Source organism: Oncorhynchus masou, chromosome 3 (genome assembly GCF_036934945.1).
Source record: "Oncorhynchus masou masou isolate Uvic2021 chromosome 3, UVic_Omas_1.1, whole genome shotgun sequence".
NCBI lineage: Eukaryota > Metazoa > Chordata > Actinopteri > Salmoniformes > Salmonidae > Oncorhynchus > Oncorhynchus masou.
In genome coordinates this window covers 3,961,436-4,105,614 of record NC_088214.1, presented here as the reverse complement: position 1 = coordinate 4,105,614, position 144,179 = coordinate 3,961,436, and the positions used below count along the sequence as shown (strand labels likewise).

The following is a 144,179-nucleotide window of genomic DNA, read 5'->3' as shown; positions in this document are numbered from 1 at the left end:
ATGTTTTACAAGTGAATCAATTAAAAATACAATGTATATTATTAAGTGGGATGTATAAATGTACAATGAAGACAAATTATCAGACCATATCCCGTGGTTTCTTGATTCTCTATCACCTATACAGTGCGCAGGCTTTTAGCGTAGCCTCTTTTCCATCCATTCTGGTATACCTCTACTAGCTAACCGCTAGCAGGCCTTTAGCATAGCCCCTTTTCCACCCCTGCTGGCTTACCTCTACTAGCTAACCGCTAGCAGGCTTTTAGCATAGCCTATTATCCTCCCCTGTTGGCTTACCTCTACTAGCTAACTACTTGCAGGCTTGAAACACATCACTTATTAGGAGTTCAGCACATCAGAATTTCTTGTACTGTTACCGATGAACTTTTACCATCATAGTAGACATTGAATGTCAAACCAAGCTATGGCTAGCTACATGCTAACCTGAGTGCTACTAGCTAGCAGCAGTAAATTCAGGTATAATGGCTAATGCAAACATTGGCTACCATGATATCCAGCAAGTTTATATTGGCCACTGAAGATCAGGCAGTTCAGCAAAAATAGACTGACCTTGAAATAAACAATGACATTATTCCGATATGGCATTTGACCATTCATTTCTGCAAAACGTGCAGTATTCTGTTGATGGAATTGTAGCTAGCTTGCATGCTAGCTCATGCCATCCCCGTGTGGTATATGGATAATATACCATGGCAAAGGACTGTGTCCAGGCACTCCGTGCTGCATCGTGCATAAGAACAGCCCTTAGCCGTGGTTTATTGTCCATATACCACACCCCCTCTGGCCTTATTGCTTATACGTACACCTCCACCTTTCTTTTTCCCGGAGAGCTCTTTCTTCCTTTCTGCGTGATGGACGGAGAACCCCACTGGCTAAATGGATGGGGGCTGTGTCTCCAGAGGGGGCTGTGATTCTGTAAAACTGATTACGTTACAGTTCCCGATGTCTCTCTGGAAGGAGATCCTCGCCTTGAGCTCATCTACTTCTACACCTGCATTGTGCTTCTACACCTGCATTGCTTGCTGTTTGGGGTTTTAGGCTGGGTTTCTGTACAGCACTTTGAGAAATCAGCTGATGTACGAAGGGCTATATAAATAAATTTGATTTGATCTACTATATTGTCCAGGGACTGAACGTTAGCAAATAATATACTCAGAAGCGTTGGATGGCATGCACGCCTCTTGAGTCTGGCTAATTCTTCGGAGACTTGGAGCAGCCCCCCGGGATGAATGGAATTGCCTCTAACCATGATCCCCCTCTGTCCTCTCTCTCCTGCCTCCTCCTCTGTCCTGCCACTAGGCTGGGGCCATGGCGATGTGGAGACCAGAGATTGTGTGTACTACAATGATAACTGGCGTACAGAGCGTACCAACCAGAGTGGTGTGGAGAGGTGTGAGGGGGAGAAGGATAAACGACTACACTGCTACTCCTCCTGGCTCAACGTCTCAGGAACCATTAAACTGGTGAAGAAAGGCTGCTGGCTGGATGACTTCAACTGCTATGACAGGTACCAGGCACTACTGACCAACTGCTAGGTACCAGGCACTACTTACCAACTGCTAGGTACCAGGCACTACTTACCAACTGCTAGGTACCAGGCACTACTTACCACCTGCTATGACAGGTACCAGGCACTACTTACCAACTGCTAGGTACCAGGCACTACTTCCCACCTGCTATGACAGGTACCAGGCACTACTTACCAACTGCTATGACAGGTACCAGGCACTACTTACCAACTGCTATGATAGGTACCAGGCACTACTTACCAACTGCTAGGTACCAGGCACTACTTCCCACCTGCTATGACAGGTACCAGGCACTACTTAACAACTGCTATGACAGGTACCAGGCACTACTTACCAACTGCTATGATAGGTACCAGGCACTACTTACCAACTGCTAGGTACCAGGCACTACTTACCAACTGCTATGACAGGTACCAGGCACTACTGACCAACTGCTAGGTACCAGGCACTACTTACCAACTGCTAGGTACCAGGCACTACTTACCAACTGCTATGACAGGTACCAGGCACTACTGACCAACTGCTAGGTACCAGGCACTACTTACCAACTGCTAGGTACCAGGCACTACTTACCAACTGCTAGGTACCAGGCACTACTTACCAACTGCTAGGTACCAGGCACTACTTACCAACTGCTAGGTACCAGGCACTACTTACCAACTGCTAGGTACCAGGCACTACTTACCAACTGCTATGACAGGTACCAGGCACTACTTCCCACCTGCTATGACAGGTACCAGGCACTACTTCCCAACTGCTATGACAGGTACCAGGCACTACTTACCAACTGCTATGACAGGTACAGGCTACTTACCAACTGCTATGACCCAGGCACTACTTCCCACCTGCTATGACAGGTACCAGGCACTACTTACCAACTGCTAGGTACCAGGCACTACTTACCAACTGCTATGATAGGTACCAGGCACTACTTACCAACTGCTAGGTACCAGGCACTACTTACCAACTGCTATGACAGGCACCAGGCACTACTGACCAACTGCTAGGTACCAGGCACTACTGACCAACTGCTATGACAGGTACCAGGCACTACTGACCAACTGCTATGACAGGTACCAGGCACTACTGACCAACTGCTAGGTACCAGGCACTACTTCCCACCTGCTATGACAGGTACCAGGCACTACTTACCAACTGCTATGACAGGTACCAGGCACTACTTACCAACTGCTATGATACCAGGCACTACTTACTTGACCCAGGCACTGCTATGACAGGTACCAGGCACTACTTACCAACTGATATGACAGGTACCAGGCACTGCTATGACAGGTACCAGGCACTACTTACCAACTGATATGCCAGGTACCAAGCACTACTTACCAACTGCTATGACAGGTACCAGGCACTACTTACCAACTGCTATGACAGGTCTCAGGCACTACTTACCAACTGCTATGACAGGTACCAGGCACTACTTACCAACTGCTATGATAGGTACCAGGCACTACTTACCAACTGCTATGACAGGTACCAGGCACTACTTACCAACTGCTAGGTACCAGGCACTACTTCCCACCTGCTATGACAGGTACCAGGCACTACTTACCAACTGCTATGACAGGTACCAGGCACTACTTACCAACTGCTATGACAGGTACCAGGCACTACTTACCAACTGCTAGGTACCAGGCACTACTTACCAACTGCTATGATAGGTACCAGGCACTACTTACCAACTGCTAGGTACCAGGCACTACTTACCAACTGCTATGACAGGCACTACTTACCAACTGCTATGATAGGTACCAGGCACTACTGACCAACTGCTAGCTACCAGGCACTACTTACCAACTGCTAGGTACCAGGCACTACTTACCACCACCTGCTATAGACAGGTACCAGGCACTACTTACCAACTGCTATGACAGGTACCAGGCACTGCTATGACAGGTACCAGGCACTACTTACCAACTGCTATGACAGGTACTATGACAGGTACCAGGCACTACTTACCAACTACTGACCAACTGCTATGACTAGGTACCAGGCACTACCAACTGGACAGGTACCAGGCACTACTTACCAACTGCTATGACCAGGTACCATACTTACCAACTGCTAGGTACCAGGCACTACTTACCAACTGCTATACCAGGCACTAGGGTACCAGGCACTACTTACCAACTGCTATACCAGGCACTAGGTACCAGGCACTACTTACCAACTGCTACCACCACTGCTATGACAGGTACCAGGCACTACTTCCCAACTGGGTACCAGGCACTACTTACCAACTGCTATGACAGGTACCAGGCACTACTTACCAACTGCTATGACAGGTACCAGGCACTACTTCCCACCTGCTATGACAGGTACCAGGCACTACTTACCAACTGCTATGGTACCAGGCACTACTTACCAACTGCTATGATACCAGGCACTACTTACCAACTGCTAGGTACCAGGCACTACCAGGACACTACTTGCTACCAACTGACCAACTGCTATGACAGGTACCAGGCACTACTTACCACTACTGACCAACTGCTATGACAGGTACCAGGCACTACTGACCAACTGCTACCAGGCACTGCTATGACAGGTACCAGGCACTACTTACCAACTGCTATGACAGGTACCAGGCACTACTTACCAACTGCTATGATAGGTACCAGGCACTACTTACCAACTGCTATGACAGGTACCAGGCACTACTTACCAACTGCTATGACAGGTACCAGGCACTACTTACCAACTGATATGACAGGTACCAGGCACTGCCAGGCACTACTTACCAACTGGTACCAGGCACTACTTACCAACTGCTATGACAGGTCTCAGGCACTACTTACCAACTGCTATGACAGGTACCAGGCACTACTTACCAACTGCTATGATAGGTACCAGGCACTACCAGGCACTACTTACCAACTGCTAGGTACCAGGCACAGGTACCAGGCACTACTTACCAACTGCTATGACAGGTACCAGGCACTACTTACCAACTGCTATGACAGGTACCAGGCACTACTTACCAACTGCTAGGTACCAGGCACTACTTACCAACTGCTATGATAGGTACTTACCAACTGCTAGGCACACTACTTACCAACTGCTATGACAGGCACTACTTACCAACTGCTATGATAGGTACCAGGCACTACTGACCAGGCACTACTTACCAACTGCTAGGTACCAGGCACTACTTACCAACTGCTATGATAGGTACCAGGCACTACTGGTACCAGGGTACACTACTTACCAACTGCTAGGTACCAGGCACTACTTACCAACTGCTATGACAGGTACCAGGCACTTGACCAACTGCTATGACAGGTACCAGGCACTACTTACCAACTGCTATGACAGACCAGGTACCAGGCACACTACTTACCAACTGCTATGCTATGACAGGTACCAGGCACTACTTACCAACTGCTATGATAGGTACCAGGCACTACTTCCCACCTGCTATGACAGGTACCAGGCACTACTTACCAACTGCTATGACAGGTACCAGGCACTACTTACCAACTGCTATGACGGGTACCAGGCACTACTTACCAACTGCTATGACAGGTACCAGGCACTACTTACCAACTGCTATGACAGGTACCAACTGCTACCAACTGCTATGACAGGTACCAGGCACTACTTACCAACTGATATGACAGGTACCAGGCACTACTTACCAACTGCTATGACAGGTACCAGGCACTACTTACCAACTGATATGCCAGGTACCAAGCACTACTTACCAACTGCTATGACAGGTACCAGGCACTACTTACCAACTGCTATGACAGGTATCAGGCACTACTTACCAACTGCTATGACAGGTACCAGGCACTACTTACCAACTGCTATGACAGGTACCAGGCACTACTTACCAACTGCTATGATAGGTACCAGGCACTACTTACCAACTGCTATGACAGGTACCAGGCACTACTTACCAACTGATATGCCAGGTACCAGGCACTACTTACCAACTGCTATGACAGGTACCAGGCACTACTTACCAACTGCTATGATAGGTACCAGGCACTACTTCCCACCTGCTATGACAGGTACCAGGCACTACTTACCAACTGCTATGACAGGTACCAGGCACTACTTACCAACTGCTATGACAGGTACCAGGCACTACTTACCAACTGCTATGACAGGTACCAGGCACTACTTACCAACTGCTATGACAGGTACCAGGCACTACTTACCAACTGCTATGACAGGTACCAGGCACTACTTACCAACTGATATGACAGGTACCAGGCACTACTTACCAACTGCTATGACAGGTACCAGGCACTACTTACAACTGATATGCACTACTTACCAACTGCTATGACAGGTACCAGGCACTACTTACCAACTGCTATGACAGGTCTCAGGCACTACACCAACTACTTACCAACTGTGATATGCCAGGTACCAGGCACTACTTACCAACTGCTATGATAGGTACCAGGCACTACTTACCAACTGCTATGACAGGTACCAGGCACTACTTACCAACTGCTATGACAGGTACCAGGCACTACTTACCAACTGCTATGACAGGTACCAGGAACTACTTACCAACTGCTATGACAGGTACCAGGCACTTTTTGACTTAAGTGTGTGTTATGATGGGACACACGGAATAGGATGTACTGGTCCTTATTCCACTTGTGTAATTACAAAAAAGTGCTTAATGGCAATACTATGGCAATATAAAATCAATCACAGATCAACTATGTAGCACCATGATGTCACAATGGCCTTACTCAAATCATCCTAGCAGTGCTACAGAAATATGTCAGGAACGTTTGGGACTAATCGATCTTGTAAATAATGTGTGTGTGTGTGTGTGTGTGTGTCTCGTCAGGCAGGAGTGTGTGTCCATGGAAGAGAACCCCCAGGTGTTCTTTTGCTGCTGTGAGGGGAACTACTGCAATGAGAGGTTCACACACCTGCCTGACCTCGTTGCCGCCGGCAACAGAGGTGAGTGGACATGAACTTTGAACCCCGTTCTTTAAAAAAAAAAAAAAAAAAAAAAATGTTTTATTTATTTTAGAGTCAGAACACAAATCATACAGACTGGATATCAGGCATCACAATATACCACCAGTAAAATAAATGAAGATATCGTTAAAGATGTTGATTGTGTTCCCTTCCACAGTGAAAATGTGTCTGACTGATTCGATTTTCATCTTCTGTGATCTGTTCTCCTCCCTAGTGAAAATCCGCCCCCCTCCCAGAGTGCCATCTCTGTTGAATAGCCTGGTGTTCAGTCTGCTCTCTCTGTGTGTTCTGTCTCTGACCCTGCTACTTGCCCTGTGGATGTACCGGCAGCACAAACCACCCTACGGACATGTTGACCTCCTTGAGGTGAGATCACACCATTTAACTAGTGCTGATCTAGGATCAGGTCCCCCCCCATATCATCTGATCTGTGGCCATATCATCTGATCTAGGATCAGGTCCCCCACCCCCATATCATCTGATCTAGGATCAGTCCCCCCCTGGGCATATCATCTGATCTAGGATCAGGTCCCCCCCCTGTGGTCATATCATCTGATCTAGGATCAGGTCCCCCCTGTGGCCATATCATCTGATCTAGGATCAGGTCCCCCCCTGTGGCCATATCATCTGATCTATCATCTGATCTAGGATCAGGTCCCCCCCCTATGACCATATCATCTGATCTAGGATCAGGCCCCCCCCCTGTGGCCATATCATCTGATCTAGGATCAGGTCCCCCCCTGTGGCCATATCATCTGATCTAGGATCAGGTCCCCCCCTGTGGCCATATCATCTGATCTAGGATCAGGTCCCCCCCCATATCATCTGATCTAGGATCAGGTCCCCCCCCTCGGCCATATCTCTGATCTAGGATCAGCCCCCCCACCTCTGGCCATATCATCTGATCTAGGATCAGGTCCCCCCCCTGTGAACATATCATCTGATCTAGGATCAGGTCCCCCCTGTGAACATATCATCTGATCTAGGATCAGGTCCCCCCGTGGCCATATCGTCTGATAGAAAAAATGGCTGTGTTTACAGAGGCAGCCCAATATTGATATTTTGCCTAATTATTGGTCAAAAGACAAATTATCGGCAAAAGATCTGAATTGGGCTGCTTATGTAAACATAGCCCAACACATAAAGAAGATCAAGGAAAGAATCAGAGAATTGATGGAGTGTGATATGGACTTGTTCTTCAGGTTGTAGCGTTTTCTCCCCTCTCCTCTGTCTGTCAGGACCCTCGGCAAACCCCTCCCTCTCCCATGGTGGGGCTGAAGCCTCTGCAGTTACTGGAGGTGAAGGCAAGGGGGCGCTTCGGCTGTGTGTGGAAGGCTCAGCTGATGAGTGAATACGTGGCTGTGAAGGTCTTCCCTGTTCGGGTAAGACATACAGGGCTTTAGTCTATGGCAGGGGCCTCATTCATTTCCCCCCACCCATTTCCCCATTTCCCCCCATGGTTAGTGGGGGGGGCAACATTCAGTCTTTAATGAGGTCCGGATGGTTATATTTCCTTGGTTAGTTTTTGACGACTTGGTGGTTCTTAACTGGACAGTGAAGACCCACTGTATGAATGTGCTGTAGGTCCGTTGTCGTGACTACACGGTTTCCATTTTGTTTTGTCGTCATTGGAAAGTACATTGAGATCTCTGGCTTAAAATCTAGACATTTATCTGGTGGATTTTTTTTTTTATGATGATAAATTAGATTTCTGATGGACATCGATTTCTAGAGGGTTATTAAACGAGCTCTTGACTCAAACTCCCCGCGGGTTTATGTTTGACAACCCCGGTCTATGGGATTGTAACATTCAGCCCTGTGTGAGTACAGGTAATAGCAGAAATGATTCCCCGCTGAACCTGGTTCCTCTTGAGGTTTCTTCCTTCTAGGGACTTTTCCACTATGCTACTGCTTGTGCTTTGGGGATCTAAGGGTACTGGATCCTACTAGTGTAAGTAGAGTTTCATAAATATATTGTGATTTTAATTTGATTAAAATTGAAATGGGAGAGGGAAATACCTAGTTAGTTGTACAACTCAAATGTGTATTCCGCATTTAACCCAACTCCTCTGAATCAGAGAATCAGGGGGGGGCTGCCTGCCTTAATCGACATCCACGTCCTCAGCGCCCGGGGGAACAGTGGGCGGAACGACAGATTCTTTGACCTTGTCAGATCAGGGATTCTATTCAGCGACCTTTCGGTTACTGCCCCAACACTCCAACCACGAGGCCGAACCTGCCGCCTCTACACTCTAACCACTAGGTTACTCTGCCACCTCTACACTCTAACCACTAGGTTACCCTGCCACCTCTACACTCTAACCACGAGGCTACCCTGCCACCTCTACACTCTAACCACTAGGTTACCCTGCCACCTCTACACTCTAACCACGAGGCTGACCCTGCCGCCGCTACACTCTAACCACGAGGCTACCCTGCCGCCTCTACACTCTAACCACGAGGCCGACCCTGCCGCCTCTACACTCTAACCACGAGGCTACCCTGCCTCCTCTACACTCTAACCACGAGGCTACCCTGCCGCCTCTACACTCTAACCACGAGGCTACCCTGCCGCCTCTACACTCTAACCACGAGGCTACCCTGCCGCCTCTACACTCTAACCACGAGGCTACCCTGCCACCTCTACACTCTAACCACTAGGTTACCCTGCCACCTCTACACTCTAACCACGAGGCTACCCTGCCACCTCTACACTCTAACCACTAGGTTACCCTGCCTCACCTCTAGGTTACCCTGCCACCTCTACACTCTAACCACTAGGTTACCCTGCCTCCTCTACACTCTAACCACTAGGTTACCCTGCCACCTCTACACTCTAACCACTAGGCTACCCTGCCGACCCTGTAAGTTTCCATTATAACATATGGTTGTATGGGTGTGCAGGACAAGCAGTCGTGGCAGAATGAGCGGGATATCTTTCTGACTCCTGGTATGAGACATGAGAACCTGCTTCGTTACATCGCTGCGGAGAAACACGGCAGCAACATGGAGACTGAACTCTGGCTCATCATGGAATTCCATGAGCGGGTGAGGAAATACAGCCAATCGATCTATTCATTTATCAATAAATTAATCTATTCATTTATCAATAAATTAATCTATTCATTTATCAATAAATTAATCTATTCATTTATCAATAAATTAATCTATTCATTTATCAATAAATTAATCTATTCATTTATAGAAGGGCATGTTGTGTTTATATTGTGGTCTGTTCCAGTTTGTTATCCAAGCCATAGTCAAAAACTATTTTTAACCAAGTGTGTGTGTGTGTGTGTGTGTGTGTGTGTGTGTGTGTACAGGGTTCGTTGACTGACCATCTGAAGGACCGTACAGTGACATGGTCTGAAATGTGTCATATTGCTGAGACGATGTCCCGTGGTCTGGCCTACCTCCATGAAGACACAGCCATCGACAAGGGAGAAGGCCCCAAACCCACCATCGCACACAGGTGACATCATGTGTTTTCAAAGTCAATAACTTACCTGCTTAGATAAGCATAATAATATATCGAGACGACGGGTGTCATGGAGGATCGTAACAAAATATAATAACTTGAACCCTATAGGTACATCTTGCTCCCACACGGGTTATATATGAACTATGTTTCCCAGGGACTTCAAGAGTAAGAACGTGATGTTGAGACGTGATCTGACAGCCGTCATCGGAGACTTTGGTTTGGCGGTTCGGTTTGAGCCGGGGAAACCTCCAGGAGACACCCACGGACAGGTAGTTCACACACCACACACACACACACACACACACACACATACAGGTCTTACAATTACTTACTTGCCTTCACTCTCTCTCTCTCTCTCTCTCTCTCTTGTTCTACTTTCTCTCTCTCGTTCTACTTTATCTCTGTCTCTGTACTTTATCTCTCTCTCGTTCTATTTTATCTCTGTCTCTGTACTTTATTTCTCCCTCTCTCTCTGTCGTTCACTCTCCCTCCTCCAGGTGGGTACGTGGCGTTACATGGCCCCTGAGGTTCTAGAAGGGGCTATAAACTTCCAGAGAGACTCCTTCCTGAGGATTGATATGTATGCTATGGGGCTGGTGCTGTGGGAACTGGTGTCACGATGCATCGCCACAGACGGTGAGTTCCTGCTCAGGATCCCCCTGTTACAAACACGTTTCTTTAACTGCTAGACCACACCCCCTCCGGGTCTGTTTGATGCCTAGACCACACCCCCTCCGGCTCTGTTTGATGCCTAGACCACACCCCCTCCGGCTCTGTTTGATGCCTAGACCACACCCCCTCCGGCTCTGTTTGATGCCTAGACCACACCCCCTCCGGCTCTGTTTGATGCCTAGACCACACCCCCTCCGGCTCTGTTTGATGCCTAGACCACACCCCCTCCGGCTCTGTTTGATGCCTAGACCACACCCCCTCCGGCTCTGTTTGATGCCTAGACCACACCCCCGGCTCTGTTTGATGCCTAGACCACACCCCCGCTCTGTTTGATGCCTAGACCACACCCCCCGGCTCTGTTTGATGCCTAGACCACACCCCCTCCGGCTCTGTTTGATGCCTAGACCACACCCCTCCGGCTCTGTTTGATGCCTAGACCACACCCCCTCCGGCTCTGTTTGATGCCTAGACCACACCCCTCCGGCTCTGTTTGATGCCTAGACCACACCCCCTCCGGCTCTGTTTGATGCCTAGACCACACCCCCTCCGGCTCTGTTTGATGCCTAGACCACACCCCCTCCGGCTCTGTTTGACGCCTAGACCACACCCCCTCCGGCTCTGTTTGACGCCTAGACCACACCCCCTCCGGCTCTGTTTGACGCCTAGACCACACCCCCTCCGGCTCTGTTTGACGCCTAGACCACACCCTCCGGCTCTGTTTGACGCCTAGACCACACCCCCTCCGGCTCTGTTTGACGCCTAGACCACACCCCCTCCGGCTCTCCGGCTCTGTTTGATGCCTAGACCACACCCCCTCCGGCTCTGTTTGACGCCTAGACCACACCCCTCCGGCTCTGTTTGACGCCTAGACCACACCCCCTCCGGCTCTGTTTGACGCCTAGACCACACCCCCTCCGGCTCTGTTTGACGCCTAGACCACACCCCCTCCGGCTCTGTTTGACGCCTAGACCACACCCCCTCCGGCCACACCCCCTCCGGCTCTGTTTGACGCCTAGACCACACCCCCTCCGGCTCTGTTTGACGCCTAGACCACACCCCCTCCGGCTCTGTTTGACGCCTAGACCACACACCCTCCGGCTCTGTTTGACGCCTAGACCACACACCCTCCGGCTCTGTTTGACGCCTAGACCACACACCCTCCGGCTCTGTTTGACGCCTAGGCCACACACCCTCCGGCTCTGTTTGACGCCTAGGCCACACCCCCTCCGGCTCTGTTTGATGTCTAATATATATTTTCATATATGCCAAATGTCTACCTTGTTTTTTAGTTTCTGTATAAACAATGCATTTACTAATAATAAACAATGCATTTACTTAAAGCGATGTGTTTACTAAAAACAAACTATCAGTAAGTTGTAAACCCTGCGATATGATGTTTCCTTGTCTCTCAGGTACCGTAGGGGAGTTCATGCTGCCGTTCGAGGAGGAGATTGGCCAACACACGTCTCTACAGGAATTGCAGGATGTGGTCGTTCACAAGAAGATGAGACCGGTCATCAAGGACACCTGGCTCAAACACCCGGTCAGTAACGCTGGGATGGTACGCTGGGATGGTACGCTGGGATGGTACGCTGGGATGTTACACTAGAGTAACAGTAGAGCGGTGGTTCCCAACTCCAGTCCCACCAGCACTAATGTCTGTTGTCGTTCCTCCATAAACTCACCTGATTCAACTCATTAAGAGCTTGATGATTGGTTGACCAGTTGAATCAGGTGTGTTTGTCCGGGACCACGACAAACAATGTGTTCTGTTGGGGGTACTGGAGGACTGGAGAAAATATTTAACTCTTTGGGGACTTAAAAAAACCTCTGATTGTTTTATATTGTATTTCCTGTAACCTCTTGGTTTCTTGCTGTGTGTCGGTGCCACAGGGTCTGTCTCAGTTGTGTGAGACTATAGAGGAGTGTTGGGACCATGACGCCGAGGCTCGTCTCTCCGCCGGCTGTGTCGAGGAACGCATCTCCCAGATCGCCAGGACAACCGTCAGCACTACCTCAGACTGCCCAGTTGCCGTAGTAATGTCGGTAACCGTCGACGACGACCTACCTCCCAAAGAGTCCGGCACCTGAGTTCTGTGTTACTGTGACGTCAGAGCAGTGACGTCATCACGGAACGATGCTCCTGACTTTTCTAGCCTAAACTTTGAAACAACTTGAATACAGCTGCTATTTTTATAGTCTTGATATTGGGTATTATTGTTTTTAAGACTTTTTTTTAATGTTATTTTGGATCAAGTCTTCTCTTCTGTCCGTCTTGTGTGATTTTTCTCAGTGAAAACTACAGGACAGAAATAAGCTATATGCTGGATAAATACCTCTCTAAGACATTAACTTGTATTAATCTTCTATTCAGTCAATACCTCTTGTTGTGTTTAGTGGGTTTGATTATTACCTCATCCTGTCGTCTGGTCAAGATGGCGGCCAGCCAAAGAAAGCCAACCGTTTTCCTCTGACGTGGCGATGCACAACACACATTCTGGACGTGTGTGTGTGTGTGTGTGAGTGACGTCCGTCCGTCCGTCTGTCTGTCTCCCCCGACCAACCATATATATACATACATTTACATTTACGTCATTTGGCAGATGCTCTTATCCAGAGCGACTTACAAATTGGTGAATTCACCTTATGACATCCAGTGGAACAGCCACTTTACAATAGTGCATCTAAATCATTTAAGGGGGGGGGGGTGGGAAGGATTACTCTATCCTATCCTAGGTATTCCATATACATACACACACACTGTAGGTCCGCAGGACTCATGTCGGATGAACCACTGTTCCAACGTATTTATCTTCCTCGGGATGAAACGTGGCTCTTTACTCAGCGTTCTGTCGTCCATCTTTGTCTGGCTAGGAACGCCTTTTTGAAATAACGACAGAGACACCTGAACCAACCCTCCATATAGCCTCATCTATCAGTGCTATCCTGGATCCTTGGGACGTCCCTACTCTAAACCCAGGGCCTAACAGTAGAGCAGCGTTTACAGTTAACTAGGGGAGGGAGGGAGGGGGCAAGAGGCCCGGACGCTACACAGGAGTAGCATTGGACAAACGGACTTGGAAAGGATTAGGACAAAATTCGACTTGTGGTTTTGGATTGGAACTACGACATCTCAGGATTCCAGCCTATTGGAACATTTTTCTACACATGTAGAGAAGCCAAGCTATCAGGGTTTCAGTGGAAACAGCTTTTATCTGACATTACTCAATGAAATCTGACATTTTAAATGTTATACATTCTGGATGTATCTTTTTTTTGTGCGTATGTTTTTTGTACTTGTGTGTGTGTGTGGAATAGACAGAGGAGTATTTTTGTCTTTTTTTTGTCTGAACTGCAGTTGAAGCTGTGAATACGTATTTGAAGGGCCGTACTTGAGTTGGTTACAAGTTTCTGTTTTTCTTTCTCTGTCTGCTCAGTCGACCAGTTTCACAAAGCTATGATTTCCAGTCTTTTATTTTGGAAACAAATTGTCTGACTTGTGAGACTAAGTTTCAGTTACCTCGGCAACCTCTGTGTCGTTCAGTTACCTCGGCAACCTCTGTGTCGTTCAGTTACCTCGGCAACCTCTGTGTCGTTCAGTTACCTCGGCAACCTCTGTGTCGTTCAGGTACCTCGGCAACCTCTGTGTCGTTCAGGTACCTCGGCAACCTCTGTGTCGTTCAGGTACCTCGTCTGTGTCGTTCAGTTACCTCGGCAACCTCTGTGTCGTTCAGGTACCTCGGCAACCTCTGTGTCGTTCAGGTACCTCGGCAACCTCTGTGTCGTTCAGGTACCTCGGCAACCTCTGTGTCGTTCAGTTACCTCGGCAACCTCTGTGTCGTTCAGGTACCTCGGCAACCTCTGTGTCGTTCAGGTACCTCGGCAACCTCTGTGTCTGTCTTTATTTCAACTGCATACCAGACTAGCCTGGTTCCAGATCTGTTTGTGCTGCCTTGCCAACTGCCTTGCCAACTCCTATGGTCAATAACAACACAAACACATCTGGAACCAGGCTAATATGACCAGACTATAACAAACTAGTGAACATCCACTCAATGCTGCTGACACTCACTACCAGGTTTAGGATCCGGTGGCGGACTCGCAATCTGGCATTTCGGGCAAATTCCATATGGGCTGGCTAATAATAGAATGGGGCGGTGTGGTTTCATTGAGGTAGAGGTCTGCACAGGATGGATGAATTAATCCCGCCACACTGAGCCTGCCCACACAACTGCTGGCTTTCTGTTCCGACTCCCACCCGCTACCACAAGACCTGGTCCCCAGAACCCAACCAAAAGACCTGGTCCCCAGAACCCAACCGCAAGAAAGACCTGGTCCCCAGAACCCAACCGCAAGAAAGACCTGGTCCCCAGAACCCAACCGCAAGAAAGACCTGGTCCCCAGAACCCAACCGAAGAAAGACCTGGTCCCCAGAACCCAACCGCAAGAAAGACCTGGTCCCCAGAACCCAACCGCAAGAAAGACCTGGTCCCCCAGAACCCCCCAGAACCGCAAGAAAGACCTGGTCCCCAGAACCCAACCGCAAGAAAGACCTGGTCCCCAGAACCCAACCGCAAGAAAGACCTGGTCCCCAGAACCCAACCGCAAGAAAGACCTGGTCCCCAGAACCCAACCGCAAGAAAGACCTGGTCCCCAGAACCCAACCGCAAGAAAGACTGGTCCCAACCGCAGAACCCCCCAGAACCCAACCGCAAGAAAGACCTGGTCCCCAGAACCCAACCGCAAGAAAGACCTGGTCCCCAGAACCCAACCGCAAGAAAGACCTGGTCCCCAAACCCAACCTGGTCCCCAGAACAAAAAGACCTGGTCCCCAGAACCCAACCGCAAGAAAGACCTGGTCCCCAGAACCCAACCGCAAGAAAGACCTGGTCCCCAGAGAACCCAACCGCCTGGTCCCCAAGAAAAAGACCTGGTCCCCAGAACCCAACCGCAAGAAAGACCTGGTCCCCGAACCCAACCGCAAGAAAGACCTGGTCCCCGAACCCAACCGCAAGAAAGACCTGGTCCCCAGAACCCAACCGCAAGAAAGACCTGGTCCCCGAACCCAACCGCAAGAACTGGTCCCCAGAACCCAACCGCAGTCTTGCAATGGGACTTTAGGCGCATGTGACGAAGCAGCTCACTTGCCAACCATGGTCCCGAAGTAATTTTGCACCCTGTATGCAATGGCAAAATGCACGAAAATAATCTAAGAAAGAAGTTAAATTACCAGACATTCTCACATGGCCCATTTTTATATTAGGCTACTGGGATATCAGCCAATAGACCTAGATGTAGTTTGAAGAGAGCAGTGCGGGAGAGACCTGGCGCTTTCTCTCGTTTTCCAAGCGTCCCCTGGGACCTGCGGGTCCCGACAGAGATCATTGCAGCGTGGTCGGCATTTTTCATGCTGCGGTTGGGTGCAGCCCTTTTACCTTTGAGGGAGGGGGGAAATGGTCCGGTTTTGGGACTTCAAGCCACAACAAAATAATGGGCTGTTGTGGGGGCCTCAATGAAAATAATGGGCCAGTGTTTGAAACCCCAGGGCTGATTTCTGGTCCCAGTCCGCCCATGTTGGGATGAATTCCATTTAAATTCCTATCAGCTCAGATTGGAATTTCCAATGGCAAAATGTTCCTTTTTGAAAAGAAATGGAATTTCATTGTACTTCCTGAAATTGAATAGACCCCTACCGTGCTCACTACTCCAGGGTCCTCAACGATCGATAATGTTGATGTCGTCATGTATTTTCTGTTCTGTGAATGTAACTGTAAGTGATGCTCATTGTAATAATATGTATTTTTTCTCTGTTTACCCTCTGACAGCACATATACCTCAGGTTTTTATACAGATTAATATCTCTTGTTATATAATGTTACTTATTGTGTTTTAGTAGTTTATATTTTACTGCTAGTTTTCTTTTTGTTTTTATTTTTATGTACCGTGGAGATTTCAAATTTCTATTCGACTGACTAGTTGCATATAGGATGTGTTTTAATGTTGTTCAACCCAAATGAGAGGCCTTGAACTTGGTATGTAAATACTTGTTGTACACAGAACACTGATTTTACACCGTATCCTGTTGGGGAAATAATGTTTTTTTTCTTCTTCATTTTACTTGATTGAAAAGGGGAATTTGAAGAGTGTCTCTGTGGTTTTTATAATTGATTTTCTAAATATCATGGTTCTCCCCTAAATAATATGAGGGACTCTGCACCACCTTGTGGGCCGGCTGCGTCACTATGCAATTTTATATAGTACCAGTCAAAAGTTTGGACACACCTACTCAAAGGGTTTTTCTTTATTTTTTTACTATTTTCTACATTGTAGAGTAATAGTGAACACATCAAAACTGTGTGTGTGTGGAGTCATGTAGTAACCAAAAAAAGTGTTAAACAAATTCTTCAAAGTAGCCACCCTTTGCTTTGATGACAGCGTTGCACCTGGCATTCTCTCAACCAGCTTCATGAGGTAGTCACCTAAAATGCTTTTCCAACAGTCTTGAAGGAGTTCCCACATATGCTGAGCACTTGTTGGTTGCTTTTCCTTCACTCTGCAGTCCAACTCATCCTAAACCATCTCAATTGGGTTGAGGTCAGGTGATCTGGGTCATTGTCCTGTTGAAAAACAAATGCTGGTCCCACTAAGCCAAACCAGATGGGACGTCCATGCTTCACAGTGGGAACCACACATGTGGAGATCATCCGTTCCACTGGTCTTATGTCCATTGCCAGTGTTTCTTGGCCCAAGCAAGTCTCTTCTTCTTATTGGTGTCCTTTAGTAGTGGTTTCTTTGCAGCAATTGAACCATGACGGTCTGATTCATGCAGTCTCTTCTGAACAGTTGTTGAGATGTGTCTGCAGCTCAAATAAATGTTTCACAATCTGAGGTGCAGTTAACTCTAATAAACTTATCCTCTGCAGTAGAGGTAACTCTGGGTCTTCCTTTCCTGTGGCGGTCCTCATGAGAGCCAGTTTCATCATAGCACTTGATGGTTTTTGCGACTGCACTTGAAGGAAAAGTTCTTAATTTTTCAGATTGACTGACTTCCATGTCTTAAAGTAAAGCTGGACTCTCGTTTCGCTTTGCTTATTTGAGCTGTTCTAATATGGACTCTCGTTTCGCTCTGCTTATTTGAGCTGTTCTAATATGGACTCTCGTTTCGCTTTGCTTATTTGAGCTGTTCTAATATGGACTCTCGTTTCGCTTTGCTTATTTGAGCTGTTCGAATATGGACTCTCGTTTCGCTTTGCTTATTTGAGCTGTTCTAATATGGACTCTAGTTTTTCTTCTGTATACCACGTCACAACTGATTGGCTCAAACACATTAAGTGGGAAAGAAATTCCATAAATTAATGTTTAACAAGGCACACCTGTTAATTGAAATGCATTCCAGGTGACTAACACATTAAGCTGGTTGAGAGAATGCCAAGAGTGTGCAAAGCTGTTAAAGGAAAAGGGTGTCTACTTTGAAGAATCTCTAAAATATTTTGATTAGTTTTAACGCTTTTGGTTACATGATTTCATGTTTTTTTCATAGTTTTGATGTCTTCACTGTTCTACAATGTAGAAAACAGTAAAAATAAAGAAAAACCCTGGAATGAGTAAGTGTCCAAGCCTTTGACTGGTAGTGTGTGAGAAACTTTATTTGTTATCATTTATGGCAATGTTCTGCTCTAGATTGCAGGAAATGGCAGTTACAGGTGTTAAACAATACAACTATCCCGGAGTCCAAAATCCTGGCGGAGAACCCTGAAATAAGGTTGTGTTATTGATTTTTATAATATAGACACGATTGGTATGAGTGGCTCGGGGTCAAAAGCTATGCAGCTCGTGCTTACATTTCACTCTAAGGTAATATGTTGCTAGATTGTGTAATGAACACGATGGGAGACAGAGAGCTGGTTTAAAGAGCAGGGCGCAGGTGTTTATTGGAGGAGGCAGGTAGCTGGGTCCAGGGGCAGGCAGATGGTCATACACAGGAGGAGACGGGTAGCCTGGTCCAGGGGCAGGCAGAAGGTCATACACAGGAGGAGGCAGGTAGCTGGGTCCAGGGGCAGGCAGAAGGTCATACACAGGAGGTCCAAAAGGGCAACAGTACAGACAGGGAAAAGACTAGTAACGTAGTCCGGGAGATCAGGCAATAGGTAGATGACAGGCTGAAGTACAGGCAGATAATAGGAAAAAACTATCATTCACGGGGAAAACAGCACTCAGAAAGAAGTGTCGCAAAACAAACAATACCTCACAGTGATGGGGTGCAAAGAACTGAACTAAATCGTGTGTGATAATGACATACAGGTGTGTGAACAGGTGATCAGAATTCAGGTGATTGTGATCTGGAGAGTGAGCTGCGTTCAGGGGATCAATGTGTTTGAGAGTGTCAGTTGGAAGCAGACGTTACAGTACCCCCCTACACCCTCCATGGGGGCCAACCCACTGGGACGTGGAGCTGGGTGGTCAGGACGGTTACGGTGGAAAGCCAGGATCATGGCTGGGTCAGGATGTCCCTCTGACAGGGGACCCAGGACCCTTCTTCGGGTCCAATCACCCGTCCGATCAATGTGTTTGAGAGAGTGAGCCGGAAGCAGACGTTACAGATTGGCCCTATCTAGAAGAGACCCCAACCCCTTGATCTTGAGTCTATAGACCCTTGTGTGGATCTTGGAGAATTGTATGTGTGTATAAGTAATATGGTAATAACACCACTTTTCCCTCTGACAGGATAGGTGGAAGTTGCACCCTATTCCTATCCAATCACCTCCGATCTAAGGTTTAGACTTGAGTAGGGGCTGGGGTTGTTTCTGGACGGGGCTAGGGTTGTTTCTGGACTGGGCTAGGGTTGTTTCTGGACTGGGCTAGGGTTGTTTCTGGACGGGGCTGGGGTTGTTTCTGGACTGGGCTAGGGTTGTTTCTGGACTGGGCTAGGGTTGTTTCTGGACGGGGCTGGGGTTGTTTCTGGACGGGGCTGGGGTTGTTTCTGGACGGGGCTAGGGGTTGTTTGTACTGGTAGTTGTTTCTGGGGCTAGGACTGTTGTTTCTGGATTGGGGCTCAGCCAGGTTGTTTCTGGACTGGGCTGGGGTTGTTTCTGGACGGGGCTGGGGTTGTTTCTGGACGGGGCTGGGGTTGTTTTGTGATGTCATTGGTGATCACCTGATATTTTCTACCTGCCAGTATCAACATTATCATGCTCTAGTAATGTTTCAATACCAGTCGTGGTAGTTGGGGCTCAGCCAGGTTGGACTGTAGTGGTAGTTAGGGCTCAGCCAGGTTGAACTGTAGTGGTAGTTAGGGCTCAGCCAGGTTGGACTGTAGTGGTAGTTAGGGCTCAGCCAGGTTGGACTGTAGTGGTAGTTAGGGCTCAGCCAGGTTGGACTGGAGTGGTAGTTTGGACTCAGCCAGGTTGAACTGTAGTGGTAGTTAGGGCTCAGCCAGGTTGGACTGTAGTGGTAGTTAGGGCTCAGCCAGGTTGGACTGGAGTGGTAGTTAGGGGCTCAGCCAGGTTGGACTGTAGTGGTAGTTAGGGCTCAGCCAGGTTGGACTGTAGTGGTAGTTGGGGCTCAGCCAGGTTGGACTGTAGTGGTAGTTTGGGGCTCAGCCAGGTTGGACTGTAGTGGTAGTTAGGGCTCAGCCAGGTGTGGGTACTGTGTAGTGGTAGTTAGGGCTCAGCCAGGTTGATCTGTAGTGGTAGTGGGGCTCAGCCAGGTTGAACTGTAGTGGTAATTAGGGCTCAGCCAGGTTGGACTGTAGTGGTAGTTAGGGCTCAGCCAGGTTGGACTGTAGTGGTAGTTAGGGCTCAGCCAGGTTGGACTGTAGTGGTAGTTAGGGCTCAGCCAGGTTGGACTGTAGTGGTAGTTAGGGCTCAGCCAGGTTGGACTGTAGTGGTAGTTGGGGCTCAGCCAGGTTGAACTGTAGTGGTAGTTGGGGCTCAGCCAGGTTGAACTGTAGTGGTAGTTGGGGCTCAGCCAGGTTGAACTGTAGTGGTAGTTGGGGCTCAGCCAGGTTGGACTGTAGTGGTAGTTGGGGCTCAGCCAGGTTGAACTGTAGTGGTAGTTGGGGCTCAGCCAGGTTGAACTGTAGTGGTAGTTGGGGCTCAGCCAGGTTGAACTGTAGTGGTAGTTGGGGCTCAGCCAGGTTGGACTGTAGTGGTAGTTGGGGCTCAGCCAGGTTGGACTGTAGTGGTAGTTAGGGCTCAGCCAGGTTGGACTGTAGTGGTAGTTGGGGCTCACCCAGGTTGGACTGTAGTGGTAGTTAGGGCTCAGCCAGGTTGAACTGTAGTGGTAGTTGGGGCTCAGCCAGGTTGAACTGTAGTGGTAGTTGGGGCTCAGCCAGGTTGAACTGTAGTGGTAGTTAGGGCTCAGCCAGGTTGAACTGTAGTGGTAGTTGGGGCTCAGCCAGGTTGAACTGTAGTGGTAGTTGGGGCTCAGCCAGGTTCTTTTCATATTTTGAAAGATGGGGGGGTAAATTATCTCCATTTAATTTACACTTCTTTGTTTTGTTAATTTCTATGATGATGTGATTGGGATCAGGTCATTGGGGTTATTCCAAAGAGCTAGATCATTAAGTTAGCCAGCAACTAACTCTTAATAAACAGTCACAGATATCTCTTGATTTTTCTGTTTTAATTTAGAAACAGAAACTTGACTATTTTTTTAATTTTTTTTAATTTAATTATACTGTGCTAATTTCAAGTGTATATTTCTGGGAAATGGGATGTTATTTCAGAATATTTAGGACAGTTAACATGATTAATTTCTATATCCTGCTTTCTGGATGAAAAAACCATGAGGCCCTGCGTCGTCTGTGGTATGGATGGATGAACGTCATGTTGACTCAGAACATTTAGAAAGAACTAGATAAAAATGCATCCATCTTTTTTTGTATATTGAAAAAAAAGAAAAAATACTGACTATTAACCAACGGTGTGTTTATTCTTAGACCAATTCAGTCCTGTGTGTGGACACAGTACACAAAAATACATGTGTAGCCCCATGATCAAAAACACACAACAGAACCAGTGCACACTAAAGTGTTTTTGTGTGTTAGTGTAGACTAGGGCTGGGATTCAACCCCTTCAGCTGTAGATCTGGGTTATAGCACGCTTGACGTTTTTCAAGGTAATATCTGATTGAGCCAATATATGCGGTGTTCACAGTGAATGTGGGATTGGATTGAATACTTAGCCCACATTAAAAAGACAAAAACAAAGCTAATATTGATTACACTTCAAGGAAAATATGGTTATTGCAATGCATCGGCTAAAGAATAAGAATTATGTGGAACAAAATCTATCTTCCAGTATACTGTACAGTTAACCAAGTTGTAAGATGTCGACTAACCCACAGACTGGAATATTCACTCACTCACGCACGCACACACACACACACACCAGGTGTGTGTGTTACTGATGATGTCCAGTAGGGGGCAGAGTCTACTCCATCTTTAAAGAGATCTTCCCTGGTACGATCGTGGTGATCATTGACAGCTGCTACTTAGATCAGTGAAATGTAGGCTATATTGACAACGGAGTGGAGAGCAGAAATCTCATCTAGCAAGCAAGTCGCAGCAAAGAAGAATTGAGTGCGAGTTCATGCGAAGGGGAGGGGGGGGGGGCGGTCCTCCTTGTGGGGGGGATTTTCGGCACAACACTGGCTCCAGGCAAAAGCAACATAATATTTTTATGCATCTGTCTGGGTCTCAATTTCCTGTTGACAGTTAGAATAGTAGAATATAAAAGGTGCAATGTGTTTTGTGAGTCACTGACTCACTCAATTAGCTATGTCGGCTAACAATTTTTAGATTAGTACATTTTGTAAATTATCTAAACTGCATTTTCCATATTTGACGCCCATTTATGCGTTCAAAAATATTGAACGCAGCGTAGTGCGGCACCCCCTACGCAGCTGTTTGTATGTTAAATGACGAGACAGGCATTGATGCGAGTAACCAGTCTTGTTCAGTACATCACAATACATCCGGTTATCAAGCACACCGGTAAAATACATGAGTTGCAGTAATGAACATTTACCAACAGATGGCAGCACTGTGCCATTTTACACTCATAACAGTAGCGTTGACAAATTGCCAATCCGTTGACAACGGATGACTTCAGTCATAGCGCAAGGAGTTAGCCTGGTCTTGTATTTTTCTATTTATTGACAATAAATTCCATTTTGGACTAAAACTGTTTCTGACTTCAAGAAACCTTTTTATTTACACGAGGTAACGGTCAAATTCGTCCATAGGGAACACACGTGTTGCGGCCATTTGAATGCATCCTGGCATGATTTAAAAAACGACTGACCAGTTTAATTACGTTTGGCAATGTAGTTATTAAGGGTCCCCCCCCCCCCCCCCCAATTTTCACCTAAAATGACATACCCAAATCTACCTGCCTGACCTGAAGCGAGGATATTCTTGATACCATTTCAAATGAAACACTTTGTAGTTTATGGAAATGTGAAAGGAATGTAGTAGAATATAAGGCAATAGTTCTGGTAAAATATAATACAAAGAAAAAAAAAAGTTATTTTGTATTTGTTTTTGTACCATCATTGAAATGCAAGAGAAAGGCCATACTGTATTATTCCAGGCCAGGTGCAATTTAGATTTTGGCCACAAGATGGCAGCAGTGTATGTGCAACGTTTCTTTTGTGTGTCACGACTGCCCAAATGTGCCTAATTTGTTTATTAACCCTCCTGTTGTGTTCGTTTCATGTTAATTAATTATGTGTTCCCAGTCCAAAATGACCGCCCCATTATAGCTGATTTATAAATCCATAATAATAGATATATATTATCACCTAATGTTGTCTTTTTATCAACTTACATTCTTGTAAACATTACAAGTTTTTAACTTCTATTTGCTATTTATGGCCTGTAGGCCTCATTGACCTGAGCTCATACAACTCCTTTTTGAGTAAAAAAAAAAGCATTATGTATGTATTATTTTGACGATAACAAATACTCAAATGAAACATATTGTGCTATTTATCACAGACTACTTCACTGTCAGTTTCCTGGCCTCTCTCCGCCTCACCAGTGTCAAAAAAAGCACAAAAAGCGCAAATCAATCCCAGCAAACGTCCTTGAGGACTCTGGAGGAAACGTACACGAAGTTGACTGTGCCTCTAAACAGCTTGGAAAATTCCAGAAAATTCTGTCATGGCCTTAGAAGTTTCTGATAGGCTAATTGACATCATTTGAGTCAATTGGAGGTGTACCTGTGCATGTATTTCAAGGCCTACCTTCAAACTCAGTGCTTCTTTGCTTGGCATCATGGGAAAATCAAAATAAATCAGCGAAAAAAATTGTAGACCTCCACAAGTCTAGTTCATCCTTGGGAGCAATTTCCAAACGTATCCACAGTAAAACGAGCCCCTTATTGACATATCCTGAAAGGCCACTCAGCAAGGAAGAAGCCACTGCTCCAAAACCGCCATAAAAAAGCCAGACTACGGTTTGCAACTGCACATGGGGACCAAGATCGTATTTTTTGGAGAAATGTCCTCTGGTCTGATGAAACAAAAAATAGAACTGTTTGGCCATAATGACCATCATTATGTTTGGAGGAAAAAGAGGGAGGCTTGAAGCCGAAGACCACCATCCCAACTGTGATGCACGGAGGTGGCAGCATCATGTTGTGGGGGTGCTTTGCTGCAGGAGGGGCTGGTGCACTTCTCACAATAGATGGCATCATGAGGGCGGAAAATTATGTGGCTATGTTGAAGCACCATCTCAAGACATCAGTCGGGAAGTTAAAGCTTGGTCGCAAATGGGTCTTCCAAATGGCAAAATGGCTTACAAACCTGACTCAGTTACACCAGCTGTGTCAGGAGGAATGGGCCAAAATTCACCCAACGTATGCATGTGGGGGTCTTGGAGAAGAAGGGTGTCCATTTGATGGATGGGCATGTGCCTGAACTCAATTTTATACACTAATTGTAGTCTCACCCATTAATTTCTAATGACCGGTCATATTTGACTGGGAACAACACAGGTTTATAAAAGTTAGATAAAACACCCAATGTAATGAAAATCATTAAAATGTATTTTGTGTGTATTGTGTGTGTTCAGATGCCCAGTGTGGACAAAGTCATGGTCATGGAACCTTATGACAGTCAGATTAAATGAACTACATTTTTCAGAGAGAGAACTTGTCAATCGATCCAATTTGACCAGAACACAACAGGAGGGTTTATAACGTTTCATGTTCTAAATTGTGCACTCTCCTCAAACAATAGCATGGTATTCCTTCACTGTAATAGCTACTGTAAATTGGACAGTGCAGTTAGATGAACAAGAATTTAAGCTTTCTGCCAATATCAGATATGTCTATGTCCTGGGAAATGTTCTTGTTACTTACAACCTCATGCTAATCGGATTAGCCTACGTTAGCTCAACTGTCCTGTGGAAGGGACACCGATCCCGAAATAAGTTTAACAAGTAATAGGCTATACACACTTAGTTTGAATATTATAACTGCATAAGCCTAAATTGTGCATTTTACAAAAATGGGACATTCATTAACAGTAATGTAGTAGTATTTGTGTGGGTCTACTACTATCAATCAAATTTCTATAAAATGCATTTTTAAAGCCTTTCTTACATCCGCTGATGTCACAAAGTGCTGTACAGAAACCCAGCCTAAAACCCCAAACCGCAAGTTACACTGAACAAAAATACAAACGCAACATGTAAATCAAATATGCCAGAAATTGGCATGCTGACTGCAGGAATGTCCATCAGAGCTGTTGCCAGAAAATTGAACGTTCATTTCTCTACCATGAGCCACCTCCAATGTTGTTTTAGAGAATTTGGCAATACATCGGCCTCAGAGCCGCAGACCACATGTAACCACGCCAGCCTCTGACCTCCACATCCGGCTTCTTCACGTGCAGGATGGTCTGAGACCAGCCAATCAGACAGCTGATTAAAATGTGGGTTTGCACCACCTTCGAATTTCTGCACAAACTGTCAGTAACCATCTCGGGGAAGCTCATATGCCCATCGTCCTCACCAGGGTCTTGACATGACTGCAGATCGGCGTCGTAACCGACTTCAATGGGAAAATGCTCACCTTCGATAGCCACTGACACACTGGAGAAGTGTGTGCTTCACGGATGAATCCCGGTTTCAACTGTACCGGGCAGATGGCAGACAGCGTGTACGGTGTTGTTGTGAACCGAGTGCCCCATGGTGGTGGCATTATGGTATGGGCAGGCATAAGCTACGGACAACAAACACAATTGCATTTTGTCGATGGCAATTTGAATGCACAGAGATACCGTGATGAGATCCTGAGGCCCGTTGTCGTGCCATTCATCCACCGCCATCACCTCATGTTTCAGGATGATAATATACAGCCCCATGTCACAAGGATCTGGACACAATTCCTGGAAGCTGAAAATATCCCAGTTCTTCCATGGCCTGTATACTCACCAGACATGTCACCCATTGAGCATGTTTGGGATGCTCTGGATTGACGTGTACGACAGCGTGTTTCAGTTCCCGCCAATACCCAGCGACTTCACACAGCCATTGAAGAGGAGTGGGACAACATGCCACAGGCTACAATCAACAGCCTGATCAACTCTATGTGAAGGAGATGTGTCACGCTGCATGAGACAAATGGTCACACCAGATACTGACTGGTTTTCTGATTCACGCTCCTACCTATATTTTTAAAGAAGTTATCTGTGACCAACAGATGCATATCTGTATTCCCAGTCATGTGAAATCCATAGATTAAGGCCTAATGAATTTATTTAAATTGACTAATTTCCTTATATGAACTGTAACTCAGAACAATCTTTGAAATTGTAGCATGTTGTGTTTATTTTAGTTCAGTCTAAATGCGTTATTACCGTGTTACTTCATCTATAAGTCTTTGCTAGGTAAATCCCCGCCTTATCTCAGCTCACTGGTCACCATAGCAACACCCACCCGTAGCAAGAGCTCCAGCAGGTATATATCTCCCTCTCAAATTTTAAGCATCAGCTGTCTGAGCAGCTTACCGATCACTGTACCTGTACACAGCCCATCTGTAAATAGCCCAACCAACTACCTCATCCCCATATTATTACTTACCCTCTTGCTCTTTTGCACCCCAGTATCTCTACTTGCACATCATCATCTGCACATCTATCACTCGTGTTAATGCTATATTGTAATTATTTTGTCTCTATGGCCTATTTATTGTCTACTTCCCTACTCTTCTACATTTGCACACACTGTACATATATTTTTCTTTTCTATTGTGTTATTGACTATGTTTGTTTTACTCCATGTGTAACTCTGTTTTGTTGTTTGTGTCTCACTGCTTTGCTTTATTCTTGGCCAGGTCTCAGTTGTAAATGAGAACTTGTTCTCAACTAGCCTACCTGGTTAAATAAATAAAACATATATAAAAAATAAAATAAATAAACACATTAATGTTAAAATGTACTAAACCATCATCGGGCAACATTACTACATTCTACATCAATATATTATTTACAGTGCATTTATCGCAACACGTGAATTCGTCGTGGTTCACGGACGCGGTGTAAAATAGAACAATTTACTAGACGACAGTAGAAGCGCCGAGTGTAGATGAACTATTGTAGGACGTGTTTGAGGAGCAGCCAGGAACAAGGAGGTTCCAGCATCACATGACTGGAGGCTGGAACAGGCAACGGAGATTCAAAGTTGTGAACGCTAAGTGACTCAAACTAAACACGAAGAAGAAGCTATTCTCTTTTTGAAACATGTGCTTTTTTTTTCTTCATTTGTTTTTTCAGATTGTATAAATAACTTTACATGTTTTATTGAGAATGCCACTGGAGTACACAAGTCAGGTGAGTTTCTGATAGAGAGAAGAAGTGCTACTGCTTCGCCCTCGACTCAAACTAACGTTACTTGGGATGCCAGCACGGCGGAGTTAACAGACTCCCTGCTCTATCGGTGCTGACGAGGCGGATATTTTTCCGGTGTAACGTTAGAGCTGGAAATAGACGGTCCCGGTTGATTTGTATAGTAGGTGAGGTGCCTAAAAATATAATAACAGCACATTTACATTTGTAGCTAACAGTTGTAAGAACATTGTAACAAATGTTTACCAACTCTACACTGCAATTTAACTAGATAGCTAACTTAACTATTTAACTTCATGCTACCAATACTTGCTAAATTATCTTTATGTATTTACACACAACATGAGATATGATAGAAATAAGTTAAATAACATTGCCAGAAAAGTAGCAAGTCAAACAAAAAAAACGAGACAACATCTAGTGTTATAGAGCCAACCTGGGACTTAGGATCGGTCAGGACCACCCACATGGGGGCTAACACCATCCCAGTGGCCTGTAGCATACTCTAGGTAGACGGACGGACGGGCACCAGAACCTCTGGGATGATACGGAAGAGCAGCAGTGGTACTGGAGGAGGAGGAGAAGAAGAGAATAATACAAAACACCAACAGAACAAACAGCATCGCCACAGCATCACCACCCAGGGCCCGTCTCGTCTCTCCAACATGGGCCGGAGCTCCAGGACCACCAACCCACCGGGGAGTATGGGGCTTGGGTCCAACAGTTTGGGTCTGGGGTCCACCGTGGTAGGAGCGCCTGGGGCAGATCCGGACTATGTGATGCATCTGGTGAATGACGTACGGAGGTTTTCCGATATGCTGCTCAGCCTTAAAGATGCCTGCCATTCTGAAGGTGAGTCTGGGTCCACGTCCCAAATTGCACCCGATTCAGTGCACTATCTTTGAGTATTGATCATAGGGGGAGACCAGGAAGCCCTAGTGGTTACTGTACTAGGACCTGGTGTGTGGCAGGATGGGTGGTTGGTTGTGAATAATTTTTTTAGGGTAGATACAATAGGGCTACATTATGTAATGTGTGTGTGTGTGTGTCTGTATCTCTCTTTCTCTCTCTCTGTGTGTGTGTGTGTGTGTGTGTGTGCACACTGCCCTGTTAAAGCAATATAACAAAGGCAAGTGTTCGTCAGAGCCAGCTATGTAAAGTGTCAGCTCCTAGAGAGGGCTGACACAGCCTTAAATTAGCACTCCCCTCAGTGACTCCACAGCTACACAACATTAGCTTAGCGCTCCCCTAAGTGACTCCACAGCTACACAGCATTAGCTTAGCACTCCCCTTAGTGACTCCACAGCTACACAGAGTTAGTTTAGCGCTCCCCCTGTCCTGTCCACTAGGTCAGTGACTCCACAGCTACACAGCGTTAGCTTAGAGCTCCCCCTGTCCTGTCCACTAGGTCAGTGACTCCACAGCTACACAGCGTTAGCTTAGCACTCCCCTAAGTGACTCCACAGCTACACAGCATTAGCTTAGCACTCCCCTAAGTGACTCCACAGCTACACAGCATTAGCTTAGCGCTCCCCTTGTCCTGTCCACTAGGTCAGTGACTCCACAGCTGACTCCACAGCTACACAGCATTAGCTTAGCGCTCCCCTTGTCCTGTCCACTAGGTCAGTGACTCCACAGCTACACAGCGTTAGCTTAGCGCTCCCCCTGTCCTGTCCACTAGGTCAGTGACTCCACAGCTACACAGCGTTAGCTTAGAGTTCCCCCTGTCCTGTCCACTAGGTCAGTGACTCCACAGCTACACAGTGTTAGCTTAGCGCTCCCCCTGTCCTGTCCACTAGGTCATTGACTCCACAGCTACACAGCGTTAGCTTAGCGCTCCCCTCAGTGACTCCACAGCTACACAGCGTTAGCTTAGCGCTCCCCCTGTCCTGTCCACTAGGTCAGTGACTCCACAGCTACACAGCGTTAGCTTAGCGCTCCCCCTGTCCTGTCCACTAGGTCAGTGACTCCACAGCTACACAGCGTTAGCTTAGCGCTCCCCTCAGTGACTCCACAGCTACACAGCGTTAGCTTAGCGCTCCCCCTGTCCTGTCCACTAGGTCAGTGACTCCACAGCTACACAGCGTTAGCTTAGCGCTCCCCTCAGTGACTCCACAGCTACACAGCGTTAGCTTAGCGCTCCCCCTGTCCTGTCCACTAGGTCAGTGACTCCACAGCTACACAGCGTTAGCTTAGCGCTCCCCTCAGTGACTCCACAGCTACACAGCGTTAGCTTAGCGCTCCCCCTATCCTGTCCACTAGGTCAGTGACTCCACAGCTACACAGCGTTAGCTTAGCGCTCCCCTCAGTGACTCCACAGCTACACAGCGTTAGCTTAGCGCTCCCCCTGTCCTGTCCACTAGGTCAGTGACTCCACAGCTACACAGCGTTAGCTTAGCGCTCCCCCTGTCCTGTCCACTAGGTCAGTGACTCCACAGCTACACAGCGTTAGCTTAGCGCTCCCCCTGTCCTGTCCACTAGGTCAGTGACTCCACAGCTACACAGCGTTAGCTTAGCGCTCCCCTCAGTGACTCCACAGCTACACAGCGTTAGCTTAGTGCACCCCCTCTCCTGTCCACTAGGTCAGTGACTCCACAGGTCCCGGTCTGGATTACTGTTACGCCCATTCAGGGCTGTGTTCAGTAGGTACTAAACAGGAGAAAACATTTTCACATTTTGAAGCTGAAGAGGGAGTACTCCAGAACCCCAAAAAGTGTTTTTCCTCCAGACTGAACATAACCCATGTAGGTAGAGGACTAGGCTGATGCCATGTCAGTTCAAATAAAATGATATTTGTCACATGTGCCCGAATGCAACAGGTGTAGACCTTACAGTGAAATGCTTACTTACAAGTTCTTAACCAACCAAAAGTGTTAAGTAAAATAAATAATAATAATTAAAAAAAGTAAAATAAATAATAATAATAATAAAAAAAAATCTAATAATTTCTATACAGTCAATGTGGAGGCTATATACAGGGGGTACCAGTACAGAGTCAATGTGGAGGCTATATACAGGGGGTACCAGTACAGAGTCAATGTGGAGACTATATACAGGGGGTACCAGTACAGAGTCAATGTGCGGGGGCACAGGTTAGTCAAGGTAATTGAGGTAATATGTACATGTAAGTAGATTAGATGTTCAGGAGTCTTATGGCTTGGGGGTAGAAGCTGTTAACAAGCCTTTTGGACCTAGACTCCGGTACCGTAGGATAGCAGAGAGAACAGTCTTGGGTGACTGGAATCTTTAACGATTTTTTGGGGGGTTTTCCTTTGACACCGCCTGGTATATAATGTCCTGTATGACAGGAAGCTTGGTCTCAGTAATGTACTGGGCACTACCCTGTAAGATTAACACCCATATCTACTGGGTGAAATACCACAGCAGCAAGATGTGTGACCTGTTGCCACAAGAAAAGGCCAACCAGTGAAGAACAAACACCATTGTAAATACAACCCATATTTATCTGTAATTATTTTCCCTTTTGTACTTTAATTATTTGCGCATCGTTACAACACGGCATATAGACACAATATGACATTTGAAATTCCCTTGGAACTTTTGTGAGTGTAATCTTTACTGTTGCCTATTTTATTGTTTATTTCACTTTTGTTTATCTACTTCACTTGCTTTGGCAATGTTAACATATGTTTCCCATGCCAATAAAGCTCTTTGAATTGAAATAGAGATTAAGAGAGGCACATGCTGGCTCTTGTGTTATTCTGTTCATATTGTGACATGTCAGTGTCGCTGTAGTATGGTGTGAAGCACAAAGCAAAAAGATGGGCTTTAACTTTGACAGGCTCCTGCCAGTCTTTAAAAAAAAACATTTTTGCTGGATAGAGAGAGGTCAAAGTTTGAGAAGAAAATACCTAAAGAGCAGTGGGCCGGATTCATGTTGGCCCATTCTGGCAACAGTATAGAGTAGAGTTCGACACCTGAGTTCAAATTAATTCCTGTTCTGTCCTCTCAAATTCTTACCCAGTTTTTTAACCCGGCAACTATCTTGTCCGGTACCGATTTAAAAATCACTCCTGTCCTGTCCAGTATTAATTTTAACAAGCATAAATCAGAATACAGAGCCCGCTCTAGTCTTTTGGGGGCCCTAAGTGAGATTTGGTCAGGGGCCCTCTATCTGCCTGGGGCCCTAAGTGACCACTTATGTCCTTTTGGGTTCCTGAAATTCTCAGTGCAAGAGACATCACTACAGTCCCTGGTTTGAATCCAGGCTGTATCACATCCAGCCATGATTGGGAGTCTACAGTACTTTTCATTTCCTGCCCAGCTGTTAGCCGTTAGACATCTTTTCACCTGCCCTCCTGTTAGCCAGCTTACTTTTCATTGCTAGCTACAGTCCTGGTTTAGCCTGCCCAGCTTCTGTTATCAGCTGTTAGCTAGCTACAGTACTTTTCATTGCCTGCCCAGCTGTATCATAACATGTTTTAAAAAAAACACATACCATCCTGTATTTTGAAATACTTCCAGACACCATCCCTAGTCAGTCCACAGACAATATCCCTCTGTCACCCACACTTTAGTTATTTGCCGAAAGACTTTGTACACAGTGAAAAAAAAAATCATCAGTATGGGAGGGAGGGAGGGAGGGAGCCAGGCACTTGTCGAGTCTTCCAGCTGTTTCTGCTGTTAGGCAGAAGAACATGTCATGACAGAGTTTGCAAAAACAAATGCAATTGGCACCCAATCGATACAAATATTCATGATATAGCCTACTGTAGTTCTGTCAGGTAAACCTCATTTGAAATGTACATTTAATTGTGAAGGTTATGGGGAAAGTCTTTCTGTTTTACCCACAAGACACCGGTTATCATTAACATCGCTACCATGGCGACGTACGGTAGACAAACGGGCTAACCAAACAGACAGACAGACAGGAAGTATTGCTGGAAGTTCATTGGCAGATGTTGTGTTGCGTTTTGCTTTTGAAGAGAAACAGTGGCCAACCAGGGATGGGATGATGTCTATTTGGCTTTGATTGGATAATAGCCGGGAGATTTGTGTTTATAACAGTTTGCAATGGAACACGTGAAATAATGCTTGTACTTTGAGAATGGATTAGCAAATACTCATAGGTGGGCTGTTGGAATTACATGTTGGAGACCCCTGGTTTAGGTAGATTGTGTTGTTGTAGATCAGGTTGCTGTGGACGGTCAATGAGGTCTAGAGGTAGATTGTGTTGTTGTAGATCAGGTTGCTGTGGACGGTTTCTGAGGTAGATTGTGTTGTTGTAGATCAGGTTGCTGTGGACGGTCAATGAGGTCTAGAGGTAGATTGTGTTGTTGTAGATCAGGTTGCTGTGGATCAATGAGGTCTAGAGGTTTGTGTTGTTGTAGATCAGGTTGCTGTGGACGGTCAATGAGGTCTAGAAGATTGTGTTGTTGTAGATCAGGTTGCTGTGGACGGTCAATGAGGTCTAGAGGTAGATTGTGTTGTTGTAGATCAGGTTGCTGTGGACGGTCAATGAGGTCTAGAGGTAGATTGTGTTGTTGTAGATCAGGTTGCTGTGGACGGTCAATGAGGTCTAGAGGTAGATTGTGTTGTTGTAGATCAGGTTGCTGTGGACGGTCAATGAGGTCTACCTTCTGTTGTAGATCAGGTTGCTGTGGACGGTCAATGAGGTCTAGAGGTAGATTGTGTTGTTGTAGATCAGGTTGCTGTGGACAGTCAATGAGGTCTAGAGGTAGATTCTGTTGTAGATCAGGTTGCTGTGGACGGTCAATGAGGTCTAGAGGTAGATTGTGTTGTTGTAGATCAGGTTGCTGTGGATGGTCAATGAGGTCTAGAGGTAGATTCTGTTGTTGTAGATCTGGTTGCTGTGGACGGTCAATGAGGTCTAGAGGTAGATTCTGTTGTTGTAGATCAGGTTGCTGTGGACGGTCAATGAGGTCTAGAGGTAGATTGTGTTGTTGTAGATCAGGTTGCTGTGGACGGTCAATGAGGTCTAGAGGTAGATTGTGTTGTTGTAGATCAGGTTGCTGTGGACGGTCAATGAGGTCTAGAGGTAGATTGTGTTGTTGTAGATCAGGTTGCTGTGGACGGTCAATGAGGTCTAGAGGTAGATTGTGTTGTTGTAGATCAGGTTGCTGTGGACGGTCAATGAGGTCTAGAGGTAGATTGTGTTGTTGTAGATCAGGTTGCTGTGGACAGAGGTCTAGAGGTAGATTGTGTTGTTGTAGATCAGGTTGCTGTGGACGGTCAATGAGGTCTAGAGGTAGATTGTGTTGTTGTAGATCAGGTTGCTGTGGACGGTCAATGAGGTCTAGAGGTAGATTCTGTTGTAGATCAGGTTGCTGTGGACGGTCAATGAGGTCTAGAGGTAGATTGTGTTGTTGTAGATCAGGTTGCTGTGGACAGTCAATGAGGTCTAGAGGTAGATTCTGTTGTAGATCAGGTTGCTGTGGACGGTCAATGAGGTCTAGAGGTAGATTGTGTTGTTGTAGATCAGGTTGCTGTGGATGGTCAATGAGGTCTAGAGGTAGATTCTGTTGTTGTAGATCTGGTTGCTGTGGACGGTCAATGAGGTCTAGAGGTAGATTCTGTTGTTGTAGATCAGGTTGCTGTGGACGGTCAATGAGGTCTAGAGGTGGAGTCTTTCTAATGATTTCTAGACAGTTCACAGTTTGTGTTTGTGTGTGCTAAAAATACATGTTCATCATCCTAATTTGTGATGTCCTGTTCCTCCTCTCCACCTTTTCCTCTCCTTTTTCCTGGTTAAGAGAGGAGACACACCCCACAGTCCAGACACCCCACAGTCCAGACACCCCACAGTCCGGACTCCAGACACCCCACAGTCCGGACTCCAGACACCCCACAGTCCAGACACCCCACAGTCCAGACACCCCACAGTCCGGACTCCAGACACCCCACAGTCCGGACTCCAGACACCCCACAGTCCGGACTCCAGACAGTCCGGACTCCAGACACCCACAGTCCGGACTCCAGACAGTCCGGACTCCAGACACCCCACAGTCCGGACTCCAGACAGTCCGGACTCCAGACACCCCACAGTCCGGACTCCAGACACCCCACAGTCCGGACTCCAGACACCCCACAGTCCGGACTCCAGACACCCCACAGTCCGGACTCCAGACACCCCACAGTCCGGACTCCAGACACCCCACAGTCCGGACTCCAGACACCACACATCTTACTGCTGCTCTTTAATTATTTGTTATTTTTCATTACTTACTTTTTTGTGTATTTTCTTAAAACTGCATTGTTGGTTAAGGGCCTGTAAGTAAACATTTCACTGTAAAATTCTATTCGGGCGACATTGTGATAAATAAAATGTGATTTAGGCCTCTTCTCTCGGGGTCTAGACTGTAAACCACCACCTTATTAGGCTGAGTGTTGCTAAGTTGTCACTTGAGGCACCAGATAGTTTTTTTTTCCCCAATGGAGATTTGTAATATATTTTCTAGGATTGATACTGCTGGCGCATGCATAGTCACAGACACTGACACTGACACACAGACACTGACACGCAGGAGCGTTGTGCAAAGCAAAACTCATTCTCTCATAGTGGAACAGAAGTCAGACAGACTCTGACCTGAACACTGAAAGATGTTTGTTTTTTCCCCCTTTCAACAACACACTCTCTCCCTGTAGGCTAAAGGCTCACAAAGGACCAGAGAGCAAATGTACTCCAGACGTTTGAATTGATTCAACAACGGCTGATACAGGAGCGAACAGGTTTCAGACCACAAACACCAAGATGTTTGCCTTAGCCTTAGCCTAAGCCCTGAAGTGCAACTGTAAAAAGCATTAGTGTGAAAAACACACACACACACACACACACACACACACACACACACTCTCTGTTTCTCTCTCTCTGTCTCTCTCTCTGTCTGTCTCTCTGTCTGTCTCTCTCTCTGTCTGTCTCTCTCTCTCTCTGTCTCTCTCTGTCTGTCTCTGTCTGTCTCTGTCTGTCTCTGTCTCTCTCTGTCTCTCTCAGTCTCTCTCTGTCTCTCTCTCTCTCTCTCTCTCTGTCTCTCTCTCTGTCTCTCTCTGTCTGTCCCTGTCTCTCTCTCTGTCTCTCTCTCTGTCTCTCTCTGTCTGTCTCTGTCTCTCTCTCACCTTTACTGCCTGAAATTGAGAAGCAGAGAAAGGCAACGGAGAGTAAGAATCCCTGAAGTAACTCGGTGTCCCAAATAACGCCCCTATTCCCTTTCCAGTACACTACTTTTGACCAGGGTCCATGGGGGCTCTGGAAGTATGTAGGGAATAGGGTTCCATTTGGCCCTTTAGAATTCAATTGGAGAACCTTTTCTGCAACTCAATGACTCACTGAGCTAAACTATTATTGTGTGTGTGTGACTGTGTGTGTGTGACTGTGTGTGTGTGTGTGTGTGACTGTGTGTGTGTGACTGTGTGTCACCACTCAACAGGCTTGACTGCTTGAAGGCTGTAGATGGACTAGTGTAGAGAGAATAGGCAGGTCAAGACAGGCCAGTTGATTGTATGTTGTTGTAAGCCAGGGGGGCTGAGGCTTCTTCTACTCAACAGCCTGGCCTGCCGCAGTATCACTGGCTCCAGATTGGCTTTATCACAAAGGACTCAACAAGACCACAGGCATATGGCAGAAGATTTAGTATGGGTTTTGTCTAATGCTGTATCTGAGATGTGTAATTCCGTGGTAATTAACTATAAAATCTGTTACATTACAAATTACAAATTATTATTAAATTCTCTGTTTTGTTTTCCCAGTTGTTTTTTCTTCATGTTTTCAAGATCACACTTTTTTAATAGAAAAACAACACAATTGAGAGAGAGAGAGAGAGACCCTAATTGACAAACAAACAAATCAAAACAAACACAAAGTCTTCTCATGCTTTGTTGATTTCAAAAAAGCCTTTGACTGTTGGGGGTAAAACTTATGACATTATAAAATCCATATGCACAAACTTCAAGTGTGCGGTTAAAATTGGCAAAAAAAACAAACACATTTCTTCCCACAGAGCCGTGGGGTGAGACAGGATGCAGCTTAAGCCCCACCCTCTTCAACATATTTATCAGCGAATTGGCGAGGGTACCAGAAAAGTCTGGAGCACCCGGCCTCACCCTACTAGAATCTGAAGTCAAATGTCTGCTGTTTGCTGATGATCTGGTGCTTCTGTCACCAACCAAGAAGAGCCTACAGCAGCACCTAGATCTTCTGCACAGATTCTGTCAGACCTGGGCCCTGACAGTAAATCTCAGTAAGACCAAAATAATGGTGTTCCAAAAAAGGAGGACTACAAATTCCATCTAGACACCATTGCCCTAGGGCACACAAAAAACTATACATACCTTGTCCTTAACATCAGTGCCAGAGGTAACTTCCACAAAGCTGTGAACGATCTGAGAGACAAGGCAAGAAGGGCATGCTATGCCATCAAAAGGAACAACAATTCAACATACCAATTAGGATCTGGCAAAAAATACTTGAATCAGTTATAGAACCCATTTACCCTTCATGGTTGTGACGTCTGGGGTCTGCTCGCCAACCAAGAATTCACAAAATGGGACAAACATCAAATTGAGACTCTGCATGCAGAATTCTGCAAAAATTTCCTCCGTGTACAACGTAGAACACAAAATAATGCATGAATTAGGCTGATACCCACTAATTAGCAAAATCCAGAAAAGAGCCGTTAAAATCTACAACCACTTAAAAGGAAGCAATTCCCAAACCTTCCATAACAAAGTCATCACCTACAGAGAGATGAACCTGGAGAAGAGTCCCCTAAGCAAGCTGGTCCTGGGGCTCTGTTTATAAACACAAACACACCCCACAGAGCCCCAGGACAGCAGCACAATTAGACCCAACCAAATCATGAGAAAACAAAAAGATAATTACTTGACATTGGAAAGAATTAACAAAAAAAACAGAGCAAACTAGAATGCTATCTGGCCCTAAACAGAGAGTACACATTGGCAGAATACCTGACCACTGTGACTGACCCAAAATTAAGGAAAGCTTTGACTATGTACAGACTCAGTGAGCATAGCCTTGCTATTGAGAAAGGCCACCGTAGGAAGACCTGGCTCTCAAGAGAAGACAGGCTATGTGCTCACTGCCCACAAAATGAGGTGGGAACTGAGCTGCACTTCCTAACCTCCTGCCCAATGTATGACCATATTAGAGACACATATTTGTTTATTTCACTTTTGCATATTATCTGCTTCACTTGCTTTGGCAATGTTAACATATGTTTCCCATGCCAATAAAGCCCCTTGAATTGAATTGAATTGAGAGAGAGACAGGCAGACATGGAGCGACAGGGAGAGATGGAGCGAGAGAGAGAAATCAAATCAAATGTATTTGTCACATACACATGGTTAGGAGATGTTAATGCGAGTGTAGCGAAATGCTTGTGCTTCTAGTTCCGACAATGCAGTAATAACCAACGAGTAATCTAACCCAACAATTCCACAACTACTACGTTATACACACGTGTAAGGGGATAAAGAATATGTACATAAAGATATATGAATGAGTGATGGTACCGAACGGCATAGGCAAGATACAGTAGATGGTATTGAGTACAGTATATACATATGAGATGAGTAACGTAAACAAAGTGGCATAGTTTAAAGTGGCTAGTGATACATGTATTACATAAAGATGCAGTAGATTATATAGAGTACAGTATATACAGTGCCTTGCGAAAGTATTCGGCCCCTTTGAACTTTGCGACCTTTTGCCACATTTCAGGCTTCAAACATAAAGATATAAAACTGTATTTTTTTGTGAAGAATCAACAACAGTTGGGACACAATCATGAATTGGAACGACATTTATTGGATATTTCAAACTTTTTTAACAAATCAAAAACTGGAAAATTGGGCGTGCAAAATTATTCAGCCCCTTTACTTTCAGAGCAGCAAACTCTCTCCAGAAGTTCAGTGAGGATCTCTGAATGATCCAATGTTGACCTAAATGACTAATGATGATAAATACAATCCACCTGTGTGTAATCAAGTCTCCGTATAAATGCACCTGCACTGTGATAGTCTCAGAGGTCCGTTAAAAGTGCAGAGAGCATCATGAAGAACAAGGAACACACCAGGCAGGTCCGAGATACTGTTGTGAAGAAGTTTAAAGCCGGATTTGGATACAAAAAGATTTCCCAAGCTTTAAACATTTAGTCAACTAATAGTAGAGAATGTTTGACCAGAAATCAAGCCTTTGCTTATTTCTAAATTTTAGGAAAAATGTATATTTAAACTTAATAAAAAAAAAATATATATATAGTCTTTAATTGTACACCTCATGGGAGGAGTGCCTGTGAACTTCAGATGTTGTTGGTTCATGGGTCCTTTTACATGCAACTTTAACAGCCCTCTATGTTAAATGACACACATTTTAAATGCATAACTCAAGGTCATTTATAGTCTATTTATGAGTTCATTATAACATTGCAAAGTCAATCTTTTTTTTTTCTTCTTTTCTTTCTCAGATAGTGAAGAGGTTTTTCCTCTTGGACAGCAAAGCAATAACAGGCCCAGCCAATTCAGGGATTGAATTGCATTCCTATAGAGACATGAGCAAACCTCAACTCTGGTTAACACCGAGACTACTCCCTTGAAAGAGGAGGGGTGTGTGTGTGTGTTTGTGTGTGTGTGTGTGTGTGTCGGGTACGTTGAGCAGAGGATCAAGTTGAGAGGCATGGGCCTGATCTGGGTGTAAACAAACCAAAACCAAAATTGAATTGCATTCCTGTGGACGGAGGGAGGGGAGGGGAGGGGGGGCCTGATCTGGGGGTAAACAAACATTGGACAGACTGAGCGGGAAGTATAGGTGGCTTAGGGGGCGTCAGATATCTCACTCGACACCAGAAACGACACACACACACACAACCAAAAGACAGGGTGCTCTCGGTTGTGTCAGCAAGTGGTCTTCATCTAAACAATATGGTGTAGAGATCAGCCCAGGGAGTTGTATCAGTCCAGGGAGTTGTAGTGACCAGTCCAGGGAGTTGTATCAGTCCAGGGAGTTGTAGTGACTAGTCCAGGGAGTTGTATCAGTCCAGGGAGTTGTAGTGACTAGTCCAGGGAGTTGTAGTGACCAGTCCAGGGAGTTGTAGTGACTAGACCAGGGAGTTGTAGTGACCAGTCCAGGGAGTTGTAGTGACTAGACCAGGGAGTTGTAGTGACTAGACCAGGGAGTTGTATCAGTCCAGGGAGTTGTAGTGACCAGTCCAGGGAGTTGTAGTGACCAGTCCAGGGAGTTGTAGTGACCAGTCCAGGGAGTTGTAGTGACCAGTCCAGGGAGTTGTAGTGACTAGACCAGGGAGTTGTAGTGACCAGTCCAGGGAGTTGTAGTGACTAGACCAGGGAGTTGTAGTGACTAGTCCAGGGAGTTGTAGTGACTAGACCAGGGAGTTGTAGTGACCAGTCCAGGGAGTTGTAGTGACCAGTCCAGGGAGTTGTAGTGACTAGACCAGGGAGTTGTAGTGACTAGACCAGGGAGTTGTATCAGTCCAGGGAGTTGTAGTGACTAGTCCAGGGAGTTGTAGTGACCAGTCCAGGGAGTTGTAGTGACCAGTTGTAGTGACCAGGGGAGTTGTAGTGACTAGACCAGGGAGTTGTAGTGACTAGTCCAGGTTGTAGTGAGTTGTAGTGACCAGTCCAGGGAGTTGTAGTGACCAGTCCAGGGAGTTGTAGTGACTAGACCAGGGAGTTGTAGTGACTAGACCAGGGAGTTGTATCAGTCCAGGGAGTTGTAGTGACTAGTCCAGGGAGTTGTAGTGACCAGTCCAGGGAGTTGTAGGGACTAGACCAGGGAGTTGTAGTGACTAGACCAGGGAGTTGTAGTGACTAGACCAGGGAGTTGTAGTGACTAGACCAGGGAGTTGTAGTGACTAGACCAGGGAGTTGTAGTGACTAGACCAGGGAGTTGTAGTGACCAGTCCAGGGAGTTGTAGTGACTAGTCCAGGGAGTTGTAGTGACTAGTCCAGGGAGTTGTAGTGACTAGACCAGGGAGTTGTAGTGACTAGACCAGGGAGTTGTAGTGACCAGTTCAGCCAAGGAGGGTGGGTGGAGGGTCAGCCAATTTATGTTCAAAGGTTTAGCCTATCCAATTATCTCCCTTACTTCCTTTAAATGGAACACTAGAGCTGAGGGAGGAGGAAGAGGGGGTTGATGAAGAGGAGGAGGAGGGAAGATTAGGCCTAATTTTTTGTTTGACTGAAGGAAGTATCTCTGAAGACTTGTTTCTCTTAGTCTCACAGCGGTTCTCTTCCCGTGCGGAGTGCTAGCCTGTAGATTCATCAGGCTTCTGTGCTGAAAGTTTCACTATAAACTAGCAGCACTATGTTTGGAAGCCCACCCATTTCTGCATGCTGTGTTACTAATACTAAGGTGTGTCATTTTGTCTGTCATGAAACTGTTAACCAGGTTCATGAGTTCACCTCAACCACCCCAAAATATTTTCAGAAAATACTGAACATTTCCTCTGTATATGGGTGGACACCATGCCTGTGTGTGTGTGTACGTGTGTAACTGTATATGTATGTGCGTGTGTGTGTGTGTGTGTATGTGTGTGACTGTATGTTTGTGTGTGTGTGAGAGAGAGGGGGGGGTGGCGGCGTGTTGGACCCTGCCGCCCCCCCCCCCCCCCCACACACACACACTCTGGCTCTCCTAGTTTTCACTCCCACTGTAATTACATTGCCTTTCCAATACATTCCGCCTCTTCGCTCGTCCTCCTAGTGCAGTTGTGTCTGCAGAGTGCTCGGTAGAAAAATATACCGCTCTGGTGTTCCATATCGTCAGTCCTAGGTGAGACATGAACTCACCTACTGTCTGGTGCCCAATCCCTAGACCCACAACAGATTACTGCACACAGAGACAAGAAAACATCCCCTTTCAGTTGTTTCTGCCCACTGTGTCGCTGACCCTGTTAGAATTCAGGGGAGATCCGTCAAACTGTTCGTAGTGAAGGCCTCCTGGATGGCGCAGTGGTCTAAGGCACTGCATCGTAGTGCAAGCTGTTCCACAAGAGACTCTTGGTTCGAGCCCAGGCTCTGTCGCAGCCGGCTGTGACCGGGAGGTCCATGGGGCGATTGGCTTAGCGTTGTCCAGGTTAGGGAGGGCTGGGATATCCTTGTCTCTAGCGACTCCTGTGGCGGGCCAGGCGTAGGTGTCGCCATGTTGTTTCCTCCAACACATTGGTGGCATCCGGGTTGGATGGGAATTGTGTCAAGAAGCAGTGCGGCTTGGTTGGGTTGTGTTTCGGAGGACGCATGGCCCTCGACCTTCGTCTCTTCCGAGCCCGTAGTTCAAAGTGAAAGGATAAGTTCCGGATAAATTCCGTCAAGATGGTTTGTAGTGAAACTATAATCCGTAAAGACAGACTAGCCTACTCTTAGTCTATGCTAGTACTAGCCTGTCACCTGATTGGTTAGTTGAGGCCAGTTACTTAACCTAATCATCACTGTACAGTAAGATATTGTGTCCAACACGCCATATTGTGAGATATTGTGTTACTGTTTAACACAAAACAAGGCAATTATTTTTAAATGAAGCAGAATAGTTTCATTACAAACATCTTGTCTTCTCCTTCTCAACTCCTTTAGTTTCCTGTCTTCCCCCAGTCCAGAGACAGATATTCTTTATCTAATGACTCCCTCCGTTATTGCTGTCCCTAATGTGGTAATGCTGGTAAAGTAAACACTAAAAAGAATGCCATGCGTTGCATCCTCTCCGCCAATGGGTGACCTACGTGTCACAATGTGGGGCGGCAGGGTAGCCTAGTGGTTAGAGCGTTGGACTAGTAACCGGAAGGTTGTGAGTTCAAAGCCCCGAGCTGACAAGGTATAAATCTGTCATTCTGCCCCTGAACAGGCAGTTAACCCACTGTTCCCAGGCCGTCATTGAAAATAAGAATGTGTTCTTAACTGACTTGCCTGGTTAAATAAAGGTAAAATAAATAAATAAAATGTAACTGTTCGTAGTTCTTATCCCTCGCTGATATGTAGTTTAGAATCTATAGTTGTTGAAATTCCAAACTTTTCAACAACAAAAAAATCCAAAACGAACTTTAAAAAAATAATATTTTTACATAATTCACTACAAAACAGTTAGACCTAACAGGCTGGGTGGTGATCACCTTTCCTTTAGGCTTCTCAGTGGGGAACCGTCATGCACCTGACATATTTAGGAGTTTGTGCTTGGTGACTGTGGTGCAATCATTATTGTTTCAGATTTCTTTCCTATGTTAATATACTTACTTGACAGATCTGTTATTCTTTCTGTATCTGTTTTTAATTTAAAAAATGTACTTGACATTGACTATTTCTCCTTGTCCTCTCTTCCAGGAAGCCACGAGGGACTCCCTCAGCAGGTACAGGAGAGGTTGAGGGAGCTGCTCCGTGTTCTCAAGTCTGTCATCGACAAACACCAGACCCTCAACTCTGTGGACATCCTCAGGGCTGCCGGCACCGTCATCACTAAGGTCAAAGGTTAGTATCCTTTCATCCGCACATCTTTTCTTTTAAATATATATAAAAAAAAAATAAAAAACGGCCCCTTTTCAGGACGCTGTCTTTCAAAGATAAAAATCCAAATAAATAATAAATCACTGCACAGATCTTCATTGTAAAAGGATTAAACACTGTTTCCTATGCTTGTTCAATGACCCATAAACAATTAATGAACATGCACCTGTGGAACGGTCATTAAGACACTAACAGCTTACAGACGGTAGGCAATAATGGTCACAGTTATGAAAACTTAGGACACTAAAGAGACCTTTCTACTGACTCTGGAAAAACACCAAAAGAAAGATGCCCAGGGTCCCTGCTCATCTGCGTGAACGTGCCTTAGGCATGCTGCAAGGAGGCATGAGGACTGCAGATGTAGCCAGAGCAATAAATTGCAATGTCCGTACTGTGAGACGCCTACAGGCTACAGGGAGACAGGACAGACAGTTGATCGTCCTCGCAGTGGCAGACCATGTGTATCAACACCTGCACAGGATAGGTACATCCGAACATTTCACCTGCGAGACAGGTACAGGATGGCAACAACAACTGCCCGAGTTACACCAGGAACGCACAATCCCTCCATCAGTGCTCAGACTGTCCGCAATAGGCTTAGAGGCTGGACTTGTAGGCTTGTTGTAAGGCAGGTCCTCACCAGACATCACTGGCAACAGTGTCGCCTTTGGGCACAAACCCAACATCGCTGGACCAGACAGGACTGGCAAAAAGTGCTCTTCACTGAAGAATTGCGATTTTGTCTCACCAGGGGTGATGGTCAGATTCACGTTTATCGTCGAAGGAATGAGTGTTACACTGAGGCCTGTACTCTGGAGCGGGATCGATTTGGAGGTGGAGGGTCCGTCATGGTCTGGGGCGGTGTGTCACAGCATCATCGGACTGAGCTTGTTGTCATTGCAGGCAATCTCAACGCTGTGCGTTACAGGGAAGACATCCTCCTCCCTCATGTGGTACCCTTCCTGCAGGCTTATCCTGACATGACCCTCCAGCATGGCAATGCCACCAGCCATACTGCTCATCCTGACATGACCCTCCAACATGACAATGCCACCAGCCATACTGCTCGTTCTTTGCGTGATTTCCTGCAAGTCAGGAATGTCAGTGTTCTGCCATGGCCAGCGAAGAGCCCGGATCTCAATTCCATTGAGCACGTCTGGGACCTGTTGGATCGGAGGGTGAGGGCTAGGGCCATTCCCCCACAGAAATGTCCGGGAACTTGCAGGTGCCTTGGTGGAAGAGTGGGGTAACATCTCACAGCAAGAACTGGCAAATCTGGTGCAGCCCATGAGGAGGAGATGCACTGCAGTACTTAATGCAGCTGGTGGCCACTCCCGATACTGAATGTTACTTTCGATTTTGACCCCCCCTTTGTTCAGGGACACATTATTCCATTTCTGTTAGTCACATGTCTGTGGAACTTGTTCAGTTTATGTCTCAGTTGTTGAATCTTGTTATGTTCATACAAATATTTACACATGTTAAGTGTGCTGACAATGTCTGACATTTGAAAATAAACTCAGTTGACAGTGAGAGGACGTTTCTTCTTTTTTTTGTTGAGTTTATACTTTTTATTTTATTGAGATAGGAAAGGTAGGAGAAATCGAGAGTCAGAAGAGAAGTTGTTCAGATTCTGTCCCATGCTGACTCCGGTAACCTGGGCTGTACATACAGGCCATCTCATGCACACTGGCTCTTCTGAGAAATCATTGGCTCTTCTGAGAAATCCACACTTCTGATTGGCTCTTCTCAGAAATCCACACTTTTGATTGGCTCTTTTGAGATGTGACTTTCCCCAACAGTACTTTTGATTGTTCAAGATATTTAACGCAAATCCTGCTCAGCAAGCAATCAGTGGACTTTATCTTATTTTATTTATTTAAAAAATCAAATAAAAAATGACACAACAGTATTCATTCACACACCTCGATTGGCTCTTTTGAAAAGATCGGTTTCCTTCAACTGTTCATGAGGAAAGATCGATCTAGGAAGACGTCCTTTTGACTGCGTTGGGACGCATCTGTTAAGAGGTAGCACTCAGCCTAATAGTACTTCTGATGTGACACAGAACTGATCATTGTCTGAACGGTGCCACGCTGACGAAGAAACCCACAGGTACGACTTCCTACTTTCTAGTCTCTTGTCCCTGAAACCAGAGAGTTTCTGTACGCTCCAAGACAATGGACAATAAAGTGTTTTTCTTCTTTTTCAATCTGCCTAAATAATTAGCTACAAACCAGAGGCTATTTTAATTATCTGCCCGAAATGTGATCTTTCCTCTGAGGGGGGAGATTCTTCATTTGGCTTCGGAACAAGAATGTTCCAGAACGGTGTCGAACTTTTGGTCCCAAATGGCACCCTCATCTCTACATAGTCCTCTGGCTCCCAAATGGCACCCTCATCTCTACATAGTCCTCTGGCTCCCAAATGGCACCCTCATCTCTACATAGTCCTCTGGCTCCCAAATGGCACCCTCATCTCTACATAGTCCTCTGGCTCCCAAATGGCACCCTCATCTCTACATAGTCCTCTGGGTCCCAAATGGCACCCTCATCTCTACATAGTCCTCTGGATCCCAAATGGCACCCTCATCTCTACATAGTCCTCTGGGTCTTGGTCAAAGGTACTATTTAGGGAATCCTGTTCTAGCGATCGTAAGATTTGCATTCCAACTTCATGTCCGGTCTGGGTCTTGGTCAAAGGTACTATTTAGGGAATCCTGTTCTAGCCCCGATTTGCTTCCAGTTCCTTTACGGGTCACACACACACACACACACACAGACACACACACAGACACACACACAGACACACACACACAGAGACACACACAGACACACACACACACACACACACACACACACACACACACACACACACAGACACACACAGACACACACACAGACACACACAGACACACACAGACACACACACAGACACACACACACAGACACACAGACACACAGACACACACACACACACAGACACACACACACACAGACACACACACACACACATGCACAGTATTGACTCACTGTTCGGCAGACAGATAGTTGCCTATCTCTGATCTGAGCATCATTCTGACCCAGAATGCATCTCCCTCATGTCGACACTGAGAGGTGCTTTAAGAATATGCTCAGAATGCGGAACAGGAACCAGGAAGAAGGAATCGTCATCACCATGGAAACAAGGCATCCTGTCAGGTGTTTTCCTTTTAGTTCTCCAGTTCATTCACTAGACCCTCAAGTAGTGAATGTCACTCCAGTGCAGAGGTATTCAAAGTCAGGGTCGTGACCCAGGAACTGCAGTGGGGTCACTCCCCCCCCCCAAAAAAAAATAGATACTAAAATGTTATAAATTGGAACCCAAAAATAAGAGTACAAATTATTGTGTGGGACAATATATACAAATGTTTTTGAGAAAGATCATTTAAAATAAAATAAAAATACAATTTTTATTGAGTAACTGTATCTATTGATTTTGATGAGAGATGAAAATGTAATGAATTGAAGATTATTTGTTGATGTAATAATCAAAATGTACCGATTTTTAAAAAAAAAATTTTTTTTTAGGGTCATTAGATTTGGGGTCGCTAAAAAAATATTGGGGAAAATGTCTTTAGACATTCTGATGGAATGGGCTGGGAAAAAAAAGATGGGCTGAAAAAGTTTGAATACCAGCTGTTGTAGTGGAAATATCAAGGAGAGCAAGAGTTGTATTTGACAATGAATCAACTTTCTTCTATTACAAACCGTTATGAATCCTGGCCACTAGGAGGTAAGTTGTGTTTGGTTCTGCTTGGACATGGGGGACGCATGGATGACACATGGGGGACACATGGAGGACACAAGGGGGACACATGGAGGACACATGGGGGACACATGGAGGACACAAGGGGGACACATGGAGGACACATGGGGGACTCATGGAGGACACATGGAAGACACAAGGGGGACACATGGAGGACACATGGAAGACACAAGGGGGACACATGGGGGACACATGGAGGACACATGGGGGACACATGGACATGGGGACACATGGAGGACACCTGGGGGACACATGGAAGACACAAGGGGGACACATGGAGGAGAGGACACATGGAGGACACATGGGGGGCACATGGGGGACACATGGAAGACACAAGGGGGACACATGGAGGGGAGGACACATGGAAGACACATGGAAGACACATGGGGGACACATGGGGACACATGGATGGGGGGACACATGGAAGACACATGGAAGACACATGGAGGACACATGGACACATGGACACATGGGGACACATGGAGGACACATGGGGGACACATGGGGGACACATGGAGGACACATGAGGACCCCGGACTTACAGGAAGAAAACAAAAAAAAGTCCAACGGAACACATGACCAACCTGTTGAAAATGCTACTCAGTTCTCTTCTACCAAAACCCTTCCAACCAGCAGATCCAGGAGCTGTTTACGAACGTCACAACGTTCAGCCATACTGACACTTTATGGCGTAGATTCAGTACAAAAATCAGCTGCATCCATTGATGTTTTACCCTTATTGGAGCTGGGCAATATGGACAGAAACCCAATATACATTTTGATAAATTGCCTGATTTGATGTGTAAATGATAAATAGAACAAAAAACGTTTATAACAATCTGCTCCACATTGTGTTTTTTAAACGATCCTTTAAACTTACTGGTTGTAGTCCTCAATCGTCCCGTTAAAAATCACCCGTTTTAACAAACTGATTCTTAGTTAAAACTTCACGTTTCTCTAATATAGGCTACTTGTGGTAATGAACGACAGCAGCAAAAATGCGTGCGATAAGTGATCAGTGTGGTTGGTGCTGGTCATCAGCCTTTAGTCCTAGTTCATTACAATTCCTGTGTACGTTTCCTCTCGTCTCATCTCTGCAGATCACGTTTTTACACTGTTTTATGGAGATCCTTTCACTGCACAGCAGCATCTGATGGAAACTTACACAGCAACATCCCCAAAGTGAAATCTATTGTCGTGTTGACTATACAGTACTTTATAGTCCTGTCTCTTCAGAGTTGGGCCCATATTTAAAAAGTGTTTTATAATATATTTTTTTATTATAATGAATAAAGATTAGAGGGAATAGGAGGAACCTGATCTTTGCTCATTGATAGGACAAATCTGACCTAAGTTTTCTCTCCCCTGGTCATGATCCAGACACTGGTCTGATCATTTGTTTTCCACCTCTCTTTCTGCTGTTTCTCTCTGCTGTTTCTCTCTGACCTGCTCTCTCTGCTTTCTGCTCTCTCTGCTTTCTCTCTCTCTCTGACCTCTCTCTCTCTCTGCTCTCTCTGCTTTCTGCTCTCTCTGCTTTCTGCTCTCTCTGCTTTCTGCTCTGCTTTCTGCTCTCTCTGCTCTCTGCTCTCTCTCTCTCTCTGACCTCTCTCTCTCTCTGACTGACTCTCTCTCTGCTTTCTGCTCTCTCTGCTTTCTGCTCTCTCTGCTTTCTGCTCTCTCTGCTTTCTGCTCTCTCTGCTCTCTGCTCTCTCTCTCTCTCTGACCTCTCTCTCTCTGCTCTCTCTGCTCTCTCTGCTTTCTGCTCTCTCTGCTCTCTGCTCTCTCTCTCTCTCTGCTCTCTCTCTGACCTCTCTCTCTACTGTCTCTCTCTGCTCTCTGCTCTCTGCTCTCTCTCTCTGCTGCTCTCTCTGCTTTCTGACCTCTCTGCTCTCTCTGCTCTCTCTCCTCTCTCTCTACTGTCTCTCTCTGCTCTCTTTCTGCTGCTTCTCTTGCTCTCTTCTCTCGCTGCTCTTATCTCTCTCTCTCAGAAATGCCCAGAAATGGTCGATAGTGCACATCTGGCAATAAAAACAAGTGATACCTACCAAAGACAGAATGACCAGTCGTTAAACACTTTCCCTCACTAAGAAACACACTGCACACTGCTCATTGTGGTCACTGAGTGTTCTCATGCAGTGAGGGAAAGGAATGTAACAATGCCTCCTGGCCCGGACTTGAATAATGCAGTTCCCATATTTCTCGGGTTGTGATTGGTGGCAACGAGTGGTGGGATCATTGTTGTAGAACTGCAGGATGTCCTGAGGAAGACGCTCAGCGCTCCGGCCTCTACAGGGGCCTCTACAGCACGGCAACATTCAGGGGCAGGGCCAAGAGGCACCTCTATATACTTCTCTTACACCCCATTGGTCTCCTGAGGTGCTGCCCAGGCCTGAAACGTGGGTTAACGTTGGCTGTGGATTGCTCCCTCCTCTCCACCCCCCTTCCGAAGGTACCAGTAGACAAGAATGTATTTGTTAGAGGGACTGAACAGCAACAGAGATTTAGCTCAGCAGCCACGCTAGAACCAGGAGGTATCAGAGTGTTAGCTCAGCAGCCACGCTAGAACCAGGAGGTATCAGGGTGTTAGCTCAGCAGCCACGCTAGAACCAGGAGGTATCAGAGTGTTAGCTCAGCAGCCACGCTAGAACCAGGAGGTATCAGAGTGTTAGCTCAGCAGCCACGCTAGAACCAGGAGGTATCAGAGATTTAGCTCAGCAGCCACGCTAGAACCAGGAGGTATCAGAGTGTTAGCTCAGCAGCCACGCTAGAACCAGGAGGTATCAGAGTGTTAGCTCAGCAGCCACGCTAGAACCAGGAGGTATCAGGGTGTAAGCTCAGGTTGATTGACTGAGCAGGCGGGACAGGTGAGGAGAAAGAAACAGACCGGGGGTAAGTTTTACGATGGTCGTGTTGAAGGTTTTCTCAGTGTTCGTCGATGAGTTTTTAAGCTGCCTGAGTCGTTTCCTGTGGCGGGGAGACAGGAAGTGAAGATGGATTTCTGTCTTCTCTCTCTCTCTCTGTCTCTGTCTCTGTCTTTCTCTTGGGCTGCTTTCTGCAAATGTCCTCTCTCTTACTGAACTGAACTGTTTCCTGTGTGAGAACGCTAACGTGCGTCGACGTCTTCTCGGAAAGATTTGTCGACACTTCGTTGTCCAAAAAACATTTGGACAACATATTTTCGGGATTGCTAACAGGTACGGAAATATGTCTGTAATGTTGACAGGCTCAGTGAGTATGTGACCTGCGTTAAAGGGGTTTGATTGACAGATTGGAAACCTATATTACCACAGGATAATAGATTGGAGAGATGGTGTGTTTTGCACCATTCGGTTCTACTCTTCAAAAAAGATTTTCAATACATTTTTTGGGACACATAGAAAGAAGTCCCAAATGGACATCCTTGACTGTGTTTCTGTTAGTCTCTATGTACTGTATTTCTATATCTCTGTGGTCCTGTTAGTCTCTATGTACTGTATTTCTATATCTCTGTGTTTCTGTTAGTATCTATGTACTGTATGTCTATATCTCTGTGGTCCTGTTAGTCTCTATGTACTGTATGTCTATATCAGTGTGTTTTAACATCCTCGACTGTGTTCCTGTTAGTCTCTATGTACTGTATGTCTATATCTCTATGTTCCTGTTAGTCTCTATGTACTGTATGTCTATATCTCTATGTTCCTGTTAGTCTCTATGTACTGTATGTCTATATCTCTATGTTCCTGTTAGTCTCTATGTACTGTATGTCTATATCTCTATGTTCCTGTTAGTCTCTATGTACAGTATGTCTATATCAGTGTGTTCCTGTTAGTCTCTATGTACTGTATGTCTATATCAGTGTGTTCCTGTTAGTCTCTATGTACCGTATGTCTATATCTCTATCTTCCTGTTAGTATCTATGTACCGTATGTCTATATCAGTGTGTTCCTGTTCGTCTCTATGTACTGTATGTCTATATCTCTGTTCCTGTTAGTCTCTATGTACTGTATGTCTATATCTCTGTTCCTGTTAGTCTCTATGTACCGTATGTCTATATCAGTGTGTTCCTGTTCGTCTCTATGTACTGTATGTCTATATCTCTGTTCCTGTTAGTCTCTATGTATTGTATGTCTATATCTCTGTTCCTGTTAGTCTCTATGTACTGTATGTCTATATCAGTGTTTTCCTGTTAGTCTCTATGTACTGTATGTCTATATCAGTGTGTTCCTATTAGTCTCTATGTACAGTATGTCTATATCAGTGTGTTCCTATTAGTCTCTATGTATTGTATGTCTATATCTCTGTTCCTGTTAGTCTCTATGTACCGTATGTCTATATCAGTGTGTTTTAACACTTCTGCCCAGTTTATTGTTGAAAGGGACCATCCCATCACAGTTTCCTCACTATCTGCTCCCCAACAGAAAGAGAGGAAGTTATGAAATGTAGCCTATTTTTAAATGCTTAACCTTTCCCAATGAATGAAGTCATTCTACTGTGTTGATCTCATAAGGACTACCGTGCTACTTGTTATCTACTGTGTTGATCTGATAAAGACTACCGTGCTACTTGTTATCTACTGTGTTGATCTAATAAGGACTACCGTGCTACTTGTTATCTACTGTCAAATCAAATCAAATTTTATTTGTCACATACACATGGTTAGCAGATGTTAATGCTGTGTTGATCTAAAGGACTACTTGTGCTTCTAGTTCCGACAATGCAGTAATAACCAACAAGTAATCTAACTAACAATTCCTAAACTACTGTCTTATACACAGTGTTGAAGGGGATAAAGAATATGTACATAAGGATATATGAATGAGTGATGGTACAGAGCAGCATAGGCAAGATACAGTAGATGGTATCGAGTACAGTATATACATATGAGATGAGTATGTAAACAAAGTGGCATAGTTAAAGTGGCTAGTGATACATGTATTACATAAGGATGCAGTCAATGATAGAGTACAGTATATACGTATCTATGAGAAGAATAATGTAGGGTAAGTAACATTATATAAGGTAGCATTGTACTGTATGTGCTACTTGTTATCTACTGTGTTGATCTAATAAGGACTACCGTGTTATTTAACTACTTGTTATCTACTGTGTTGATCTCATAAGGACTACCGTGCTACTTGTTATCTACTGTGTTGATCTCATAAGGACTACCGTGCTACTTGTTATCTACTGTGTTGATCTCATAAGGACTACAGTGCTACTTGTTATCTACTGTGTTGATCTCATAAGGACTACCGTGCTACTGTATTGATCTAATAAGGACTTGTTATCTACTGTGTTGATCTAATAAGAACTACCGTTACTTGTTATCTACTGTGTTGATCTCATAAGGACTACCGTGCTACTTGTTATCTACTGTGTTGATCTCATCTACTGTGTTGATCTACCTACCGTGCTGCTTGTTATCTACTGTGTTGATCTAATAAGGACTACCGTGCTACTTGTTATCTACTGTGTTGATCTCATAAGGACTACCGTGCTACTTGTTATCTACTGTGTTGATCTAATAAGAACTACCGTTCTGCTTGTTATCTACTGTGTTGATCTCATAAGGACTACCGTGCTACTTGTTATCTACTGTGTTGATCTCATAAGGACTACCGTGCTACTTGTTATGACTTTGTTGTGTGTTTCACTCTTCTTCTTGTCGATAACATACGGCTCTGTCCGTCTGTGTGTGTTTTTGTTTTTTAGTTTAATGACCAGGTTAAACTCTACGGCTGCTTTTGTTGCCTGTTTGCTGGCTGGTTGATGAATGGTGATTTGGTCTTTCTGTTGAATTTCTCATGTGAGTTTTGAATCCCTTTCCAACAGGCATTAACTTCACGGAAGTGAACCAAGACAAGAAAAAGGTTATATTCGGCGAGATCTACACGTCCATTGACAGTTTGGCATTCACATTTGGCAATGTGTGAGTACGACGTTTGTTTACCTTTTCAACGCCGTTGGCTTTGAGTGCCTCTTTGTCACAGAGCCAAGGATTTACCAGGGATTGTGGGAAAGATTTAGACCTAAGCCTGCTAACAGGGAAAAAACATTACATTTCTTGTAAACAGTAGAATTAATTTTAAAAAAAGGTTCATATTTACTATGTCACCACAACATTTTATTTATTTAAACTGAGCATTGTTAGTTGACGGTATAAATAAATATGTAATAACTTTTAGTGTTTGACACTTGTCTTTTACGCTATGGTCTTGGACACCTGACATTGTTATTTAATGGCATAGATATGTTATAATCTTTAGTCTCGGATCTTTAGTTTCGTTAATCTTGCTCACATGACGTTGTTATTTATGCTGACTCGTCCTCTCCCTCCTCAGAGTGTCTGACTTCCTTATGGGAGATGTGGACAGCCAATCAGGGTTGGGGATCCCCCAGACCAGAAGAAGCAGGGTAAGCCAATCAGGACTCACACGTCAAGGGTGCATTCGGGAAATGCTTGAAATGTCGGCTGAACAGTGTTGAATTGAATGTTTAGTTTACTGAACCGTATCAGTCGAGTATATAAAAGAGCAAAAGTGCAATATGTTGGTAGACTATAAAATGTGTGTATTTTGTTTCATTTCTAGTCCTTTGAGAACCTCTCTGTGGATTCTGGGGGTATGTTCCAGAGAAGAAAGGCCTTGTGGGTAAGTGTCTCGCTTCACTCCTTCCTCTTTCTCTTTCTTTTATGGTTTCTCTTCTTTCCCCCTCCTCCTTCCTTCTTCCTGTTTCACTCTTCTTCCTGTTTCACTCTTCTTCCTGTTTCACTCTTCTTCTTGTTTCACTCTCCTTCTTGTTTCACTCTCTTCTTGTTTCACTCTTCTTCCTGTTTCACTCTTCTTCTGTTTCACTCTTCTTCTTGTTTCACTCTCCTTCTTGTTTCTCTCTTCTTGTTTCTTTCTTGTTTCTCTCTTCTTGTTTCACTCTTCTTGTTTCACTTCCTTGTTTCTCTCTCCTTGTTTCACTTTCTTGTTTCTCTCTTCTTGTTTCTCTCTTCTTGTTTCTCTCTTCTTGTTTCACTCTTCTTCTTGTTTCTCTTCTTCCTGTTTCACTCTCCTTCTTGTTTCTCTCTTCTTGTTTCACTCTTCTTCTTGTTTCACTCTTCTTGTTTCTCTCTTATTGTTTCTCTCTTCTTCTTGTTTCACTCTTCTTCTTGTTTCACTCTTCTTCTTGTTTCACTCTTCTTCTTGTTTCACTCTTCTTCTTGTTTCACTCTTCTTGTTTCACTCTTCCTGTTTCTCTCTTCTTCTTGTTTCTCCCTTCTTCTTGTTTCACTCTTCTTGTTTCACTCTTCCTGTTTCACTCTTCTTCTTGTTTCTCTCTTCTTCTTGTTTCACTCTTCTTCTTGTTTCACTCTTCTTCACTCTTCCTGTTTCACTCTTCTTCTTATTTCTCTCTTCTTCTTGTTTCACTCTTCTTCTTGTTTCACTCTTCTTTCTCTTCCTGTTTCACTCTTCTTCTTGTTTCACTCTTCTTCTTGTTTCTCTTCTTATTGTTTCACTCTTCTTCTTGTTTCACTCTTCTTCTTGTTTCACTCTTCTTGTTTCACTCTTCTTCTTGTTTCACTCTTCTTGTTTCACTCTTCCTGTTTCTCTCTTCTTCTTGTTTCTCTCTTCTTCTTGTTTCACTCTTCCTGTTTCACTCTTCTTCTTGTTTATCTCTTCTTCTTGTTTCTCTCTTCTTCTTGTTTCACTCTTCTTCTTGTTTCTCTCTTCTTCTTGTTTCACTCTTCTTGTTTCACTCTTCCTGTTTCACTCTTCTTCTTGTTTCACTCTTCTTCTTGTTTCACTCTTCTTCTTGTTTCACTCTTCTTCCTGTTTCTCTCTTCTTCTTGTTTCTCTCTTCTTCTTGTTTCACTCTTCTTGTTTCACTCTTGTTTCTCTCTTGTTTTTCTTGTTTCTCTCTTCTGGTTTTTCCCTTCTTCTTTTCTCTCAACAGCAGCCCCGGTTGCCCAACTCCGTTGTGGTCTCAACTTTCTGTTGAGAGTTAGAATATTAGAATACACCAAGGTGCAATTCTGAAATTGGGTTGTGCATCAGCAGTTTTTCTCATGTTATGTTAGTCACTGACAGTCACTCAATGAGTCATTCCGTGTCATTTCACAGCAAGCCATGACACCCACTGTATCAGATTGTTTCTATAGTTAGAAACATACAAATATTATTCCTGCAACAATATTTTGTCGAAATTGAATTAGATCTCTTGAGAAATTCAGCTAATAGATTGCACCCACATTGGCCTTTTTTCATTTTTAGGACTCGCATAATATTAAATAAATATAGTACCCAACATCTGATTTGAACTAAACTTCTTTCTACCATTGAGTAACACATGAGCAATCCAACAAAATGGTCAAAAGCCATCCATGGACCCCACACCCCATGCCACTCCCACCCCAACAACCAGTGTACATTATCAGTTCTATGTCTGACAAGTAGTATGAAGCTGCTGCTTGGAGTATTGTTTCTTCATACTATGTGTTTACAGCTGGGACAGAAGAGGGTCACTAGACAGCCCACAGTGTGTTTACAGCTGGGACAGAAGAGGGTCATTAGACAGCCCACAGTGTGTTTACAGCTGGGACAGAAGAGGGTCACTAGACAGCCCACAGTGTGTTTACAGCTGGGACAGAAGAGGGTCATTAGACAGCCCACAGTGTGTTTACAGCTGGGACAGAAGAGGGTCATTAGACAGCCCACAGTGTGTTTACAGCTGGGACAGAAGAGGGTCATTAGACAGCCCACAGTGTGTTTACAGCTGGGACAGAAGAGGGTCACTAGACAGCCCACAGTGTGTTTACAGCTGGGACAGAAGAGGGTCACTAGACAGCCCACAGTGTGTTTACAGCTGGGACAGAAGAGGTCATTAGACAGCCCACAGTGTGTTTACAGCTGGGACAGAAGAGGGTCACTAGACAGCCCACAGTGTGTTTACAGCTGGGACAGAAGAGGGTCACTAGACAGCCCACAGCGTGTTTACAGCGGGGACAGAAGAGGGTCATTAGACAGCCCACAGTGTGTTTACAGCTGGGACAGAAGAGGGTCACTCGACAGCCCACAGTGTGTTTACAGCTGGGACAGAAGAGGGTCACTAGACAGCCCACAGTGTGTTTACAGCTGGGACAGAAGAGGGTCATTCGACAGCCCACAGCGTGTTATCCAGACAACCACATCTTGTTGGGTGGAGGTGTCACTCTGCCACGGCCCGTTTCATTTGGTATCCGTTGGGGACGGCTTTGGGCAGGATTCCATTCCCCCTGGGTTGTGTTGTACCCGGTCTACCGATAAGAAAAGAACGTGACGTTATGACTATATCTACTGTTCCCTGAAGGAGGTAAAATGAGGTTACGCCGCATGTTTGGCCCCGTGCCGCCAGGTTGTGGGCTCGGTGAAGAGCGATACTGAAGTGATAGAATGAATCGAAAGCCTCATGGGTTATCACCTGTGGGCTCGGTGAAGAGCGGTCCCGGAAGTGATGGAATGAATCGAAAGCCTCATGGGTTATCACCTGTGGGCTCGGTGAAGAGCGGTACGGAAGTGATGGAATGAATCGAAAGCCTCATGGGTTATCACCTGTGGGCTCGGTGAAGAGCGGTACGGAAGTGATGGAATGAATCGAAAGCCTCATGGGTTATCACCTGTGGAAGGCGGGGGGGCTTCCCAGCGAGGTCGGGGATTTCATTGGCCATGTCAGGTGTGATTTTAGTTCTTCAATCGGAGTCGTAAGAGTACAGATCCCTCCCATTAGTTGTGTTGTACCTCGTTTCCCTCCTTCAGAGAACTGTAGTTATAGATAACGTTACGCTTTCAGTCCTGGGCTGTGCTGTAGGGTTTTCCTCCAAATAGCTGACATTCTTTAGCTGCTTAGAAATAGTTTTGTCTGAGAGATGGAAAACATGTGTTATCCATATGGCACCCTGTTCCCTACATCACGTGGTTCGTAAAACTACAGCTGTGGACTAACAGTGAAATGCTTACTGACGGGCCCTTCCCAAAACAATGATAACATATAATATGAAGATGAAGAATAAATACACAATAAGTAACAATAGCATGGCTATATACAGGGAGTACCATGGCTATACACAGGACGCTCCCTCCTAGTGGTAGCCTAGTGGTTAGAGTGTAGAGGCGGCAGGGTGTAGTGGTTAGGCGGCAGGGTAGCCTAGTGGTTAGAGTGTAGAGGCGGCAGGGTAGCCTAGTGGTTATAGTGTAGAGGCGGCAGGGTAGCCTAGTGGTTAGAGTGTAGAGGCGGCAGGGTAGCCTAGTGGTTAGAGTGTAGAGGAGGGTAGCCTAGTGGTTAGAGTGTAGAGGCGGCAGGGTAGCCTAGTGGTTAGAGTGTAGAGGCGGCAGGGTAGCCTAGTGGTTAGAGTGTAGAGGAGGCAGGGTAGCCTAGTGGTTAGAGTGGAGAGGCGGCAGGGTAGCCTTGTGGTTAGAGTGTAGAGGCGTCAGGGTAGCCTAGTGGTTAGAGTGTAGAGGCGGCAGGGTAGCCTAGTGGTTAGAGTGTAGTGGTTAGGAGGGAGGCAGGGTAGCCTAGTGGTAGTGGTTAGAGTGTGTAGAGGCCTAGTGGTTAGAGTGTAGGCAGGGTAGCCTAGTGGTTAGAGTGTAGAGGCGGCAGGGTAGCCTAGTGGTTATAGTGTAGAGGAGGCAGGGTAGCCTAGTGGTTAGAGTGTAGAGGCGGCAGGGTAGCCTAGTGGTTAGAGTGTAGAGGCGGCAGGGTAGCCTAGTGGTTAGAGTGTAGAGGCGGCAGGGTAGCCTAGTGGTTATAGTGTAGAGGAGGCAGGGTAGCCTAGTGGTTATAGTGTAGAGGAGGCAGGGTAGCCTAGTGGTTAGAGTGTAGAGGCGGCAGGGTAGCCTAGTGGTTAGAGTGTAGAGGCGGCAGGCCTAGTGGTTAGCCTAGTGGTTAGAGTGTAGAGGCGGCAGGGTAGCCTAGTGGTTATAGTGTAGAGGAGGCAGGGTAGCCTAGTGGTTAGAGTGTAGAGGCGGCAGGGTAGCCTAGTGGTTAGAGTGTAGAGGAGGCAGGGTAGCCTAGTGGTTAGAGTGTAGAGGCGGCAGGGTAGCCTAGTGGTTAGAGTGTAGAGGCGGCAGGGTAGCCTAGTGGTTAGAGTGTAGAGGAGGCCTAGTGGTTAGCCTAGTGGTTAGAGTGTAGAGGCGGCAGGGTAGCCTAGTGGTTAGCCCTAGTGGTTAGAGTGTAGAGGAGGCAGGGTTAGCCTAGCCTAGTGGTTAGAGTGTAGAGGAGGCAGGGTAGCCTAGTGGTTAGAGTGTAGAGGCGGCAGGGTAGCCTAGTGGTTAGAGTGTAGAGGCGGCAGGGTAGCCTAGTGGTTAGAGTGTAGAGGCGGCAGGGTAGCCTAGTGGTTAGAGTGTAGAGGCGGCAGGGTAGCCTAGTGGTTAGAGTGTAGAGGCGGCAGGGTAGCCTAGTGGTTAGAGTGTAGAGGCGGCAGGGTAGCCTAGTGGTTAGAGTGTAGAGGCGGCAGGGTAGCCTAGTGGTTAGAGTGTAGAGGCGGCAGGGTAGCCTAGTGGTTAGAGCGTTGGACTAGTAACTGGAAGGTTGCAAGTTGCAAGTTCAAACCCCCGAGCTGACAAGGTACAAATCTGTCGTTCTACCCCTGAACAGTCAGTTAACCCCACTGTTCCTAGGCCGTCATTGAAAATAAGAATTTGTTCTTAACTGACTTGCCTAGTTAAATAAAGGTAAAATTTAAATAAATAAATAAAATCTTCTCCGTCCTACTTTGATCCTCCTGTATTACCTCTCCAGGCCCAGAGGTGGCGCTGTCTAAAGAGGAGGAGGTTGACGTGATCCTGCAGAAGAACGACAGCGGGGTGGAGTCTGCTCTGCTCTATGCCAAGGCCTGGTCCAAGTACACCAAGGATCTGCTGGCCTGGGTCGACAAACGCCTGGGACTGGGTTAGTGAGACGCGCACAAACGCAAGCGCGCATACAGACACACACATATCACCACAACCAACAATCCAATCACACATTCACACGGACTTATCTGCTATGTCTTCCCCCAGACATTGAATGTGCCAAAAGTTATGCCAAAATGGCAGAATCTGCAAAGACGCTCGCGAGTCAACAGGTAATATATTTTTGACTGATTTTTAACAATAGTCGCACAAACACATACCACAGACATAAAATGTAAGCTTTAAAACTGAACCTCCTCAACTCACAGTGCACACATCAACATCAAAATAGAATGTGACTACTAATATGTTTCCATATGTTCGTCTTGCCCACAGGGCTACATGCCGTTCAGAGATATCTATATTTCTACGTTTAAGAATGACATTGAGTATAGCCAACTCCTCCTGCAGACTGCCACTGCCCTGCAGACCAACAAATTCATACAGGTATGAATGACAGTCTTTATAGGGGTCAGTGACAGTCTTTATAGGGGTCAACGACAGTCTTTATAAGGGTCAACGACAGTCTTTATAGGGGGTCAACGACAGTCTTTATAGGGGGTCAACGACAGTCTTTATAGGGGTCAGAGACAGTCTTTATAAGGGTCAGTGACAGTCTGTATAGGGGTCAACGACAGTCTTTATAGGGGTCAACGACAGTCTTTATAGGGGTCAACGACAGTCTTTATAGGGGTCAGTGGCAGTCTTTATAGGGGTCAGTGACAGTCTTTATTTATAGAGGTCAGTGACAGTCTTTATAGGGGTCAGTGACAGTCTTTATAGGGGTCAACGACAGTCTTTATAGGGGTCAACGACAGTCTTTATAGGGGTCAGTGACAGTCTTTATAGGGGTCAGTGACAGTCTTTATAGGGGTCAACGACAGTCTTTATAGGGGTCAACGACAGTCTTTATAGGGGTCAACGACAGTCTTTATAGGGGTCAACGACAGTCTTTATAGGGGTCAACGACAGTCTTTTTAGGGGTCAACGACAGTCTTTATAGGGGTCAACGACAGTCTTTATAGGAGTCAGTGACAGTCTTTATAGGGGTCAACGACAGTCTTTATAGGGGTCAGTGACAGTCTTTATAGGGGTCAGTGACAGTCTTTATAGGGGTGACAGTCTTTATACAGTCTTTATAGGGGTCAGTGACAGTCTTTATAGGGGTCAGTGACAGTCTTTATAGGGGTCAGTGACAGTCTTTATAGGGGTCAACGACAGTCTTTATAGGGGTCAACGACAGTTTTTATAGGGGTCAACGACAGTCTTTATAAGGGTCAGTGGCAGTCTTTATAGGGGTCAGTGACAGTCTTTATAGGGGTCAGTGACAGTCTTTATAGGGGTCAACGACAGTCTTTATAGGGGTCAACGACAGTCTTTATAGGGGTCAGTGACAGTCTTTATAGGGGTCAGTGACAGTCTTTATAGGGGTCAGTGACAGTCTTTATAGGTGCCAACAAAACTTCAAGACTCAAAATCAGGTAGAGAATGATCTTGTCTCTGATAAGGCAACAATGTATCATTAGGGTTCAAAGTAATTTGTGGGAAAGTGATGTGATATAATGGAATGTACACTATACTATAGTTGGTGCCTCTCCTCTCTGCATCCTGTAGCCACTGTTGTCCAGAAAGACTGAGCTGGACAAACTGAGGAAAGACCTCAAGGAGCAGTGGCAGAGAGAACAGAAGAAAATGGTATGTGGGACTTCTGTCCCTGTTTTCTCTGTGTATGTTCCTGTATCCTCCCTATAACACACCTGTGTTCCTGTATCCTCCCTATAACACACCTGTGTTCCTGTATCCTCCATATAACACACCTGTCTACCTGTATCCTCCCTATAACACACCTGTGTTCCTGTATCCTCCCTATGACACACCTGTGTTCCTGTATCCTCCCTATAACACACCTGTGTTCCTGTATCCTCCCTATAACACACCTGTGTTCCTGTATCCTCCCTATAACACACCTGTGTTCCTGTATCCTCCCTATAACACACCTGTGTTCCTGTATCCTCCCTATAACACACCTGTCTACCTGTATCCTCCCTATAACACACCTGTGTTCCTGTATCCTCCCTATAACACACCTGTGTTCCTGTATCCTCCCTATAACACACCTGTGTACCTGTGTACCTGTGTACCTGTATCCTCCCTATAACACACCTGTCTACCTGTGCACCTGTCTACCTGTATCCTCCCTATAACACACCTGTGTTCCTGTATCCTCCCTATAACACACCTGTGTTCCTGTATCCTCCCTATAACACACCTGTGTTCCTGTATCCTCCCTATAACACACCTGTGTTCCTGTATCCTCCCTATAACACACCTGTGTTCCTGTATCCTCCCTATAACACACCTGTGTTCCTGTATCCTCCCTATAACACACCTGTGTTCCTGTATCCTCCCTATAACACACCTGTGTTCCTGTATCCTCCCTATAACACACCTGTCTACCTGTATCCTCCCTATAACACACCTGTGTTCCTGTATCCTCCCTATAACACACCTGTGTTCCTGTATCCTCCCTATGACACACCTGTGTTCCTGTATCCTCCCTATAACACACCTGTGTTCCTGTATCCTCCCTATAACACACCTGTCTACCTGTGCACCTGTCTACCTGTATCCTCCCTATAACACACCTGTCTACCTGTGCACCTGTCTACCTGTATCCTCCCTATAACACACCTGTCTACCTGTGCACCTGTCTATGTATCCTCCCTATAACACACCTGTCTACCTGTGTACCTGTATCCTCCCTATTACACACCTGTGTACCTGTCTACCTGTATCCTCCCTATAACACACCTGTCTACCTGTCTACCTGTATCCTCCCTATAACACACCTGTCTACCTGTCTACCTGTATCCTCCCTATTACACACCTGTGTACCTGTCTACCTGTATCCTCCCTATAACACACCTGTGTTCCTGTATCCTCCCTATAACACACCTGTCTACCTGTCTACCTGTATCCTCCCTATAACACACCTGTGTACCTGTCTACCTGTATCCTCCCTATAACACACAGTGTGTCTACCTGTCCACCTGTATCCTCCCTATAACACAGAGTGTGTGTACTTCTCTCACCTGACTGTATCCTCCCCTCTCCCCCTCAGCAAGAGTCCGAGGCGGCTCTACGTAAGGCTCGGTGGACCCAGACCCAGAGGAGAGACGAGTACCACAAGGCCCAGTCCTCAGCCAGCCGCTCCCAGGAGGAACAGTCCAAACAGCTGGACAAGAAGAGGAAACTGGAAGAGGAGGCTCTACAGAAGGTATGAGGGGAGAAATATACTGATGTTTTTAATGAGCTGAAATAAAACATCCCAGAAATGTTCCATACCCACCTAAATCTTTTTTTCTCTCATATGTTTTGCACACATTTGTTTACATATTCTGTTAGTGAGTATTTCTCCTTTGACAAGATAATCATCCACCTTACAGGTGCAGCATATCAAGAAGCTGATTAAACAGTGTGATAATTACATAGGTGCACCTTGTGCTGGGGACAATAAAAGGCCACTCTAAAATGTGCAGTTTTGTACAGCATCGTGTGGGCGAGTGGTTTGCTGATGTCAATGTTGTGAACAGAGCGCCGCATGGTGGCGGTGGGGATATGGTATGGTGCAGGCATAAGCTACGGACAACAAACACAATTTCATTTTATCAATGGCAATTTCAATGCCCTTCAGTGATGAGATCCTGAGGCCAATTGTTGTGCCATTCATCCACCACCATCACGACCCCATGTCGCAAGGATCAGTACACAATTCCTGGAAGCTGAAGATGTCCCAGTTTTTCCATGGCCTGCACACTCACCAGGCACGTCACCCATTGAGCATGTTCGGGATGCTCTGGATTGATGTGTAAAACAGCGTGTTCCAGTTCCCTCCAATATCCAGCAACTTCACACAGCCATTGAAGAGGAGTAAGACAACATTCCGCAAGTCACAATCAACTGCCTGATCAACTCTATGTGAAGGAGATGTGTCACGCTGCATGAGGCAAATGGTGGTCACACCAGATACGGACTGGTTTTCTGATCCACACCTCTACCTAGTTTTAAGGTATTTGTGACCAACAGATGCATATCTGTATTCCCAGTCATGTGAAATCCATAGATTAGGGTGTGCAAACTTTTTGGATCAAGAGCCACATCGGAATTTTGAAGTTCAATGGAGGTCTGCATTTTTTGGGGGACCAATTGTTTGTTAAAATCAATTTGCGGGGGCCTCCCGAGTGGCACAACGGTCTGAGGCAGTATTACAGACCCGGGTTCGATCTCAGGCTGTGTCAAAGCTGGCCGTGACTGGGAGGCCCATGAGGCGGCGCACAATTGGCCCAGCGTCGTCCGGGTTAGTAGAGGGTTTGGAAGGCCGAGATTTCCTCGTCCCATCGCACTCTAGTGACTCCTGTGGCGAGCCGGGTCCGTTCACGCTGACACGGTCGCCAGGTGTACGGTGTTTTCCTCCCGGGTTAATCGAGCAGTTAGGTCGTGTTTCGGAGGACGCACGGCTCTCGACCTTCTTCTCTCCCGAGTTCGTAAGGGAGTTGTAGCGAAGGGACAAGACTGTAACTACCAATCGCCACGGAATTGGGGAGAAAAGCATATTAATTTCTCTTGAATTTATATAAGATTTATTTATTTATATGAGCTGTAACATCATTAAAATGGTTGCATTTTGCATTTATATTTTTGACGTAGGGGATGCCCTGACTCCTATAAGCACTTTCCTGCTGATGTGTTACTGATCTCTGTACCCCTGTGTTACTGATCTCTGTACCCCTGTGTTACTGATCTCTGTACCCCTGTGTTACTGATCTCTGTACCCCTGTGTTACTGATCTCTGTACCCCTGTGTTACTGATCTCTGTACCCCTGTGTTACTGATCTCTGTACCCCTGTGTTACTGATCTCTGTACCCCTGTGTTACTGATCTCTGTACCCCTGTGTTACTGATCTCTGTACCCCTGTGTTACTGATCTCTGTACCCCTGTGTTACTGATCGCCGTACCCCTGTGTTACTGATCTGTGTTACTGATCTCCGTACCCCTGTGTTACTGATCTCCGTACCCCTGTGTTACTGATCTCCGTACCCCTGTGTTACTGATCTCCGTACCCCTGTGTTACTGATCTCAGTACCCCTGTGTTACTGATCTCCGTACCCCTGTGTTACTGATCTCCGTACCCCTGTGTTACTGATCTCTGTACCCCTGTGTTACTGATCTCTGTACCCTGTGTTACTGATCTCTGTACCCCTGTGTTACTGATCTCTGTACCCCTGTGTTACTGATCTCTGTACCCCTGTGTTACTGATCTCTGTACCCCTGTGTTACTGATCTCTGTACCCCTGTGTTACTGATCTCTGTACCCCTGTGTTACTGATCTCCGTACCCCTGTGTTACTGATCTCCTGTGTTACTGATCTCCGTACCCCTGTGTTACTGGTCTCTGTACCCCTGTGTTACTGATCTCTGTACCCCTGTGTTACTGATCTCTGTACCCTGTGTTACTGATCTCTGTACCCCTGTGTTACTGATCTCTGTACCCCTGTGTTACTGATCTCCGTACCCCTGTGTTACTGATCTCTGTACCCCTGTGTTACTGATCTCTATACCCCTGTGTTACTGATCTCTGTACCCCTGTGTTACTGATCTCTACCCCTGTGTTACTGATCTCTGTACCCTGTGTTACTGATCTCTGTACCCCTGTGTTACTGATCTCTGTACCCCTGTGTTACTGATCTCTGTACCCCTGTGTTACTGATCTCCGTACCCCTGTGTTACTGATCTCTGTACCCCTGTGTTACTGATCTCTGTACCCCTGTGTTACTGATCTCTGTACCCCTGTGTTACTGATCTCTGTACCCCTGTGTTACTGATCTCCGTACCCCTGTGTTACTGATATCCGTCCCTGTGTTACTGATCTCCGTACCCCTGTGTTACTGATCTCCGTACCCCTGTGTTACTGATCTCTGTACCCCTGTGTTACTGATCTCTGTACCCCTGTGTTACTGATCTCTGTACCCCTGTGTTACTGATCTCTGTACCCCTGTGTTACTGATCTCTGTACCCTGTGTTACTGATCTCTGTACCCCTGTGTTACTGATCTCCGTACCCTGTGTTACTGATCTCCGTACCCTGTGTTACTGATCTCTGTACCCCTGTGTTACTGATCTCTGTACCCCTGTGTTACTGATCTCCGTGTGTTACTGATCTCCGTACCCCTGTGTTACTGATCTCCGTACCCCTGTGTTACTGATCTCTGTACCCCTGTGTTACTGATCTCCGTACCCCTGTGTTACTGATCTCCGTACCCCTGTGTTACTGATCTCCGTACCCCTGTGTTACTGATCTCCGTACCCCTGTGTTACTGATCTCTGTACCCCTGTGTTACTGATCTCTGTACCCCTGTGTGGCTGATCTCTGTACCCCTGTGTTACTGATCTCCGTACCCCTGTGTTACTGATGTATAACTAGCCTGTTAGAGGGCCTCCAAGGCTCCTGTGTAGTTCTGAAAGAATTGAACAGGTGAGATAGATCCACACTCATTCAGATAATAACAGGTGAGATAGATCCACACTCATTCAGATAATAACAGGTGAGATAGATCCACACTCATTCAGATAATAACAGGTGAGATAGATCCACACTCATTCAGATAATAACAGGTGAGATAGATCCACACTCATTCAGATAATAACAGGTGAGATAGATCCACACTCATTCAGATAATAACAGGTTAGATAGATCCACACTCATTCAGATAATAACAGGTGAGATAGATCCACACTCATTCAGATAATAACAGGTGAGATAGATCCACACTCATTCAGATAATAACAGGTGAGATAGATCCACACTCATTCAGATAATAACAGGTGAGATAGATCCACACTCATTCAGATAATAACAGGTGAGATAGATCCACACTCATTCAGATAATAACAGGTGAGATAGATCCACACTCATTCAGATAATAACAGGTGAGATAGATCCACACTCATTCAGATAATAACAGGTGAGATAGATCCACACTCATTCAGATAATAACAGGTGAGATAGATCCACACTCATTCAGATAATAACAGGTGAGATAGATCCACACTCATTCAGATAATAACAGGTGAGATAGATCCACACTCATTCAGATAATAACAGGTGAGATAGATCCACACTCATTCAGATAATAACAGGTGAGATAGATCCACACTCATTCAGATAATAACAGGTGAGATAGATCCACACTCATTCAGATAATAACAGGTGAGATAGATCCACACTCATTCAGATAATAACAGGTGAGATAGATCCACACTCATTCAGATAATAACAGGTGAGATAGATCCACACTCATTCAGATAATAACAGGTGAGATAGATCCACACTCATTCAGATAATAACAGGTGAGATAGATCCACACTCATTCAGATAATAACAGGTGAGATAGATCCACACTCATTCAGATAATAACAGGTGAGATAGATCCACACTCATTCAGATAATAACAGGTGAGATAGATCCACACTCATTCAGATAATAACAGGTGAGATAGATCCACACTCATTCAGATAATAACAGGTGAGATAGATCCACACTCATTCAGATAATAACAGGTGAGATAGATCCACACTCATTCAGATAATAACAGGTGAGATAGATCCACACTCATTCAGATAATAACAGGTGAGATAGATCCACACTCATTCAGATAATAACAGGTGAGATAGATCCACACTCATTCAGATAATAACAGGTGAGATAGATCCACACTCATTCAGATAATAACAGGTGAGATAGATCCACACTCATTCAGATAATAACAGGTGAGATAGATCCACACTCATTCAGATAATAACAGGTGAGATAGATCCACACTCATTCAGATAATAACAGGTGAGATAGATCCACACTCATTCAGATAATAACAGGTGAGATAGATCCACACTCATTCAGATAATAACAGGTGAGATAGATCCACACTCATTCAGATAATAACAGGTGAGATAGATCCACACTCATTCAGATAATAACAGGTGAGATAGATCCACACTCATTCAGATAATAACAGGTGAGATAGATCCACACTCATTCAGATAATAACAGGTGAGATAGATCCACACTCATTCAGATAATAACAGGTGAGATAGATCCACACTCATTCAGATAATAACAGGTGAGATAGATCCACACTCATTCAGATAATAACAGGTGAGATAGATCCACACTCATTCAGATAATAACAGGTGAGATAGATCCACACTCATTCAGATAACAGGTTATGCCATTCCTCTCCCTCTCTCTCTATCTCTCTCTATCTCTCTCTATCTCTCTCTCTCTCTCTCTCTCTCTCTCTCTCTCTCTCTCTCTATCTCTCCCTCTCTCTATCTCTCTCTCTATCTCTCTATCTCAGGCTGAGGATGCCAGAGACCAGTACAGAGTGTGTGTAACTGATGCAGGAGCCAGGAGGGCAGAGCTGGCCAGCACCAAGACAGACATCCTCATTCAGATCAGAGAACTGCTGGCTCAGTGTGACCTCACACTCAAAGCTGTAAGTTATAGTCTCTTCAGGAGTATCAGGAGCCAGGCTTGACATGAGTATAGCTCCGGAGTTTATCTGAATCTGATCAAAATGGGTCTGTATATAAGGGTGTCATATATAAACATTGTCCAATGTTGTTGTTTTTTTTTTTTTTAAAGGGGCAAAATGCCGGAAATCCTATTTGAAAGCATTCTAACTTTCCCCCTCTCTCTCTCTCTCTTTCTCCAGGTGACCGTCAACTGGCTCCAGCTGCAGCAGGCCCAGACCGTGTCTCTCCCCGGCCACTACCAGGCCCTGTGTGAAAACGCTAAGATGTACGAGCCTGGACAGAGATACGCCGAGTTTGTCCGTAATCTTCCCAAAGATCAGTTACACATGGAGTCCTTCTCCGTTGATGAACGGTTAGTCAACTTATACTCACTTACATACTTAGGCTTTGTCTCAAATGACATCGGAGTCCACAAAGACCTCGCCAGTACACTAAATATTGATTTGTGCTCCATTTAGATTTTTTGGGGGACTTACAAGTCCTACGTCAAGGTTCACTGAGAGTGAATAACACAAGGCATAGGGGCATTTGGAACAAGCATTTTAAAACAACAACTAAAGGTCAAAGTTTAGTCTTCAGTCATTGTTTTGTTTTCGTCAAGTCCTAACGTTTAACCAGGTGTTTCATTGCAGTTTCACTTTTGTTTTTTTGCTAGAGACACAAACAGAATCGGAGAGAAAATGAAAACAGTTTCAGTTTGATTGTGGACTGGCGCCTTTTCCCTCATAAACTCCCATTGTCTTCCATGTTCTGTTACTGTCCGTGTACAGTAGTACTGACTTCTCACAAAGAGTAACACTATGAGACAGAGAGAGATAGCGAGATAGAAGGGGTGTGAGGGGTTTGGGGGAGAAGGACAGAGGGAGAGAGAGTAGGGAGAGAGAGTAGGGAGAGAGAGTAGGGAGAGAGAGTAGGGAGAGAGAGTAGGGAGAGAGAGTAGGGAGAGAGAATAAGGGAGAGAGAGTATAAGGGAGGGGAGGGAGTAAGGGGAGAGCGAGTAGGGGAGGGGGAGAGTAAGGAGAGAGAGAGTAAGGGAGGGAGAGTGAGTAGGAGAGCGAGTAGGGAGAGTGAGTAGGGAGAGTGAGTGAGTTAGGGAGAGACCTTACTTGCTACCTTACTTGCTTTGGCAATGTTAACACATGTTTCCCACACATGTTTCCCATGCCAATAAAGCCCTTGAATTGAGTAGTAGGGAGAGAGAGTAGTAGGGAGAGTGAGTTAGGGAGGGTGAGTGAGTAGGGAGAGAGAGTGAGTAGGGAGAGAGAGTGAGTTAGGGAGAGAGAGTGAGTTAGGGAGAGAGAGTGAGTTAGGGAGAGAGAGAGAGTAGTAGGGAGAGAGTTGAATTCGAGCCCTAGGGAGAGTGAGTGAGTTAGGGAGAGACCTTACTTGCTACCTTACTTGCTTTGGCAATGTTAACACATGTTTCCCACACATGTTTCCCATGTCAATAAAGCCCTTGAATTGAATTGAATTGAGTAGTAGGGAGAGAGAGTAGTAGGGAGAGTGAGTTAGGGAGGGTGAGTGAGTGAGTTAGGGAGAGAGAGTGAGTTAGGGAGAGAGAGTGAGTTAGGGAGAGAGAGTGAGTTAGGGAGGGTGAGTGAGTAGGGAGAGAGAGTGAGTTAGGGAGGGTGAGTGAGTTAGGGAGGGTGAGTGAGTAGGGAGAGAGAGTGAGTTAGGGAGGGTGAGTGAGTTAGGGAGGGTGAGTGAGTTAGGGAGAGAGAGTGAGTTAGGGAGAGAGAGTGAGTTAGGGAGAGAGAGTGAGTTAGGGAGAGAAAGTGAGTTAGGGAGAGAGAGTGAGTGAGTTAGGGAGGGTGAGTGAGTAGGGAGAGAGAGTGAGTTAGGGAGGGTGAGTGAGTTAGGGAGAGAGAGTGAGTTAGGGAGAGAGAGTGAGTTAGGGAGGGTGAGTGAGTTAGGGAGGGTGAGTGAGTTAGGGAGAGAGAGTGAGTTAGGGAAAGAGAGTGAGTTAGGGAGAGAGTGTGAGTTAGGGAGAGAGAGTGAGTTAGGGAGGGAGAGTGAGTTAGGGAGGGTGAGTGAGTTAGGGAGGGTGAGTGAGTTAGGGAGAGAGAGTGAGTTAGGGAGAGAGAGTGAGTTAGGGAGAGAGAGTGAGTTAGGGAGAGAGAGTGAGTTAGGGAGGGTGAGTGAGTTAGGGAGGGTGAGTGAGTAGGGAGAGAGAGTGAGTTAGGGAGGGTGAGTGATTTAGGGAGAGAGAGTGAGTTAGGGGAGAGAGTGAGTTAGGGAGGGTGAGTGAGTTAGGGAGAGAGAGTGAGTTAGGGAGAGAGAGTGAGTTAGGGAGAGAGAGAGTAGTAGGGAGAGAGAGTGAGATAGTAGGGAGAGAGAGTGAGTTAGGGAGAGATAGTGAGTAGGGAGAGATAGTGAGTAGGGAGAGAGAGTGAGTTAGGGAGAGAGAGTGAGTTAGGGAGAGAGAGTGAGTTAGGGAGAGAGAGTGAGTTAGGGAGAGAGAGAGAGTAGTAGGGAGAGAGTTGAATTCGAGCCCTTCCTGAGGAAATAACTGTGGAGAGCACTGAATGTAGCACAGTAGATTGAGTGTGGGATTCTGGCTCAGCGTTTTGAACTAGCTCAAAAAGTTCAGCGCTCTACTTGAGTGATTAAATCAATGTTTCTCAAAGGGAACATGTATGTAACATGTAACAAAAGTTTTAGAACACCTACACATTCAATGGTTTTTCTTCATTTTTACTATTTTCTACATTGTAGAATAATAGTGAAGACGTCAACACTGGAATCATGTAGTAACCCAAAAGTGTTAAACAAATCAAAATATATTTCATATTTGACATTCGTCAAAGTAGCCACCCTTTGCCTTGATGACTGCTTTGCACACTCTTGGCATTCTCTCAACCAGCTTCATGAGGTCGTCACCTGGAATGCATTTCAATTAACAGGTGTGCCGTCTTAAAAGTACATTTATGGAATTTATTTCCTTCTTAATGTGTTTGAGCCAATCAGTTGTGTTGTGACAAGGTAGGGGTGGTATACAGAAGATAGCCCTATCATTACTTTAAGACATGGAAGTCAGTCAATCCGGAAAATTTCAAGAACTTTCAAAAAACCATAAAGCGCTATGATGAAACTGGCTCTCATGAGGACCACCACAGGAAAGGAAGACCCAGAGTTACCTCTGCTGCAGAGGATGAGTTCATTAGAGTTACCAGCCTCAGAATTTGCAACAACTAAAGCAGGAAGTACCAGTGACTCGGTCTATAAAAACAATGGTCAGATGAAGCTAAACTACAGGACACACTGATCTAAAGGGTAGAGCAGCAACTTTCGAGGAGCTGGACTCTGATGCTTATAAGAAACCCCGCTCTGCCCTCTGACGAACCATCAAACAGGCAAAGCGTCAATACAGGACTGAGATTGAATCGTACTACACCGGCTCCGACGCTCGTCTTATGTGGCATCGTTGGATGTGGCAGGGCCTGCAAACTATTACAGACGACAAAGGGAAGCATAGCCGCGAGCTGCCCTGTGACACGAGCCTACCAGACGAGCTAAATGAGTAATATGCTCACTTCAAGGCAAGCAACACTGAAGCATGCATGAGAGCACCAGCTGTTCCGGACAACTGTGTGATCCCACTCTCCATAGCCGATGTGAGTAAGACCTTTAAACAGGTCAACATTCACAAGGCCGCAGGGCGAGACGGATTACCAGGACGTATTCTCCGAGCATGCGCTGACCAACTGGCAAGTGTCTTCACTGACATTTTTAAACTCTCCCTGACCGAGTCTGTAAAGCTACACGTTTCAAGCAGACCACCATAGTCCCTGGGCCCAAGAACACGAAGGTAACCTGCCTAAATGACTACCCTTGTCCCGTCACTGCAACTCCCATACGGACTCGGGAGAGTCGACGGTCCAGAGCCTCTGAAACACGCACTGCTTTTTTTACACACTGCTACGCTTAACCAGGAATCACAAAGGACAGGGGGAAGGAAGGAAACACCGTACAGCGTGCATGCGCCCGGCCTGCCACAGGGGTCTCTAGAGCGCGATGGGACTAGAACATTCCTTCCCCTAACCCGGATGACACTGGGCCAATTGTGTGCCGGTGGGCGGCCGGCTGCGACACACGAACCCGGGTTTAAAGGGACGCTTATAGCGATGCAGTGCCTTAGACCGTGTCCCCACTCGGGAGGCCCTGTAAATTAGGTATTTCTGTTTTATTTTTAATACGTTTGCAAAAATGTCTAAAAAAAACTGTTATCGCTTTGTCATTATGGGGTATTGTGATGTCATTATGGGGTATTGTGATGTCATTATGGGGTATTGTGATGTCATTATGGGGTATTGTGATGTCATTATGGGGTATTGTGATGTCATTATGGGGTATTGTGTTTAGATCGATGAGGGAAATAGGTTCATTAATAGATTTTAGAGTAAGGCTGCAATGTAACTAAATGTGTAAAAAGTCAAGGTCTGAATACTTTCCGAAGGCCCTGTACAAGCCAGGGTCGTCCTCATCCTGTTGTTGTTGCTGCTGGGAGGCCTGTGGGCGTCCTCGGGGGAAAGAGTCTCAAACTGTTTGGACACGACAGACAGAAGTTGGCAGATATCCACTTCAGAGGGTTTGTAAAGCGGGTCAAACCATTTTGAACGCGACCTGCCGATTTTGTGAGAAAATTTGGTCTGACAAACAAACTTTCACGGCAGATGCTAAAGTATGACAAACGCGTATTTGGTGGATAGAAATGCATTCAATGCAACAAAAAAACTACAGATACTGTATCTCTACCTTAAACTGACACATGTTTATGGGAATTTTCTTATTATGCTAATTTGAGTTCAGTGGGGGCACGGCCATCGACCTTGGGTGGGCTAAACTTGCCCCTCCAAGTTAATATTTAACAGTCTGTCTGCCTCCCTCTCCAGGTTTTCTGTGTTCAACAAGCGTTCAACGGGCAGCACCAGTTCCCATAGTAACCTGTCCCAGGTGTCCCTCATCTCCGGTGACGTCCTGAGTGGCGACGAGGTGGATAGTCCTCTGGGGTCACGACCTGGGGAAAGGTCCAACAGCACCACGGACATACAAGGTACGGAGACACAGTCAGACAATAGTAGTAAACAAAACCTCTACCCAACACAATACAAGGTACAGTACCACTACCCAAAACAAGGTACAGTACCTCTACCCAACACAACACAAGGTACAGTACCACTACCCAACACAAGGTACAGTACCTCTACCCATCACAACACAAGGTACAGTACCACTACCCAACACAAGGTACAGTACCTCTACCCATCACAACACAAGGTACAGTACCTCTACCCAACACAACACAAGGTACAGTACCACTACCCAACACAAGGTACAGTACCTCTACCCATCACAACACAAGGTACAGTACCACTACCCAACACAAGGTACAGTACCTCTACCCATCACAACACAAGGTACAGTACCACTACCCAACACAAGGTACAGTACCTCTACCCAACACAACACAAGGTACAGTACCACTACCCAACACAAGGTACAGTACCTCTACCCATCACAACACAAGGTACAGTACCACTACCCAACACAAGGTACAGTACCTCTACCCATCACAACACAAGGTACAGTACCACTACCCAACACAAGGTACAGTACCTCTACCCATCACAACACAAGGTACAGTACCACTACCCAACACAAGGTACAGTACCTCTACCCAACACAACACAAGGTACAGTACCACTACCCAACACAACACAAGGTACAGTACCTCTACCCAACACAACACAAGATACAGTACCTCTACCCAACACAACACAAGGTACAGTACCTCTACCCAACACAACACAAGGTACAGTACCACTACCCAACACAAGGTACAGTACCTCTACCCAACACAACACAAGGTACAGTACCTCTACCCAACACAACACAAGGTACAGTACCTCTACCCAACACAACACAAGGTACAGTACCTCTACCCAACACAACACAAGGTACAGTACCTCTACCCAACACAAGGTACAGTACCTCTACCCAACACAAGGTACAGTACCTCTACCCAACACAAGGTACAGTACCTCTACCCAACACAAGGTACAGTACCTCTACCCAACACAAGGTACAGTACCTCTACCCAACACAACACAAGGTACAGTACCTCTACCCAACACAAGGTACAGTACCTCTACCCAACACAATACAAGGTACAGTACCTCTACCCAACACAAGGTACAGTACCTCTACCCAACACAATACAAGGTACAGTACCTCTACCCAACACAACACAAGGTACAGTACCTCTACCCAACACAACACAAGGTACAGTACCTCTACCCAACACAATACAAGGTACAGTACCTCTACCCAACACAACACAAGGTACAGTACCTCTACCCAACACAACACAAGGTACAGTATCTCTACCCAACACAAGGTACAGTACCTCTACCCAACACAACACAAGGTACAGTATCTCTACCCAACACAAGGTACAGTACCTCTACCCAACACAACACAAGGTACAGTATCTCTACCCAACACAAGGTACAGTACCTCTACCCAACACAACACAAGGTACAGTACCTCTACCCAACACAAGGTACAGTACCTCTACAGCTGGGTATGCTGTAGCCAGACAGTTGGTATGCTGTAGCCAGACAGTTGGTAAGCTGTAGCCAGACAGTTGGTATGCTGTAGCCAGACAGTTGGTAAACTGTAGCCAGACAGTTGGTATGCTGTAGCCAGACAGTTGGTAAACTGTAGCCAGACAGTTGGTATGCTGTAGCCAGACAGTTGGTATGCTGTAGCCAGACACTTGGTATACTGTAGCCAGACAGTTGGTATACTGTAGCCAGACAGTTGGTATGCTGTAGCCAGACAGTTGGTATGCTGTAGCCAGACTGTTGGTATGCTGACTGGCCAGACTGTTGGTATGCTGTGGCCAGACTGTTGGTATGCTGTAGCCAGACTGTAGCCAGACAGTTGGTATACTGTAGCCAGACAGTTGGTATACTGCAGCCAGACAGTTGGTATGCTGTAGCCAGACAGTTGGTATGCTGTAGCCAGACTGTAGCCAGACAGTTGGTATGCTGTAGCCAGATAGTTGGTATGCTGTAGCCAGACTTTAGCCAGATTGTTGGTATACTGTCGCCAGACAGTTGGTATTCTGTAGCCAGACTGTAGCCAGACAGTTGGTATACTGTAGCCAGTTAGTTGGTATGCTGTCGCCAGACAGTTGGTATGCTGTAGCCAGACAGTTGGTATGCTGTAGCCAGACAGTTGGTATACTGTAGCCAGACAGTTGGTATACTGTAGCCAGACAGTTGGTATACTGTAGCCAGACCGTTGGTATACTGTAGCCAGACAGTTGGTATACTGTAGCCAGACAGTTGGTATACTGTCGCCAGACAGTTGGTATGCTGTAGCCAGACTGTAGCCAGACAGTTGGTATACTGTAGCCAGACAGTTGGTATGCTGTAGCCACACTGTAGCCAGACAGTTGGTATGCTGTAGCCAGACTGTAGCCAGACAGTTGGTATACTGTAGCCAGACAGTTGGTATACTGTAGCCAGACAGTTGGTATACTGTAGCCAGACAGTTGGTATACTGTCGCCAGACAGTTGGTATGCTGTAGCCACACTGTAGCCAGACAGTTGGTATACTGTAGCCAGACTGTTGGTATACTGTGGCCACACTGTAGCCAGACAGTTGGTATACTGTAGCCAGACTGTTGGTATACTGTGGCCACACTGTAGCCAGACAGTTGGCCCGGAGCAGGTCAGGTGAGAATAGGGCGATTATAACATTTGTTTTTCTCTCTTCTTGTTTGGAAGCGCCCGTTAGTAATCGTCGACACCTGTTGTTTACAAAGCATGTGACAAGTAAGATTAGGTCGTAAACTGTCCATGACTCTGATTGGCCAAATCCAAATGAACCCGTACGTACACACAAGAAATGTTATGATACACAGGGTTCTCGCCAGGATGTTTTAACAAGGAGGCGCTGCTGACTGGCTGGGGAGGGGCATTTCCTGTAATCTAGAGCAAAACCAATTTTTTTTAGGTGTCTCAGCCCATCTCTTACATTCTTTGGGGAGAACCCTGACACAAAATATTTGTATCTTAGAGAACCTGATGGCCAATTACCATATTGCTAATACCTATCTCTCTCTTTCTCTTCCTCTCCTGTCGCTTCTCTCTTTCCTCCCCTCTCGTCTCGGTTCTCTCTCCTCCAGGTCTGAGAGGGGGACAGGGCCCGTTGAGAGCCTGGGCATCAGGTATCCAGGACAGGGGGATGTGTAGTGACTCAGAGAGTGCTGGAGGCAGCAGTGAGTCCCAGTCCATGGACTCCCCACAGCGAGCCCAGGTAAAAACATGAACCAACACAACACCAGGTAAAAACATGAACCAACACAACACCAGGTAAAAACATGAACCAACACAACACCAGGTAAAAACATGAACCAACACAACACCAGATAAGAACATGAACCAACACAACACCAGATAAGAACATGAACCAACACAACACCAGGTAAAAACATGAACCAACACAACACCAGATAAGAACATGAACCAACACATCACCAGGTAAGAGCATGAACCAACACAACACCAGATAAGAACATGAACCAACACAACACCAGATAAGAACATGAACCAACACAACACCAGGTAAAAACATGAACCAACACAACACCAGATAAGAGCATGAACCAACACAACACCAGATAAGAGCATGAACCAACACAACACCAGGTAAAAACATGAACCAACACATCACCAGGTAAGGGAACATGAACCAACACAACACCAGGTAAGGAAACATGACACAGCCCAGCACTGGCCTTATCAGTAGGGCCCAAGAGTTTCTGCTGACCATGTGACCTCACTAGGAACAACTCCAGGCCCTATTTATAGGTAGGGCTGTGTTTTGGCACCAAAACACAGTGTATATATACATATCAAATACAGAAGTGCAAGGTGGCACTGACAGAGATGGTCGCCTCGTTTCGAGTCCTTAGGAAACTCTGCAGTATTTAGTTTTTTTAATGTATTATTTATTTATTTTTTAATTGTACCTTTATTTAACCAGGCAAGTCAGTTAAGAACAAATTCTTATTTTTCAATGACGGCCTGGGAACAGTGGGTTAACTGCCTGTTCAGGGGCAGAACGACAGATTTGTACCTTGTCAGCTCGGGGGTTTGAACTCGCAACCTTCCGGTTACTAGTCCAACGCTCTAACCACTAGGCTACCCTGCCGCCCCAATGAGACCCCAATATACACATGGGATATGAGTAATGTAAGATATGTAAACATTATTAAAGTGACATTATTTAGAGTGGCATTGTGTAAAGTGACTAGTGATCCATTTATTAAAGTGGCCAGTGATTGGGTCTCAATGTAGACAGCAGCCTCTCTGGGCTAGTGATGGCTGTTTAACAGTCTGATGGCCTTGAGATAGAAGCTGTTTTTCAGTCTCTCAGTCCCAGCGTTGAAGCACCTGTACAGACCTCGCCTTCTGGAGGGTAGCGGGGTGAACAGGCAGTGGCTCGGGTGGTTGTTGTCCTTGATGATCTATGTGGCCTTCCTGTGACATCGGGTGGTGTAGGTGTCATGGAAGCGCTGCTGCGCCTTCTTCACCACACTGTCTGTGTGGGTGGACCATTTCAGTTTGTCGTTGAACTTTCCACCTTCTTAACTACTGTCCTGTCGATGTGGATAGGGGGGTGCTCCCTCTGCTGTTTCCTGAAGTCCACGATCATCTCCTTTGTTCTGTTGATGTTGAGTGAGAGGGTTAGGGTTCCAGCCACCACACTCCGAGTGCCCTCACCTCCACCCTGTAGGCTGTCTCGTCATTGTTGGTAATCAAGCCCACTACTGTTGTGTCATCTGCAAACTTGATGATTGAGTTGCACTTCATGCTGACAGAAGTGAGTGCTACGGGCAATAGTCATTTATTTCAGCTATCTTTGCCTTCTTGGGTACAGGAACAATGGTGGCCCTCTTGAAGCATGTGGGGACAGCAGACTGGGATATAGAGAGATTGAATATGTCCGTAAACACACCAGCCAGCTGGTCTGAGCATGCTCTGAGGACGCAGCTTGGGATGCCATCTGGGCCAGCAGCCTTGCGAGGGTTAACACGTTCAGTTGTTTTATTCACGTCGGTCACGGAGAAGGAGAGGCGCAGTCCCTGTTAGCGGGCCGCGACAGTGGCACTGCATTATCCTCAAAGCAAAGAAGGTTTTTAGTCTGGAATTTGCAGCAACGACCTGGGGAATAGTTACAGGGGAGAGGAGGGGGATGAATGAGCCAATTGTAAACTGGGGATTATTAGGTGACCGTGATGGTATGAGGGACCGATTGGGAATTCAGCCAGGACACCGGGGTTAACACCCCTACTCTTACGATAAGTGTCATGGGATCTTTAATGACCTCAGAGAGTCAGGACACCGGGGTTAACACCCCTACTCTTACGATAAGTGCCATGGGATCTTTAATGACCTCAGAGAGTCAGGACACCCAATTAACGTCCCATCCGAAAGACTGCACCCTACACAGGGCAGTGTCCCCAATCACTGCCCTGGGGTATTTGGATATTTTTTTAGACCAGAGGAAAGAGTGCCTCCTACTGGCCTTCCAGTGTTCCGTCATTGAAAATAAGAATTTGTTCTTAACTGACTTGCCTAGTAAAATAAAGGTAAAATTAAAAAAAAATATATATATATACCATATTTTATACCATCTACTGCATCTTGCCTATGCTGCTCGGTCATCGCTCATCCATATATTTATATGTACATATTCTCATTCAACCCCTTTAGATTTGTGTGTATAAGGTAGTTGTTGTGGAATTGTTAGATTACTTGATAGATATTACTGCACTGTCGGAACTAGAAGCACAAGCATTTCACTACACTCGCATTAACATCTGCTTACCATGTGTATGTGACCATTAACATCTGCTAACCATGTGACCAATAACATCTGCTAACCATGTGACCAATAACATCTGCTAACCATGTGACCAATAACATCTGCTAACCATGTGACCAATAACATCTGCTAACCATGTGACCAATAACATCTGCTAACCATGTGACCAATAACATCTGCTAACCATGTGACCAATAACATCTGCTAACCATGTGACCAATAACATCTGCTAACCATGTTATTAGATTTGACGTTTAATCTGTGTTTTCAGTGGTCTGTTAAATGAGTGGTTTGCACTATAGAGTTCCACATATGATGTTTGAGGAAGTGTTCTACTTCCTGCTCTCAGGTGACTTTAAACGCAGACTACCCAGAACCCCCTCCACTGGCACTATGTCCTCGGCAGACGACCTTGATGAGAGACAGCCACCTTCACCCTCAGACAATGGTAAGAGAGAGAGACTGTCTGTCTGAAGAGCTGTCATTAATACAGCCAAGGTCTGAAGTTGTTCTGGTCTGTTTTGGTGTGTGCGTCGTTGCCGTGTTTGTGTGTATCTCTGCATGTGTGAGGACCGGTGAGCTTCAACCCTCACACTAAATGTTTTTTTTGTGTTTTTTTTTTACTCTGTGCACAGCTGTAGGGATGAGGTGTGTTGGTTTTGGCTTGCGGCCACAGCTAGCAAGTTCCTGTCTTTAGCCTGAACTCTCTCCCTGCAGGGGAATGTGTTATTTTTTGATCAACTCTTTGTTGTTCGAGGCATCAGGGACTTCTGCTACTGTTAAAACCAACTCAATACCACTAATCCTCTCTGGGTTATAATTCATGTGGATATTAAATTATAAGGATAATTAATGAATATTTCTGTAAAGTTGTTCTGAATGTGTGTCCCAGGTATAAATTAATTGTTCATGACACAAGGATCGAGTGTTTGATTATTCACTTAATGTCCAATAAGGCTGTTCTATTACATTCCTATAACAACAATGATTATTCATTGTATATGTTTAGTGAAGATTAGGGAAAGTAATGTGAGTCCCCCCTCTCTCTCCCTCCCACCTCTCTCTCCCCCCCTCTCTCTCCCTTCTCTCTGCCCCCTCTCTCTCTCTTTCTCTCTCTCTCTCCCCCACCTCTCTCTCCCCACCTCTCTCTCCCCCACCTCTCTCCCCCTCTCTCCTCTCTCCCCCCTCTCTCTCTCTCTCTCTCTCTCTCTCTCTCTCTCCCCCCCCTCTCTCCCCCTCTCTCCCCCTCTCTCTCTCTCTCTTCTCTCTCTCTCTCTCTCTCTCTCTCCCCCCCATCTCTCTCCCCCCCTCTCTCTCCCCCCTCTCTCTCCTCTCTCCCCCTCCCTCTCTCTCTCTCTCTCTCCCCCCTCCCCCCTCTCTCTCTCTCTCTCCCCCTCCCTCTCTCTCTCTCCCCTCCTCCCCCTCTCTCTCCCTACCTCCCCTCATTCCCCCCCTCTCTCTCCCTCTCTCTCTCCCCCTCCCTCCTTCCTCCCCCCCTCTCTCCCTACCTCCCCTCATTCCCCCCCCCAGGACTCTCTCCCTACCTCCCCTCACCCCCCCTCTCCCCCTCTCTCCCTCACTCGCTCCCCCTTCCCCTCCCAGGTCTGGGTGAGATGGTGACAGAGACAGCCAGTTCCCCAGGTCCGTTTCGTAACGCCCAGATGTCCAAGGCATCTCAGACACACAAGCTGAGGAAACTCAGAGCTCCGTCTAAATGCAGGGAGTGTGACAGTCTGGTGGTGTTCCACGGAGCAGAATGTGAAGAGGTAGAAATACAAGCTCTCACACACACACACACACACACACAAGCTGAGGAAACTCAGAGCTCCGTCTAAATGCAGGGAGTGTGACAGTCTGGTGGTGTTCCACGGAGCAGAATGTGAAGAGGTAGAAATACAAGCTCACACACACACACACACACACACACACACACACAAGCTGAGGAAACTCAGAGCTCCGTCTAAATGCAGGGATTGTGACAGCACCCCCTATCCTAATATCTATCCTCCAGTCTAATATATATCCTCCATATCTAATATCTATCCTCCAGTCTAATATCTATCCTCCATATCTAATATCTATCCTCCAGTCTAATATCTATCTTCCAGTCTAATATATATCCTCCATATCTAATATCTATCCTCCAGTCTAATATCTATCCTCCAGTCTAATATCTATCCTCCAGTCTAATATCTATCCTCCAGTCTAATATCTATCCTCCAGTCTAATATCTCTCCTTCAATCTCAGATCTCTCCTCCAGTCTAATATCTCTCCTTCAATCTCAGATCTCTCCTTCAATCTCAGATCTCTCCTCCAATCTAAGTATGTTTGTCTCTCTGTCTACTGTCTCAGTGCTCCCATGTCTCTCCCTGTCTGTCTCAGTGCTCCCATGTCTCTCCCTGTCTGTCTCAGTGCTCCCATGTCTCTCCTGTCTGTCTCAGTGCTCCCATGTCTCTACCTGTCTGTCTCAGTGCTCCCATGTCTCTCCTTGTCTACTGTCTCAGTGCTCCCATGTCTCTCCCTGTCTACTGTCTCAGTGCTCCCATGTCTCTCCCTGTCTACTGTCTCAGTGCTCCCATGTCTCTCCCTGTCTACTGTCTCAGTGCTCCCATGTCTCTCCCTGTCTACTGTCTCAGTGCTCCCATGTCTCTCCCTGTCTACTGTCTCAGTGCTCCCATGTCTCTCCCTGTCTACTGTCCCAGTGCTCCCATGTCTCTCCCTGTCTACTCTCTCAGTGCTCCCATGTCTCTCCCTGTCTGTCTCAGTGCTCCCATGACTCTCTCTGTCTACTGTCTCAGTGCTCCCATGTCTCTCTCTGTCTAATGTCTCAGTGCTCCCATGTCTCTCCCTGTCTACTGTCTGTGCTCCCATGTCTCTCCCTGTCTACTGTCTCAGTGCTCCCATGTCTCTCCCTGTCTACTGTCTCAGTGCTCCCATGTCTCTCTCTGTCTACTGTCTCAGTGCTCCCATGTCTCTCCCTGTCTACTGTCCCAGTGCTCCCATGTCTCTCCCTGTCTACTGTCTCAGTGCTCCCATGTCTCTCTCTGTCTACTGTCTCAGTGTTCCCATGTCTCTTCCTGTCTACTGTCTCAGTGCTCCCATGTCTCTCTCTGTCTACTGTATCAGTGCTCCCATGTCTCTCCCTGTCTACTGTCTCAGTGCTCCCATGTCTCTCTCTGTCTACTGTCTCAGTGCTCCCATGTCTCTCCCTGTCTACTGTCTCAGTGCTCCCATGTCTCTCCCTGTCTACTGTCTCAGTGCTCCCATGTCTCTCCCTGTCTGCTGTCCCAGTGCTCCCATGTCTCTCCCTGTCTACTCTCTCAGTGCTCCCATGTCTCTCCCTGTCTACTGTCTCAGTGCTCCCATGTCTCTGCCTGTCTGCTGTCTCAGTGCTCCCATGTCTCTCCCTGTCTGCTGTCTCAGTGCTCCCATGTCTCTCCCTGTCTACTGTCTCAGTGCTCCCATGTCTCTCCCTGTCTACTGTCTCAGTGCTCCCATGTCTCTCCCTGTCTACTGTCTCAGTGCTCCCATGTCTCTCCTGTCTACTGTCTCAGTGCTCCCATGTCTCTCCCTGTCTACTGTCTCAGTGCTCTCATATCTCTCCCTGTCTACTGTCTCAGTGCTCCCATGTCTCTCTCTGTCTACTGTCTCAGTGCTCCCATGTCTCTCCCTGTCTACTGTCTCAGTGCTCTCATATCTCTCCCTGTCTACTGTCTCAGTGCTCCCATGTCTCTCCCTGTCTACTGTCTCAGTGCTCCCATGTCTCTCCCTGTCTACTGTCTCAGTGCTCCCATGTCTCTCCCTGTCTGTCTCAGTGCTCCCATGTCTCTCCCTGTCTACTGTCTCAGTGCTCCCATGTCTCTCCCTGTCTACTGTCTCAGTGCTCCCATGTCTCTTCCTGTCTACTGTCTCAGTGCTCACATGTCTCTCTCTGTCTACTGTCTCAGTGCTCCCATGTCTCTCCTGTCTACTGTCTCAGTGCTCCCATGTCTCTCCCTGTCTACTGTCTCAGTGCTCCCATGTCTCTCCCTGTCTACTGTCTCAGTGCTCCCATGTCTCTCCCTGTCTGTCTCAGTGCTCCCATGTCTCTCCTGTCTACTGTCTCAGTGCTCCCATGTCTCTCTCTGTCTACTGTCTCAGTGCTCCCATGTCTCTCCCTGTCTACTGTCTCAGTGCTCCCATGTCTCTCCCTGTCTACTGTCTCAGTGCTCCCATGTCTCTCCCTGTCTACTGTCCCAGTGCTCCCATGTCTCTCCCTGCTGTCTACTCTCTCAGTGCTCCCATGTCTCTCCCTGTCTACTGTCTCAGTGCTCCCATGTCTCTGCCTGTCTGCTGTCTCAGTGCTCCCATGTCTCTCCCTGTCTGCTGTCTCAGTGCTCCCATGTCTCTCCCTGTCTACTGTCTCAGTGCTCCCATGTCTCTCCCTGTCTACTGTCTCAGTGCTCCCATGTCTCTCCCTGTCTACTGTCTCAGTGCTCCCATGTCTCTCCCTGTCTACTGTCTCAGTGCTCCCATGTCTCTCCCTGTCTACTGTCTCAGTGCTCTCATATCTCTCCCTGTCTACTGTCTCAGTGCTCCCATGTCTCTCTCTGTCTACTGTCTCAGTGCTCCCATGTCTCTCCCTGTCTACTGTCTCAGTGCTCTCATATCTCTCCCTGTCTACTGTCTCAGTGCTCCCATGTCTCTCCCTGTCTACTGTCTCAGTGCTCCCATGTCTCTCCCTGTCTACTGTCTCAGTGCTCTCATATCTCTCCTGTCTACTGTCTCAGTGCTCCCATGTCTCTCCCTGTCTACTGTCTCAGTGCTCCCATGTCTCTCCCTGTCTACTGTCTCAGTGCTCCCATGTCTCTTCCTGTCTACTGTCTCAGTGCTCCCATGTCTCTTCCTGTCTACTGTCTCAGTGCTCCCATGTCTCTCTCTGTCTACTGTCTCAGTGCTCCCATGTCTCTCCCTGTCTACTGTCTCAGTGCTCCCATGTCTCTCCCTGTCTACTGTCTCAGTGCTCCCATGTCTCTCCCTGTCTACTGTCTCAGTGCTCCCATGTCTCTCCCTGTCTGTCTCAGTGCTCCCATGTCTCTCCCTGTCTACTGTCTCAGTGCTCCCATGTCTCTCCTGTCTACTGTCTCAGTGCTCCCATGTCTCTCCCTGTCTACTGTCTCAGTGCTCCCATGTCTCTCCCTGTCTGTCTCAGTGCTCCCTGGCCTGTCATAAGAAGTGTCTTGAGACCCTGGCCATCCAGTGTGGTCATAAGAGGCTGCAGGGAAGACTACAGCTGTTTGGCATCGACTTCACCCAGGCAGCGAAGAACAGCCCAGATGGGATCCCTTTCATCATCAGGAAGTGTACCTCTGAGATCGAGAACAGAGCGCTCAACCTCAAGGTAAAACCCACACTGTTATAAAGCCAAGGTATACTGTGTAACCATAACAACTGACATGTATAGATACAGTCACCACTGTAATTATTGGCACCCTTGATAAAGATACTGAGCTATATTGTACGCTCAAAAAACATTTAAACATTTAATTATTCTATGCTAATACAATCGCTTCGAGAAAGAGATGGGGTTGGAAATGATTGGATCCCCTGTTTTCAATACACCAGTACCCTCCCCTTGCGAGGAGAACGACACTGAGCATTTAAATAAAATAAAAAACACATTGGGAGGGATTTTAGACCGTTCCCCCATACAGAATCTTTCCAAATCCTTGATATCCTTCATCTGTTCTTATGGACTGGCCTCTTCAATTCAAACCACAGGGTTTTAATGGGGTTCAAGTCCAGAGACTGAGATGGCCATTGTAAAATGTTGATTTTGTGGTCAACCATTTCTTTGTTGATTTTGGGGTTATCGTCTTGCTGGAAGAGTCACTTGTGGCCAAGTTTCAGCCTCCTGGCAGAGGCGACCAGGTTTTGGGCAAAAATAATTATCCTGGTACTTGGTAAAGTTCATGATGACGTTGACCTTACGAAGAGCCCCAGATCCAAAATAGCAAAACAAAATATCTGAGTAATTGTATAAAATATTAAGATGTATTTTTTTGGAGCACACAATATAGCTAAGTATTGTTATTACTTATTTTATACTTAAGCAATAAGAGAACCTCGGGAATTATCGTGTGATAGCTCCTGACAAAAAGAGTAAATTTGTTTTATTTCATCTTTCCACCAGACAATATAGTCCAGGCAGTTGTTAGTTCTGAAGTTGCTCACCAAACAGGCTGGTCGTTAATTATTTTAGGATGCTTTGACCCAGTCATTCTATTCATTTCATGTTGCCATGCCAAACAGATCATTAGCATGTAGCTAGCTAGCTAGCTAGCAGAGGTTCAATGATTACAAAAGACAATAACTTCAATAAATAACGAATTAATGAATAATTTATAAATAGGCAACCAGAACTTCATCAAACCAGCTGATTTGTGAATATATATATGTATATGTGATATATTAATGAAGGATCGCTAGGCCATCTTTAGTTCTCCTCTGCTAGCTAGCCAACTAAAGCTAACACACGATCACATCAAGCAGCAGAAATGACAACAAACTATGTGCGTTTTGGTTTGTTTTACTTTTTCTATTGGAGATTTATTTCGATATATCCATTACGATGATGCTGATAAATGAATTCGCCTGGCTCATAGAAGCTGTCAGTCTTGTCACGTTTCTATGCGTGGCACGATGGCCAAAAAACCTGCAACGTGTTGCACAGGTCAGATAGGCACACAGTGAGGCTTATATTAACCCCGTTGTACCAAAATAAATGCTAGGCTTATAGTATGGGGAAATATTGTGTTGACACTCTTTTCCAGGAGAGATTACGTTTATAAATTGACTGGCTGGGCTGTGGGACAGTGGATTCCAATGGAACTGTTACCAGGTATTACTCATGGAATGTGGGTGATGCTGTAACTGTAAAAAGAGATTTAACATGTTCAGATACACTCCCATTTAAATGATTTACCATTCTCATAGTCTCAGTCCAAAGCCATTCTCATAGTCTCTAATGTGCAATAACTGAAGCTAATGGGCTTTGATGTTGGTGATCTGGTGTATTGTGTGTGTGTTTGTCCAGGGAATCTACCGTGTGAACGGTGCAAAGTCTCGTGTGGAGAAGCTGTGTCAGGCGTTTGAGAACGGCAAAGACCTGGTTGAGCTCTCGGACCTCTCACCCCACGACATCGCCAACGTGCTCAAACTCTACTTGAGACAGGTTTCTGTTTTTTTTCTCAATTAAAATGGTGATAAAGAGCATCCTTGTTTTACACTGCTAGATCGTTCTTATGTAATAATGTACAACACATTTCCCAAAGATATTGATTGATTACTTGATTGATGAATATCTTCTGTAGTTACCAGAGCCGTTGATCCTGTACCGTTACTATAATGACTTCATCGGATTGGCCAAGGAGAGCCAGAGGGTGATCATCGAAGAGAAGGCTGTAGCCAGGGTCCTCCAGGACCAGGGGAGGCCAGGGGGTGAACAACCCCGACCAGGAGGCACCCAGCCTGGGGTAGATGGAGAGCAGCCTCCCCTGCCGACCAGCCAACCTGGAGGAGGAGAGCTGCCCAAACAGCCCAGTATCAAACTCAACAGAGTCATCTTTAAAATTAGAGACCTGTTACGACAGCTTCCTCCTGCACACTACAGGACACTCCGCTTCCTCACGGCACACCTACATAGGTAAAGAGATGGGTGGAAGCACATGCATGCAGGCACCACCCCCCTCACCTCCACCTCACACACCCCACCCCCTCACCTCCCCCTCACACACCCCACCCCCTCACCTCCCCTTCACACACCCCACCCCCTCACCTCCCCCTCATACACCCCACCCCCTCACCTCCCCCTCACACACCCCACCCCCTCACCTCCCCCCTCCCCTCCACACCCCACCCCCTCACCTCCCCCCACACCCCCTCCCTCCTCACACACCCCACTCCCCTCACCTCCCCTCACACACCCCACCCCCTCACCTCCCCCTCACACACCCCACCCCCCTCACCTCCCCCTCATACACCCCACCCCCTCACCTCCCCCCACACCCCCACCCCCTCACCTCCTTCTCCACCTCCCCTCACACACCCCTCCCCCTCACCCCCCTCATCTTACACACCCCACCCCCTCACCTCCTTCTCCACCTCCCCTCCACACCCCACCCCCTCACCTCCCTCTCCACCTCCCTTCATACACTCCACTCCCTCACCTCACCTCACACACCCCACCCCCTCACCTCCCCTCACACACCCCCTCCACCTCACACACCCCACCCCCTCACCTCCCCCCCTCACACACCCCACTCCCTCACCTCCCCTCACACACCCCTCACCTCCCCTCATCTTACACACCCCACCCCCTCACCTCCCCTCACACACCCCTCACCTCCCCTCACCTCACACACCCCACCCCCTCACCTCCCCTCACACACCCCTCCCCCCCTCACACACCCCACCCCCTCATCTCCCTCTCCAAACCCCCTCTTCCTCACCCCACCCCCTCACCACCCACCCGCCACACACCCCATTATTTATGTTATTTATCTCTTCCCCTAGGGTGACAGAGCAGGCAGAGGAGAACAAGATGACAGCCAGTAATCTGGGCATTATCTTTGGCCCTACGCTGGTCAAACCCCGACAGACTGACGCAGAGGTCTCCCTGTCTTCTCTGGTTGACTACCCCTACCAGGTGAGTTGCTGTTAATCCTAACCCTACCAGGTATATGTACCTGTAGACTACCCCTAACCCTACCAGGTATGTACCTGTAGACTACCCCTAACCCTACCAGGTATATGTACCTGTAGACTACCCCTAACCCTACCAGGTATATGTACCTGTAGACTACCCCTACCAGGTATGTACCTGTAGACTACCCCTAACCCTACCAGGTATATGTACCTGTAGACTACCCCTAACTCTACCAGGTATATGTACCTGTAGACTACCCCTAACCCTACCAGGTATATGTACCTGTAGACTACCCCTAACCCTACCAGGTATATGTACCTGTAGACTACCCCTAACCCTACCAGGTATATGTACCTGTAGACTACCCCTAACTCTACCAGGTATATGTACCTGTAGACTACCCCTACCAGGTATATGTACCTGTAGACTACCCCTACCAGGTATATGTACCTGTAGACTACCCCTACCAGGTATGTACCTGTAGACTACCCCTAACCCTACCAGGTGAGTTGCTGTTAATCCTAACCCTACCAGGTATATGTACCTGTAGACTACCCCTAACTCTACCAGGTATATGTACCTGTAGACTACCCCTAACCCTACCAGGTATATGTACCTGTAGACTACCACTACCAGGTATATGTACCTGTAGACTACCCCTACCAGGTATATGTACCTGTAGACTACCCCTACCAGGTATGTACCTGTAGACTACCCCTAACCCTACCAGGTATATGTACCTGTATATGACTGTACCCCCTAACCCTACCAGGTATATGTACCTGTAGACTACCCCTAACTCTACCAGGTATATGTACCTGTAGACTACCCCTACCCCTACCAGGTATATGTACCTGTAGACTACCCCTACCAGGTATATGTACCTGTAGACTACCCCTAACTCTACCAGGTATATGTACCTGTAGACTACCCCTAACCCTACCAGGTATATGTACCTGTAGACTACCCTAACCCTACCAGGTATATGTACCTGTAGACTACCCCTAACCCTACCAGGTCTATGTACCCTTAGACTACCCCTACCAGGTATATGTACCTGTAGACTACCCCTACCAGGTATGTACCTGTAGACTACCCCTAACCCTACCAGGTATATGTACCTGTAGACTACCCCTAACCCTACCAGGTATATGTACCTGTAGACTACCCCTACCCCTACCAGGTATATGTACCTGTAGACTACCCCTACCAGGTATATGTACCTGTAGACTACCCCTAACCCTACCAGGTATATGTACCTGTAGACTACCCCTACCAGGTATATGTACCTGTAGACTACCCCTAACCCTACCAGGTATATGTACCTGTAGACTAACCCTACCAGGTATATGTACCTGTAGACTACCCCTACCAGGTATATGTACCTGTAGACTACCCCTACCAGGTATGTACCTGTAGACTACCCCTACCAGGTATATGTACCTGTAGACTAACCCTACCAGGTATATGTACCTGTAGACTACCCCTAACTCTACCAGGTATATGTACCTGTAGACTACCCCTAACCCTACCAGGTATATGTACCTGTAGACTACCCCTAACCCTACCAGGTATATGTACCTGTAGACTACCCCTACCAGGTATATGTACCTGTAGACTAACCCTACCAGGTATATGTACCTGTAGACTACCCCTACCAGGTATATGTACCTGTAGACTACCCCTAACCCTACCAGGTATATGTACCTGTAGACTACCCCTAACCCTACTAGGTATATATACCTGTAGACTACCCCTAACTCTACCAGGTATGTACCTGTAGACTACCCCTAACTCTACCAGGTATATGTACATGTAGACTACCCCTAACCCTACCAGGTATGTACCTGTAGACTACCACTACCAGGTATATGTACCTGTAGACTACCCCTAACCCTACCAGGTATATGTACCTGTAGACTACCCCTACCAGGTATATGTACCTGTAGACTACCCCTACCAGGTATATATTCCTGTAGACTACCCCTACCAGGTATATATTCCTGTAGACTACCCCTACCAGGTATATATTCCTGTAGACTACCCCTACCAGGTATATGTACCTGTAGACTACCCCTAACCCTACTAGGTATATATACCTGTAGACTACCCCTAACTCTACCAGGTATATGTACCTGTAGACTACCCCTAACCCTACTAGGTATATATACCTGTAGACTACCCCTAACCCTACCAGGTATATGTACCTGTAGATTACCCCTAACCCTACTAGGTATATATACCTGTAGACTACCCCTAACCCTACCAGGTATATGTACCTGTAGACTACCCCTAACCCTACTAGGTATATGTACCTGTAGACTACCCCTAACCCTACCAGGTATATGTACCTGTAGACTACCCCTAACCCTACTAGGTATATATACCTGTAGACTACCCCTACCAGGTATACATACCTGTATACTAACCCCTTGATTTTTTATAACAGTGTTGCCTGTGAAAGAACTTGAAAACATCTTAATGATAAATGTTATATACGTTTGTTTTGTCCCCTTTATTGACTGTTGTCACTTTCCTCCTCCCCCCCAGGCTCTGATGGTGGAGCTGCTGGTACGTCACTTCCAGGTGATCTTTGACTTGTCCAGCCCCTCTTCCTACCCCCCCACCACCACCTCCATGGTGGGCCAGACCTCCCCCCGACTCACCCCTCAGGAGAAGGAGCAGAGACTCAGCCCCTCCTCCTACCCCCCCACCACCACCTCCACGGTGGGCCAGACCTCCCCCCGACTCATCCCTCAGGAGAAGGAGCACTCCACCTCCCTGCTCGACATGAAGGAGGTGAGGAGGTCCAAGTGTCTTTTAATGATTCAACCGTTTATGCAAAGGGAGGAGGTGAACTCTGAAGTCTCAGGAGCAGTTGGGGGCAGGGATAAGGGTTCATTAGGATCAGAACTTTTTATTATACCAATCAAAGCATAGGTGGCGGTTGTATGAGGGTGTATGAGGGTGTATGAGGGTGTATGAGGGTGTATGAGGGTGTATGAGGTTGTATGAGGTTGTATGAGGTTGTATGAGGTTGTATGAGGTTGTATGAGGGTGTATGAGGAGGGTGTATGAGGTTGTATGAGGGTGTATGAGGTTGTACGAGGGTGTATGAGGGTGTATGATGGGTGTATGAGGGTGTATGTAAAGATTGGCCACCTTGGTTAGAATCAATTGACTGTTTATCTTTGTTGTTGTTCTTTAATGTTCCTCATCGTCTCCAAGCAGAGTGCCAAAGTCGACAAGAGGCACTCGTCAGTCATCCAGCCCTCTCAAACCCTGGATGATGTGACCTGAAGACAGACAGGACAGGACCAGACAGGAGAGAGTTAACAGCCGGCTCCTCCTCCTCTGCTGCTGGCTCCTCCTCCTCTGCTGCTGGCTCCTCCTCCTCTGCTGCTGGCTCTGCCTCGGTTAGTTGGTTTGTTTCTGAGTGAGAGAGTGAAATAGTGAGAGAGTGATTAATTTCGTTATGAACAATATAAATGCACTTTTCAGGTTCAACATCAATGCTAAAGTGTCAGAGTTAGCAACACACCACAACACATTTTATTTTGTCCCGTAGGTCCAGAGATCTACCCTGGTGTTTGGCCGTCCCAGCCTCAACCTCTCCTCCTCTGCTATGGCCCCGAAGGTCCAGCTCCGGCCCCAGCGCGCTAGAATCCTGTCTCGACCAATCAGCATGCCCCTGGAACGCTTGCCCCTCCCCACCCCCTCACAGGTCACCACCCATCACTTTAACTGCTGTTGTATTCATTGTACATATTGTAATTGTCTTGTGATTGTTTTTTAATGTTGTGTACTATTGTTGTTGTTTTTTTTAACTGTGGCTGTAAGGATGATGCACCTATTTCCCTTCATGGGGATTAAATATAGTTTAAATATACTCATCTCATCTATCAGGTGCTCGACAGAAACAGCCGTAACAACAACGCTGCCATCACGTTGGATCCCACCGCTAACGCCACCGTGGAGTCAGCCGAGCCGGAGAAGCCTCGGATTGGTGGGGTCAAGGGTCAGTACCTATTACATCGACACCCAGCAGGCCGTGCAGCGGAGGCCCTGGGACAGGAAGTACAAACACTACGACGTCACGCCACGCACCGCCATGATCATGGCTAACTTACCGCCGGTATATACCTTTAGACTGGCCCAAAACCGGGGAAACAGCCGACGATGCCGACACAACTGTCCGTGTCTGGGCCAACCAGCTCTGCTCTCCCATCCAGTAGTAGCTTCAGCACTATATTCCCCAACAACCCACACACAGTGTCGTTGAAGGCTGGCCAGGCGTCCACAAGAGACAGAGAGGAGACTAAGGACAGGCCTCAATCTGCTGCTGGAGGTGGTGGGGAGACCAGACCATCTACCAACTCCCCCATAAAGTTCAGGCAACCAAGGATTCTGCAGCCTCCACCCGGAACCTTCTATAAGCCTTCTGGTTATTCAGGTGCCAGAGGCTGGCCATCATTAAGTACCTCTGGGACCACTAGCCTCACCAAAATGTCCCCAACTTCTCCTACTGTTAAAGCCTCTTCCCAGACTTCCCCTACTGTTAAAACCTTCTCACCAACCTCCCCTACTGTTAAAACCTTCTCACCAACCTCCCCTACTGTTAAAACCTTCTCACCAACCTCCCCTACTGTTAAAACCTTCTCACCAACCTCCCCTACTGTTAAAACCTTCTCACCAACCTCCCCTACTGTTAAAACCTTCTCACCAACCTCCCCTACTGTTAAAACCTTCTCACCAACCTCACCTACTGTTAAAACCTTCTCACCAACCTCCCCTACTGTTAAAACCTTCTCACCAACCTCCCCTACTGTTAAAACCTTCTCACCAACCTCCCCTACTGTTAAAACCTTCTCACCAACCTCCCCTACTGTTAAAACCTTCTCACCAACCTCCCCTACTGTTAAAACCTTCTCACCAACCTCCCCTACTGTTAAAACCTTCTCACCAACCTCCCTACTGTTAAAACCTTCTCACCAACCTCCCCTACTGTTAAAACCTTCTCACCAACCTCCCCTACTGTTAAAACCTTCCCAACATCCCCTACTGTCACTGCTCCTATCCCTCTCTCTTCCTCCCAATCCTCCAGCATGACTTTCTCCTCTTCTCCTATGGTTACCACCACCACCCCATCCCCTACTTCCACCTACATCCTTCAAACCTCACACCTCCCCACACACACCCTACAGGACTCTGTGGACAGCTCTGTTAGTGTTGACCCCGAGGTCACGACCTCCGCTGACCATTCCCCTCCCCCCAGCAGCCCAGAGGACCCCAGCCCGCCTGAGGTCGTCCCGCTGCAACAAAGACTGAGAGCCCGGCCCAGACCCGGCGCTCGCCTGCAGCAGTTAGAACACAGAGAGGCCCATTTTGTCTGAACCGTAAAAGTAGACTTCAGTAGTCTGATATCATCACACACACAGACAGGGCCACTTCCTGCTTACAAAAACAAAACAAAAGAAAAACCATTGGCCAAGACGACTGGTTTATCTTTAAGGATAGGGAGGGCATCGGCCCCAATGTGGATGATGATGTCATATTGCTGTCTACCTTTGAAGCCAGATATCTTGTGTGCAGTGTGTGTGTGTGTACAGTGTGTGCGTGTCTACAGTGTGTGTGTGTACAGTGTGTGTTTGTGTGTACAGTGCGTGTGTACACTGTGTGTGTGTGCAGTGTGTGTGTGTACTGTGTGTGTGTGTGCAGTGTGTGTGTACAGTGTATGTGTACAGTGTGTGTGTGTGTGTGTACAGTGTGTGTGTGTGTACAGTGTATGTGTACAGTGTGTGTGTGTGTGTACAGTGTGTGTGTGTGTGTGTACAGTGTGTGTGTGTGTACAGTGTGTGTGTGTGTGTGTACAGTGTGTGTGTGTGTGTGTGTGTACAGTGTGTGTGTGTGTGTGTACAGTGTGTGTGTGTGTACAGTGTGTGTGTCCTCTGTGTGTGTGTGTGTGTGTGTACAGTGTGTGTGTGTGTGTGTGTGTGTACAGTGTGTGTGTGTGTGTGTGTGTACAGTGTGTGTGTGTGTACAGTGTGTGTACAGTGTGTGTGTGTGTGTACAGTGTGTGTGTGTGTGTACAGTGTGTGTGTGTCTACAGTGTGTGTGTGTACAGTGTGTGTACATATGTTGTTACGGTGTATCTCTGTACCATATTGTATATTGGGGGAAGCGTGCTATTATATTGATGCCAACACGGTGTGTGACGGGAACACACTGAAAGCCTTACATTAGACGTGTTTAATATATTCTATGTTTACAGTCCTTACAGACAGAAGCATGGTGTGTGAACGAATCGCATCCCTAGACATTTGGAACAAGCATTTAGGCTGGTATTCAATCTATTGCAGATACAGGATTTCCAGATAACAAGAGGACAAAGTTTTATATCAAAGGTTAATTTTCACGCGTAGCTGTCCATTTCTGTGTGTAAGTGTCAGCTCCATCCATTTATTTGCTGCTATGCAAATAAAATGCACTTCTCAAACCGCTATCCAGAAACCCACTATCTGCAATTAATTGAATCCTGTATAAGTTACTGTGTGATGGGTTTTACCTGTCATTACTGCCATGTCATTAATAGATTCTACCTGTCATCAATAGATTCTACCTGCCATTAATAGATTCTACCTGTCATCAATAGATTCTACCTGTCATCAATAGATTCTACCTGCCATTAATAGATTCTACCTGCCATCAATAGATTCTACCTGCCATTAATAGATTCTACCTGTCATCAATAGATTCTACCTGTCATTACTGCCATGCCATCAATAGATTCTACCTGTCATTACTGCCATGCCATCAATAGATTCTACCTGCCATTAATAGATTCTACCTGTCATCAATAGATTCTACCTGTCATCAATAGATTCTACCTGTCATCAATAGGTTCTACCTGTCATTACTGCCATGTCATCAATAGATTCTACCTGCCATCAATAGATTCTACCTGTCATCAATAGATTCTACCTGCCATCAATAGATTCTACCTGTCATCAATAGATTCTACCTGTCATCAATAGGTTCTACCTGTCATCAATAGGTTCTACCTGTCATCAATAGATTCTACCTGCCATCAATAGATTCTACCTGTCATCAATAGATTCTACCTGTCATCAATAGATTCTACCTGCCATCAATAGATTCTACCTGCCATCAATAGATTCTACCTGTCATCAATAGATTCTACCTGTCATCAATAGATTCTACCTGCCATCAATAGATTCTACCTGTCATCAATAGATTCTACCTGTCATCAATAGATTCTACCTGCCATCAATAGATTCTACCTGCCATTACTGCCATGCCATCAATAGATTCTACCTGCCATCAATAGATTATACCTGCCATCAATAGATTCTACCTGCCATCAATAGATTCTACCTGTCATCAATAGATTCTACCTGCCATCAATAGATTCTACCTGTCATCAATAGATTCTACCTGCCATTACTGCCATGTCATCAATAGATTCTAACTGCCATCAATAGATTCTACCTGCCATCAATAGATTCTACCTGTCATCAATAGGTTCTACCTGCCATTACTGCCATGCCATCAATAGATTCTACCTGCCATTAATAGATTCTACCTGCCATCAATAGATTCTACCTGTCATCAATAGATTCTACCTGTCATCAATAGATTCTACCTGCCATTACTGCCATGTCATCAATAGATTCTACCTGCCATCAATAGATTCTACCTGCCATTACTGCCATGCCATCAATAGATTCTACCTGCCATCAATAGATTCTACCTGCCATCAATAGATTCTACCTGTCATCAATAGGTTCTACCTGCCATTACTGCCATGCCATCAATAGATTCTACCTGCCATCAATAGATTCTACCTGCCATCAATAGATTCTACCTGCCATCAATAGATTCTACCTGTGTATCAATAGATTCTACCTGTCATCAATAGATTCTACCTGCCATCAATAGATTCTACCTGTCATCAATAGGTTCTACCTGCCATTACTGCCATGTCATCAATAGATTCTACCTGTCATCAATAGATTCTACCTGTGTGTCAATAGATTCTACCTGTCATCAATAGATTCTACCTGTCATCAATAGATTCTACCTGCCATCAATAGATTCTACCTGTCATCAATAGATTCTACCTGCCATCAATAGATTCTACCTGTCATCAATAGATTCTACCTGTCATCAATAGATTCTACCTGCCATCAATAGATTCTACCTGTCATCAATAGATTCTACCTGTCATCAATAGATTCTACCTGCCATCAATAGATTCTACCTGTCATCAATAGATTCTACCTGCCATCAATAGATTCTACCTGTCATCAATAGATTCTACCTGCCATTACTGCCATGTCATCAATAGATTCTACCTGCCATCAATAGATTCTACCTGCCATCAATAGATTCTACCTGTCATCAATAGGTTCTACCTGCCATTACTGCCATGTCATCAATAGATTCTACCTGTCATCAATAGATTCTACCTGTCATCAATAGATTCTACCTGCCATCAATAGATTCTACCTGTCATCAATAGATTCTACCTGTCATCAATAGATTCTACCTGTCATCAATAGATTCTACCTGCCATCAATAGATTCTACCTGCCATCAATAGATTCTACCTGTCATCAATAGATTCTACCTGCCATCAATAGATTCTACCTGTCATCAATAGGTTCTACCTGCCATTACTGCCATGTCATCAATAGATTCTACCTGTCATCAATAGATTCTACCTGCCATCAATAGATTCTACCTGTCATCAATAGATTCTACCTGTCATCAATAGATTCTACCTGCCATCAATAGATTCTACCTGTCATCAATAGATTCTACCTGCCATTAATAGATTCTACCTGCCATCAATAGATTCTACCTGCCATTAATAGATTCTACCTGTCATCAATAGATTCTACCTGTCATTACTGCCATGCCATCAATAGATTCTACCTGTCATTACAAATGCCATGTCATCAATAGATTCTACCTGCCATCAATAGATTCTACCTGTCATCAATAGATTCTACCTGTCATCAATAGATTCTACCTGTCATCAATAGATTCTACCTGTCATTACTGCCATGTCATCAATAGATTCTACCTGCCATCAATAGATTCTACCTGTCATCAATAGATTCTACCTGCCATCAATAGATTCTACCTGTCATCAATAGATTCTACCTGTCATCAATAGGTTCTACCTGTCATCAATAGGTTCTACCTGTCATCAATAGATTCTACCTGCCATCAATAGATTCTACCTGTCATCAATAGATTCTACCTGCCATCAATAGATTCTACCTGTCATCAATAGATTCTACCTGCCATCAATAGATTCTACCTGTCATCAATAGATTCTACCTGTCATCAATAGATTCTACCTGCCATCAATAGATTCTACCTGTCATCAATAGATTCTACCTGTCATCAATAGATTCTACCTGCCATCAATAGATTCTACCTGCCATTACTACCATGCCATCAATAGATTCTACCTGCCATCAATAGATTATACCTGCCATCAATAGATTCTACCTGCCATCAATAGATTCTACCTGTCATCAATAGATTCTACCTGCCATCAATAGATTCTACCTGTCATCAATAGATTCTACCTGCCATTACTGCCATGTCATCAATAGATTCTAACCTGCCATCAATAGATTCTACCTGTCATCAATAGATTCTACCTGTCATCAATAGATTCTACCTGCCATTACTGCCATGTCATCAATAGGTTCTACCTGCCATTAATAGATTCTACCTGCCATCAATAGATTCTACCTGTCATCAATAGATTCTACCTGTCATCAATAGATTCTACCTGCCATTACTGCCATGTCATCAATAGATTCTACCTGCCATCAATAGATTCTACCTGCCATTACTGCCATGTCATCAATAGATTCTACCTGCCATCAATAGATTCTACCTGCCATCAATAGATTCTACCTGTCATCAATAGGTTCTACCTGCCATTACTGCCATGCCATCAATAGATTCTACCTGCCATCAATAGATTCTACCTGCCATCAATAGATTCTACCTGCCATCAATAGATTCTACCTGCCATCAATAGATTCTACCTGTCATCAATAGATTCTACCTGTCATCAATAGATTCTACCTGTCATCAATAGGTTCTACCTGCCATTACTGCCATGTCATCAATAGATTCTACCTGTCATCAATAGATTCTACCTGCCATCAATAGATTCTACCTGTCATCAATAGATTCTACCTGTCATCAATAGATTCTACCTGCCATCAATAGATTCTACCTGTCATCAATAGATTCTACCTGCCATCAATAGATTCTACCTGTCATCAATAGATTCTACCTGTCATCAATAGATTCTACCTGCCATCAATAGATTCTACCTGTCATCAATAGATTCTACCTGTCATCAATAGATTCTACCTGTCATCAATAGATTCTACCTGTCATCAATAGATTCTACCTGCCATCAATAGATTCTACCTGTCATCAATAGATTCTACCTGCCATTACTGCCATGTCATCAATAGATTCTACCTGCCATCAATAGATTCTACCTGTCATCAATAGATTCTACCTGTCATCAATAGGTTCTACCTGCCATTACTGCCATGTCATCAATAGATTCTACCTGTCATTAATAGATTCTACCTGCCATTACTGCCATGTCATCAATAGATTCTACCTGCCATTAATAGATTCTACCTGCCATCAATAGATTCTACCTGTCATCAATAGATTCTACTGTCATCAATAGATTCTACCTGTCATCAATAGATTCTACCTGTCATTAATAGATTCTACCTGCCATCAATAGATTCTACCTGTCATCAATAGATTCTACCTGCCATTAATAGATTCTACCTGCCATCAATAGATTCTACCTGTCATCAATAGATTCTACCTGTCATCAATAGATTCTACCTGCCATTACTGCCATGTCATCAATAGATTCTACCTGCCATCAATAGATTCTACCTGCCATTACTGCCATGCCATCAATAGATTCTACCTGCCATTACTAGCCATGCCATCAATAGATTCTACCTGCCATCAATAGATTCTACCTGCCATCAATAGATTCTACCTGCCATCAATAGATTCTACCTGTCATCAATAGATTCTACCTGCCATCAATAGATTCTACCTGCCATCAATAGATTCTACCTGCCATCAATAGATTCTACCTGCCATTACTGCCATCCAAATAGATTCTACCTGCCATCAACAGATTCTACCTGCCATCAATAGATTCTACCTGCCATCAATAGATTCTACCTGTCATCAATAGATTCTACCTGCCATTACTGCCATGTCATCAATAGATTCTACCTGCCATCAATAGATTCTACCTGCCATCAATAGATTCTACCTGTCATCAATAGGTTCCTATTACCCATGTCCATTACTGCCATGTCATCAATAGATTCTACCTGTCATCAATAGATTCTACCTGTCATCAATAGATTCTACCTGCCATTACTGCCATGTCATCACAAATTGGAACATTTTGGGAGTTCCAAAATTGAGGTGGAATGAAGTTACCCTTCTCAAATATATCATAGCATCAAGTCCTTGTCGTAATGTTACAGAGAAGCATTTTATTTGTTTTGTTGGGAGTTAAATACATGTATTATATGTTAGTTTTTACTTGTACATTTACACAGTACATGAAATGTTCTAATTTGTTCCTGTATTGTATGTAATGTGATTTGATTCTAGCTACATTAATTAAGCACTTACTTAATTCAGGTCCAACGTTTTTATGTTTTCCAAACGTTTAAACATGTATGTCATCGCAATACATTCCACAGAGAAGAGATGGAAGCATTTTATAGAGTGAGACAAAAAAAAGTTTCAACATTTAAAAAAATATATAATAATAATTCACCCATATTCCTGTTCAGATTATAATAATCTAAATCGTATGTATCTATATCTGTTTTTTTATATGTGACATATAAACTGCAAGTTTTTGTTTCAGTAAATTGTTTGTAACTACAAAAAAAGACAAAATGCAAAAAATGTCTTGCATCAAATTAAAAAGTATAGTTGACAGTTTGAGTGTTGACATTTTATTTTGTTATTAGCAAATGTCCAAATTCAATACATGAATATATACAGTACCATATATATATATATATATATATATTAGTGTGTATCTCTATATATTTGTGTATATCTCTCTATATATATATATATATATATGTATATATATATATATATTATATAGAGATACACACTATATATACAGTACCAGTTATATACACTATATATATACACTATATATACACAGTTCTATATATATAGTTATATAACTGGTACTATATATATAGTGTATATAACTGGAATATGATGATGAATATGATAAGATATATATATAGTGTATATATGATTGTAACCCTTTGCCATAGAGCACGTTCCACCATACAGGTGATTATATTCTGCCTGTTAAGCCCTTATCACCATCCTAAAGCCTAATTACTTATGTCACCTGCCCTTTCCAAAGTCTTACATGACTCAACAGAACCTCTCAATTCAGTTTAGGTAGCTATATGACTCAACAGAACCACTCAGTTCAGTTTAGGTAGCTATATGACTCAACAGAACCACTAAGTTCAGGTAGCTATTAACTTAAGTCAGAACCACTAAGTTCAGGTAGCTATATAACTCAACATAACCACTCAGTTCAGTAGCTATATGACTCAACACATCATCTGATTTAGGTGAGAAATTCCAACACATCTTTACCTAACACCTAGGCCCCAACACATCTTTACCTAACACCTGGTGATTGAACTCTTTACCTAACACCTAGGCCCCCCAACACATCTTTACCTAACACCTAGGCCCCCAACACATCTTTACTGGACACCTAGGAACCAACACATCTTTACCTTACACCTAGGTGGATGAACACACCTTTACCTAACACCTAGGCCCCCAACACATCTTTACCTAACACTCAACAGAACCCAATTCATCTTTACCTAACACCTAGGCCCCAACACATCTTTACCTAACACCAAGGCCCCAACACATCTTTACCTAACACCTAGGCTTATGTGACCCCAACACATCTTAACCTAACACCTAATCTTTACCTAACACCTAGGCCCCATAACACATCTTAACCTAACACCTAGGAACCAACACATCTTTACCTAACACCTAGGCCCCCAACACATCTTTACCTAACACCTAGGCCCCAACACATCTTTACCTAACACCTAGGCCCCCAACACACCTTTACCTAACACCTAGGCCCCAACACATCTTTACCTAACACCTAGGCCCCCAACACATCTTTACCTAACACCTAGGCACCAACACATCTTTACCTAACACCTAGGCCCCAACACATCTTTACCTAACACCTAGGCCCCAACACATCTTTACCTAACACCTAGGCCCCAACACATCTTTACCTAACACCTAGGCCCCAACACATCTTTACCTAACACCTAGGCCCCAACACATCTTTACCTAACACCTAGGCCCCAACACATCTTTACCTAACACCTAAACACATCTTTACCTAACACCTAGGAACCAACTCATCTTTACCTAACACCTAGGCCCCCAACACATCTTTACCTAACACCTAGGCCCCAACACATCTTTACCTAACACCTAGGCCCCAACACATCTTTACCTAACACCTAGGAACCAACACATCTTTACCTAACACCTAGGAACCAACAGATCTTTACCTAACACCTAGGAACCAACACATCTTTACCTAACACCTAGGCCCCAACACATCTTTACCTAACACCTAGGCCCCAACGCATCTTAACCTAACACCTAGGCCCCCAACACATCTTTACCTAACACCTAGGAACCAACACATCTTTACCTAACACCTAGGAACCAACACATCTTTACCTAACACCTAGGAACCAACACATCTTTACCTAACACCCAGGCCCCCAATACATCTTTATCTCTCCAAAACTCTTGAACGTGCCGTCCTTGGCCAGCTCTCCCGCTATCTCTCTCAGAATGACCTTCTTGATCCAAATCAGTCAGGTTTCAAGACTAGTCATTCAACTGAGACTGCTCTTCTCTGTATCACGGAGGCGCTCCGCACTGCTAAAGCTAACTCTCTCTCCTCTGCTCTCATCCTTCTAGACCTATCGGCTGCCTTCGATACTGTGAACCATCAGATCCTCCTCTCCACCCTCTCCGAGTTGGGCATCTCCGGCGCGGCCCACGCTTGGATTGCGTCCTACCTGACAGGTTGCTCCTACCAGGTGGCGTGGCGAGAATCTGTCTCCTCGCCACGCGCTCTCACCACTGGTGTCCCCCAGGGCTCTGTTCTAGGCCCTCTCCTATTCTCGCTATACACCAAGTCACTTGGCTCTGTCATAACCTCACATGGTCTCTCCTATCATTGCTATGCAGACGACACACAATTAATCTTCTCCTTTCCCCCTTCTGATGACCAGGTGGCGAATCGCATCTCTGCATGTCTGGCAGACATATCAGTGTGGATGACGGATCACCACCTCAAGCTGAACCTCGGCAAGACGGAGCTGCTCTTCCTCCCGGGGAAGGACAGCCCGTTCCATGATCTCGCCATCACGGTTGACAACTCCATTGTGTCCTCCTCCCAGAGCGCTAAGAACCTTGGCGTGATCCTGGACAACTCCCTGTCGTTCTCAACTAACATCAAGGCGGTGGCCCGTTCCTGTAGGTTCATGCTCTACAACATCCGCAGAGTACGACCCTGCCTCACACAGGAAGCGGCGCAGGTCCTAATCCAGGCACTTGTCATCTCCCGTCTGGATTACTGCAACTCGCTGTTGGCTGGGCTCCCTGCCTGTGCCATTAAACCCCTACAACTCATCCAGAACGCCGCAGCCCGTCTGGTGTTCAACCTTCCCAAGTTCTCTCACGTCACCCCGCTCCTCCGCTCTCTCCACTGGCTTCCAGTTGAAGCTCGCATCCGCTACAAGACCATGGTGCTTGCCTACGGAACTGTGAGGGGAACGGCACCGCAGTACCTCCAGGCTCTGATCAGGCCCTACACCCAAACAAGGGCACTGCGTTCATCCACCTCTGGCCTGCTCGCCTCCCTACCACTGAGGAAGTACAGTTCCCGCTCACCCAGTCAAAACTGTTTGCTGCTCTGGCCCCCCAATGGTGGAACAAACTCCCTCACGACGCCAGGACAGCGGAGTCAATCACCACCTTCCGGAGACACCTGAAACCCCACCTCTTTAAGGAATACCTAGGATAGGATAAAGTAATCCTTCTCACCCCCTAAATGATTTAGATGCACTATTGTAAAGTGGCTGTTCCATTGGATGTCATAAGGTGAATTCACCAATTTGTAAGTCGCTCTGGATAAGAGCGTCTGCCAAATGACTTAAATGTAAATGTAAATCTAACATCTACAGTTGAAGTCGGAAGTTTACATACACTCAGGTTGGAGTCATTAACCCTAACTGACCTAAGACACAACATTTTTACTAGGATTAAATTGTGAAAACACTGAGTTTAAATGTACTTGGCTAAGGTGTATGTAAACTTCCGACTTCAACTGTAGCTCCCCAGCTCAGCCATTTAACTCCGAGACATCACTACTCAAACAAGGTGAAACAACTTCAACAATCCCACAGCAGAGTCATGTTTAGTCAATGATTCGTCACAGTTACAGGTCTGAAACAAAATGGATGACTGTTTTCTTTCCTGTTGCTCCTGTGGCTGTGCCTGTTGAGCTGCCTCAGGACTAGGACGAGGAGATTAAGGGAATGGGATTAAGGAGGAGTGTTACGAACCTGGAAGCTGCCGTTACGCAGACAACAGTAAAGAAAGGAGAAGAGTGGCAACTGGGACTGAAGAAGAGCGGCAACTGGGACTGAAGAAGAGAGCGGTAACTGGGACTTTTCATTTAACCAGAACAAATTCTTATTTCCAATGACAGCCTAAGAACAGTGAGTTAACTGCCTTGTTCAACAGATTGGTACCTTGTCAGCTCAGGGATTCAATCTTGCAACCTTTCGGTTACTAGTCCAAAGCTTTATCCCGTAGGCTACTGTTCTACCGACTGAAGAGAAGAGAGAGAACTGGGACTGAAGAGAAGAGAGAGAACTGGGACTGAAGAGAAGAGAGAGAACTGGGACTGATGAGAAGAGAGAGAACTGGGACTGAAGAGAAGAGAGAGAACTGGGACTGAAGAGAAGAGAGAGAACTGGGACTGATGAGAAGAGAGAGAACTGGGACTGAAGAGAAGAGAGAGAACTGGGACTGAAGAGAAGAGAGAGAACTGGGACTGAAGAGAAGAGAGAGAACTGGGACTGATGAGAAGAGAGAACTGGGACTGAAGAGAAGAGAGAGAACTGGGACTGAAGAGAAGAGAGAGAACTGGGACTGAAGAGAAGAGAGAGAACTGGGACTGAAGAGAAGAGAGAGAACTGGGACTGAAGAGAAGAGAGAGAACTGGGACTGAAGAGAAGAGAGAAACTGGGACTGATGAGAAGAGAGAACTGGGACTGAAGAGAAGAGAGAGAACTGGGACTGAAGAGAAGAGAGAGAACTGGGACTGAAGAGAAGAGAGAGAACTGGGACTGAAGAGAAGATGGGTAACTGGGACTGAAGAGAAGAGAGATAACTGGGACTGAAGAGAAGAGATAACTGGGACTGAAGAGAAGAGAGATAACTGGGACTGAAGAGAAGAGAGATAACTGGGACTGAAGAGAAGATTGGTAACTGGGACTGAAGAGAAGAGAGAACTGGGACCGAAGAGAAGAGAGATAACTGGGACTGAAGAGAAGAGAGAGAACTGGAACTGAAGAGAAGAGAGATAACTGGGACTGAAGAGAAGAGAGATAACTGGGACTGATAAGAAGAGAGAGAACTGGGACTGAAGAGAAGAGAGATAACTGGGACTGAAGAGAAGAGAGATAACTGGGACTGAAGAGAAGAGAGATAACTGGGACTGATGAGAAGAGAGATAACTGGGACCAAAGAGAAGAGAGATAAGTGGGACCAAAGAGAAGAGAGATAAGTGGGACTGAAGAGAAGAGGGATAACTGGGACTGAAGAGCTGTAACTGGGACTGAAGAGAAGAGAGGTAACTGGGACTGAAGAGAAGAGAGATAAGTGGGACTGAAGAGAAGAGGGATAACTGGGACTGAAGAGAAGAGAGAACTGGGACTGATGAGAAGAGAGATAACTGGGACTGAAGAGAAGATTGGTAACTGGGACTTATGAGAAGAGTTTTACTTACAGCTTCAACGTCTGGGATTATATTGCCTTTTATAACATTATTTCTCTAGATGTATGATTCCTCCATCTGTCTCCTAGAGGTAAGGATGTAATTGGTTCTGTCTTGGTAGATGAGTTCACTGTATAGGGTCAAGCAGTCCATGGGCCTAGGTCAAATGGACAAATCATAAGGCCCTAATTCATTGATAATTCACCTTAAACAAACTATACCGTATTGACATTCAGACATAGGGATACATTACTGTGTTGAATGTTTATCATGTCTCTGGACAGGGCTGGTTACTGTGTTGAATGTTTATCATGTCTCTGGACAGGGCTGGTTACTGTGTTGATTATTTATCATGTCTCTGGACAGGGCTGGTTACTGTGTTGATTATTTATCATGTCTCTGGACAGGGCTGGTTACTGTGTTGATTCTTTATCATGTCTCTGGACAGGGCTAGTTACTGTGTTGAATGTTTATCATGTCCTCTGGACAGGGCTGGTTACTGTGTTGAATGTTTATCATGTCTCTGGACAGGGCTGGTTACTGTGTTGATTATTTATCATGTCTCTGGACAGGGCTGGTTCCTGTGTTGAATGTTTATCATGTCTCTGGACAGGGCTGGTTACTGTGTTGATTATTTATCATGTCTCTAGACAGGGCTAGTTACTGTGTTGATTCTTTATCATGTCTCTGGACAGGGCTAGTTACTGTGTTGATTCTTTATCATGTCTCTGGACAGGGCTAGTTACTGTGTTGATTCCTTATCATGTCTCTGGACAGGGCTAGTTACTGTGTTGATTCTTTATCATGTCTCTGGATAGGGCTAGTTACTGTGTTGATTCCTTCCATGTCTCTAGATAGGGCTAGTTACTGTGTTTATTCTTTATCATGTCTCTGGACAGGGCTAGTTACTGTGTTGATTCCTTCCATGTCTCTGGATAGGGCTAGTTACTGTGTTGACTCTTTATCATGTCTCTGGACAGGGCTAGTTACTGTGTTGATTCCTTATCATGTCTCTGGACAGGGCTGGTTACTGTGTTTATTCTTTATCATGTCTCTGGACAGGGCTAGTTACTGTGTTGATTCTTTATCATGTCTCTGGACAGGGCTAGTTACTGTGTTGATTCTTTATCATGTCTCTGGACAGGGCTAGTTACTGTGTTGATTCCTTCCATGTCTCTGGACAGGGCTAGTTACTGTGTTGATTCCTTATCATGTCTCTGGACAGGGCTAGTTACTGTGTTGATTCTTTATCATGTCTCTGGACAGGGCTAGTTACTGTGTTGATTATTTATCATGTCTCTGGACAGGGCTAGTTACTGTGTTGATTCCTTATCATGTCTCTGGACAGGGCTAGTTACTGTGTTTATTCTTTATCATGTCTCTGGACAGGGCTGGTTACTGTGTTGATTATTTATCATGTCTCTGGACAGGGCTGGTTACTGTGTTGATTCTTTATCATGTCTCTGGACAGGGCTGGTTACTGTGTTGATTCCTTATCATGTCTCTGGACAGGGCTGGTTACTGTGTTGATTCCTTATCATGTCTCTGGACAGGGCTAGTTACTGTGTTGATTCCTTATCATGTCTCTGGACAGGGCTAGTTACTGTGTTGATTCCTTCCATGTCTCTGGACAGGGCTAGTTACTGTCTTTATTCTTTATCATGTCTCTAGACAGGGCTAGTTACTGTGTTGATTCTTTATCATGTCTCTGGACAGGGCTAGTTACTGTGTTTATTCTTTATCATGTCTCTGGACAGGGCTAGTTACTGTGTTTATTCTTTATCATGTCTCTGGACAGGGCTAGTTACTGTGTTTATTCTTTATCATGTCTCTGGACAGGGCTAGTTTCTGTGTTTATTCTTTATCATGTCTCTGGACAGGGCTAGTTACTGTGTTGATTCCTTATCATGTCTCTGGACAGGGCTAGTTACTGTGTTGATTCCTTCCATGTCTCTGGATAGGGCAGTTACTGTCTTTATTCTTTATCATGTCTCTGGACAGGGCTAGTTACTGTCTTTATTCTTTATCATGTCTCTGGACAGGGCTAGTTACTGTGTTTATTCTTTATCATGTCTCTGGACAGGGCTAGTTACTGTGTTTATTCTTTATCATGTCTCTGGACAGGGCTAGTTACTGTCTTTATTCTTTATCATGTCTCTGGACAGGGCTAGTTACTGTGTTGATTCCTTATCATGTCTCTGGACAGGGCTAGTTACTGTGTTGATTCCTTCCATGTCTCTGGACAGGGCTAGTTACTGTGTTGATTCTTTATCATGTCTCTGGACAGGGCTAGTTACTGTGTTTATTCTTTATCATGTCTCTGGACAGGGCTAGTTACTGTGTTGATTCTTTATCATGTCTCTGGACAGGGCTAGTTACTGTGTTTATTCTTTATCATGTCTCTGGACAGGGCTAGTTACTGTGTTGATTCTTTATCATGTCTCTGGACAGGGCTAGTTACTGTGTTGATTCTTTATCATGTCTCTGGACAGGGCTAGTTACTGTGTTGATTCCTTATCATGTCTCTGGACAGGGCTAGTTACTGTGTTTATTCTTTATCATGTCTCTGGACAGGGCTAGTTACTGTGTTTATTCTTTATCATGTCTCTGGACAGGGCTGGTTACTGTGTTGATTCTTTATCATGTCTCTGGACAGGGCTGGTTACTGTGTTGATTCTTTATCATGTCTCTGGACAGGGCTAGTTACTGTGTTGATTCTTTATCATGTCTCTGGACAGGGCTAGTTACTGTGTTGATTCTTTATCATGTCTCTGGACAGGGCTAGTTACTGTGTTGATTCCTTATCATCATGTCTCTGGACAGGGCTAGTTACTGTGTTTATTCTTTATCATGTCTCTGGACAGGGCTAGTTACTGTGTTGATTCTTTATCATGTCTCTGGACAGGGCTAGTTACTGTGTTGATTCTTTATCATGTCTCTGGACAGGGCTAGTTACTGTGTTGATTCTTTATCATGTCTCTGGACAGGGCTAGTTACTGTGTTTATTCTTTATCATGTCTCTGGACAGGGCTAGTTACTGTGTTGATTCTTTATCATGTCTCTGGACAGGGCTAGTTACTGTGTTGATTCCTTCCATGTCTCTGGACAGGGCTAGTTACTGTGTTGATTCTTTATCATGTCTCTGGACAGGGCTAGTTACTGTGTTTATTCTTTATCATGTCTCTGGACAGGGCTAGTTACTGTGTTGATTCTTTATCATGTCTCTGGACAGGGCTAGTTACTGTGTTTATTCTTTATCATGTCTCTGGACAGGGCTAGTTACTGTGTTGATTCCTTATCATGTCTCTGGACAGGGCTAGTTACTGTGTTGATTCCTTCCATGTCTCTGGACAGGGCTAGTTACTGTGTTGATTCTTTATCATGTCTCTGGACAGGGCTAGTTACTGTGTTGATTCCTTCCATGTCTCTGACAGGGCTAGTTACTGTGTTGATTCCTTATCATGTCTCTGGACAGGGCTAGTTACTGTGTTGATTCCTTATCATGTCTCTGGACAGGGCTAGTTACTGTGTTGATTCCTTCCATGTCTCTGGATAGGGCTAGTTACTGTGTTTATTCTTTATCATGTCTCTGGACAGGGCTAGTTACTGTGTTGATTCCTTCCATGTCTCTGGACAGGGCTAGTTACTGTGTTGATTCCTTATCATGTCTCTGGACAGGGCTAGTTACTGTGTTGATTCCTTATCATGTCTCTGGACAGGGCTAGTTACTGTGTTTATTCTTTATCATGTCTCTGGACAGGGCTAGTTACTGTGTTGATTCCTTATCATGTCTCTGGACAGGGCTAGTTACTGTGTTGATTCCTTCCATGTCTCTAGATAGGGCTAGTTACTGTGTTGATTCCTTATCATGTCTCTGGACAGGGCTAGTTACTGTGTTGATTCCTTCCATGTCTCTCGATAGGGCTAGTTACTGTGTTGATTCCTTATCATGTCTCTGGACAGGGCTAGTTACTGTGTTGATTCCTTCCATGTCTCTGGACAGGGCTAGTTACTGTGTTGATTCCTTCCATGTCTCTGGACAGGGCTAGTTACTGTGTTGATTCCTTATCATGTCTCTGGACAGGGCTAGTTACTGTGTTGATTCCTTCCATGTCTCTAGACAGGGCTAGTTACTGTGTTGATTCCTTATCATGTCTCTGGACAGGGCTAGTTACTGTGTTGATTCCTTCCATGTCTCTGGACAGGGCTAGTTACTGTGTTGATTCCTTCCATGTCTCTGGACAGGGCTAGTTACTGTGTTGATTCCTTATCATGTCTCTGGACAGGGCTAGTTACTGTGTTGATTCCTTCCATGTCTCTGGACAGGGCTAGTTACTGTGTTGATTCCTTATCATGTCTCTGACAGGGCTAGTTACTGTGTTGATTCCTTCCATGTCTCTAGATAGGGCTAGTTACTGTGTTGATTCCTTATCATGTCTCTGGATAGGGCTAGTTACTGTGTTGATTCCTTCCATGTCTCTAGATAGGGCTAGTTACTGTGTTGATTCCTTCTCTGGACAGGGCTCATGTCTCTGTCTCTGACAGGGCTAGTTACTGTGTTGATTCCTTATCATGTCTCTGGACAGGGCTTTACTTCCTTCCATGTCTCTGGACAGGGCTAGTTACTGTGTTGATTCCTTCCATGTCTCTGGACAGGGCTAGTTACTGTGTTGATTCCTTCCATGTCTCTGGACAGGGCTAGTTACTGTGTTGATTCCTTATCATGTCTCTGGACAGGGCTAGTTACTGTGTTGATTCCTTCCATGTCTCTGGACAGGGCTAGTTACTGTGTTGATTCTTTATCATGTCTCTGGACAGGGCTAGTTACTGTGTTGATTCCTTCCATGTCTCTGGACAGGGCTAGTTACTGTGTTGATTCCTTATCATGTCTCTGGACAGGGCTGGTTACTGTGTTTATTCTTTATCATGTCTCTGGACAGGGCTAGTTACTGTGTTGATTCTTTATCATGTCTCTGGACAGGGCTAGTTACTGTGTTGATTCTTTATCATGTCTCTGGACAGGGCTAGTTACTGTGTTGATTCCTTCCATGTCTCTGGACAGGGCTAGTTACTGTGTTGATTCCTTATCATGTCTCTGGACAGGGCTAGTTACTGTGTTGATTCTTTATCATGTCTCTGGACAGGGCTAGTTACTGTGTTGATTATTTATCATGTCTCTGGACAGGGCTAGTTACTGTGTTGATTCCTTATCATGTCTCTGGACAGGGCTAGTTACTGTGTTTATTCTTTATCATGTCTCTGGACAGGGCTGGTTACTGTGTTGATTATTTATCATGTCTCTGGACAGGGCTGGTTACTGTGTTGATTCTTTATCATGTCTCTGGACAGGGCTGGTTACTGTGTTGATTCCTTATCATGTCTCTGGACAGGGCTGGTTACTGTGTTGATTCCTTATCATGTCTCTGGACAGGGCTAGTTACTGTGTTGATTCCTTATCATGTCTCTGGACAGGGCTAGTTACTGTGTTGATTCCTTCCATGTCTCTAGATAGGGCTAGTTACTGTCTTTATTCTTTATCATGTCTCTAGACAGGGCTAGTTACTGTGTTGATTCTTTATCATGTCTCTGGACAGGGCTGGTTACTGTGTTTATTCTTTATCATGTCTCTGGACAGGGCTAGTTACTGTGTTTATTCTTTATCATGTCTCTGGACAGGGCTAGTTACTGTGTTGATTCCTTATCATGTCTCTGGACAGGGCTGGTTACTGTGTTGATTCCTTATCATGTCTCTGGACAGGGCTAGTTACTGTGTTGATTCCTTATCATGTCTCTGGACAGGGCTAGTTACTGTGTTGATTCCTTCCATGTCTCTAGATAGGGCTAGTTACTGTCTTTATTCTTTATCATGTCTCTGGACAGGGCTAGTTACTGTCTTTATTCTTTATCATGTCTCTGGACAGGGCTAGTTACTGTCTTTATTCTTTATCATGTCTCTGGACAGGGCTAGTTACTGTGTTTATTCTTTATCATGTCTCTGGACAGGGCTAGTTACTGTCTTTATTCTTTATCATGTCTCTGGACAGGGCTAGTTACTGTGTTGATTCCTTATCATGTCTCTGGACAGGGCTAGTTACTGTGTTGATTCCTTCCATGTCTCTGGACAGGGCTAGTTACTGTGTTGATTCTTTATCATGTCTCTGGACAGGGCTAGTTACTGTGTTTATTCTTTATCATGTCTCTGGACAGGGCTAGTTACTGTGTTGATTCTTTATCATGTCTCTGGACAGGGCTAGTTACTGTGTTTATTCTTTATCATGTCTCTGGACAGGGCTAGTTACTGTGTTGATTCCTTCCATGTCTCTGGATAGGGCTAGTTACTGTGTTGATTCTTTATCATGTCTCTGGACAGGGCTAGTTACTGTGTTTATTCTTTATCATGTCTCTGGACAGGGCTAGTTACTGTGTTGATTCCTTCCATGTCTCTGGACAGGGCTAGTTACTGTGTTGATTCCTTATCATGTCTCTGGACAGGGCTAGTTACTGTGTTGATTCCTTCCATGTCTCTAGATACGGCTAGTTACTGTGTTGATTCTTTATCATGTCTCTGGATAGGGCTAGTTACTGTGTTTATTCTTTATCATGTCTCTGGACAGGGCTAGTTACTGTGTTGATTCCTTCCATGTCTCTGGACAGGGCTAGTTACTGTGTTGATTCCTTATCATGTCTCTGGACAGGGCTAGTTACTGTGTTTATTCTTTATCATGTCTCTGGACAGGGCTAGTTACTGTGTTGATTCCTTATCATGTCTCTGGACAGGGCTAGTTACTGTGTTGATTCCTTCCATGTCTCTGGACAGGGCTAGTTACTGTGTTGATTCCTTATCATGTCTCTGGACAGGGCTAGTTACTGTGTTGATTCCTTCCATGTCTCTAGATAGGGCTAGTTACTGTGTTGATTCCTTCCATGTCTCTGGACAGGGCTAGTTACTGTGTTGATTCCTTATCATGTCTCTGGACAGGGCTAGTTACTGTGTTGATTCCTTCCATGTCTCTAGACAGGGCTAGTTACTGTGTTGATTCTTTATCATGTCTCTGGACAGGGCTAGTTACTGTGTTGATTCCTTCCATGTCTCTGGACAGGGCTAGTTACTGTGTTGATTCCTTCCATGTCTCTGGACAGGGCTAGTTACTGTGTTGATTCCTTATCATGTCTCTGGACAGGGCTAGTTACTGTGTTGATTCCTTCCATGTCTCTGGACAGGGCTAGTTACTGTGTTGATTCCTTATCATGTCTCTGAGGGGGCTAGTTACTGTGTTGATTCCTTCCATGTCTCTAGATAGGGCTAGTTACTGTGTTGATTCCTTATCATGTCTCTAGATAGGGCTAGTTACTGTGTTGATTCCTTCCATGTCTCTAGATAGGGCTAGTTACTGTGTTGATTCTTTATCATGTCTCTGGACAGGGCTAGTTACTGTGTTGATTCCTTCCATGTCTCTAGTTAGGGCTAGTTACTGTGTTGATTCCTTATCATGTCTCTGGACAGGGCTAGTTACTGTGTTGATTCCTTATCATGTCTCTGGACAGGACTAGTTACTGTGTTGATTCCTTCCATGTCTCTGGACAGGGCTAGTTACTGTGTTGATTCCTTCCATGTCTCTGGACAGGGCTAGTTACTGTGTTGATTCCTTCCATGTCTCTGGACAGGGCTAGTTACTGTGTTGATTCCTTATCATGTCTCTGGACAGGGCTAGTTACTGTGTTGATTCCTTCCATGTCTCTGGACAGGGCTAGTTACTGTGTTGATTCTTTATCATGTCTCTGGACAGGGCTAGTTACTGTGTTGATTCCTTCCATGTCTCTGGACAGGGCTAGTTACTGTGTTGATTCTTTATCATGTCTCTGGACAGGGCTAGTTACTGTGTTGATTCCTTCCATGTCTCTGGACAGGGCTAGTTACTGTGTTGATTCCTTCCATGTCTCTGGACAGGGCTGGTTACTGTGTTGATTCTTTATCATGTCTCTGGATAGGGCTAGTTACTGTGTTGATTCCTTATCATGTCTCTGGACAGGGCTAGTTACTGTGTTGATTCCTTCCATGTCTCTGGACAGGGCTAGTTACTGTGTTGATTCTTTATCATGTCTCTGGACAGGGCTAGTTACTGTGTTGATTCCTTCCATGTCTCTGGACAGGGCTAGTTACTGTGTTGATTCTTTATCATGTCTCTGGACAGGGCTAGTTACTGTGTTGATTCCTTATCATGTCTCTGGACAGGGCTAGTTACTGTGTTGATTCTTTATCATGTCTCTGGACAGGGCTAGTTACTGTGTTGATTCTTTATCATGTCTCTAGATAGGGCTAGTTACTGTGTTTATTTTTATCATGTCTCTGGACAGGGCTAGTTACTGTGTTGATTCTTTATCATGTCTCTGGACAGGGCTAGTTACTGTGTTGATTCCTTCCATGTCTCTGGACAGGGCTAGTTACTGTGTTGATTCCTTCCATGTCTCTGGACAGGATTATTTACTGTGTTGTTACGGTGGACATATTCTGGTACAGTTGGCTGGTTGGGTTTGGCAATGGCAGGAAGACAGGATGAGGGGATGACATGATGAGAGGATGAGAGGATGACAGGATGAGAGGATGACAGGATGACAGGATGAGAGGATGAGAGGATGACAGGATGAGAGGATGAGAGGATGAGAGGATGGCAGGATGAGAGGATGAGAGGATGAGAGGATGAGAGGATGAGAGGATGAGAGGATGACAGGATGAGAGGATGAGAGGATGAGAGGATGAGAGGATGACAGGATGAGAGGATGAGAGGATGACAGGATGAGAGGATGACAGGATGAGAGGATGAGAGGATGACATGATGAGAGGATGACAGGATGACAGGATGAGAGGATGAGAGGATGACAGGATGAGAGGATGAGAGGATGAGAGGATGACAGGATGAGAGGATGACAGGATGACAGGATGAGAGGATGAGAGGATGACAGGATGAGAGGATGAGAGGATGACAGGATGAGAGGATGACAGGATGAGAGGATGACAGGATGAGAGGATGAGAGGATGAGAGGATGGCAGGATGAGAGGATGAGAGGATGAGAGGATGAGAGGATGACAGGATGAGAGGATGAGAGGATGAGAGGATGAGAGGATGACAGGATGAGAGGATGAGAGGATGACAGGATGAGAGGATGAGAGGATGACAGGATGAGAGGATGAGAGGATGACAGGATGAGAGGATGAGAGGATGAGAGGATGACAGGATGAGAGGATGAGAGGATGAGAGGATGAGAGGATGACAGGATGAGAGGATGACAGGATGAGAGGATGACAGGATGACAGGATGAGAGGATGAGAGGATGACAGGATGAGAGGATGACAGGATGAGAGGATGAGAGGATGACAGGATGACAGGATGAGAGGATGAGAGGATGAGAGGATGACAGGATGACAGGATGACAGGATGACAGGATGAGAGGATGACAGGATGACAGGATGAGAGGATGACAGGATGAGAGGATGACAGGATGAGAGGATGAGAGGATGACAGGATGAGAGGATGAGAGGATGACAGGATGAGAGGATGAGAGGATGACAGGATGAGAGGATGAGAGGATGAGAGGATGACAGGATGAGAGGATGACAGGATGAGAGGATGAGAGGATGACAGGATGGGAGGATGACAGGATGGGAGGATGAGAGGATGAGAGGATGACAGGATGACATGAAGGCAGGATGAGAGGATGAGAGGATGACAGGATGAGAGGATGACAGGATGACAGGATGACAGGATGAGAGGATGACAGGATGAGAGGATGAGAGGATGACAGGATGAGAGGATGAGAGGATGAGAGGATGACAGGATGAGAGGATGAGAGGATGACAGGATGAGAGGATGAGAGGATGACAGGATGAGAGGATGAGAGGATGACAGGATGAGAGGATGAGAGGATGAGAGGATGACAGGATGACAGGATGACAGGATGACAGGATGACAGGATGACATGATGAGAGGATGAGAGGATGACAGGATGACATGAAGGCAGGATGAGAGGATGAGAGGATGACAGGATGAGAGGATGAGAGGATGACATGATGACAGGATGACAGGATGACATGAAGGCAGGATGAGAGGATGACAGGATGACAGGATGAGAGGATGAGAGGATGAGAGGATGAGAGGATGACAGGATGAGAGGATGACAGGATGACAGGATGAGAGGATGAGAGGATGACAGGATGACAGGATGACAGGATGAGAGGATGACAGTAGTTACTGGACGTCTACCTAGTACATCACTCTGCCATGTCATAGTCCATCTATTTCTCCTGTCGCTCCATGCCAGTAGTTACTGGACGTCTACCTAGTACATCACTCTGCCATGTCATAGTCCATCTATTTCTCCTGTCGCTCCATGCCAGTAGTTACTGGACGTGTACCTAGTACATCAGTCTGCCATGTCATAGTCCATCTATTTCTCCTGTCGCTCCAAGCCAGTAGTGACTGGACGTCTACCTAGTACATCAGTCTGCCATGTCATAGTCCATCTATTTCTCCTGTCGCTCCAAGCCAGTAGTTACTGGACGTGTGCCTAGTACATCAGTCTGCCATGTCATAGTCCATCTATTTCTCCTGTCGCTCCAAGCCAGTAGTGACTGGACGTGTACTGAACCATTCAACTGACACGTCTGACGTTTTCTGAAGTGGAGGAGCACACGTGCAGTGCACCTGACACACACACACACACGAACACGCACGCGCACACACACACACCCCGCGCACGCACACCACTCGTCTGAATCATCTGTTTGACACAAAGTGGTGAACATTACCCTACTATTGAAAGTTGTGCATTCCCCAGGTTTGACAGTGTGACAGGACCCGTTGAGGGCTTGAGAAGCAGAGTGATGAATACAAGGAGTCAGATTCGCCTTCTGCTGTGGAAGAATTGGACTCTACGCAAGAGACAGAAGGTACTGCTAACTCGCTATGCCAACTGTCTTTTATCAACACAGTGTTGTTTAATCAAAGTATTGTTCCTTTGAGTAAATCAACAACGAAAAAGTTCACTTAACACCCTCCATGGTGTGTCATATATTTGCTTCCTCAGTTAATATATTTGCTTCCTCAGTTGATATATCTGCTTCCTCAGTTGATATATTTGCTTCCTCAGTTGATATATCTGCTTCCTCAGTTGATATATTTGCTTCCTCAGTTGATATATCTGCTTCCTCAGTTGATATATCTGCTTCCTCAGTTGATATATCTGCTTCCTCAGTTGATATATCTGCTTCCTCAGTTGATATATCTGCTTCCTCAGTTGATATATCTGCTTCCTCAGTTGATATATCTGCTTCCTCAGTTGATATATCTGCTTCCTCAGTTGATATATCTGCTTCCTCAGTTGATATATCTGCTTCCTCAGTTGATATATCTGCTTCCTCAGTTGATATATCTGCTTCCTCAGTTGATATATCTGCTTCCTCAGTTGATATATCTGCTTCCTCAGTTGATATATCTGCTTCCTCAGTTGATATATCTGCTTCCTCAGTTAATATATCTGCTTCCTCAGATAATATATCTGCTTCCTCAGTTGATATATTTGCTTCCTCAGTTGATATATCTGCTTCCTCAGTTGATATATCTGCTTCCTCAGTTGATATATCTGCTTCCTCAGTTGATATATCTGCTTCCTCAGTTGATATATCTGCTTCCTCAGTTGATATATCTGCTTCCTCAGTTGATATATCTGCTTCCTCAGTTAATATATCTGCTTCCTCAGATAATATATCTGCTTCCTCAGTTAATATATTTGCTTCCTCAGTTAATATACCTGCTTCTTCAGTTAAAATATCTGCTTCCTCGGTTGATATATCTGCTTCCTCAGTTAATATATTTGCTTCCTCAGTTAATACACCTGCTTCCTCAGTTAATATAACTGCTTCCTCAGTTGATATATCTGCTTCCTCAGTTGATGTATTTGCTTCCTCAGTTAATATATCTGCTTCCTCAGTTAAAATACCTGCTTCCTTTGTTGATATATCTGCTTCCTCAGTTGATATATCTGCTTCCTCAGTTGATATATCTGCTTCCTCAGTTAATATACCTGCGTCCTCAGTTAAAATACCTGCTTCCTCAGTTAATATACCTGCTTCCTCTGTTGATATATCTGCTTCCTCAGTTGATATATTTGCTTCCTCAGTTAATATACCTGCTTCCTCAGTTAATATACCTGCTTCCTCTGTTGATATATCTGCCTCCTCAGTTGATATATCTGCTTCCTCAGTTGATATATCTGCTTCCTCAGTTGATATACCTGCGTCCTCAGTTAATATACCTGCTTCCTCAGTTAATATACCTGCTTCCTCTGTTGATATATCTGCTTCCTCAGTTGATATATCTGCGTCCTCAGTTGATATATCTGCTTCCTCAGTTGATATACCTGCTTCCTCAGTTAATATACCTGCTTCCTCAGTTGATATATCTGCTTCCTCAGTTGATATATCTGCTTCCTCAGTTGATATATCTGCTTCCTTAGTTGATATATCTGCTTCCTCAGTTGATATATTTGCTTCCTCAGTTAATATACCTGCTTCCTCAGTTGATATATCTGCTTCCTCAGTTGATATATCTGCTTCCTCAGTTGATATATCTGCTTCCTCAGTTGATATATCTGCTTCCTCAGTTGATATATCTGCTTCCTCAGTTAATATATCTGCTTCCTCAGTTAATATATCTGCTTCCTCAGTTAATATATTTGCTTCCTCAGTTAATACACCTGCTTCCTCAGTTAATATACCTGCTTCCTCAGTTAATATACCTGCTTCCTCTGTTGATATATCTGCTTCCTCAGTTGATATATCTGCTTCCTCAGTTAATATACCTGCGTCCTCAGTTAATATACCTGCTTCCTCAGTTAATATACCTGCTTCCTCTGTTGATATATCTGCTTCCTCAGTTGATATATCTGCTTCCTCAGTTGATATATCTGCTTCCTCAGTTAATATACCTGCGTCCTCAGTTAATATACCTGCTTCCTCAGTTAATATACCTGCTTCCTCTGTTGATATATCTGCTTCCTCAGTTGATATATCTGCTTCCTCAGTTGATATATCTGCTTCCTCAGTTGATATATCTGCTTCCTCAGTTGATATATCTGCTTCCTCAGTTGATATATCTGCTTCCTCAGTTAATATACCTGCGTCCTCAGTTAAAATACCTGCTTCCTCAGTTAATATACCTGCTTCCTCTGTTGATATATCTGCTTCCTCAGTTGATATATTTGCTTCCTCAGTTAATATACCTGCTTCCTCAGTTAATATACCTGCTTCCTCTGTTGATATATCTGCCTCCTCAGTTGATATATCTGCTTCCTCAGTTGATATATCTGCTTCCTCAGTTAATATACCTGCGTCCTCAGTTAATATACCTGCTTCCTCAGTTAATATACCTGCTTCCTCTGTTGATATATCTGCTTCCTCAGTTGATATATCTGCGTCCTCAGTTGATATATCTGCTTCCTCAGTTAATATACCTGCTTCCTCAGTTGATATATCTGCTTCCTCAGTTGATATATCTGCTTCCTCAGTTGATATATCTGCTTCCTTAGTTGATATATCTGCTTCCTCAGTTGATATATTTGCTTCCTCAGTTAATATACCTGCTTCCTCAGTTGATATATCTGCTTCCTCAGTTGATATATCTGCTTCCTCAGTTGATATATCTGCTTCCTCAGTTGATATATCTGCTTCCTCAGTTAATATATCTGCTTCCTCAGTTAATATATCTGCTTCCTCAGTTAATATATTTGCTTCCTCAGTTAATACACCTGCTTCCTCAGTTAATATACCTGCTTCCTCAGTTAATATACCTGCTTCCTCTGTTGATATATCTGCTTCCTCAGTTGATATATCTGCTTCCTCAGTTAATATACCTGCGTCCTCAGTTAATATACCTGCTTCCTCAGTTAATATACCTGCTTCCTCTGTTGATATATCTGCTTCCTCAGTTGATATATCTGCGTCCTCAGTTGATATATCTGCTTCCTCAGTTGATATACCTGCTTCCTCAGTTGATATATCTGCTTCCTCAGTTGATATATCTGCTTCCTCAGTTGATATATCTGCTTCCTCAGTTGATATATCTGCTTCCTCAGCTAATATATCTGCTTCCTCAGTTAATATATCCGCTTCCTCAGTTGATATATCCGTTTCCTCAGTTGATATATCTGCTTCCTCAGTTGATATATCTGCTTCCTCAGTTGATATATCTGCTTCCTCAGTTGATATATCTGCTTCCTCAGTTGATATATCTGCTTCCTCAGTTGATATATCTGCTTCCTCAGTTGATATATCTGCTTCCTCAGTTGATATATCTGCTTCCTCAGTTAATATATCTGCTTCCTCAGATAATATATCTGCTTCCTCAGTTAATATATTTGCTTCCTCAGTTAATATACCTGCTTCTTCAGTTAAAATATCTGCTTCCTCGGTTGATATATCTGCTTCCTTAGTTAATATATTTGCTTCCTCAGTTAATACACCTGCTTCCTCAGTTAATATAACTGCTTCCTCAGTTGATATATCTGCTTCCTCAGTTGATGTATTTGCTTCCTCAGTTAATATATCTGCTTCCTCAGTTAAAATACCTGCTTCCTTTGTTGATATATCTGCTTCCTCAGTTGATATATCTGCTTCCTCAGTTGATATATCTGCTTCCTCAGTTAATATACCTGCGTCCTCAGTTAATATACCTGCTTCCTCAGTTAATATACCTGCTTCCTCTGTTGATATATCTGCTTCCTCAGTTGATATATTTGCTTCCTCAGTTAATATATCTGCCTCCTCAGTTGATATATCTGCTTCCTCAGTTGATATATCTGCTTCCTCAGTTAATATACCTGCGTCCTCAGTTAATATACCTGCTTCCTCAGTTAATATACCTGCTTCCTCTGTTGATATATCTGCTTCCTCAGTTGATATATCTGCGTCCTCAGTTGATATATCTGCTTCCTCAGTTGATATACCTGCTTCCTCAGTTAATATACCTGCTTCCTCAGTTGATATATCTGCTTCCTCAGTTGATATATCTGCTTCCTCAGTTGATATATCTGCTTCCTTAGTTGATATATCTGCTTCCTCAGTTGATATATTTGCTTCCTCAGTTAATATACCTGCTTCCTCAGTTGATATATCTGCTTCCTCAGTTGATATATCTGCTTCCTCAGTTGATATATCTGCTTCCTCAGTTGATATATCTGCTTCCTCAGTTAATATATCTGCTTCCTCAGTTAATATATCTGCTTCCTCAGTTAATATATTTGCTTCCTCAGTTAATACACCTGCTTCCTCAGTTAATATACCTGCTTCCTCAGTTAATATACCTGCTTCCTCTGTTGATATATCTGCTTCCTCAGTTGATATATCTGCTTCCTCAGTTAATATACCTGCGTCCTCAGTTAATATACCTGCTTCCTCAGTTAATATACCTGCTTCCTCTGTTGATATATCTGCTTCCTCAGTTGATATATTTGCTTCCTCAGTTAATATATCTGCCTCCTCAGTTGATATATCTGCTTCCTCAGTTGATATATCTGCTTCCTCAGTTAATATACCTGCGTCCTCAGTTAATATACCTGCTTCCTCAGTTAATATACCTGCTTCCTCAGTTAATATACCTGCTTCCTCTGTTGATATATCTGCTTCCTCAGTTGATATATCTGCGTCCTCAGTTGATATATCTGCTTCCTCAGTTGATATACCTGCTTCCTCAGTTAATATACCTGCTTCCTCAGTTGATATATCTGCTTCCTCAGTTGATATATCTGCTTCCTCAGTTGATATATCTGCTTCCTTAGTTGATATATCTGCTTCCTCAGTTGATATATTTGCTTCCTCAGTTAATATACCTGCTTCCTCAGTTGATATATCTGCTTCCTCAGTTGATATATCTGCTTCCTCAGTTGATATATCTGCTTCCTCAGTTGATATATCTGCTTCCTCAGTTGATATATCTGCTTCCTCAGTTAATATATCTGCTTCCTCAGTTAATATATCTGCTTCCTCAGTTAATATATTTGCTTCCTCAGTTAATACACCTGCTTCCTCAGTTAATATACCTGCTTCCTCAGTTAATATACCTGCTTCCTCTGTTGATATATCTGCTTCCTCGGTTGATATATCTGCTTCCTCTTAATATACCTGCGTCCTCAGTTAATATACCTGCTTCCTCAGTTAATATACCTGCTTCCTCTGTTGATATATCTGCTTCCTCAGTTGATATATCTGCGTCCTCAGTTGATATATCTGCTTCCTCAGTTGATATACCTGCTTCCTCAGTTGATATATCTGCTTCCTCAGTTGATATATCTGCTTCCTCAGTTGATATATCTGCTTCCTCAGTTGATATATCTGCTTCCTCAGCTAATATATCTGCTTCCTCAGTTAATATATCCGCTTCCTCAGTTGATATATCCGTTTCCTCAGTTGATATATCTGCTTCCTCAGCTGTAAGCTATTACAACAGCTATTACAACAGCTATTACAACAGCTAGTACAACAGCTATTACAACAGCTATTACAACAGCTAGTATAACAGCTATTAGAACAGCTATTAGAACAGATAGTATAACAGCTATTACAACAGCTATTACAACAGCTATTACAACAGCTATTACAACAGCTATTAGAACAGCTATTACAACAGCTATTACAACAGCTATTACAACAGCTGTTACAACAGCTGTTACAACAGCTGTTACAACAGTTAATACGAAAGTTATTACACTATTCAGTTATATTAATACATATACTGTATGTAAGTAAATTCTCTCCCACATCTCTGTTCAGATCCGCTTCCTGGTGGAGATTCTGTGGCCGGTGGTTCTGTTCATTGGTCTGGTGTGGTTGAGGAAAGCCAACCCTCTTTACAAACAACATGAATGTAAGACTCACTTTGAACTATTTCTCTCTGTACCGTGTATTAGTATCTTATAGAGTCTGGGGGACCTGAAAATGGTTTCTATCACAGAAATGACTGAAGCAAATATAGCTGATCGGAATGAATGAAATCCTCTTGATAAAGAGTTTTGAAGGTTGTTTTCAGTTTGAACCTGGTCTGACTGCTTCTCATGTTTCTTCAGTGCTCAAGTAATTAATATATTTGTTATTCTTTATCTTTCACTCCCCGTCTTGTCTCTCCAGGTCACTTCCCCAACAAGGCCATGCCTTCCACAGGTATCATCCCATGGATCCAGGGTATCTTCTGTAATGCCAACAACCCCTGCTTCAAACACCCTACCAGGGCAGAGGGCTCTGGGGTCGTCTCCAACTACAACAACTGCATGTGAGACACCTTATAACCTCTTATAACCCCTCATAACCCACCGTATGTGAGCTCAATAACTATCCCTCCTCTCTTCCCCACTTTCCTTCTGAGTCTCTCATCCGTCTCTCCTCTCTTCAACTACAACAACTACATGTGAGATCCAGGATAGTGTACATCTTACACCCTACCTTTTATAGCTTATATTTATTTGATTACAACTTTCTCCTTTCTCATCCTTCTCTTCCTCAATCTCTCTTCCCCTCTCTCCTCTCTCTTCTCCTCTCCTCTCTCTTCCCCCTCTCCCCTCTCTCCTCATTGAGAATATTCATGTAAACATAATTTATTTTGGGATTCAGCCCTGTAAACGTTTCAGTCTCATCCCTTTCTCCCGCACGGTCTCTGTCTCATCCCTCTCTCCCTCTCCATCTCTGTCTCATCCCTCTCTCCCTCTCCATCTCTGTCTCATCCCTCTCTCCCTCTCCACCTCTGTCTCATCCCTCTCCCTCTCCATCTCTGTCTCATCCCTCTCTCCCTCTCCATCTCTGTCTCATCCCTCTCTCCCTCTCCACCTCTGTCTCATCCCTCTCTCCCTCTCCATCTCTGTCTCATCTCTCTCTCCCTCTCCACCTCTGTCTCATCCCTCTCTCCCTCTCCATCTCTGTCTCATCCCTCTCTCCCTCTTGTATCTCTGTCTCATCCCTCTCTCCCTCTCCATCTCTGTCTCATCCCTCTCTCCCTCTCCGTCTCTCTGCCTCATCCCTCTCCCCTCTTGTATCTCTGTCTCATCCCTCTCTCCCTCTCCATCTCTGTCTCATCCCTCTCTCCCTCTCCACCTCTGTCTCATCCCTCTCTCCCTCATCATCTCTGTCTCATCCCTCTCTCCCTCACCGTCTCTGTCTCATCCCTCTCTCCCTCATCATCTCTGTCTCATCCCTCTCTCCCTCTTGTATCTCAGTCTCATCCCTCTCTCCCTCATCATCTCTGTCTCATCCCTCTCTCCCTCACCGTCTCTGTCTCATCCCTCTCTCCCTCACCGTCTCTGTCTCATCCCTCTCTCCCTCTTGTATCTCAGTCTCATCCCTCTCTCCCTCATCATCTCTGTCTCATCCCTCTCTCCCTCTCCCTCATCATCTCTGTCTCATCCCTCTCTCCCTCACCGTCTCTGTCTCATCCCTCTCTCCCTCATCATCTCTGTCTCATCCCTCTCTCCCTCTCCCTCATCATCTCTGTCTCATCCCTCTCTCCCTCACCGTCTCTGTCTCATCCCTCTCTCCCTCATCATCTCTGTCTCATCCCTCTCTCCCTCATCATCTCTGTCTCTTCCCTCTCTCCCTCTCCCTCATCATCTCTGTCTCATCCCTCTCTCCCTCACCGTCTCTGCCTCATCCCTCTCTCCCTCTCCTCATCATCTCTGTCTCATCCCTCTCTCCCTCATCATCTCTGTCTCATCCCTCTCTCCCTCATCATCTCTGTCTCATCCCTCTCCCTCATCATCTCTGTCTCATCCCTCTCTCCCTCTCCCTCATCATCTCTGTCTCATCCCTCTCTCCCTCATCATCTCTGTCTCATCCTTCTCTCCCTCTCCCTCATCATCTCTGTCTCATCCCTCTCTCCCTCTCCCCCATCATCTCTGTCTCATCCCTCTCTCCCTCTCCCTCATCATCTCTGTCTCATCCCTCTCTCCCTCTCCCCCTTCATCTCTGTCTCATCCCTCTCTCCCTCTCCCTCATCATCTCTCTGTCTTATCCCTCTCTCCCTCTCCCTCATCATCTCTCTGTCTCATCCCTCTCTCCCTCTCCCTCATCATCTCAGTCTCATCCCTCTCTCCCTCTCCCTCATCATCTCTCTGTCTTATCCCTCTCTCCCTCTCCCTCATAATCTCTCTGTCTCATCCCTCTCTCCCTCTCCCTCATCATCTCTCTGTCTCATCCCTCTCTCCCTCTCCCTCATCATCTCTCTGTCTCATCCCTCTCTCCCTCATCATCTCAGTCTCATCCCTCTCTCCCTCTCCCTCATCATCTCAGTCTCATCCCTCTCTCCCTCTCCCTCATCATCTCAGTCTCATCCCTCTCTCCCTCTCCCTCATCATCTCAGTCTCATCCCTCTCTCCTCTCCCTCATCATCTCTCAGTCTCATCCCTCTCCCTCTCCCTCATTATCTCAGTCTCATCCCTCTCTCCCTCTCCCTCATCATCTCAGTCTCATCCCTCTCTCCCTCTCCCTCATCATCTCAGTCTCATCCCTCTCTCCCTCTCCCCTCATCTCATCCCTCTCTCCCTCTCCCTCAGTCTCATCCCTCTCTCCCTCTCCCTCATCATCTCTCTGTCTCATCCCTCTCTCCCTCATCATCTCAGTCTCATCCCTCTCTCCCTCTCCCTCATCTCCTGTCTTATCATCTCAGTCTCATCCCTCTCCCCTCTCCCTCATCATCTCTCTGTCTCATCCCTCTCTCCCTCTCCCTCATCATCTCAGTCTCATCCCTCTCTCCCTCTCCTCATCATCTCAGTCTCATCCCTCTCTCCCCTCATCATCTCAGTCTCATCATCTCTCAGTCTCATCCCTCTCTCCTCTCCCTCATCATCTCAGTCTCATCCCTCTCTCCCTCTCCCTCATCATCTCTCTGTCTTATCCCTCCTCCCTCCCTCATCATCTCTCTGTCTCATCCCTCTCTCCCTCACCGTCTCTGTCTCATCCCTCTCTCCCTCTTTGTATCTCAGTCTCATCCCTCTCTCCCTCATCATCTCTGTCTCATCCCTCTCTCCCTCTCCCTCATCATCTCTGTCTCATCCCTCTCTCCCTCATCTCTGTCTCATCCCTCTCTCCCTCATCATCTCAGTCTCATCCCTCTCTCTCCCCTCTCCCTCATCATCTCAGTCTCATCCCTCTCTCCCTCTCCCTCATCATCTCTCTGTCTTATCCCTCTCTCCTCCCTCATCATCTCAGTCTCATCCCTCTCTCCCTCTCCCTCATCATCTCTCTGTCTCATCCCTCTCTCCCTCTCCCTCATCATCTCAGTCTCATCCCTCTCTCCTCTCCCTCATCATCTCAGTCTCATCCCTCTCTCCCTCTCCCTCATCATCTCAGTCTCATCCCTCTCCCTCTCCCTCATCATCTCTCTGTCTTATCCCTCTCTCCCTCTCCCTCATCATCTCTCTGTCTCATCCCTCTCTCCCTCTCTGTCTCATCCCTCTCTCCCTCTTGTATCTCAGTCTCATCCCTCTCTCCTCATCATCTCTGTCTCATCCCTCTCTCCCTCTCCCTCATCATCTCTGTCTCATCCCTCTCATCCTCTGTCTCATCCCTCTCTCCCTCATCATCTCTGTCTCATCCCTCTCTCCCCTCTCCCCTCATCATCTCTGTCTCATCCCTCTCTCCCTCACCGTCTCTGTCTCATCCCTCTCTCCCTCATCATCTCTGTCTCATCCCTCTCCCCTCATCATCTCTGTCTCGTCCCTCTCCCCTCTCCCTCATCATCTCTGTCTCATCCCTCTCTCCCTCACCGTCTCTGCCTCATCCCTCTCTCCCTCTCCCTCATCATCTCTGTCTCATCCCTCTCTCCCTCATCATCTCTGTCTCATCCCTCTCTCCCTCATCATCTCTGTCTCATCCCTCTCTCCCTCATCATCTCTGTCTCATCCCTCTCTCCCTCTCCCTCATCATCTCTGTCTCATCCCTCTCTCCCTCATCATCTCTGTCTCATCCTTCTCTCCCCCTCTCCCTCATCATCTCTGTCTCATCCCTCTCCCCTCTCCCCCATCATCTCTGTCTCATCCCTCTCTCCCTCTCCCTCATCATCTCTGTCTCATCCCTCTCCCCTCTCCCCCTTCATCTCTGTCTCATCCCTCTCTCCTCTCCCTCATCATCTCTCTGTCTTATCCCTCTCTCCTCTCCCTCATCATCTCTCTGTCTCATCCCTCTCTCCCTCTCCATCTCTGTCTCATCCCTCTCTCCCTCTCCACCTCTGTCTCATCCCTCTCTCCCTCTCCATCTCTGTCTCATCCCTCTCTCCCTCTCCATCTCTGTCTCATCCCTCTCTCCCTCTCCACCTCTGTCTCATCCCTCCTCTCTCCATCTCTGTCTCATCCCTCTCTCCCTCTCCATCTCTGTCTCATCCCTCTCTCCCTCTCCACCTCTGTCTCATCCCTCTCTCCCTCTCCATCTCTGTCTCATCTCTCTCCCTCTCCACCTCTGTCTCATCCCTCTCTCCCTCTCCATCTCTGTCTCATCCCTCTCTCCCTCTTGTATCTCTGTCTCATCCCTCTCCCTCTCCATCTCTGTCTCATCCCTCTCTCCCTCTCCGTCTCTCTGCCTCATCCCTCTCTCCTCTTGTATCTCTGTCTCATCCCTCTCCCCTCTCCATCTCTGTCTCATCCCTCTCTCCCTCTCCACCTCTGTCTCATCCCTCTCTCCCTCATCATCTCTGTCTCATCCCTCTCCCTCACCGTCTCTGTCTCATCCCTCTCTCCCTCATCATCTCTGTCTCATCCCTCTCTCCCTCTTGTATCTCAGTCTCATCCCTCTCTCCCCTCATCATCTCTGTCTCATCCCTCTCTCCCTCACCGTCTCTGTCTCATCCCTCTCTCCCTCACCGTCTCTGTCTCATCCCTCTCTCCTCTTGTATCTCAGTCTCATCCCTCTCTCCCTCATCATCTCTGTCTCATCCCTCTCTCCCTCTCCCTCATCATCTCTGTCTCATCCCTCTCTCTCACCGTCTCTGTCTCATCCCTCTCTCCTCATCATCTCTGTCTCATCCCTCTCCCCTCTCCCTCATCATCTCTGTCTCATCCCTCTCTCCCTCACCGTCTCTGTCTCATCCCTCTCTCCCTCATCATCTCTGTCTCATCCCTCTCTCCTCATCATCTCTGTCTCGTCCCTCTCTCCCTCTCCTCATCATCTCTGTCTCATCCCTCTCTCCTCACCGTCTCTGCCTCATCCCTCTCTCCTCTCCTCATCATCTCTGTCTCATCCCTCTCCCCATCATCTCTGTCTCATCCCTCTCTCCCTCATCATCTCTGTCTCATCCCTCTCCCTCATCATCTCTGTCTCATCCCTCTCTCCCTCTCCTCATCATCTCTGTCTCATCCCTCTCTCCTCATCATCTCTGTCTCATCCTTCTCTCCCTCTCCCTCATCATCTCTGTCTCATCCCTCTCTCCTCTCCCCCATCATCTCTGTCTCATCCCTCTCCCCTCTCCCTCATCATCTCTGTCTCATCCCTCTCTCCCTCTCCCCTTCATCTCTGTCTCATCCCTCTCTCCCCTCTCCCTCATCATCTCTGTCTTATCCCTCTCTCCCTCTCCCTCATCATCTCTCTGTCTCATCCCTCTCTCCCTCTCCTCATCATCTCAGTCTCATCCCTCTCCCTCTCCCTCATCATCTCTCTGTCTTATCCCTCTCTCCCTCTCCCTCATAATCTCTGTCTCATCCCTCTCCCCTCTCCCTCATCATCTCTCTGTCTCATCCCTCTCTCCCTCTCCCCCTCATCATCTCTCTGTCTCATCCCTCTCTCCCTCATCATCTCAGTCTCATCCCTCTCTCCTCTCCCTCATCATCTCAGTCTCATCCCTCTCTCCTCTCCCTCATCATCTCAGTCTCATCCCTCTCTCCCTCTCCCTCATCATCTCAGTCTCATCCCTCTCTCCCTCTCCCTCATCATCTCTCAGTCTCATCCCTCCTCCCTCCCCTCATCATCTCAGTCTCATCCCTCTCTCCCTCTCCCTCATCATCTCAGTCTCATCCCTCTCCCTCTCCCTCATCATCTCAGTCTCATCCCTCTCTCCCTCTCCCTCATCATCTCAGTCTCATCCCTCTCTCCTCTCCTCATCATCTCAGTCTCATCCCTCTCTCCCTCTCCTCATCATCTCTCTGTCTCATCCCTCTCTCCCTCATCATCTCAGTCTCATCCCTCTCTCCCTCTCCCTCATCATCTCAGTCTCATCCCTCTCTCCTCTCCTCATCATCTCTCTGTCTTATCCCTCTCTCCCTCTCCTCATCATCTCAGTCTCATCCCTCTCCCTCTCCCTCATCATCTCTCTGTCTCATCCTCTCTCCCTCCCTCATCATCTCAGTCTCATCCCTCTCTCCTCTCCCTCATCATCTCAGTCTCATCCCTCTCCCCTCCCTCATCATCTCAGTCTCATCCTCTCTCCCTCTCCCTCATCATCTCTCTGTCTTATCCCTCTCCCTCCCCTCATCATCTCTCTGTCCTCATCCCTCTCTCCTCACCGTCTCTGTCTCATCCTCTCTCCCTCATGTATCTCAGTCTCATCCCTCTCTCCTCATCATCTCTGTCTCATCCCTCTCCTCTCCCTCATCATCTCTGTCTCATCCCTCTCTCCCCTCACCGTCTCTGTCTCATCCCTCTCTCCCTCATCATCTCTGTCTCATCCCTCTCTCCCTCTCCCTCATCATCTCTGTCTCATCCCTCTCCCTCACCGTGTCTCTGTCTCATCCCTCTCTCCCTCATCATCTCTGTCTCATCCCTCTCCCCTCATCATCTCTGTCTCGTCCCTCTCCCTCTCCCTCATCATCTCTGTCTCATCCCTCTCTCCTCACCGCTCTGCCTCATCCCTCTCTCCCTCTCTCATCATCTCTGTCTCATCCCTCTCTCCCTCATCATCTCTGTCTCATCCTCTCCTCATCATCTCTGTCTCATCCCTCTCCCTCATCATCTCTGTCTCATCCCTCTCTCCCTCTCCTCATCATCTCTGTCTCATCCCTCTCTCCCCTCATCATCTCTGTCTCATCCTTCTCTCCTCTCCCTCATCATCTCTGTCTCATCCCTCTCTCTCCCTCTCCCCCATCATCTCTGTCTCATCCCTCTCCCTCTCCCTCATCATCTCTGTCTCATCCCTCTCTCCCTCTCCCCTTCATCTCTGTCTCATCCCTCTCCCCTCTCCTCATCATCTCTCTGTCTTATCCCTCTCTCCCTCTCCTCATCATCTCTCTGTCTCATCCCTCTCCCTCTCTCCTCATCATCTCAGTCTCATCCCTCTCCCCTCTCCCCTCATCATCTCTCTGTCTTATCCTCTCTCCCTCTCCTCATAATCTCTCTGTCTCATCCCTCTCTCCCTCTCCTCATCATCTCTCTGTCTCATCCCTCTCTCCCTCATCATCTCTCTGTCTCATCCCTCTCTCCCTCATCATCTCAGTCTCATCCCTCTCTCCCTCTCCCTCATCATCTCAGTCTCATCCCTCTCTCCCCTCCTCATCATCTCAGTCTCATCCCTCTCTCCCTCTCCCTCATCATTCAGTCTCATCCCTCTCTCCTCTCCCTCATCATCTCTCAGTTTCCCTCTCTCCCTCTCCTCATCATCTCAGTCTCATCCCTCTCCTCCCTCTCCTCATCATCTCAGTCTCATCCTCCTCCCTCTCCCTCATCATCTCAGTCTCATCCCTCTCTCCTCTCCCTCATCATCTCAGTCTCATCCCTCTCTCCCTCTCCCTCATCATCTCAGTCTCATCCCCTCTCCCTCTCCTCAGCATCTCTCTGTCTCATCCCTCTCTCCCTCATCATCTCAGTCTCATCCCTCTCTCTCCCTCATCATCTCAGTCTCATCCCTCTCTCCTCTCCCCATCATCTCTCTGTCTTATCCCTCTCTCCCTCTCCCTCATCATCTCAGTCTCATCCCTCTCTCCCTCTCCCCATCATCTCTCTGTCTCATCCCTCTCTCCCTCTCCCTCATCATCTCAGTCTCATCCCTCTCTCCTCTCCCTCATCATCTCAGTCTCATCCCTCCTCCTCTCCCTCATCATCATCAGTCTCATCCCTCTCTCCTCTCCTCATCATCTCTGTCTTATCCCTCTCCCTCTCCTCATCATCTCTCTGTCTCATCCCTCTCTCCCCTCTCCTCATCATCTCAGTCTCATCCCTCTCTCCCTCTCCTCATCATCTCTCTGTCTTATCCCTCTCTCCCTCTCCCTCATCATCTCTCTGTCTTATCCCTCTCTCCCGCTCCCTCATCATCTCTCTGTCTCATCCCTCTCTCCCTCTCCCTCATCATCTCTCTGTCTCATCCCTCTCCCCTCTCCCTCATCATCTCTCTGTCTCATCCCTCTCTCCCTCATCATCTCAGTCTCATCCCTCTCTCCCTCTCCCTCATCATCTCAGTCTCATCCTCTCCTCCTCTCCCTCATCATCTCTCAGTCTCATCCCCTCCTCCTCTCCTCATCATCTCAGTCTCATCCCTCTCTCCCTCTCCCTCATCATCTCAGTCTCATCCCTCTCCCCTCTCCCTCATCATCTCAGTCTCATCCCTCTCTCCTCTCCCTCATCATCTCTCAGTCTCATCCCTCTCCCCTCTCCCTCATCATCTCAGTCTCATCCCTCTCTCCTCTCCCTCATCATCTCAGTCTCATCCCTCTCTCCCTCTCCCTCATCATCTCAGTCTCATCCCTCTCTCCTCTCCCTCATCATCTCAGTCTCATCCCTCTCCCCTCTCCTCATCATCTCAGTCTCATCCCTCTCCCCTCTCCCTCATCATCTCTCTGTCTCATCCCTCTCTCCCTCATCATCTCAGTCTCATCCCTCTCTCCCTCTCCCTCATAATCTCAGTCTCATCCCTCTCTCCCTCTCCCTCATCATCTCTCTGTCTTATCCCTCTCTCCCTCTCCCTCATCATCTCAGTCTCATCCCTCTCTCCCTCTCCCTCATCATCTCTCTGTCTCATCCCTCTCTCCCTCTCCCTCATCATCTCAGTCTCATCCCTCTCTCCCTCTCCCTCATCATCTCAGTCTCATCCCTCTCTCCCTCTCCCTCATCATCTCTCTGTCTTATCCCTCTCTCCCTCTCCCTCATCATCTCTCTGTCTCATCCCTCTCTCCCTCTCCCTCATCATCTCTCTGTCTCATCCCTCTCTCTCTCCTCATCATCTCTCTGTCTCATCCCTCTCTCCCTCATCATCTCAGTCTCATCCCTCTCTCCTCTCCCTCATCATCTCAGTCTCATCCCTCTCTCCCTCTCCTCATCATCTCTCAGTCTCATCCCTCTCTCCCTCTCCCTCATCATCTCTCAGTCTCATCCCTCTCTCCCTCTCCCTCATCATCTCTCTCATCCCTCTCTCCCTCTCCCTCATCATCTCAGTCTCATCCCTCTCTCCCCTCTCCTCATCATCTCAGTCTCATCCCTCTCTCCCTCTCCCTCATCATCTCTCTGTCTCATCCCTCTCTCCCCTCATCATCTCAGTCTCATCCCTCTCTCCTCTCCCTCATCATCTCAGTCTCATCCCTCTCTCCCTCTCATCATCTCTCTGTCTTATCCCTCTCTCCCTCTCCCTCATCTTCTCTCTGTCTCATCCCTCTCTCCTCTCCCTCATCATCTCTCAGTCTCATCCCTCTCTCCTCTCCCTCATCATCTCTCAGTCTCATCCCTCTCTCCCTCTCCCTCATCATCTCTCAGTCTCATCCCTCTCTCCCTCATCATCTCAGTCTCATCCCTCTCTCCCCTCTCCCTCATCATCTCAGTCTCATCCCTTTCTCTCCCTCTCCCTCATCATCTCTGTCTCATCCCTCTCTCCCTCTCACCTCATCATCTCAGTCTCATCCCTCTCTCCCTCTCCCTCATCATCTCTCTGTCTCATCCCTCTCTCCCTCTCCCTCATCATCTCAGTCTCATCCCTCTCTCCCTCTCCCTCATCATCTCTCAGTCTCATCCCTCTCTCCCTCTCCCTCATCATCTCAGTCTCATCCCTCTCTCCCTCTCCCTCATCATCTCTCAGTCTCATCCCTCTCTCCCTCTCCCTCATCATCTCTCAGTCTTATCCCTCTCTCCTCTCCCTCATCATCTCTGTCTCATCCCTCTCTCCCTCTCCCTCATCATCTCAGTCTCATCCCTCTCTCCCTCTCCCTCATCATCTCTCAGTCTTATCCCTCTCTCCCTCTCCCTCATCATCTCAGTCTCATCCCTCTCTCCCTCTCCCCCATCATCTCAGTCTCATCCCTCTCTCCCTCTCCCTCATCATCTCTCAGTCTCATCCCTCTCTCCCTCTCCCTCATCATCTCTGTCTCATCCCTCTCTCCCTCTCCCTCATCATCTCTCAGTCTCATCCCTCTCTCCCTCTCCCTCATCATCTCTGTCTCATCCCTCTCTCCCTCTCCCTTACATCTCTCAGTCTCATCCCTCTCTCCCTCTCCCTCATCATCTCTCAGTCTCATCCCTCTCTCCCTCTCCCTCATCATCTCTGTCTCATCCCTCTCTCCCTCTCCCTCATCATCTCTGTCTCATCCCTCTCCCCTCTCCCTCATCATCTCTCAGTCTCATCCCTCTCCCTCTCCTCATCATCTCTCAGTCTCATCCCTCTCTCCCTCTCCCTCATCATCTCAGTCTCATCCCTCTCTCCCTCATCATCTCTGTCTCATCCCTCTCTCCCTCTCCCTCATCATCTCTCAGTCTCATCCCTCTCTCCCTCTCCCTCATCATCTCTCAGTCTCATCCCTCTCTCCCTCTCCCTCATCATCTCTCAGTCTCATCCCTCTCTCCCTCTCCCTCATCATCTCTCAGTCTCATCCCTCTCCCTCTCCCTCATCATCTCAGTCTCATCCTCTCTCCCTCTCCCTCATCATCTCAGTCTCATCCCTCTCTCCCTCTCCCTCATCATCTCAGTCTCATCCCTCTCTCCTCTCCCTCATCATCTCAGTCTCATCCCTCTCTCCCTCTCCCTCATCATCTCAGTCTCATCCCTCTCTCCCTCTCCCTCATCATCTCTCAGTCTTATCCCTCTCTCCTCTCCCCTCATCATCTCAGTCTTATCCCTCTCTCCCTCTCCCTCATCATCTCAGTCTCATCCCTCTCCCTCTCCCTCATCATCTCAGTCTCATCCCTCTCTCCCTCTCCCTCATCATCTCTCAGTCTTATCCCTCTCTCCCTCTCCCTCATCATCTCAGTCTTATCCCTCTCTCCTCTCCCTCATCATCTCTGTCTCATCCCTCTCCCCTCTCCTCATCATCTCAGTCTCATCCCTCTCTCCCTCTCCCTCATCATCTCTCAGTCTTATCCCTCTCTCCCTCTCCCTCATCATCTCAGTCTCATCCCTCTCTCCCTCTCCCTCATCATCTCTCAGTCTTATCCCTCTCTCCCTCTCCCTCATCATCTCAGTCTTATCCCTCTCTCCCTCTCCCTCATCATCTCATTCTTATCCCTCTCTCCCTCTCCCCCTCATCATCTCAGTCTAATCCCTCTCTCCCTCTCTCCCCATCATCTCAGTCTTATCCCTCTCTCCCCTCCCTCATCATCTCAGTCTAATCCCTCTCTCCCTCTCTCCCTCATCATCTCAGTCTTATCCCTCTCTCCCTCTCCCCCATCATCTCAGTCTTATCCCTCTCTCCTCTCCCTCATCATCTCAGTCTCATCCCTCTCTCCCTCTCCCTCATCATCTCAGTCTCATCCCTCTCTCCCTCTCCCTCATCATCTCTCAGTCTTATCCCTCTCTCCCTCTCCCTCATCATCTCAGTCTTATCCCTCTCTCCCTCTCCCTCATCATCTCAGTCTTATCCCTCTCCCCTCTCCCTCATCATCTCAGTCTTATCCCTCTCTCCCTCTCCCTCATCATCTCTGTCTCATCCCTCTCCCTCTCCCTCATCATCTCAGTCTCATCCCTCTCTCCCTCCCTCATCATCTCTCAGTCTTATCCCTCTCCCCTCTCCCTCATCATCTCAGTCTCATCCCTCTCTCCCTCTCCTCATCATCTCTCAGTCTTATCCCTCTCTCCCTCTCCCTCATCATCTCAGTCTTATCCCTCTCTCCCTCTCCTCATCATCTCATTCTTATCCCTCTCTCCCTCTCCCTCATCATCTCAGTCTAATCCCTCTCTCCTCTCTCCCTCATCATCTCAGTCTTATCCCTCTCTCCCCCTCTCCCTCATCATCTCAGTCTTATCCCTCTCTCTCTCCTCATCATCTCAGTCTAATCCCTCTCTCCTCTCTCCCTCATCATCTCAGTCTTATCCCTCTCTCCCTCTCTCCCTCATCATCTCAGTCTTATCCCTCTCTCCCTCTCCCTCATCATCTCAGTCTCATCCCTCTCTCCTCTCCCTCATCATCTCAGTCTTATCCCTCTCCCCTCTCCCTCATCATCTCAGTCTTATCCCTCTCTCCCTCTCCCTCATCATCTCAGTCTTATCCCTCTCTCCCTCTCCCTCATCATCTCAGTCTCATCCTCTCTCCCTCTCCTCATCATCTCAGTCTTATCCCTCTCTCCCTCTCCCTCATCATCTCAGTCTAATCCCTCTCTCCCTCTCTCCCTCATCATCTCAGTCTTATCCCTCTCTCCCTCTCCCTCATCATCTCAGTCTTATCCCTCTCCCTCTCCCTCATCATCTCAGTCTCATCCCTCTCTCCCTCTCCCTCATCATCTCTGTCTCATCCCTCTCTCCCTCTCCCTCATCATCTCAGTCTCATCCCTCTCTCCTCTCCTCATCATCTCTCAGTCTTATCCCTCTCTCCCTCTCCCTCATCATCTCAGTCTTATCCCTCTCTCCCTCTCCCTCATCATCTCAGTCTCATCCCTCTCTCCCCTCTCCCTCATCATCTCAGTCTCATCCCTCTCTCCCTCTCCCTCATCATCTCTCAGTCTTATCCCTCTCTCCCTCCCCTCATCATCTCAGTCTTATCCCTCTCTCCCTCTCCCTCATCATCTCTGTCTCATCCCTCTCTCCCCTCCCTCATCATCTCTCAGTCTCATCCCTCCTCCTCTCCCTCATCATCTCTCAGTCTTATCCCTCTCTCCCTCTCCCTCATCATCTCAGTCTTATCCCTCTCCCTCTCCCTCATCATCTCAGTCTTATCCCTCTCCTCTCCTCATCATCTCAGTCTAATCCCTCTCTCCCTCTCCTCATCATCTCAGTCTTATCCCTCTCTCCTCTCCCTCATCATCTCAGTCTCATCCCTCTCTCCCTCTCCCTCATCATCTCAGTCTCATCCCTCTCTCCCTCTCCCTCATCATCTCTCAGTCTAATCCCTCTCTCCCTCTCCCTCATCATCTCAGTCTAATCCTCTCTCCCTCTCCTCATCATCTCTCAGTCTTATCCCTCTCTCCCTCTCCCTCATCATCTCTCAGTCTCATCCCTCTCTCCTCTCCATCTCTGTCTCATCCCTCTCTCCCTCTCCATCTCTGTCTCATCCCTCTCTCCCTCTCCATCTCTGTCTCATCCCTCTCTCCCTCATCATCTCTCAGTCTTATCCCTCGCTCCCTGTCCGTCTCTGTCTCCTCCCGCTCTACTTCAACCACTCATCCTTTTCTCTATTACCACCAAGAAGAACATGTGTCTTTTAGACCCAGATGTTCTGCTGGGTTCTCCATGGTTCTGTGCTTTAGACTCAGATGTTCTCCTGGGTTCTCCATGGTTCTGTGCTGTAGACTCAGATGTTCTGCTGGGTTCTTCACGTTCTATACTCAATTGTCTTGGTTGGTTCTATGTTCTGTGTTTTAGACTGGCGCGGTTCTGGGCTGACTCCAATGAGCTGTTGTTCGACGACCCAGAGTTCCAGCAGTTGGGTCGGGTGTGGGAGGACATGGCCGTCATGAACAACTTCATGGACACCATATGTAACACACCAGAACAGATAGCGGGTACTGACAATCACCCTGCACCACCATGAGTCCAGGGATGTATTTATTAATGCTGTAGCAAACTGTAGAAAAACATTACAACAAATTGGGGCAAGTCCAGGTTAGTCCCTCCCCTGCTCTGGCTGCTTGCTTCTGTTTGGTTCTGTTTGGAATATACCTTCAATCCTCCTCTTCCTCTCCTGCAGTATACACATCCTCTTCCTCTCCCACAGGATACACCTCCTCTTCCTCTCCCACAGGATACACCTCCTCTTCCTCCCCACAGGATACACCTCCTCTTCCTCTCCCACAGGATACACCTCCTCTTCCTCTCCTACAGGATACACCTCCTCTTCCTCTCCCACAGGATACACCTCCTCTTCCTCTCCCTCAGTATACACCTCGTCGTCGTCTCCCTGAGTATACACCTCCTCTTCCTCTCCCACAGGATACACCTCCTCTTCCCTCTCCCACAGGATACACCTCCTCTTCCTCTCCTGCAGGATACACCTCCTCTTCCTCTCCCACAGGATACACCTCCTCTTCCTCTCCCACAGGATACACCTCCTCTTCCTCTCCCACAGGATACACCTCCTCTTCCTCTCCCACAGGATACACCTCCTCTTCCTCTCCCACAGGATACACCTCCTCTTCCTCTCCCACAGGATACACCTCCTCTTCCTCTCCCACAGGATACACATCCTCTTCCTCTCCCACAGGATACACATCCTCTCCTCTCCCACAGGATACACCTCCTCTTCCTCTCTCCTACAGGATACACCTCCTCTTCCTCTCCCACAGGATACACCTCCTCTTCCTCTCCCACAGGATACACCTCCTCTTCCTCTCCCACAGGATACACCTCCTCTTCCTCTCCCACAGGATACACCTCCTTCCCTCTCCCACAGGATACACCTCCTCTTCCTCTCCCACAGGATACACCTCCTCTTCCTCTCCCACAGGATACACCTCCTCTTCCTCTCCCACAGGATACACCTCCTCTTCCTCTCCCACAGGATACACCTCCTCTTCCTCTCCCACAGGATACACCTCCTCTTCCTCTCCCACAGGATACACCTCCTCTTCCTCTCCCACAGGATACACCTCCTCTTCCTCTCCCACAGGATACACCTCCTCTTCCTCTCCCACAGGATACACCTCCTCCTCTTCCTCTCCCACAGGATACACCTCCTTTCCTCTCCCACAGGATACACCTCCTCTTCCTCTCCTACAGGATACACCTCCTCTTCCTCTCCCACAGGATACACATCCTCTTCCTCTCCCACAGGATACACCTCCTCTTCCTCTCCCACAGGATACACCTCCTCTTCCTCTCCCACAGGATACACCTCCTCTTCCTCTCCCACAGGATACACATCCTCTTCCTCCTACAGGATACACCTCCTCTTCCTCTCCCACAGGATACACCTCCTCTTCCTCTCCCACAGGATACACCTCCTCTTCCTCTCCCACAGGATACACCTCCTCTTCCTCTCCCACAGGATACACCTCCTCTTCCTCTCCCACAGGATACACCTCCTCTTCCTCTCCCACAGGATACACCTCCTCTTCCTCTCCCACAGGATACACCTCCTCTTCCTCTCCCACAGGATACACCTCCTCTTCCTCTCCTACAGGATACACCTCCTCTTCCTCTCCCACAGGATACACCTCCTCTTCCTCTCCCACAGGATACACCTCCTCTTCCTCTCCCACAGGATACACCTCCTCTTCCTCTCCCACAGGATACACCCTCTTCCTCTCCCACAGGATACACATCCTCTTCCTCTCCCACAGGATACACCTCCTCTTCCTCTCCCACAGGATACACCTCCCTCTTCCTCTCCCACAGGATACACCCTCTTCCTCTCCTACAGGATACACCTCCTCTTCCTCCCACAGGATACACCTCCTTTTCCTCTCCCACAGGATACACCTCCTCTTCCTCTCCCACAGGATACACCTCCTCTTCCTCTCCCACAGGATACACATCCTCTTCCTCTCCCACAGGATACACCTCCCCTCAGCATCCATGTTTAATTCCTGTTCCAGGTCGAGGTCTGAAGATAGAGGATATCCTGAAGGATGATGAGATGCTGACAGCCTTCCTGCTGAGAGACGTTGGCCTGTCAGAGTCTGTGGTTCATCAGCTGGTCAACGCTCAAGTCCGTCCAGAACAGGTATATAGGAAGAACAGGTAGAACTAATAACTAGGGAGATAGTGCTCTGTTTCGCTGTTGTTTCAGTCCCTTGGACTGGCTAGAAGGAAACATGGGGATGTTGTTGTTTCAGTCCCTTGGACTGGCTAGAAGGAAACATGGGGATGTTGTTGTTTCAGTCCCTTGGACTGGCTAGAAGGAAACATGAAGTCCCTTGGACTGGCTAGGGAAACATGGGGATGTTGTTGTTTCAGTCCCTTGGACCCTGGACTGGCTAGAAGGAAACATGGGGATGTTGTTGTTTCAGTCCCTTGGACTGGCGAGAAGGAAACATGGGGATGTTGTTGTTTCAGTCCCTTGGACTGGCTAGAAGGAAACATGGGGATGTTGTTGTTTCAGTTCTTTGGACTGGCTAGAAGGAAACATGGGGATGTTGTTGTTTCATTCCCTTGGACTGGCTAGAAGGAAACATGGGGATGTTGTTGTTTCAGTCCCTTGGACTGGCTGGAAGGAAACATGGGGATGTTGTTGATGTCCAGTCCCTCGACTTCTTGGCACTGACGGAAACATGGATCACCACAGATAACACTGCTACTCCTACTGCTCTCTCTTCGTCCGCCCACGTGTTCTCGCACACCCCGAGAGCTTCTGGTCAGCGGGGTGGTGCACCGGGATCCTCATCTCTCCCAAGTGGTCATTCTCTCTTTCTCCCCTTACCCATCTGTCTATCGCCTCCTTTGAATTCCATGCTGTCACAGTTACCAGCCCTTTCAAGCTTAACATCCTTATCATTTATCGCCCTCCAGGTTCCCTCGGAGAGTTCATCAATGAGCTTGATGCCTTGATAAGCTCCTTTCCTGAGGACGGCTCACCTCTCACAGTCCTGGGCGACTTTAACCTCCCCACGTCTACCTTTGACTCATTCCTCTCTGCCTCCTTCTTTCCACTCCTCTCCTCTTTGACCTCACCCTCTCACCTTCCCCCTACTCACAAGGCAGGCAATACGCTCGACCTCATCTTTACTAGATGCTGTTCTTCCACTAACCTCATTGCTACTCCCTCCAAGTCTCCGGCCACTACCTTGTATCCTTTTCCCTCTCCCTCTCATCCAACACTTCCCACACTGCCCCTACTCGGATGGTATCGCGCCGTCCCAACCTTCGCTCTCTCTCCCCCCGCTACTCTCTCCTCTTCCATCCTATCATCTCTTCCCTCTGCTCATACCTTCTCCAACCTATCTCCTGATTCTGCCTCCTCAACCCTCCTCTCTTCCCTTTCTGCATCCTTTGACTCTCTATGTCCCCTATCCTCCAGGCCGGCTCGGTCCTCCCCTCCCGCTCCGTGGCTCGACGACTCATTGCGAGCTCACAGAACAGGACTCCGGGCAGCCGAGCGGAAATGGAGGAAAACTCGCCTCCCTGCGGACCTGGCATCCTTTCACTCCCTCCTCTCTACATTTTCCTCCTCTGTCTCTGCTGCTAAAGCCACTTTCTACCACTCTAAATTCCAAGCATCTGCCTCTAACCCTAGGAAGCTCTTTGCCACCTTCTCCTCCTCCTGAATCCTCCTCCCCCCCCCCCATCCTCCCTCTCTGCAGATGACTTCGTCAACCATTTTGAAAAGAAGGTCGACGACATCCGATCCTCGTTTGCTAAGTCAAACGACACCGCTGGTTCTGCTCACACTGCCCTACCCTGTGCTCTGACCTCTTTCTCCCCTCTCTCTCCAGATGAAATCTCGCTTCTTGTGACGGCCGGCCGCCCAACAACCTGCCCGCTTGACCCTATCCCCTCCTCTCTTCTCCAGACCATTTCTGGAGACCTTCTCCCTTACCTCACCTCGCTCATCAACTCATCCCTGACCGCTGGCTACGTCCCTTCCGTCTTCAAGAGAGCGAGAGTTGCACCCCTTCTGAAAAAACCTACACTCGATCCCTCCGATGTCAACAACTACAGACCAGTATCCCTTCTTTCTTTTCTCTCCAAAACTCTTGAACGTGCCGTCCTTGGCCAACTCTCCCGCTATCTCTCTCAGAATGACCTTCTTGATCCAAATCAGTCAGGTTTCAAGACTAGTCATTCAACTGAGACTGCTCTTCTCTGTATCACGGAGGCGCTCCGCACTGCTAAAGCTAACTCTCTCTCCTCTGCTCTCATCCTTCTAGACCTATCGGCTGCCTTCGATACTGTGAACCATCAGATCCTCCTCTCCACAAACCGAGTTGGGCATCTCCGGCGCGGCCCACGCTTGGATTGCGTCCTACCTGACAGGTCGCTCCTACCAGGTGGCGTGGCGAGAATCTGTCTCCTCGCCACGCGCTCTCACCACTGGTGTCCCCCAGGGCTCTGTTCTAGGCCCTCTCCTATTCTCGCTATACACCAAGTCACTTGGCTCTGTCATAACCTCACATGGTCTCTCCTATCATTGCTATGCAGACGACACACAATTAATCTTCTCCTTTCCCCCTTCTGATGACCAGGTGGCGAATCGCATCTCTGCATGTCTGGCAGACATATCAGTGTGGATGACGGATCACCACCTCAAGCTGAACCTCGGCAAGACGGAGCTGCTCTTCCTCCCGGGGAAGGACTGCCCGTTCCATGATCTCGCCATCACGGTTGACAACTCCATTGTGTCCTCCTCCCAGAGCGCTAAGAACCTTGGCGTGATCCTGGACAACACCATGTCGTTCTCAACTAACATCAAGGCGGTGGCCCGTTCCTGTAGGTTCATGCTCTACAACATCCGCAGAGTACGACCCTGCCTCACACAGGAAGCGGCGCAGGTCCTAATCCAGGCACTTGTCATCTCCCGTCTGGATTACTGCAACTCGCTGTTGGCTGGGCTCCCTGCCTGTGCCATTAAACCCCTACAACTCATCCAGAATGCCGCAGCCCGTCTGGTGTTCAACCTTCCCAAGTTCTCTCACGTCACCCCGCTCCTCCGCTCTCTCCACTGGCTTCCAGTTGAAGCTCGCATCCGCTACAAGACCATGGTGCTTGCCTACGGAGCTGTGAGGGGAACGGCACCGCAGTACCTCCAGGCTCTGATCAGGCCCTACACCCAAACAAGGGCACTGCGTTCATCCACCTCTGGCCTGCTCGCCTCCCTACCACTGAGGAAGTACAGTTCCCGCTCAGCCCAGTCAAAACTGTTCGCTGCTCTGGCCCCCCAATGGTGGAACAAACTCCCTCACGACGCCAGGACAGCGGAGTCAATAACCACCTTCCGGAGACACCTGAAACCCCACCTCTTTAAGGAATACCTAGGATAGGATAAAGTAATCCTTCTCACCCCCTTAAATGATTTAGATGCACTATTGTAAAGTGGCTGTTCCACTGGATGTCAGAAGGTGAATTCACCAATTTGTAAGTCGCTCTGGATAAGAGCGTCTGCCAAATGACTTAAATGTAATGTAAATGTTGTTTCAGTCCCTTGGACTGGCTAGAAGGAAACATGGGGATGTTGTTGTTTCAGTCTGTTGGACTGGCTAGAAGGAAACATGGGGATGTTGTTGTTTCAGTCCCTTGGACTGGCTAGAAGGAAACATGGGGATGTTGTTGTTTCAGTCCCTTGGACTGGCTAGAAGGAAACATGGGGATGTTGTTGTTTCAGTCCCTCGGACTGGCTAGAAGGAAACATGGAGATGTTGTTGTTTCAGTCCCTTGGACTGGCTAGAAGGAAACATGGGGATGTTGTTGTTTCAGTCCTTAGGACTGGCTAGAAGGAAACATGGGGATGTTGTTGTTTCAGTCCCTAGGACTGGCTAGAAGGAAACATGGGGATGTTGTGTTTCAGTCCCTTGGACTGGCTAGAAGGAAACATGGGGATGTTGTTGTTTCAGTCCCTTGGACTGGCTAGAAGGAAACATGGGGATGTTGTTGTTTCAGTCCCTTGGACTGGCTAGAAGGAAACATGGGGATGTTGTTGTTTCAGTCCCTTGGACTGGCTAGAAGGAAACATGGGGATGTTGTTGTTTCAGTCCCTTGGACTGGCTAGAAGGAAACATGGGGATGTTGTTGTTTCAGTCCCTTGGTCTGGCTAGAAGGAAACATGGGGATGTTGTTGTTTCAGTCCCTTGGACTGGCTAGAAGGAAACATGGGGATGTTGTTGTTTCAGTCCCTTGGACTGGCTAGAAGGAAACATGGGGATGTTGTTGTTTCAGTCCCTTGGACTGGCTAGAAGGAAACATGGGGATGTTGTTGTTTCAGTCCCTTGGACTGGCTAGAAGGAAACATGGGGATGTTGTTGTTTCAGTCCCTCGGACTGGCTAGAAGGAAACATGGGGATGTTGTTGTTTCAGTCCCTTGGACTGGCTAGAAGGAAACATGGGGATATTGTTGTTTCAGTCCGTTGGACTGGCTAGAAGGAAACATGGGGATGTTGTTGTTTCAGTCCCTTGGACTGGCTAGAAGGAAACATGTTGATGTTGTTCTTTCAGTTCCTAGGACTGGCTAGAATGAAACATGGGGATGTTGTTGTTTCAGTCCCTTGGACTGGCGAGAAGGAAACATGGGGATGTTGTTGTTTCAGTCCCTAGAATGAAACATGGGGATGTTGTATTAGAAACAACTTTTCTGATGCTTTTTTTGGGGGGACACGTTTCTGTCTGCAACATTTGTTGCTGTTAATTTATCTCATCCATACTGGGACAATAAAATGAAATACAAAATAAAATGTAATCTGACCATGGTCTTCTCTCTCTCTCTCACTCTCTCTCTCTCTCTCTCTCTCACTTTGTCCCATTGTGTCTCTCCCTCTCTCTTTGTCTCTCTGTGTCTCTCCCTCTCTCTTTGTCTCTCTGTCTCTCTCCCTCTCTCTTTGTCCCTCTGTGTCTCTCCCTCTCTCTCTTTGTCCCTCTGTGTCTGTCTCTCTTTGTCCCTCTGTGTCTCTCTCTCTCTCTCTCTCTCTCTCTGTCTCTCTCTGTCTCTCTCTCTCTCTCTCTCTCTCTCTTTGTCCTCTCTGTCTCTCTCCTCTCTCTCTGTCTCTCTCTGTCTCTCTCTCTCCCTCTCCCCCCCCAGTTTGCCCACGGTGTTCCAGACCTCCACTTGAAGGACATCGCCTGCAGCCAGGCTCTTCTGGAGAGGTTTATCATCTTCCCCAGCCGAAGAGGCATGTACGGAGTACGTAACGCTATGTGTGCCCTGACACAGCAGCGCCTGCAGAAGATAGAGGACATGCTCTATGCCAACGTTGACTTCTTCAAGATCTTCAGACTGGTACGACATGATGGATGTCTTTCCTAGGCTCTATCTGTGTGTATCAATCTGTTTTACTCTCTCTCTCTCTCTCTCCTTTAGTGTCCCGGCCTCTATCTCTTCTCCCTCTCTCTCTCTCCTTTAGTGTCCCGGCCTTCTCTATCTCGTCTCCCCCCTCTCTCTCCTTTAGTGTCCCGATCGTCTCTAGCTCTTTCCCGCCTTCTCTCTCTCTTTCTTTCCTTTAGGGTCCCGGCCTTCTCTATCTCTTCTCCCCCCTCTCTCTCTCTCTCTCGCTCTCCTTTAGTGTCCCGGCCTTCTCTATCTCTTCTCCCCCCCTCTCTCTCTCCTTTAGTGTCCCGACCTTCTCTAGCTCTTTTCCCACCCTCTCTCTCTCTCTCTCTCCTCTCTCTCTCTCTCTCTCTCTCCTTTAGTGTCCCGGCCTTCTCTATCTCTTCTCCCCCTCTCTCTCTCCTTTAGTGTCCCGACCTTCTCTAGCTCTTCTCCCACCCTCTCTCTCTCTCTCTCTCTCTCTCTCTCTCTCTCTCTCTCTCTCTCTCTCTCTCTCCTTTAGTGTCCCGGCCTTCTCTAGCTCTTCTCCCCCTCTCTCTCTCTCCTTTAGTGTCCCGGCCTTCTCTAGCTTTTCTCCCCCCCCCTCTCTCCTTTATTGTCCCGGCCTTCTCTATCTCTTCTCCCCCCCTCTCTCTCTCTCCTTTAGGGTCCTGACCTTCTCTATCTCTTCTCCCCCTCTCTCACTCTCCTTTAGTGTCCCGACCTTCTCTAGCTTTTCTCCCCTCCTCTCTCTCCTTTAGTGTCCCGGCCTTCTCTATCTCTTCTCCCTCTCTCTCTCTCTCCTTTAGTGTCCTGGTCTCTATCTCTTCTCCCCCTCTCTCTCTCATTTAGGGTCCCAACCTTATCCCTCTCCCCCCTCTCTCTCCTGTCCCGGTCTCTAACTCTTCTCCCCCTCTCTCTCTCTCCTTTATTATCCCGACCTTCTCTATCTCTTCTCTCTCTTTCTAAAATATTAATGACCATTCTCTAATGTTTGCAGTTTCCACAAGTGGTCTTTAACTCAGTCCTGAGGCACCAGCAAAAATAGTATTAACTACTAGACCTACTAGTAGCACCATGCTGATACAGACCTACTAGTAGCACCGTGCTGATACAGACCTACTAGTAGCACCATGCTGATACAGACCTACTAGTAGCACCATGCTGATACAGACCTACTAGTAGCACCATGCTGATACAGACCTACTAGTAGCACCATGCTGATACAGACCTACTAGTAGCACCATGCTGATACAGACCCACTAGTAGCACCATGCTGATACAGACCCACTAGTAGCACCGTGCTGATACAGACCCACTAGTAGCACCATGCTGATACAGACCCACTAGTAGCACCATGCTGATACAGACCTACTAGTAGCACCATGCTGATACAGACCTACTAGTAGCACCGTGCTGATACAGACCCACTAGTAGCACCATGGTAACTAGTAGCACCGTGCTGATACAGACCCACTAGTAGCACCGTGCTGATACAGACCCACTAGTAGCACCATGGTAACTAGTAGCACCGTGCTGATACAGACCCACTAGTAGCACCGTGCTGATACAGACCCACTAGTAGCACCGTGCTGATACAGACCTACTAGTAGCACCGTGCTGATACAGACCCACTAGTAGCACCATGGATACAGACCCACTAGTAGCACCATAGCACCGTGCTGATACAGACCCACTAGTAGCACCATGGTAACTAGTAGCACCATGCTGATACAGACCCACTAGTAGCACCATGCTGATACAGACCCACTAGTAGCACCGTGCTGATACAGACCCACTAG

The 144,179-nt window shown here is 46.4% G+C and overlaps 2 protein-coding genes and 1 pseudogene across 2 annotated transcripts in view; all 3 read left to right on the top strand.

Moving 5' to 3' along the window:
• LOC135509056 (activin receptor type-2B-like) overlaps positions 1 to 13,351 on the top strand; it is a 20,030-nt gene extending 6,679 nt beyond the window's left edge. Inside the window, exons 2-11 of the mRNA XM_064929368.1 lie at positions 1,318 to 1,525; positions 6,382 to 6,497; positions 6,733 to 6,884; positions 7,757 to 7,900; positions 9,423 to 9,566; positions 9,842 to 9,990; positions 10,154 to 10,268; positions 10,497 to 10,635; positions 12,084 to 12,214; positions 12,565 to 13,351. Coding sequence (XP_064785440.1) covers positions 1,318 to 1,525; positions 6,382 to 6,497; positions 6,733 to 6,884; positions 7,757 to 7,900; positions 9,423 to 9,566; positions 9,842 to 9,990; positions 10,154 to 10,268; positions 10,497 to 10,635; positions 12,084 to 12,214; positions 12,565 to 12,762 — 1,496 coding nt within the window. The 3' untranslated portion in view covers positions 12,763 to 13,351. The remainder of the gene's footprint in view (positions 1 to 1,317; positions 1,526 to 6,381; positions 6,498 to 6,732; positions 6,885 to 7,756; positions 7,901 to 9,422; positions 9,567 to 9,841; positions 9,991 to 10,153; positions 10,269 to 10,496; positions 10,636 to 12,083; positions 12,215 to 12,564) is intronic.
• A 13,997-nt stretch (positions 13,352 to 27,348) lies between these two features.
• On the top strand, positions 27,349 to 94,802 carry LOC135509039 (rho GTPase-activating protein 29-like; annotated as a pseudogene).
• A 20,210-nt stretch (positions 94,803 to 115,012) lies between these two features.
• Positions 115,013 to 143,110, top strand: abca4a (ATP-binding cassette, sub-family A (ABC1), member 4a). Its single transcript, XM_064943813.1, has 7 exons — positions 115,013 to 115,078; positions 120,953 to 121,046; positions 121,307 to 121,448; positions 134,853 to 134,992; positions 137,024 to 137,151; positions 142,153 to 142,350; positions 143,093 to 143,110. Exons 1-7 carry the CDS (start codon positions 115,013 to 115,015, stop codon positions 143,108 to 143,110), a joined length of 786 nt encoding a protein of 261 aa, XP_064799885.1.
• Positions 143,111 to 144,179: the final 1,069 nt, after the last annotated feature.

What these genes read in the sequence shown, in the direction of transcription:
- abca4a (XM_064943813.1), top strand. Translation starts at nt 115,013, where the DNA reads ATGAATACAAGGAGTCAGATTCGCCTTCTGCTGTGGAAGAATTGGACT. An exon ending in CTCTACGCAAGAGACAGAAG is followed by an intron (nt 115,079 to 120,952) that starts GTACTGCTAACT and finishes ATCTCTGTTCAG; the next exon opens with ATCCGCTTCCTGGTGGAGAT. An exon ending in CACACCAGAACAGATAGCGG is followed by an intron (nt 134,993 to 137,023) that starts GTACTGACAATC and finishes TTCCTGTTCCAG; the next exon opens with GTCGAGGTCTGAAGATAGAG.